Source organism: Saccostrea echinata, unplaced genomic scaffold, assembly GCF_033153115.1.
Source record: "Saccostrea echinata isolate AGI-Se365-2 ecotype Australia unplaced genomic scaffold, CSIRO_AGI_Sech_v1 ptg000019l, whole genome shotgun sequence".
NCBI lineage: Eukaryota > Metazoa > Mollusca > Bivalvia > Ostreida > Ostreidae > Saccostrea > Saccostrea echinata.
Window position 1 is genome coordinate 2845574 of NW_026889768.1, and position 144179 is coordinate 2989752.

The following is a 144179-nucleotide window of genomic DNA, read 5'->3' on the forward strand; positions in this document are numbered from 1 at the left end:
CACGACGGGTGTGACCGGCAGGCAGGGGATGCTCACTCCTTCATGGCACCTGTTCCCACCTCTGACGTTTTTGGAGGTCCGTGTTTGCTCTGCTCCTGATTCGTATTGTTTAATGGACTTGAATACTGTTTGTTATCTACATATTTCATGTAAATATTACACTGGTGTAAACACGTGTGCAGACCAAACTCCCTTGGCCTCGCTTTTCGTCTTAAAATATTTTTCCTAATAAGAAAAAATAAAATATGGATGGCTTAAAGGTGATTAATTTTCTATGAGAGACATTAAATGCACTGCCATAATTTATCTCAATATAGTAGCAAAATTTTATTCTCTTGTCATGTTGGTTTCATCTCCAAAAAACAGAGTCGGTTATTGTTTTTTCAGTGTTTGTCCCAATGCACAACACCTGTCATATATTGAAAGAATGTAGAAAACGAACTGTGATCAATCTCATAAATTCTATATTTTAACATCAACTTGCTTTTCGCAAATTCTATGGTCGTTTCATTGACGCTAATACAATCATTGGATCAAACTATATACAAATTGTTAGGTCATTGTTTTCATAATAATTTGTCCAATGATAACTCCTTTTTCTTGTTCAAGACAAAGTGTTAGCAATGGGTATTATCATTTCACATAAGATGCTTACTCCTCATAGGCACCTGATCCATCTCTAGTGTTTCCCTGGGTCTGTTTTTGCCATGTTCTCAAGTTTTATGGTTTTATTGAATTTTGATTGAATCACTTTTTTTAAGCAAATGATATCCAAAATGTGATTATTATCTTGAAAAGTTTTCTAGGGACTCAAAGCAATTTTATAAAATAAATGTAACATTAACTTTGTTTTGAATAGAAACATTGTATCAAAACAACAAACTATTTCTATATGTATTGGTGGTCGTAGTGGGGTCAACAACTGACTCTTCATACATAGCTTATAATAAAATACACCCTTATTTATGGACTTCTGATAGGACTCTGAATTGCAGCCAAGGATTACCTTCCACAACTCTGAGCAGTCACAACAACATCATAAAACTAGATCATAAAATACTTCAATATCTGGAAATCCTTTTTCATAATGTTCAAAAACATGGAAAAGAGTAAATAAAAAATAAGTCTTATACTGTAAAACATTTATTTGAAAGTCAGCTTGCCAAACAAAAATTTTCTAACTTTGTAGGAATTTAAAAATTCAAATGCCAATCTATTAAAAAAAATTTGCTTTTGACTTCCACAATTTATTTCTCATTTTTCAGTCAAATCAATTGTGTGCATGGTTTTTTTTATTTTGATTAAGTAGGGGGTTCATTAACTGCCAAAAAAAAAAAAATATCGTTTTCTCAAAGAGCATTGATAGATGAAATATGGAGATGACGAACAGTATTCAAGCTCAAACCAATAAAACAATACAAATCGAGAGCAGAGCAAACACGGACCTCTAAAAACATCAAAGGTGGAATCAGGTGGAGGAGTGAGCATCCCCTTCTGACCGGTCACACACGCCGTGTGCTCCTTGTCATGATCAGGAAATAACGGAAAATTCCGACGACAATTCAGTGTGTAAATAATGGCCTAACGATAAGTATGAAAAACGTCAGTCAGCATATGACTAAGTGATAGATTCTATTTGCTGACAAGGTCATTGTATCGACCATAGAACTTACGAAATGACGACTTTAAACGAGACTGCTGATATTCTTGTTTCATCAACTTGTTTGTCAATAACTTACCTCGTTTTAGAAATTGTTCATACGTAGAGCATGTTCTTGCATATCGAATCAACTGAGAGATATACACTCCATATGCAGGTGATAAAGGTATATTGCTGCATAAGTAAGGGAAGTTGACGATTGAAAAGTTAAAGTCATCACCTTTATCATAAAGTTTTGTTGTGTTAGATAACAATTTTAAATATCTTTTTCTTGTAAAATATCCAAATATGAAACAGATGTGTCAGACTCTGTGGTATCTTTTATTTCAAGCTAACTGGGATATATCGTGTACCATTGTGTATACCTCATGTACCATTGTATGGTTTGAGATTAATAAACAAACAAACAATCAAGGGAAGGGAAGATAATTAAGAAAAAGAGGAAAAAAAAGGAAAAAATGTCGACATATCAATGGAAATAACTATTGTTAATTGATAATACGTCGTCGATATTTCTTAATGTCGAGTTGAAGGCCACAGCAAGAGATTTCTTTTCCTCATGTATAAGATTTTGAATAAATTCTGCTTTATATGAATACAAAAATAGATCTTCTAACAACAGGGCGCAATTGGTACCCATGGGAATTCCAACAGATTGTGGGAAGACCTGGTCTCCAAAAACCACATAGATATTGAAATTAAAGCATCTTTTTAATATCAACTTCAGAGTAGGTATATACAATCAGAATCGTTTAACAAAATAATTTTGCAAATGACCAATGACAATTAATTAATGTAAGTAAATTTACGAGTTCCATTTTTATTGAAAAAGCAGCTGTCAATGATGTCAGAAAAGCCTTGACTTTTATTTATTATGGAAAATGGTTATATACAGAGTTGAAAAGTTTTAATATTATTGATTTTGGTAAAATATTTTGTGATTTCAAATTTTCCCAAAGCTCCCTACAATTTTTGTTTACAGAGAATCCCCTGAGACAATTTAAAAGTGTCTTTATACTCTTTATTCTTCATAACGAATGAATAATTCGTTATTTTGAAGTACATGTATATGTATATAAAAAGTAGCTTCTTCACAGAATGAAATCACTATATAAATGTTCATTATATATATACATATTCACCTGAACGTAACGTAACAAAAAATAAATACATAAGATGTGATACTTTGTTTAAAAAAGAATTACGGTTTTGAATACTTTATGAATAACAGAAAATAATATGGAATTTCATTGGGATTTCGTTGGAATATAGAGCTGATATGGTAAATAATGAATCCGGAATCATAATATTTTTATAATGTTACAAATCCTGACCATTACATGATATAATTGTCCTACAATTTGTTTTATACTATATCATGTGTAAACTAAATTTCTTTGTAAAAACATCAGAATGTTTTTTGTAAATTTCGTACTGAACTTTGATTTGCTGTATCAATATGTACAGTAGATATCGTATTTTTATAAAGATTCCGTCAGAGAGACAATATAAGAAAAAGGGCACCTGTTTCTATCATATGTTATACGATGCGTAAGAATTGTGAGCAGGCCAAATTTTATCGTACTTTATTGATACTTGTTAGAGCTTACTTAGCTTCACAGCCTTGTGTGACCTACTTTGTCATACAGCGATGTTTGATTCGCATGTATGTGAAACATTTCGGACTGAAGGTCTGACAACGAGAACATCTCTTTTTTGTATCTCTTCGTAATATACGAAACGTAGTTATTATTCTCATTATCTTGTGATTTCTAAACTATTTTCAAAATGTTTAAAAATATATATATGCACCATAAAATTTTGAGAGCAATTTAAGTGACTTCCAATATGATTACAAAGGAAATACCACACTATGAAATCTGAAAACAAATGCCTGGTAATATACCTCAATGTTTGGGAGGAAACTTTTATTTCAATCACAAATTATTGGGGAAATTATATTTATCTTATTTATAAATTTCAAATTTAAAGCTGTGCTTTGATGTAAAAATGTAAATCTATTCAGTTAGAATGTATTTAAAAAAATATACAGATGTAATTCCTTTACATTCTATAGTGACTTCTGAATCAATATCTAAATAAAATATTTGATTCCCGCAGTTGTTCTAATAAACTTTTTATTGTCTTGTTTCGTATAACCTTGAGAAAATAACATTACTTATTTCTGGATATCATTTCTTCATGTTTACTTTCCTTCATCAAAGGACTATAGGCGTTCCTGTTTAAGATACAATTTATGTTCACCAAATCAGCCATTAATCACATTCTTCAACAGAAACACAAAATATTATTCAGAGTTAACAACGAAAAATTATCTGTATTTTTTCGGTTGTTCAGATTTAAGCAGAAATTTGAACACTCTCTTGTCTTTCTGTGGTAACTAAAAAAAGGAAATATCTGAATATTTTTATACCTATATTGTAGCTCTTCACAGTTTCGATCTGAGCTCAACACACTTACCTGGTAGTATATTGGGTACACTAAACATACACACAATTCTATTTATCAATATTTGATTATGTTAAGGACTATGGCTGAAAATAGAATAATGTATGAAATTATTTCAAAATGTTACTCTTCCAACAGTTTTTTTTTAGTAAATGTTGATACTTAGCTTAAACCAAGATTCATAATTTTCTTAATAGCCTTTAAAATTTTAATGATTGGCGTTGCTATCTTTACTAAAAAAGAAAAAGAAATTGAAATGCTTTCATTCAGATTGACGCTCCTCCCAAATTTTGGTTTGATTTCAATAAAACTTGATAGAATTCCTTTTGATGTAAAAATTTTAAAAAGAAATGTTCTTTTCTTTTCCACTATCATATAAGTACAAACCAGCAAAGCTACAGTCTTAACGTAGACAAATCTGGGATTTTCAAATATGAAGTATGTAGAATTTCGAAGCATAAACTGTTACGAGACCATTAGCACTACATGTAAACCTATATTATAAAAGCTTTCAACATGCTGATATGCAGTTTGGGGGGGGGGGGGGGGAGATAATGACGTGATTTGAAACAGGCGTTTGCATGATAATCTTTTGTATCAATTCTTAATTTTTAAAATTCAATTTGTTATTGTAACATATATCATGAATGTGTACATCTTCGTTCTTTTTAAAGACTAAATCATTGAAAAGTGTCTGTTGTCGTATCTATATTTTTTAAAACAAAAGTAAATAACAGATAGCCAGCCATCTTTTTATTACAATATTGAAAACGTGAAAAATGAATGATTCATTCCTGATAGAGAACCTGCAGAACACAATTTTTACGAGATCTTTCATGATGAAAATTGACAGCAAGATTAGCTCTATATGACGCCCTCTGACCGTCAGACTGAGGAGATATCGTCACATGTGTCTGTGCTTATATCCTGGGTGTAAACAGTGCAACTAATCAGTGTTCTAATGATATAAAGATGGGTCAAAACAAAAACATGTCAGTATAAATAGAGGTCAACAGTTTAAACAAGCATTTAAAAATTAACAAAGAAATACATGTCATAATTTCTTTTAAATGATACATAGTCAAATGTTTCATATGTATGTACTTGAACTTTAAAGATGTTTTTCTTAGAAAAATATACCAATAGTATCTGAATAGCTAAACAATTGCAATTTTCCTTGCTTGAGTTCACTACCTATATTCAATTTGTTTGGAATCCAAATTCATATTTTGTGTATTTGTTTTACATTATGACAAATATTTTTAAATACTATTTATGTCATAGCAATTTGATCATGAATCTTGATTTTTCTAGGTTATCCTTCATCTAAAAAATTAATTTCCGATAAATAATTCTTCATTTATTTGTACAAAATACTTATATGTTGTTATAATCAATTCATTTCTGGCCAGTTTATGTCATTTCCTTTTCAATATTAATTACTCATGTAGTGCAAGCATGACATAGAAATGTTTTATTCGTTTTTTTTAATTTCTTAATCTGTAATTTATGTACATAGGAATACCTCGATCCTTTTCGTGACAAAGACAGTAAAATAAGGTGCCTTCAGAATGCACACGATAAACGGAAAACCCAATAAACGCAAATCACGATAAACGCAACACACGATACAATAAACAGAAAACCTGATAGGATACGCGCACGATACGATAGGATACATGCACGACATGATAGGATACACACACGATAAGATAAAATAGGACACGACAGAATTACCAAGAATAACGTTGCGGGTACTGTACAACCCTATTTTTATGTCATTTAAGGACCCTCTATACACTAGAAGAAAATATTTTTTTGGACATTGAGAAAATTGTGGTGTGTAAAGGTGTAAATATTGGTCTTATCTATCATATTTTCAACATAGGGTGCCTTGAATTTGCCCCCAGGAAAAATGTTCAAAGACAATGAAGTACTGATGAACAGAAATTACTGTTGATTACTTCATTGGATAAAATACCTGCAAATGAAGTGTTTTATCTTTTCCTGTTGGCCTATTAAAGTGTTATGTATGCTTGATTTGATCACAAATTAAGTAATAAACTGTACATTCCAATTTACTTTATTCTTGATTAAAGGGCAGATCACTCTATCTGCATAAAAATACCGCAAAATCAGAACTCTTTAGTGTGCAGTGTATAGAGGGCTCTTAAAACTATAAAATTCCTAAAACAACATTACGTTTTCTTATATTATATGTCAGTTATCATTGATAAAAGTTCTTTTCATTAAATATTTTACTGATTCTGAATTTCTGTTAAGGATGTATTTGTGGCTTCTTTGTTTTATAATAAAAAAGGGGGGTCGGGAAGATCCTGGTGATGTTTCCGTGACAAAATTAGAGCCTTTCACTCTGAGAATAATTTTAATGATAAAAGAATTCGAACAGATATTCCTATATGTTTGTAGATTTTTTTAGCACGATCACTGCTCGTTATTTTCACCTTTTTTATTTATATGCAAAAATGTTGCCATGGATAAACAGAAACGGAAACAAGAGAGCTAAGTTTACAGACAAGTAAACACAAACTTTGTGATCAATCGTAAAATGCTTAATGCCTTACATTGACCTTTTCTGTGGAATGTAAGAGGTGATAATAACGAATAGTGATCAATCTCATAAATTCAGTGACCAAAAGGAATCATAAACAGGAAAATAACACAGATCCTGGAAAAAACAGAGGTTAGGAGAAGTAAGAATTCCCTACCGACCGGTCACACCTGCCGTGAACCCCATGTATTGATCAGGTAAAGTACTCTGTAGTCAATTTTAGTATAAAAGCAGGTATGAAACATGTCCGATAAAATACGACCCAGCGATAGGTTGTATTTACAAATAAGGTCATTATACATGTAATTTGCGAGAAGCTTGCTTTAAACGGGGTTGTTGAAATCCCTGTAACATCAACTTATTTGTCGAAGTATCTAATTGTTGTCTTGTAGGCCACAGCAAGATATTTCTTCTTCATGTGAAGGCTTTTTTATATAAATTCTGCTTCGTAGGAAAATAAAAATTTGGTCGGATAATAAAGAAGCACAATAAATGCTCATAGAAAATACAAAATGTTCGAAGACCTGGTGTCCAAAGACAACATAGATATTGTCAATGAGAAACTCCATCATTTTTTTAATATCAACTTTATAGTACTTTTGTGTAGAATCAGAATGATTTTAACAAACTATTTTTGTAGTTGACCAATCATAAGATATGAAAATTTGCTAGTTCCACTTTTTTTTGAGGAATTAGTTGTGCATGACATTGAAAAGCCTGCTCTTTAATTTATTGTCAGGATTGGTTTTATAAAGCAAAGAAAAGCCGATGTTTGAAACGTTTTGAGATATTACATTTTCCATAAAATTTTTATAATTTTTTTAGAGTCCATATTTAATTTGTACCCCTTCTTGAATATGCTGTAGCACAATATGCCTAAGAATGAGCCTTATGAACAAAGACAACATTGTTACAAGCTTCATTGCATTTCCTAGCACTTCCTAAGTTTAACCATAATCTTGTCAAGTATATTTCAATGATAACACGGATAAATTGATAATCTCAGAACACAAACAGCTTAAATGTTTCACTCTTTAAAAAAAATTACTTTCAAAGTCTGACGAAAAATGCTTTAGACATCGATCGCTTCCTTAGCAACTGGGCGATTTTTTGTGTTTACTTCGCAAATAGAAGAATTAGTTGTTGTTGTTTTTTTTATAATTCAGGCAATAACTATTCAATACCTCTTACGTAATTCGCATCTAAGATGTGTATTTTTTGTATACTTTTCACTTTTTATTTAATCAGAATATTTTAGATGAGATTACGTGCCTTGTAAAACATACCTGTATCTTATCAGATATAGAATTTTTATCAGACAATTGTTTTCTTCTAGATTGAATGCCCGTCTTTGATGTATCTAGATCATCTGGCTATAGGATGGATTTTTTCCTTGACACATCTTGATTATCTAAAAATAAAGCTGGCTAAAATCTTACATCTTTGTTATCTATAACCTTATGTACGCTTATTACATCAATTCATTATGAAGTGACTGTGACAAAAACCAATCGCCTTTCTTACAGTGGTTAACCAATGGTTTTCCTAAATTGCTTTCAAGGTCTGTTTCTAGTTTTCTATGAATACTAGTATATGTCTTCTTTATGCTACTGATAAAAATGTATTAACTCTCTCTCTCTCTCTCTCTCTCTCTCTCTCTCTCTCTCTCCAATTAATTTGAAGAATTCTTTCTGACGTTTTGGGCAAAATGAAGGATTTTTTTTTTAATGAAATGTTTCTTTTTTTTTTTTTTTTTTTTTTTTTTTTGGCAATCAGAGTCCGTTTAGTTGATTCAAATTTTGAGAATAAGAGGTATACGTATACCATAAAATTTGGGAAAAAAGTAAAGAAAGCAAAGCATTGAAATCAGTCAGAATATAACAAAATAACTGTTGAATGAGACTGTCATTTCTCATAACGGTAACAGCGTTATATACTGGTAACTACAGCCAGTAATCAGTTCAAAACTTTGTACTCGAGCTGCACCACATGACTCAGCAGCTTTAATGAGTTTTAAAGATTCCATTGTTTATACTTTCTCTAGACGCCAAGTGAACGACCGATGATTGAACATCAAAACAAATAAAATGGGGCATCTAACGTTTTGTCTCTATCTAAAAAGATTGTATAACTGACTGCATTGAAAAATTTACTCTTTTTCATTGCAATCCTTGTATAAATGAAATGTGAATATAAAGAACACTGATCTCTATTCTAATCCAATTAAATAATACAGATTGTGAGCAGAGCAAAGACAGACCGCTAAAAACAGAGGTGGGATCAGGTGCCACGGAGGAACAAGCATCCCCTTGTCGATCGGTCAAACCAGCCGTGAACCCCCTGTCACGATCGGACAAACGGAAAAATTTGTAGTCAATTCAGTGAAAATAATGGTATTATAATTTGTATAGAAGACGCTAGTCAATATTCGAGTTAACGATAGATTGTACAGCTCTAAAAACTTTTTAAACTAACTTGCATTTGTAAGCCAATTAAATGTATTTTTAAATTTAATTAGAATTAATTATTTAATTATTTTAATTTCAATTTAATTTAATTTGAAAATTACCAAATATATTGCAACTAAACAAAGGTGCAAACAAAAGATGTGTTTATTTTATGTTTAATTTTGATATTCATAATTGATAATTTTTAAATTACTCTGTTGTTCCCCTTTTTGAACGAATAACAGTCTTAATTCATTGAGGCATGTTTTAAAGAACTAAATTTTCACATTCTTTTTTTTTATATTTGAGCATTGTTCTCGCTAGAGTTACTTCAACATTTCTTTTAATTTATAAGTTGTTGTCAGTAAAATCCGGTCTTCTTTATATGACTTCAATTGTTTTATTTTGGTTGGAATCAGAACTGTTTCAAGACATCCGAAGTTTAGAAAACTCCATCTGAGAAATTCTTTTGTGCCTTTTTAGTTACGGCATGCTGCTATAAACTACATCCTCTCTGAAAAATACTAAACAAGTACACTAGCTACTTACATCTTTCAGTGTCTCCTGGGGAGCGCAAGAGAGCTTCTCAAAGGTGAAATTTTAAGGTGAAATTTTCGCTGGCACATAAGGAGACTTTATAAAAACACGCCAATGTCTAAAATAAGCATATGGAAGACACTTCAACGGGAGTGGTACTCAAATTCACAAACGTTCCGTAAAAATTTCATTTAAGACAAAACAAGTGGAATTAAGGTCATTTTTCGTGCAAAATGAGGAACAACTTACTACTACAAAAGAAATTTTTAATCAGGAATGTAAAAACTATGATAAAATGGCAAAATTCATCATATCTTTTGTTTGCACCATTGTTTTATAGAAATATATTTATTTTTAAAATGTTCATTTAATTAGTTTACAAAAACATTTTTAAAAAAAAAGTTTCTGAGCTGTATTTGCAAACAAGATAATTGTATCGACAATAGAATTTGAGAAATGGTGACCTTAAATGAGATTTTTGATATTATTATATCACCAACTTATTTATTAGTAGCCTGTCTTTTTTAGAAATTGAAATTGTTCGTAAGTTAAACATTTTTTATTGTGTGTGAATACACTGGGTGACATAAATCCCATATCCAGGTGATAATTATTTCAAGTTCAATAGGATATATCGAATCCACGTGGGAATGAAAATGAATAATCATTTGTTAAATAATAGAACGTCGTTGATATATCTAAATATTGAATTGAAGAATTGAAAGTCAAACCAATACTTCTTCTTTTGATGTAGAAGTTTTTGAATAATTTCTGCTTCATAAGAATACAAAAACACGTCTGCCAGTAGCGATGCACAATTAATATCCAAGAGAATTCCAACAGATTGTTGGAAGACTTGATCTCTAAAAATTACATGCATATATATTTTAAGTGAAAAACTCAAATATCATTTTAATATCAACATCAGAGTACTTGTGTGTAGAATCAGAAAACTTTTAACAAAATTTTTGCAGATGATCACTGACAAGGTATGTAAATTTATGTGTTCTTTTTTTATTGCAGAAGCAATTGTCTATGGTCCTTTTTTATCATGGAAAAAAATTATAAATTTTATTGGTCTAATACTTTGAAATATGAATATGAAAATTGAAGAATTTTTTATGATAGATTTAATTTATTACATATTAGCGAGAAAAATATTGCGTAATTTAACTTTATATTTAAAGAATTATTTACCTGTACCTGCTATTAATGCTAGATTTCGCTTAGAATATAGCTAACAGACGCCTGGAGTTTGTAAACAACACAGCCTCCTAATGTTTTTTTTTTTTCTTGAGAACTTACAGGGCAGTTAATTAATTACCAGACAAAATGATAACGTAGACAGACACAGCAAAATACTTGGTTTCAAATCTTGTTATAATCTTTTATTTTCAATGGTGATGGAGAATTATTAACAACATAAAAATATAAAAATCAATGACTCTAGGAGCTTGGCAAGTACAGAGTTTTCTGTAAAAAGGATAGTCTAATTACAATCTATAGAATTTTTTAAAACGGAAATCAAATGGACATTTCAAATCCATAAATCTTGCACACAAGATATAATTGCAGTAACTAGATGAAGGTATAAAAAAAAAATAGCATACTTGTTTTCACCTCAATAAATTTGTATTGATCGTCTTTCAAAGACGATTTATTGAAACGGAAAGATTTACTACTAAAGCTTTGTATTAATGATATCCTATTTAATCTTTCAGAAATATCGTTAAATGTCGTTAAACTTTATTTCCTATCAAAAAGATCAAATAAGAAAAATCAAACTGTAAATCATATACAGTACCAATTTTGATGCACCAGATGCGCATTTCGACAAATTCTGTCTCTTCAGTGATGTTCATCGATCAATCATTATAATGGGGATCTGTAGAAAACAATAAACAGATACGGACCTCTTCATCCTGTCTTCTCATGCTTAAATTAAAAATTCACTACAGAACAGGATTTGAAAATGAACTGTAAACATGTGATCTATTAGACAAATCTATTGTATGTGACAATTGCACAATTTTGCCGTACCTTATCAACAACAACCATTTTTTCATAACAAGGAATCACTATTTCGCACATACTTAAATTAATTTTATATGACCTTTATTTGTACTTTACTGATGATACTCTAATAATAGGGAGAGGGAAGTAGTCTGAAAAAAAAATAGTTGTACTGAAATAAAGGGATCACAATGGAAGGTGAGAATTTTCTAGGATACAAGTTGAAACAGTTTTCATTAATGTGTGTAAATCTAATTTTTTTCTATAAAAAAAGTATCAAATTCACAATTGACGGTTATGGAGTGGAATCTAAGAACCAAACTGAATATTCATCAAAAAAGTAAGCTACTAGTAGTCGGCACCATTAAGTTTCAATGGAAAAGGCTTTGGAAATAAAACATAACACTTTTACTATAATTAGTGTTGATACATGTATAAGGCACCAATTAGAAAGATATGTTTAGTTTTTAGAATTGAAATAAAGCTATTTTTGCACTTCAATTCTTAAACTTCAGTTCTTAACTTTACGGTGAAAATAAGTGCAAGTGCTTTTTTATTCTGGTTAACCAGATTTAATCATCTGGAGTGAGGGTGATTGATTTGTGGCATATAAGAAACAAACCTCGTCCTAGAGAAACGATTTTAAAGTGTTAAACACCAAACATCATCAAGGGATGATTGTTTCTTCATTCAGTAAACCCTATATGCTGTATTTTTAGAATGTATATTATGGGAGGATTTACCATTCTGCAAAAAAGTGAAAAGGGGACAGGTTTTCAGTGAACATTTTGACTCTAAATTAACAGTAAAATATTGTGTTTGGAAAAAAGGGCCCAGCCACCCTCAACTACACCCTCCCCCCCCCCACCCCACCCCACCCGATACTACGTGCCAGTGCAGTGTGTTTTGACTTGTAATAAGACATTGTTCAGGTATAATCTTGACATTCATATAAATATTCTGAAATGGTTGGCTACCTTTTGCGAGTGTACTGTAATATAATTTAACATAACCGTACATAAAACTTTTAAAAATTTAATCACTTGTATGTCACTGTGTGGTAAGGTATCATCTAGATGAGACCAGGCATCATTCACATCAACGCTGAAACAAATTTAGATATGGGTCATCAATGAAGGTCTGAAGTCACCATTCGAATCCTTAAAGAAATACGGACCTATCGCACCTAATGCACTAAGGGCTGCTTAGACCATTACTTTTTCTCCATGCATTGGCTTCTGAAGGGAAAAATTGGGCTTTTCTGTTCCCAAGAAGTGGTAGTTTCTATCACAAAAGCAATCAGATATAAGTGTGCTTCATCTGAAAACAAATGTTGGTGTTCTTGTATCCATCTTCTTGAGACTGCTTGCAATGTTCGATTGCTTAAGATGATGAGCGATTGATACAGTGTAAAGTGTCAATTCCAAGTCAAAAAGAAGCATTCTGTATTCTCTTGTTTTGCTTACACTGTAGTTAAAGTCATTACCGGGTAGTCACGGACTGATCTTTGTGGAGTTTCTTCAATCACTCTTTTAGCGTTTGTTCCTTGCATATTGTTTTCCTCCTCTGGTCTTTATTTCTTCTTTTACGGGTCCTTTGTTCTAAAATCTCTATATGAGACGCTTCATATGTTTGTATGTTTTCTTTTCCTGATCTGGTTACATTATTTGCATCATTTTTATAACAGGTTTTGGTGACGGACATTCATAGTACACCTGTAACAAGGCTATGTTCTTAGGGCAGAGACATATTGAAATTTCAGCGTTTCATGTGTCATAATTGACACCAAAGTAAAAAAAACTTTTTTATGATGTGAAAGTTAAGGACAGTTTAAAATCTATTATTTTTACCTTTATTTGGGGTCAATTTTGCAATTAGACACGTAGATTTCTTTTTCAGTTAAGGACAGTTTAATATCTATCATTTTTATCTTTTTAAGGGTCAATTTTGTCAGACACGTAGATTTCTTTTTCAAATTAGAACATTCTTAAACTGATAAAAGCTTTAACTTAACAATTTACTTCCCTAAAATCAATATTCAGATTTGTTAATGATGGGATCGGGAGGTATTAAAATATAACAACAACAACCACCCAATTATTTGTTCAAAGAAGAAGTCGCATGGTGATATGAAATAAAGAGGTGAAGATAAAAAACAGTGATCAAACATAAATCCAGTAAACTCGAATAGTGGACAGTGCGAAAACACTGACCCCTTTAAACCCAAGAGGTTGGATCAGGTGCCAAGGAGGAATAAGCAACTCCTATCGAACGGTCACACCCGCCGTGGACACTCTGTATTGTCAGTTAAGCGGAGTAATCCTTAGTCAAAATGATAGAAAAACAATGGCCTCAGTAATTGGCGAGAAATTTGTCAGTCAAATCAAGACTGTATTTGCAAATAAGGTCATTATTTATAACAAGCATAGAATTAGCGAAATGCTGACTTTAAGATATACCGTCGAAAACACTGTAACATCAACTTATCTGTCGGTAGTCTGCCTTGGTTTTAAAGTTGATTATAATTAGAACAATTCGTTAGGAGACAAAAGAACTATGTGCAGATGATTGTAGAATATTACTATATAAATTAGAAAGCTTTGCAATGAAAGCTAAAGCCATCCCTTTTGGCACAAAGGTTAGTTGTTAATTGGTCTTTGTCATCTATGGTCAGTAAAACATCTAAGTACGAAGCAGATGTGGCAGACTCTGTAGTGTCTTTCATTTTCATGTTGTTGTTTTTTTTCATTTTCACTGGGATGTATCGAATTGAGATATGAATGAAAATAATTATTTTAGTTAATAAATTGAAAGCCACGGCAAGAGTCTTTTTCTCATTTAGAAGTTTACGAATAAATTCTGCATTATAAGAATATAAAACATGTCGGCTAATATGTGCATGTAATATGTACATGTACAGTATTCCACCAGACCTGTGGGAGACCTAGGCCTGGTCTCCAAAGCAGTTGTCTATGATTGCAAAACGTTTGCTCTTTAATTTATCGTGAGAAATGGTTGTATGAAGCTTTTAAGTCACATGAATTGATGCTATTTATTTTTGAAATGTTTTTCTCCTCAAGCTCCACAAGGCGTTTTTGATGCTACACCACTTCTTGTATATGATGTAGCATAGGAATTCTGAGGCCGATTAATTATTGTTATTTTAAGATATGTTTTTAAATTCAGGAAGAATTGAAGTTACAAAATCAGTCTATTAGAAGCTTGTCGATTGTTTCTTGCCATTTCTTGCCATGCGTTAACATTAATTGTTATTTCTTTTCAAAAGAAGTTCTATCAAATTTCCATTGAAAAGTACCTGAATAAGACATCAGTATTTTCAGAATGGTTTAGAATGACTATTGAACATTATTCATATACAAGTCTTCTCTTGAACTATGAGAAAAAAGGGATATTTTGTGATTTTTCTTAACGTACATTTATCCTTGCTGGCTCTTCTTCCATCGAGCTTATCAGATATATGCTTCTGATTAAGAAACGATTTATGAGGTTTCATAAACTATGATTAGGCAAATTTTCAGAAGTAATTATTCACAGCCAACACTTCAAGGAGAAAAAATCGGGATATTTTTCGAACAGCATGTGACCTCCATTTCGATAAATTGTGGTTGTCATGGAATACTCTTGATTGGATTCTCACTGAGATAAAAACGTTAGTCTATGGAGATCGCTTGAATTACACTAACATCTAACATTGCCAAAGTCACAAAAATGAACAAAACATAGATTTGCATTTTATAAACTAGGTTCGTCATTTTTCATCTTACAGAGTATACTAGTAGTTAACGATATGTTAGCGAACGTCTTCACTATGAAATTATATTGTTCGGAGTAAACTATGGCTAGCAAACGATATAACAAGTTTATCAATCTGTGAAGGCATATTAAACAGGTTTGATATTTATATATTTTAGCTCATAACCTACATTTAGAATTTGTGATTAATGGTTTTTAAATGTTAGATAGTTTCATAAATAGTAAAACTAAATTCTATTAGTTTGTGATTCTGATTTTAAAACGACAGTTTTCAGTTGCAAATTACACTTAGCAATAATTAAGGTGAAAAAAGGTGAAGATACCGAACAATGAGAGTTCTCAAATAAATCTACAAACAATACAAACCCGTGAAAAGGGCATAAAACACGGACACCTGGAAATTCCAGAGGAGGGATCAGGGGCATAATAGGAGTAAGCATCTGACATTATTGATTAGTGATTGATCAATCTCACAAAAAAATCTACAAACAATACAAACCCGTGAAAAGGGCATAAAACACGGACACCTGGAAATTCCAGAGATGGGATGTGCCTTAGAGGAGCAAGCATACCCTATCGCCCGGTCACAACCACCGTGACCTCCATGCATTGATCATTTAGACGGTATATTCCATAGTCAAATTTAGTATAAAGCAAAGGCCTAACAATTGATATGAAACACGTCAGCCAAAATACGACCCAGTGATAGGTTATATTTGCTAAAGGTCATCATAAGTACCATAGAATTTACGAATGCTGACATATAACGAGGTTGTTGAAATCCACGAACATCAACTAAACTTTCAATAGTCTGCCTCGGTTTAAAAAAATTGATCGTACTCAAAGCATGCTCTTGTGTATCTAATACGTTCGGAGACATAATCACCATATGCAAGTGATAGTAGAATATTACTACATAAATAAGGGAAGTTGCAAACTATAATTGCTGTTCTGAGATTGGCTAGTTCTGAGTTATAATTAACATACGTTAACTGTAGTGTAAAGCTCCTAACCAAATTTTATACAAGACGTGATAAGATATATATCAAAAACTTGTTTTGCAATTGAAAATTAAATTTATCATTGTTTAACATAGTTTACACTTGTCAAATAAAGATGTAGTTGTAAACTGTATAGTTTTAGAGATGTAAAATGTAGATTAGAGTCGTAAACTATAGTTTAAGCCCTGTAAATTGTAATTTACTCTTGATATACCTAGTTTATCAAAATTCAAATCTGTTTTGCTCATTTGTGTGAATCTGGCGTGCCATACGAGTGATCCAAGGTAGTTATGCCATCGATATGCTAAACATAAAACATCGTGTGTGTTTTAAGCATAAAATTTCCCCCACTATTTACAAACACAAAAACCAACTGCTTTAATGACTTTATCAGACCTCAAAGAAGTATAAACAATAACATGGCGAAGAGTTTACGTAAATATCAAAATTCTTTGATCTGGAAAAGTTTTGTGTGATTTTATTATGATTTCCTGATCCCACATTTCCGTGAATTCGCATGAAAAAAGAACATAATTCCACTGCACCTCAATAAAGAAGATTGCTAGAGGCATCATAGAATTACACGCATATGACCTCAAATCAATAGGTTCCTTTCTTAATTTAGAGAATTAGCACTTTAAGTTTCATTGAAAAAGGCCAGAGAGATTTGGATTGATTGATTGATTGTATGTTGTTTTACGTCCCGTTCGAGAATTTTTCACTCATATAGAGACGTCACCATATACCGGTGAAGGGCTTCAAATTTTGACCTTTACTCGGCACTCAGGGCCATTGAGCAGTGAGGGTTCTTTATCGTGCCAACGCCTAGCGTGACACGGGGCCTCGGTTTTTAAGGTCTCATCCGAATGACCTGCAACTTTCACTTCAAAGTGCCGAGTGCTCGGCGAAGGAACAGTTGGTACCATTTTTTTATCGACTTGGGTCAGTCGCGACCTTGATTCGAATACACGACCTTCCGATCACGGAACGAGCGCTGCGCTCTACCGACTGAGCTACAGTGACGGTCAAGAGATCTGGAAACCATTTTATAAATAATCAATAGGGGTCTTTTTTAAGTCTTTGGAAGTTATGATATTTTATTATAAACGTTCAATGGGGATTATTTATTACTGGGGGTCGTGATTTAAATTTTCACTGCAAAAGCTCAAAGAGAAAAAATTATCATCTGGAAACCATTTTACACAATTTATAAATTGCTGATCTTGTAAATAGACATTTGACAACAAATTCAACTGAGGTGTTTTATAAGTCATAGGAAGTTATGACATAAATTCATTGCGAAAACTATAGAACGCTTAGAGACGTCATCTGGAAACTCAAGTGTTACAGACAGAATATCGGTAAGACCCAAAGTAATATTCCCCACTTTAAGAGAAAGTGGGAATCAACTAGTGTCTTGTTTGATCAAAAGCAGTAAAATGTTTATACGTCTTCAGATCAAAAGATAAAAATTTAAACGAATCATTGGCAAAATCCTTCACCAAGTTTAAATAACTGGGTTGTAATGAGGAGATTCGGCTTTATTTTGTACCTGTGGAGCTCTAGGCGATTATATTTTGACCTACTGAGACATCAATCATTTGTTAAGTGGATTTTCTTTTAAATAAATACTATTCAAAAGATTTTTTAAAAAAGAAAAAATTCAAATATTTTTTCCGAGGCAATTGCCTCTGCAGCATAAAATTGTATTACATACCCAGTGATTATCAGCAGATGCATTGTGTCATTATTTCTTTATCTTTAACCATTTTACTTTTCATTCATAAAAATTAAATCACCATCAGCAGATATTTTTGTTTAAAATCCATCCTTAAAATAGAATATGTGATTCTAAGCAATTTTTCGTCTTGTACTCTAAGTTGTTATCAAAATTGTAATGTGCAACTTTGGTTTACACTCTCTTAATTAGATTGCAAGATTAGATAAAGGAGTTAGAGGAATCTGTTTAGAACTCACAATTACTTAATATAAAAGATCAAAGGAAGCGGAAATTCGGATTTTTTAAAGTTTGCGTGATGTACATTATATATCTGTTCTACTCATCATTATGTATGGTGTGTCTCCACTTTCAACCCTTAAACCAATATGAAGTGAGTAGCAATTCAAAACTAAGATTTTCACTTTATAATATTTTCATATCATATCATAATCGAAGAAATGGCTTTAACCCTCTAGCTCAAGACCATCATGTTATTTATTGCATTATTTCTCAAGTTTATCATATTAATGTTGCAAAGCAATGTTTCAAAAATCCAAAACGAATTGGGGAAAAAATTCCTTTTCTTACTTTTTCCTTACGAATAAGTAAAGAATGAATACATGTATATGCAATATATTTTCCGAAAAATTCTTCTAGGTGCAAGCTAGGACATTTAATGAATTAGAGATCGTTTGTAGATATATTCCATATAGAGGGTATCTTTATAAATTAACCACAAATGGAATCAAATGATTATTGAATTTACTCTTTTGCGGTTCTGAACGTCCGTATTACATAAAAAAAGACATACCTATCTTATGGTGAGTAAAAACCTTACTTTTCTATACCATAGGATGATAAAATAATGTTAAAGCTATAGATTTTACCAAGTTTTTTTATTGAGAAAACAGTGCCTAAAAATAGAAGTAACAAATAAACTGTTAAGTATAAACAAAAACAGATTGCATTTAACAAGTGTTGCCATAAATTACAGGGAATGTTGCAGAATATCTTTTTTTCTGTTAAGCAATATTGTTCATGCTTCATTATTGATAAGTTTTAGCAAGTCACCTGTTTGACAGCGTTTTTCCGGAATAGCTCGTAGAACGTTTTTCATTACAACTTTGAATATCCCGAATAGAGTGTCATTAAACTCATGTGCTCTACTGATTGTCTCATTAACAATTCGATCATCTGTTTGTTGAGATACAATGTCCTCTTCCTCGCCGACAAAGGGGACTGTTGAGTGGATCATAAAGTAGGCTACTATTCCAAGACTCCACATATCAGACCTGAGGGGGTCGTATGGAGTTTTCATCAGTACTTCCGGTGCCGTGTAATGTAAATGTCCAAGGTAATCGTCACAAAGAATAATTTTGTCTTCAGAGTCACGACATGGTACAGAGAGTCCAAAATCTGCCAATCGAACACTCATTTCTTTGGTCAGCAGAATATTATACGGCGTCACATCCCGGTGTGCAATCTTGCTTTTGTGACAGAAATTAAGAGCTGTTAATAGTTGCTTTAAAATAACGGACAATTGGTCACTGTCAAGTTTGTTTCCACTAACTAAATCCTCCAGATTTCCATTTTCTGCTAGTTCCATGATTAAGTTCACGCTTTTATCGGTTATGATAGCCTCCACTAACATGATTATATACTCCTGCTTTATATTTGACAGGTTGTTTAGTTCTTGTGTAATGTAAGGGTCACGAGAAATATCTCCTCTGTATAAAATCTGTTTCATAGCCAGTAATTTGTGGTCTTTAAGTCTCTGCACACAGAAAATATCTCCAAATGCGCCCTCGTCAATTTTACGTAGAATAATATATGTGTTTTCCTCCATGGCGCTTATGTTAAGATCTGCCTGAAAACAGTGAGTTTTATTCTCTGATATGTCGCGTGGATCAGGTATAGTGTTGTTTATGCAGAGAAGGGGTGGGACTTTGGATACACTCCATGGTTCCATAGAGACCACGTGGTGATGCTATCTTGGAAAAATAAAGCAAAGAAAATACACTCTCTTTCAAAATTTATCGTTTGATCGCTGTTGATTGTGATAATTAGCGCTATGAAAGTTGTCTGGCGGTCAATCATAAAAGATAACGTCACTCATGTCTAAAGTCATATCTACTGGGTGTAAACATTGCTCTAATAATAGAGTTGTCCTAACGAGACTGGTACCCCCGCGCTGGGAATAATAAAACCATGGTACATTTACTGCACAGATTGATGCCTCCATGGATGCACCAATCGTTAACTTTTTACTGCACGTCACTTGAAACGAGCTAAGAATGCATGAGTCCTCAGTCACTCAAGCATGGAATGATGTGCATATTCATATACAGTGTTTGCTGTATGCATCACACTGCTTATCCATATATTATGCTTCACATCTGCAAGTTTGGTTTGAATATTCCTTAAGATACTAGTAGGCCATAAAATAGCCAAAATCTAAACACCACCGTGCGTCAACGAACACATGACGACGGACGGATACGAGGAAGTCAATATATACTACTCTGCAGCTTCTTAGCAAGGGTATGGAAAGATAATGGAACCAGAGTTAAATCAATAGAATTTGATGTGAATATACATGTGAATGAAAATGTTAGTTAGATATTAGGGAAAAATTAGGAAATTGTACATGTGTATCGTCTTTCATACTAACGGATAAATATCCATGTACATTTGATATTCTTGTGTATCAAGTACATAAAAAACTAATTAAAATTGGTGAAACGAACTTGCAAAAGTTCTACTCTGAGTAAAATCTCAATTTTAAAATGCATTTTTGTTTAAAATGCAAAATTCATGAAATATTGCATGTGGTTTCATTTCTGTTGGTTTGCTGTAGAAGTTTATTGTATTTTATGATGATACTGAATGCTTTATCAAAGACCCTCGCCGACGGATTATTATTTCGCCATAAACTAAAAGATTTTATGTCCAATTGATGGTTTCTTCATTGCATACAAAAAAAGGTTATCTCGGCACAGAACTCCATCTGCTTTAGTAAGATAATATAAATATGTTATTTTACTCAGTAGTGTGAAGTAATTCTTTTCAGAAAAATCCAATAGCATTCATTTTTCTTTTATTCTCGGCAGTTATGCTCCCTCGTCTGATTTCCTGGTGTAAATGTTGTACATGTATATTGATGTAAACTTGTTGTAATGGATCAACATTAACAACATCCGGGGGTTCACATAGAAGTCATTCCTGGTACCCTTACTGAACCTGCAAAGATTCTATCTTAAGACCACGGCTGCGGTTTGTATAGATCTCCAGATTGTCGTTGTCTGTATAAATTATGGACATGGGTCATCTTGAGTATCTGTTGTTATCTGTTTAAGTGATAGACATGAGTCTTCTTGAGTATCTGTTGTCGTTTTCTGTTTAAGTGGTGGACGAGTCATCTTTAATGTCTGTTTGTTGTCTTTTTAAGTGGTGAACGAGTCATCTTTAATGTCTGTTTGTTGTCTTTTTAAGTGGTGAACTAGTCATCTTTAATGTCTGTTTGTTGTCTTTTTAAGTGGTGGACGAGTCATCTTTAATGTCTGTTTGTTGTCTTTTTAAGTGGTGGACGAGTCATCTTTAATGTCTGTTTGTTGTCTTTTTAAGTGGTGAACTAGTCATCTTTAATGTCTGTTTGTTGTCTTTTTAAGTGGTGGACGAGTCATCTTTAATGTTTGTTTGTTATCTCTTTAAGTGGTGAACTAGTCATCTTTAATGTCTGTTTGTTGTCTTTTTAAGTGGTGGACGAGTCATCTTTAATGTCTGTTTGTTGTCTTTTTAAGTGGTGGTCGAGTCATCTTTAATGTCTGTTTGTTGTCTTTTTAAGTGGTGGACGAGTCATCTTTAATGTTTGTTTGTTGTCTCTTTAAGTGGTGAATTAGTCATCTTTAATGTCTGTTTGTTGTCTTTTTAAGTGGTGAACTAGTCATCTTTAATGTCTGTTTGTTGTCTTTTTAAGTGGTGGACGAGTCATCTTTAATGTCTGTTTGTTATCTTTTTAAGTGGTGGACGAGTCATCTTTAATGTCTGTTTGTTGTCTTTTTAAGTGGTGGACGAGTCATCTTTAATGTCTGTTTGTTGTCTTTTTAAGTGGTGAACTAGTCATCTTTAATGTCTGTTTGTTGTCTTTTTAAGTGGTGGACGAGTCATCTTTAATGTTTGTTTGTTGTCTTTTTAAGTGGTGGACGAGTCATCTTTAATGTCTGTTTGTTGTCTTTTTAAGTGGTGGACGAGTCATCTTTAATGTCTGTTTGTTGTCTTTTTAAGTGGTGGACGAGTCATCTTTAATGTTTGTTTGTTATCTCTTTAAGTGGTGAACTAGTCATCTTTAATGTCTGTTTGTTGTCTTTTTAAGTGGTGGACGAGTCATCTTTAATGTCTGTTTGTTGTCTTTTTAAGTGGTGGACGAGTCATCTTTAATGTCTGTTTGTTGTCTTTTTAAGTGGTGGACGAGTCATCTTTAATGTCTGTTTGTTGTCTTTTTAAGTGGTGGACATTAGTCATTTTTTATGTTTGTTGCCATTGTCTTAATGATGAACATAGGTCGTCCGAAAGGATCTCTCTGACTTTTCATAAGCTGAGAATAATGACTAAAGACTTATAGCTTAATTTACTGTAATCTCTATCTTTACAATAATGCTGAAAAAAATCTTCGAAACACCTGAATATAAAAAAATCAGGGGTGTTTTTTTTCCTTCTGGCTGACATATTTTACTTCCACATATTACATAATGGTTTTACCTATATCTTTCGATATCACGTTGATAAGAAAAGGTTTTATGATCCCTTGCATTCCAAATCTTCATCGTAATTTACGCTTTATAAAAGACACCCACCATGCGAGTGGCAGCTACATGTAAGGTGTTGTACATTGCCTCTGAAATTTCAATTATACCTTTTCACAAGTCAGTTTCATATTCATATTTCTTCGCTAATCTGTCAGATTATTTTTCATCCTTATATAATTACACACTACAGAACTGAGTATTCCTTTAGAGGTTCATAAAAGTGTCCCCTATCTCATCAACCTCAGATCATGTTCTCGGTACCACATGATACGTGATAAGTAAAAGTTAGCAAAATTGGACCTGTTGCTTTATGCATTGTATTTTACAAGTGATTTTTTTTAAATCGTTTTCAAAACATCCACATGAAAGTAAAACCATGATAATAATATCAATTGCTATCTAAAGACGAAATTTCGTCTTACTGTCACTAACAAAAAAAAAAATTCTGTAGTCAACTTTATTTTACTATAGTACATACTTTGAGACTTTGATTTACAATAAAACTTACTCTAGAACATTTCTTTTGAGATTTCGACACTTAATATCTTGTAACCTCCATACCAATAATTTGAATTCTGGATTTATGGGAATATACAAGTAATGTTTCCTTTAAGTATGAAGATTCCGCTAATAATAATTGGAGAATATGAATAAAACAATTTGAAATCCTTCGTAAAAAAATACCTTGATTTCCTATAGAAAAAACTTTGATATTGTTTCAAAAAAGTGTCCATTTCTAACTTGATTACTTGTTACCAAGAATAAAAGGGATTTTTCCTTGAGATATTTTAAAACGATTTTTTCACTTTCTGGGAAAAGTACGGATAATGATGTTGATGAATTTTTTTTCGGTTACATATTAAAACCTTCTGACCTTCATTATATTATTTAAAAAAAACATATTCTGACCTTCTGGGATATTTCTGCAAAAAAGAGTGATAACTTTTTATTTACAGCAAAATCATTGATTATATGTCCGGTGACATAAAGTTAACCTTCCCCCATAGTAAAATATCCCCCAGAAGATCTTCTATTATATCAAATACCAAATTCTTCTTTTATTCACTACTCCACAATTTTGATCAGCTTTGAAAACTAATTTTACAAAATTTTTGGACTCGCAATCTTGTTCATTTATCATGTTTATTTTGATTGTCACTAACAATAAAAAAATAAACACGATAAATGTACTGAATTCCAAATTATGTATAATTATCTGGATTAAGGGGGAGGGGGATTTACTACTAGTATATATTAGAGTATCCTGGAGGAAAGTTTGCTTGTTTCTATGAACTTTTGAGCTTGATCCCTGTTTGTTATCTCCATATTTCATAGCAATTATTCCAAGAGGGAAGCTTTCCAATATAGTCAACATTCTGGGGAAGGTTTTCTATGCGAAAGGTTTACTAAACAAAACCGGTATTGACTTTAAGTGCCTTTGGTCAGAAAGAATACAAAGGGATTGCTATTTTCGTGAAAAAATTGTATCACTGTTTTTCCAAAATCTAACGTCAATAGGCTATTGTACAGATATCGTACCAGTGATCTCCAAAGCAAGCATGGACTATGACTAAAAATACGACTGTCTTCAGACCTCTTGGAGATGTTATATCATTCCATCTACTTTTAAACTGTGATTAACAGTGTCCCTCTTTTCTTTCTTTTTCTCTCTTAAAGATAGACATATCAACATTCTGTACATGTATATGGTTAGTAATGTACTTGAATTCTCCAAATGCACTGTATAAGATTATACAATCTTACCCTTGCAGTAATTTTATTATATTTACATTTCAAAATATTTTTCCTTAAGATTCTTTGCAAATTAGAAAAAGGTCACGTTCTCATGAAAGTTCTTTTGTGGGATGAGAAAGAATATTTCCATTGTGATGAAATTGAAGTAAAAAAAAAATAGTGCAATTTTTTTTTTTCAAAAATGATCGTTGAATGACAAAAATATGTGGCAAGTCATCAGAAAAATAATGTAAATTATAAGACATGAATTTAATTTTAGATCATTCATGAGGTACTTGAACTACAACGCTTCAGGCCTGCATATTTATCATGAAGCGCTAATGCGCTTCATGAAATATGCTGGCGTGAAGCGTCGCGTAGTTCATGTCCTCATGAATTCTCAAAAATTAAATTCATCTCTTAAGTACAATTAATGCTGAATATTCCAGAACATTTACATTTCTGTTTTCTCTTTGAATGAAAGTTAAGTGTGTTGATTTCTCGATATTTACAACTGAATGTAAACTTCGCAAGGTTAAAGGCCAAAGTGCCTAATATAATTCAATTTCATTGCGACTGACGTCAGTGGGTTGGAACTACGGAAATTAACGAAATGCTGCGTGTATTAGACAGCATTTATTTACTTATATCTACATTTTTATTTCACATATAAAAAAGTAAGTATAAGGAATTACGTGGAAACGTGACCTCGCACGTTATGCAATTTATTTCACTGAAAACCAATTTCCATCTGTCATAAAGGCCGTGGCATACCCAACAAACCTTAAATATATGTATAATCTCTGCGTGGGAGACTTTTTCTGGAGAATTTGTGTGACTACAGGAAAAAAACCACGTTTACATATGTACAGTGGTTCAACTCCTCTGGAAGTTAACATAGTTTTTTCACTCATTTGATTACAGTCAATGAAAGGTTTTTTTTAAGTCTGTACCAGATTAGTTCTTGGATTTATAATCATTTTCTATCCACCTCATTTAGAAAGAATGCGGTCTCTCCACCAAAGTTTCGCGAGCGATGCTATTGTCTGAGATAAATTGATTGATTTCTCATTTCCTGGAAAAACATCAACTGTTCATTATTCTGAAACGTGTTGCACTACACAGTGATTCTTTCTTTCGAATAAGCTTACACAATCGCTTGATATATATATAAAATTTTTATGCCCCCGTATTCGAAAATTCGGGGGAAGATAGACTTAGGATGTCCCTCCGCCTCTCTGTCTGTCTATATGTTTGTCCGCAAAAACATTAGAAACATTAACTTTGCGCATAAAGTTTCAATGGTTGGAGCTAGGGCTTTCATATTTCACATGTTGGTTGGAGCTAGGGCATTCATATTTCACATGTTGGTTGGAGCTAAGGCTTTCATATTTAACACGTTGGTTGGAGATTTTACGTGTTGGTTGGAGCTAAGGCTTTCATATTTCATGTGACAAGACCTCTCCATGGGTACCATTACTTTTGACCTCTTGACCTTGGAGTTTGACTTGCCTTTGAGAAACTTCAGTCTTGGCAATGAACTGTCATACAGTGCATTAGTGTTTCACAAACACACCTTGTTCACTTATAAATAGGACTCATTTCTTGAGGAAAAGATTCTGATAAACTCTGCATGTGCGTTACATACATGTATCTATATGAAATACAACTATTACACAAATCCTGTCTTCCAGAAGATATACACTAAAATAAATTTTGAATTGAATGACTGTACTAGTGTCTAAGAGTCGAAATTTTTTGAACCATTAAATGGTACGAGAGAATAAATTTAATTAGACGCTGGGTATGGGTTTGAATTAGAGGTCTATAACATTCTCGTATTAGCATTGTGAATATCCCAGTATTTTACACAGATTTTTCATACATAATCAAATTAGCTAAAGTGGATTTAAAAGCAAAAATTAAGTAAGAAATTGAGTATTCTAAGACTGTACATTTTATTGCCGAATAAAATTATGTCAGTGGAGAGGACTTATATAGGCAGTGCCTGCTGTCCAATCCAGTTATGTTTAATCATAATAAAATATTGTTTAAATTAAAATTATGTCAGTGTAATGTAAACTTTCTATCGTTAATAAAAGATACATAGTTGATTACAGATACTGCATACATATATATATTCTAGCGATGTATAATTTTAATCCCCTTTTATCTTAAATGCACCCAATCACACTACATCTTTAAAGAGCATGAAGAGTTTGAAAGATTTTTATTGTTTTTTAAACTTTAGTCAGACTCGTGGTCCCTGAACTGAAAACAACAGAGCTTATGGATCACTCGTACAGATATCTCTAAAGCAGATACTCCTACAGTTCACCTTGAAGATTCATATAGAAGCTTCACATTGAATCTTTCCAAACCTAAGATTTATAAATTATCAGAATGATGGAGGTAATGAACTACCAACTGCTCCACTACCGGAAAACAGTTTGATAGTAGACAAGAGTACAAAAGTACTAGATCTTACTAAATTTTTGTCAAGAATCGTTTTAGTATAGAATCTATGTATTATTATTTTAAATGTAAAATTATGAATTGAAAATGTCTGAATTAGTAGATAAAATTAATATGTATATTTCCATCATACTAATTGTTTTCTAAAATACTTCATACATAAAAGAGAGTGCAATGAAGTTATCCCCCAAATTAATAATGATACAGAGTGAATCAAAACACTTGATACTGCTTTAATCCTTTTTTATTAATTTTTATTTTTATGCCCCCGTATCGAAGATACGGGGGTATATAGTTTTTGCCCTGTCCATCCGTCTCTCTGTCTGTTTGTCTGCAAAAATTTTAACATTGCTCATAACTTTTGATTGGTTGAAGCTATATCTTTCATATTTCACATGTGTATTCCTTGTGACAAAATCTTTCTTTGGGTACCATCATATTTAACGTTGACCTTGGAGTTTGACCCAGTTTTACAAAATTTAACCCAACTTTAATCTTTGCCGTAACTTTTGAACAGTTGTTGCTAGGGCTTTCATACTTCACATGCGTAATCTTTGTGACAAGACCTTCCTTTGGATATCAACAACTTTGACCATTTGACCGTGACCTAGGAGTTTGACCTACATATGAAAAATTTTAACCTTGGCCATAACTTTTAAACGGTTGGTGCTAGGGCTTTCATACTTCACATATGTAATCCTTGTGACAAGATCTTTCTTTGGATACCAACATCTTTGACCGTTTGACCTTGGATTTTGACCTACTTTTGGAAAATTTTAATCTTAGCCATAACTTTGAACGGTTGGTGCTAGGGCTTTCATTCTTCACATGTGCATTACTTGTGACAAGACCTTCCTTTAGGTACCAATAATTATAGCCCATTCACCTTGACCGTGGATTTATCTACTTTTGAAAAACTTTAACCTTGGCCATTACCTTTTAAAACAGTTGTTGCTAGGGCTTTCATACTTCTCATATGTAATCCTTGTGACAATACCTTCCTTTGGATACCAATAACTTTGTCCCTTTGACCTTGACCTTGGAGTCTGGCCTACTTTTGAAAAACTTTAACCTTGGCCATATCTTTTGAACGGTTGGTGCTAGGACATTCATATTTCAGTCACATGTGTATTTCTTGTGAGAAAGCCTTTCCTTGGGCACCATTAATTTTGACCATTTGACCTTGACCTTTTGTTTGTTGGTTGGTTGGTTAACGTCCCTCTCGAGAATTTATCACTCATATGGAGACGCCACCACTTGCCGGTGGAGAGCTGCAGTTTTTTTTTAACCTATACTCGGCTCTTAGGGCCATTTGGGCAGTGAGGGATCATTTTCGTGCCAGCACCTACTGCGTCACGGGACCTCGGTTTATACGGTCTCATCGAAGGACCGGTCTCCACGTCCCACAGTGGGATTCGAATCCGCGACGTAAGGATCAACTCCTTACTCTGCGACTCTAGAGCAGACGCTCTAACCACTGCACCACGCGGGCGATAGACCTTGATGTTTAACTCACTTTTGAAAAACTTTAACCTTTTCTATATCTTTTCAATGGATGCTGCTAGGACCTACATATTTCACAGGTTTATTCTTCGAGACAAGACCTTACTTTGAGTACCAACATATTTGATTTGCATTTGAGAAAGTGTAACCTTCGCTATAAGTTGCCATACGGGGGCATCAGTTTCACAAACACATCATGTTTTTCATCAATCTTTGTATATATTTTATTTATACAGCATTTTTTACTGCTATGCCCATCAATTCCATGGATAAGTAGTAGGACTAGAAAATGTTGATGTGACATCATAAAACTGTTACTATTTTTTTAACATAGTTGAATTAAATGAGTTGTAGAAGTTCTCAAGTTGAAATTTGGGACAATGCCCTGGCTAAAGTCCTTAAGACTTTATCTGTGTGGATACCTAAAGAAGAAAGCCAATTTTCCTAGAGAATCTCAGGTTTGTAATAAACAGGGAAATGCAGAAATGTGATCAAAAACTTTAAAAAGGAGGCTTTTTATAAGTCATGCATGATTAAAAGGGACGTCATGAATAACATGCGCTGTAAATATTTCATCAGAAAGGATTGTGGGTTTGAAAAATATAGGAATTATACATGACATGTATTGTAGAAAATGTCAAAGCATGTATTAAATTTTGAAATATTATACATTTATTGATTGGGTTCGAGGGCAACATGCGATTTGTCGGACCCAAGAACCAAACTGTTTTGCCTGAGGCCGTTAGGCAAACAGTTTGGTTTGAGGGGTCGACAAAATGCATTTTGCCCGAGAACACAGTCAATAAATGTTTTGTTATACCTTTCATTTATTTATTGTATTATTATTTTGCTTGACATGCATGTATGTCGAAAACCAACGAATGCAAATGAGATTAAGCTGACCCAACCCATTATGTGACGTAAGCGGTCCAACATCTCATCGACAGGTCCAATATCTCACTCCGCGGTCAAACATCGATTTTTTTATGCCCGCTCAGTAAAACATTGGAAATGTTAGACTTTTATTAGCATTGATTTATATGAGAACAAATTTTTAAAGGTATAACAATTCATATTATCCCATGTTGAAGTTTATTATCTTTCAAAATGATATCAAATGATTTGGATCACCTTGTATATCACTGCATCTACTGTGACCGATATTGCGTTTTGTAGGTGATATTCCAAGAAGGACAATTTGCCAATCTTGGACACGGTCAGAGAAAACAACACACTAGTACTTGGCAATTGGAAAAGAGCGATGGTTTATGCATCTATTGGTCTTCTTTGGCGGTTCATAGTGTAACACTGCACATGCATTTTATCGCATGCATTACTCCTGCTTTTCGTAAAGCCTGGAGTTTGTAAACATCTTCCCGCGTCCCAAAGCTGACCTTCTCTTTGACAACTTACAAGACAGAGAAATTAATCTGAGAAAATCAACAACATACTAGATTCCACAGAACATTCCATGAAATTATTCTGCACCATCTGAACATGTCCTTATTGGATATGGGTTACTGTATATTTCGGCTCGCAAAATAATGAAATTCAGCGAACAAGAACTTTAACAAAACAATCACAGTTTTATCTCTCAGATATATTTCTTTTATTTCAAAGATGATAATGGAGCCTATTTTTACTTCAAAAATTAAAATTCTTCAATTAGTATAACTAATTTTTAATTTGGTGAAGATATTTACTTTTAAAATACATGTTGTTTAAAATTAAATATTTTTTATCATATATCAGATGCATTCATCCAACTCTTTTAAACAGCCTACATGTATTGGAATATTTCTTCTCCAGTTGCTCATTAGATTTCCATTCTTAGTAATTGTCAGCTTTATGATATACCGATATGCACTTGTTTTTGATCAGGCAAGCATAAGGTCCGCCTTGTTTTAATGTAGAAATTGAATTAAACATTTTTCTCCCATCACGCTCTGTTCTAAACTTCTACTGAATAATTAGAAGTGCGGAACACAGATCTCCCTTTCAAACGCTTGAGAGTGTTATTTCTGGACAAAGTGATTAATTTTCTAAATTCAACAGCACGAGAAAAATCGAGATCAGAAGGGAGCATGCAGCAGTCTTATCTGTCGATAATTATCAAAGCACGTCTTAATTCTGGCAAAGTTTTCCCCAAGAAATCTGCGAGCATCCTTTCCTGCATATCTACATGGATGTCTTATTTCACTTCATCACTTCCAATGCTCATTGTAATTTCGTCAAATTCAATTAAGCAGGTTGTACGTATTCTTCTAGATAGTACATGTACTATTAGGGTGCAGAAAGTGCTGTGGTTGGTACGTCTGAAGTCATCAACGAAAATTTCAGTTTGAATCATAACAACCTCAAAAAATATTTTCTTTTACATTGCAGTTATACAGGTCTGAGTTTAGTTTGGAATCGATCGAAATTGAATATACGTGACGGGAATTAAATATTTGTGAGACAAAATTAAGACGTACATTTTTACCACATAATCACAAAATTGTTCTTCAAACTACCACCTAATACTGTATGTGTACTTAAAAAAGCGGGCTTCATATTTTAGCGGCTTTGGCGCAGTCAACGTAGCGTTAATTTATGAATATCGCAAAGAAATCATTTATTATACATTTATATATAAACGGCACGTACATTTGTAGCGCTAATTCATGATTACGGCAACTCCTCCAAACCCAGTGATTACGCTAAATTTTGAATACGCCATTTTTTTTTGTACACGTACAGTAATTATTTCATATTTGTTACTATATGTAACTGCACAGGTCATTTTAGGATCTGTGGGTAGATATGTATTAACAGTCATTCTACGATAAATGGACCAATTCAGAGTATAAAACATGAAAAAATAATAATTGTTTCAAACAGCAAAATGAACATCATAATTGTCTAAAGGACATATCAGTTGTGGCAACGCACTTTGAAAAAATTATGCACTTTGAAAAAATTTTTCAAAGTGCGTTAAAATTGGGACAAAATCAACGCACTTTGAAAATTTTTTTTTCAAAGTGCGTTAAATTTGGGACACATTCAACGTACTTTGAAATTTTTTTTCAAAGTGCGTTAAGAGTGTACATCAACTTTTTTTTTTTACCATGGAGACACTTAACGCACTTTGAAAAAAATATGTATAAAACAAAAATTCTGGACTTAGATTTCAGGAAAAATTGATGAATTGATCTACCCTCATCGAGAACGAGGAGAAGACAGGTCGGAGGTCCCACAGCCCAACTCTTTATCTTTCCTATCCAAATACATGTATTTACATAACTGGTATGACATTGATGCACTTTCTCTCAATAAATATAAGTTAACGTAAAATAGATGAAAAATTGAGATAAGCTTTCCTGAAAAAATATTACCTATTATATTAAAGAAGAAAGGCTCAGGGGCCATATCTCTGATCTAAGCACAATAGCCAACTAACTATACTTTGGCCTAAGTAGCTTTACAAAATCAAATACAATACAAATCAAAAAAAAATGGTATAAAATGCATAAATAATTTTTTCATACCTTTAAATACTAATCAAATAACTATAAAAACACCATCATATTGTGCACGAAATTTATTTTCAATGAGAATACAAACTTGGAACTTATTACAGACTGGATAAAATAAAAAGAACAGAAACGAAACTAAATTGTGCTATTATACAAATATTCCTCCATTATTTCTAAAAGACTCATTTCCCTTTTATGATGTTAACGAAACCTTTGGGAACAAGACAACTTCTAAAAATCTTTAAAACGTGTATATCTCAGATCCTGAATTGAAGTCATCATTTACCAAGTCGTGCACATTTTTTTTCCCAAAGTGTGTTACTATGGTCGATATTAACGCACTTTGAAAAGAAATATTTCTTTTCAAAGTGCGTTAACTTGGTCCCAAATTTAACGCACTTTGAAAAATTTTTTCAAAGTGCGTAATTTTTCAAAGTGCGTCGTAACATCAGTGAACTTGAAAAAAAAAAAGAATTGTCCACAAATCTGGTATCGTTAACTTTTTACAACAATTTTAATATACCATTGATTTTAAGGTAATGTTACGGGAGTTAATGCTTGAACAAGTCTTATTATTTTTTAAATAAAGCTGAATTTGACCAATTTTCGTTTCTGATGTTCAGTATAGAACGCTAAAGTATGATTCATGAAGTCTCGCATGAATCCGATATTTAATTTAGTTAAAATTTCGGGAAGTTAATTCCAAGCAATGAAAGTTAAAATTCTCAGCAATAGTTAAAATTAAAATTTGTTTTAGGATATTAAACAAAAGTATGAAGCATTTCGCTCCCAAAATAATAAAAATGTTTATACCTTTAATGCAAAAACTTTCCTGAATTACCGTTACGGAAGTTAAATTTTAAAGATAGACAACTGTTTTTGTCAAATTCATTTTGTTATGTCGAAAATTGATTGTCTAAAATAGCTCATTCGCAACTAGAATCAATGATATTAGGTTCCGTGGTCACTTTCAAATAAGTTTCAGCTCTTTTTGAAATCTGCATTCTGTGCGTAAAACTTAAAACAAAATCGTTACAGAAGTTAATCGCTTTTTAGCGACATGCTATAATTTCGCATGAAAGAAGATCCAAGCATTTCTTTGCGATAAGTGGTTTGATTTCTTTTTATATAGGATAAAAAACTTTTTAAACGTTCATTACAATCTATTCGGAACGCTTTTACGACTGAAAATTTCATCTTGAAATTTGTATATAAATGAAGCGACATTGAGATTTGCAGTGGATTACGTTTTTCAGCATTACATTATGTTCATATCAAAACTGTAACTGCATATAATTATATCGGTAAATATTTAAAAAAAACTATGTGTGTATGTTAAGTCTTAGAGTTGAAATCGATCTTTAAATTTATAGTTTAGATACTTAGGCATAGTGGCTCACATAAATTTTATATGAAATTCACATGAATTACATGTAAATTCTTTGCGCGAGAAAGAGACGAAAAACAAGACATGTGAAATTTATGTGAAAACTTTAAGCCATTTTGACCTAACTTTCATATGAATTTTACATGAAGAGCATGTTGCATAAAAATCGTGCAGAAAAAACTTCACATGAAAGTTCTAAATAATATATATATATATATATATATATATATATATATATATATATATATATATATATATATATATATGTGTGTGTGTGTGTGTGTGTGTGTGTGTGTGTGTGTGTGTGTGTGAGTGAGGGTGTGTGTGTGTGTGTGTGTGAATATCATACAAACTTATTTATATGATATTCGCATGAAAAAAATATTTATATAATTTTTACGTGATTTTCACAAAATTTTCAAATAAAAAGATAATCACATGAATATCACGTATGCCACTTTTCCCTGTGTATTACAACGGTAAATTTGTAAGCGACATAAAAAAAATTCTTAATTGGTCATGTTTTTGTAGAATGACTGATTCTCTTTAGCCATTTCGCCACAAACATTTCAAGGTAATTTTTTAATTTGTTTGTACAACATATAAAATCTGTAACTTTGTGAATACTCGTTTAAAGTTCTCTGTCGTTGCGATTTTGAAAAGTGCAAACATGATAAAAGGGGGGGGGGGGGGGCTCATTAAAATGCAGTTTGGAGACATCAACCATTCTACTCATATAAGGATTCAAAACACAATGTTTGAACAGGAGAATCACATTATGTAAAAAAAAAAATTATTCAGGTATGAATAGGATTAAAAACCGGTTTCGCGCAAAACAAAGGCTTGGTGGACAATATGTTGAGACAGTGTCACGTGTGAACATTTGATGTCTTTAAATTTAAATATTCCTAAAATCTTTGCGTGCCTAAAACACTTTTTGATATCAAAAACTACACATCTTCATTAAGTCTACTTTTTACAATTTTTTCACCAAATCAGTAAAAAAAACTGTAGGAGTAGCAGTTTGAAAGATATTTACATAATTTCCTATTTTCAGTATTTTACTTTAGCAACATCCTTCACCGAAATCAAGAACTGGTAAAGAAAATTAATTTAATCTTGGTGTATTCTAAACGCACTAGTATGCTAAGTTTTTCTGAAATCAGATCAGTTCTTGAAAATTTCATCCACAGACAGACAAACAGATGGTCTTCTGCCAATACAGCTAAAATCGGGAAAGTATTTACATATACAACATGCTTAATGTCCAATACAATTGTATTGTCTAAAATATATGGAAAATACATGAAAATTTCACGAAATATGTGTTTAGTTCTTTGTTAATATATCACTTATATGCTAAGTATTAATAATACAAAGTTTTACACTTAATTGAAAAGAGAACTATACATATATAAATGATGCAATTGATGCTATAAATTTCTTCTATTAATGACAAAAACAAGCAACAAAATGAACATGGAGCACCAATGCAGAATGACTTAGAAAATATGGAAGACAATTAAATCAATCTCCTTAAAACATCAAGGAGAGAAGAAACCTCAACAAAATAACATCCACATCACGTCAAACTTCAGCTACATTTAAACAATATTAACTTCACATCAAATGTTGGCAAGACAAAACTGATTTCTATTTATTCTGTTATTGAAAATCCTTAACTATAAATTCCACTGACAACAGAAGTGTTTTGATTTATGGCAAGATTCAAAATATCTGTGAATGTGGAATCTGTTAATAACATTAATTTGCCTGGCAATTTACAAGTGCTTAAGTAATAGACGGGTTCTGAGGAGTTTATTACAGATCTATACGTGGTTTAGACCTCCCGTGAAGGTTGTAAACTGTAGCTGGCAAGCTTCAAAACAACTGTTATATCACTCTGTCAAACAGAGCCAGCACCACTGCTTAAGAATGCACAAATATTATCTTTAAATGTATCTCTTAAAAAAATCTGCAAAATGGAAAAATTTTAATCTAATAATATTAAAAAGCAAGTGCAATAGTGTGCTTTTCATCAATCTGCTTACTTAAACATAGCTTTTTGAATATGCATGTACCAATAACTTTATCATAAATACTATTTGAACATGCATGTATTATTGCAATTCACCCATAAGAAAATTTCTCAACATGTTGCTTCAACTATCATAAACAATAATGGTTTTTATCTTATAAAAGACAGCTCTAACATTTTCCATAAGTCTTGACACAAGCAAGCAATTATGAGCTGTTCTGGTCCCTGTAGGGGTTTTACCCCAGGGCCATTATCAAACCTCTTGCCTTACATTGCATGTCATTTCTTAATATTTCCAGTCCACCTAAGAATAGTTATTCTGACAGATTCAAATTAAAGATGAATATATACTTCTTATTATAAAAAATCCATTTCTCTTTTTTTTTCCTATTTTGGGTGACTTCTTGAAAATTCCTGTTTTTTATTTTTTTACGAATATGTACATTTTCAATTAACATTGTAAATATCAACATTTTGCATGATATATTCCAATCTTAAATACATAGTACCTGTATGATACATACACTTTATGTAAAACAAAAAGATAAAAACATAATAAAAAGGTACAATTAAGAATTACAATCAGATATAACAATTCTCATGCATCATACTTACACAGGCAAATGTGATCATCTGAAATTTCATATGAATATTTCAAATAAATATTCTCATACCAAATTCAAGTTCAAAAATATCACAAAAAATCTTTCACATACATTGCCTGTGAAAAAAAGGGAGCAAGTGTAATTTTTGTGAAAACTGTCACATGAAATTTTCACGTGAAATACACGAAAAATTTTTACAGGAGACTTTTTCAGATGAAATTCCTAAAAGTCACATTTGACTATGTAATACGTGTGTGTGTACTTAGGCTGTAATATATGGGATTACTATTCAGGAAATATATACTGATTATAACAGGGTGATATGTGAGGGATTGTAAACATACAATATATAATAAATGTGCATGTAACATTATTTCTTTTTGAATGCATAATACAGGCATAAATAATAGAACTTTCATTTTGATGCATAAAATATCAAAACTCGTACAAAAATATTTTTAAAAAATTTGCTTCTATTTGAGCCCTCTGACTTATTTACATCTATTTCTGTGTATCATGTTTATGTACAAAGTCAATATTTTTCTCTAAACCATAGAACAACATGAACATCTTTATATTATTATTGACTAGGCAATATCCTCCTCTGAGCAAAGATTTCTAGAGAGATCAGTAAACAGCCTTCTCATTTACAATTAAGCTGTTAAATAACATACCTGGTAACTAGAGTTCTTTTTGAAGTGACATATATTATAATCTGGATATGAATATACACAAAAATCATTATATGTTTGGTTGTTCCAAAAAAAAAAAATTGGAGTATAATATGAGTTCTTAGAGAAAGCAAACAACAATTCCTTTTAAAAAAAGAAAAATATAATGACAATGCTTGGTCATATTATTAGAATTTTTAACATGAAATGAAATTCATAATGCACATCTAAATGCCAAGAGATCATTTTCTCCTGATGCCACATCATAATTCTTCCAATTGACTAGAATAAACAGTTTAACATTTTCTCCATGATATTCTCTCATTCAACTCCAACTTTCCAATCCTCATGGCTAAATTTCATTCCAAAGAACAAACAGACAGAGGCTGCGTTAGCCCCCATCCCCAGTCCAATAAGACTGCTGGAACTCATGGGCTGTTCTACCTTCCAATCAAAGGTTACAGCTTTTCCCTCCACTTCAATACTGACCCTGACCTTGCCATTACCAAGGTCTTCAGTTTCTATGGTTGCAGATGACCCTCTTGTCAGCATGGGTAGCTTTGTTTTCATTTCCTGACCATCTACATAAACACTTCCTGCAAAGAATTCAAAAACATGTACAATTTTTTTCTCTTTCAAGTAAGATTCAGAATTTCAAATATTGGTTTTGGTTACTCAACCGAGTCACTGACAAGCCTGCTAATTCTTCTAATGCTGTAAATTCTAACCAATATCATTTGTAATGCAGTCAGTGTTCTTATCTAGATATTTACCTGATGTTGCCACAAATATAGAGCTGCTCCTCTGTAATGTTTCAGTGTCTGCATCATTAGCAGAGAGGCCAATTCCATCAAAGGGTGTCTTCTCTCCAGCATCCAGTACCCTGAATGTGATGGGGAAACCACAACGGTAGCTATTACTGCTGGAGTACAGGACTTCAGTGGGACCCTCTGATAATCTCGTTGCAGTCTTGTCTTCATTACTTGTACTGTACCCCTCCGTTGTGTTGTTCCATTCTGATCAAAAAATTATGTACAAATCTCACAGTATTTGTTAAAAATCTCATACATGTTAGCTTGGAACATTGGTGTGTCCATAAGAATTTTACTGTAGTTTTTAACTTTTGAGATTTATAGGAATATTTACGGTAGTGTATAATGGTTATAGGAATATTTACGGTAGTGTGGAATGGTTATAGGAATATTTACGGTAGTGTGGAATGGTTGTGACAGCTGTCCGGGGAACACTCCAGATGCTCCACTTTTCCTCACCCTCGGGGCGAGATCTGACCCTGAAGGAGTATGGTGTACTGGTCCTCAGATGTCGTACCTTACAAGAAGTGTTGGGACCAGTGTAGGCCGTGTGGAATGTGACATTTTTGTCTTCGTTAGACTGGACTCTGCCGTAGCAGTATTGTAAACAAAATTCTCCAGCTTCAACCTCCTCATCCACCTGATAGTAAATGTAGCTATGAAAAACTGACCAAGTCTCGTCTACTTAGTACTCACTATAAAGTAATGAGCACTAAATACAATCTAATTCTTATGGTTCTTATTTAATCCATAGGGAGCTGGATCTATATATCATTAGACTGTGTCAATTTTATATCCACATCTTAATTTTATAATTTGTTCATCTGAACATTTCTCAACTCCCTAGCAATTCAAATAAAAAGTAAATACATGTACTCTGTGAAAATATATAATTTACTGGGTTAGTATTCACTGTCTCCATGACAACTTTACCTCTGTCCAAGTAATCAACAGACTTCCTGGTCGCTCTTCTATTTCTGAGATCTGAGCTGGTGCCCTCTCTAGTACCCGGCCCTCATTTTCAAACAGCTGATGAAGTTTGTTCTCCAGGTCAGGGTGGAAGCTGTCAACAGACAGGTAAGACACGTCTGCCAGGGAGGGGATTTCTGGAACACTGACAAAAAGGAGAGGTGTCAAATTACATTCAGTCATAATAAACAATATTACTATACCCGAGAATTACAGAAAAGAATACATCAACCTTGTACACTACTGAAGTACTGAAAAAAATAAGAACCTATGCAACTGCTTTGTGTCCGGGTTGTCTTTAAACTTCACCAAGTCCTCAATGTGGTCATTTGGATTATTACTTAAGATCTTCTTTCCTGGTAATTTAAACAGATTTTCTAATGCATGTACATAATATGCTAGCAAGAGTTTTCTCCCCTAATTCAGATAAGTAAAAGTATTTCTTCTAACATCTGATATTTCTGAGACATAAAAAATACAAGAAAAAATTACTATTTATCTTAAATATTTAGTGAATATCACTCATGAGAGAAAAGAAAAGCTACATCCTATAATATCCTACATATTTCTGCTTTTCTAGAAAAATTGGTCAGTTAGGCTACCTTAAATGTTTGCTTGCCCCCTCCCTGCTCAGAATAAAAAATTAGGTAGGTAGGTAGGAGAATTTATTTTTTGATATGGGTCTGTACAGATTAGCATTATAATGATCAACTAATTGTGAATATAAAATAAATTGTTGTTGATGAGATGAGAAAATTACGAATTATCAAAAAAAAAATAATTGTTTCCTGGAGGTTAAAAAAAAGTTTTTAGGCAGTCCATTGGGATAGGGAAAACACAGTTTTTGTAAAGATGGCCTTACAAAGTTTTCATAAAAGAATGATGCATAAACATACTGTAGATGATAATTTAACAAAATTTACAAATCTTACAGGTATCCTATTGTTTTTCATGTCAAGCATTGTTGCAGGTAATGTATAATTTTTAATTTTTTTTAAAAAAACAAGGTGTGTTTGTAAACCACTGATGACCAAGGTTAAATTTTTTTCAAAAGTAGGTCCAAAAATATTGGTACCCAAAGAAAGGTTTTGTCACATGGAAGATCCATGTGAAAAATGAAAGCCCTATTACTAACCATTCAAAAGTTATTGCCAAGGTTAAGTCTTCCAAAAGTAGATCAAACTACAAGGTCAAGAGGTGAGAAATATTGGTACTCAAAGAAAGGTCTCATCACAAAGAATACACATGTAAAATATATTAAAGCCCTAGCACTATTAAGACATTAAAAAGTTATGGGAAAGGTAAGTTTTTGTGGACAAACAGACTAACAGACAGATCAAAAACTATATGCCCCCAAATCTTCAATTATGGGGGGGCCCAAAAAAAAATTACCATCCTCCATAACTCTGGCAGCTGCTGAAATGCCTGCATTTAGCATTGCTTCACAGTCTGTAAGGGGAGATAATGCCTCCTCAGAAAGCCTGTCAACCTCTGAGAGTAGTTCATTGAGTCTGCGGGTCAAATTTTCTATAGCTTTTTCTTCTAACCACTTGAAGTGCTCCTTAAGACATTTCTTTGACTGCTCTGCACTGAATTTAACCTTTTAAAAACAGATGAGGTACAGTAAATTTCAAATAAACTTGATAATTCAAAGCATGACCATTAAAATCAATTTTTTAATTCATAATAAAACATTTTATTTGCTCTGATCAATTCTGGATCACTTTGACCACCATGCAATCTCATGCATGACACCATTTACTTACTGATATAGTTTTACTTCTTACTTCATCTTACAGTTCACAAACCCTATGTTTACTCATATAAAATGTTGCTTTAATGCTTATAATTTTCCAAAAGAAATGTTTTTTATACTTTGAATGCAAACAATTTTAGCAAAGCTTAGGAGGCAAAGGAGATGGGTGAACACGACGAGCGATAAGCCTATAGTGTGACAAACATGAAGATGAAAAATCAAATTTCAATTATATCAAAATTTTCCTTGATATTTCGTCTAACATAAAAATATATTTTATGTAAAAAAATATACTTTTATGTCGGGATGTCAACGAATATTCGAACATTCGAATATTCATTCGATGAGTTGATATTCGAATATGAATTTAAGATTCGAATATTCGGTGTTTTTTCACATTTCATAAAAAGAAGTACTGTGATTAATAAATTTTGATTAGAACAGTGCTGGAATTATCCCTGTTTAATTTACTAGCGATCAATTTCGATCGCCTGATTTCTTTCACCACTTTCTTATCTTATGTATCTACTAAATTATTTTGTTTTGAGTAAGGTGTTAAAGATTATACAATAATGCTTTATTTACAAAACGTACTTTCATAGTTTTTATTAAATAAATACGATCGGATCTAGAATCGAGGACAACAAAATGAAAACCTTCTTAGAATGTTTAAAAGACGTGAAGACTATACTTATCAAAATAGATTTAATTGATCATTGAATGAATGTCCGATAGAATTAGTCTGTAATATTCTAGAGGGCTCAATTTCAGAATAAATGTGTAAATTACATGATTATCTCGGGTTGTACGTAATCCTGTATTTTATATTCATTATCGGAAAATTAGTTAATTACCTAGGAAAATTGTCTATGGAAATATTTGTTCATATTTTAAAAACATTGTATCAAAGATTATAGTCATATCTCTTATTAGGCTGATACTTAATTGTAATTAAATCTGAATAGTATAAGACTATCTAGCCTTTGGTTTCACAGTTAGAGCTACTATAAATACACATGTATCATTCATTAAACGTTTATTATTGACTTTTCTACATTTCAATCAATTATTTATTTCAAACATTCACAAATATCAGATGGAATTCCTTATTATACACCTACAAAAGTCTTCATACAATTTAACTTCCAATATAAGAATACCTACGCTAAACCTTTCATGAGAGTAGGATGATGCATATTCAGTATTTAAAATATACCAGATTTTATCAATTTTATCGAATATTCGAATATATTCGAATACTTTCATTGAATATTCGAATATGAATTATTGACAAAATTGACATCCCTACTTTTATGACATAACATTCACATCTTTTCGAGAAATACTTGAAGTCCATTAAGTCAAGGGTCATATCACAAACATGATTTAAATGCCACACTTCATCAGGACTTCTGTAGTCTAGTGGTTAGCGTGCTAGTCTCGAAAGAAAATGATACTCAGGATTTTTATTGCTAGGGTTTGAACCACACGAATGCCACATTAATTTTTTTAATAAAAGAATAAATTTTGCCAAGAAAATTTTCCTCAGAAAAGTTTCGTTTATCATAATTTCATAAATTTCAATAATGAGAACTTTACTCTAAATACTAAATTCACAAACTGAACATGATTTTTATATATCTGAAGCTATAGGCTTTCTGCAAGCTATGTTCGCCCATCTCCTTTGTTAGAAATTACATTTCAACTTGACAAATTTATAAAGGCATAATAGACATTTACCCAGAAAGAGCTATCTCTCTTATCAGAGGGTCAATGAACCTTAAATGAAATTTATCTTTCATTTATTTCTAAACTGTGCTGAATAATGAATATAATAATTAATCTGTATCACATAACAAAAGGCCATTTACATTTCTATAATTGCAACTGTGTATAAACATGCTATCAAAATCAAAAGGAAAATTAAAATCAAATGAAAAAAGAATTAAATGAACGTACATGTACAATGTACCTGTAGAATTGCTAATAATTATACCATGTATTTCACACAAAATTCCATGCTGATATGTCTTTACAGGGAATGTTTTAATCCTTAAAATGCAATAGTTCTACAGATAATGTTTAATGAATATTCCCTGTGTACCTGAAATCTATAACACACTCTTATAAGTGAAGTGCATAATGTACAAACACTACAGAAAGGTTTGATTGTCAACATTTATATGAATTTAGAGCAGGGAAAAAAAATCAAAAATATATTAAATTTGTACTTTAAATGCTTGATATAATCAAAAGTTTTTTTAATATTAATCCAACACCTATTACCAATACAAATCCCCGAATCATTTCAGAGCATGCTCTATCTGTTTTTCCTACATGGTAGATATGACATCTTTGTGATTGGGTGTCTTAAAACTGATTGTCAGTATCCTTATACACCTTTCTACAATATATCATCCACCTTCAAATACCAATTTTTTCACCTGTTGTTTGGCCTCCGACAGTGACTTCATGGATTCTGTCAGCTGTTGTTGTTGGGAATGGGCATTATCCATAATATCAACAACATTCTGAACTAACTGCTGGGCCATCTCCAATTGGCAATCTTGTGTACTCCACTACAAAATTCTGAAATAAAGCAAAGAAATAGTATGTACTGTTTAGTAAAATAACGTTTTAAATCATTTGACACCAAGGTATACTGTGTGCACAAGCTTTAGGTTTGGGGTATCCCATCGCCAAGATACAATCACAGCAAACGCTGAATATTCTGAACAAATGGCAATGCATATTCAGACTTTTGATTAAAAGAAATTGTAGGCACTGGTCTTTCGTTCTCTTACTTCAATATGACCCTCTTCCAAATAGATCAATAAGGACATATTTTAATGCAAAGCAATAAAATATTTTGGAGTTCAGAACTAACAAAACTATCATATCACGCTTATACACCGAGGTAGTTAAATCTGATATAGTCTGAATCTGAAAGTAGACGTGGTTGCGGTTATAGGTAGATATCTTGAATTTACTTTCATTATTGAATACGTTAAAGCTTCATCAGAATACATCTTGAGGCATATTTGTTATGCAATAGATCAGAAAAGAAAAATAAGCCGATCATTGTCAGCTTACAATGTGTATTCCGGTTCGCCTACCTCTTCCTCCAACTACGATGGAGGCGGCCATTAATCTCGTGTAACGCGAGACCTTTAAACGAGATTTCACTTCCTTCTAGAGGCCTTTGATTGCACTGTCAACAAAGAAAAGGTACAAGTAAGTAGCGTTGTAAACATCCAATTTAATGGTAAACTTGTAACTTAAGAAACAGAATTAAACTTTGGAAATGGCTCACGACAATATTTATTTCATAATTTATTTGCGGTCTGCTTATTTTTTGTTTGCATGATTGTGGTTGTTTGTGATATAATCCTTTGTCAGTTTGCAGTTAGTTTGCACAAAACAAATGTGTCAAAATATGAATTTGCATGCACTTACAGCTTGTGTACATAGAAAGGAAACCTGGAGTCAAACGCAATTTGGTTCATGTCTAGTTGGGAAAAATCCCATAGAAGAACTCTACAACAGTGTACAAAGCACTGAAGCAAGTTTACATTATTTTATGTCTGTATGATCCAGAGTATATAGGCACCAGGGATATAAAATTGATGCCTTAAGTATTTTTTACCATGGATAAGTTGTTCATCCGATCATGAGTTTTTAAGCGTACAAAGAATGTTCTACAATCAGATTGTCAAAGAGAAAGTTAAGATCTTGCATACTAAATCAGCAGGTCTTTCAAAATCTGCCGGTACCCAGTACTTTCACCCGACTGAAATCATGATTGTTCTGACCAAAATGGTTGTTGGAGAAAAATTTGATAACATATTTATTATGCCCCTGGATCGAAAGATCCCGGGGGTATATTGTTTTTGTCCTGACTGTCTGTTTGTCTGTCTGTCTGTTGTCAACTTTAACCTTGCCCATAACTTTTGATTGGTTGGAGCTATGACTTTCATATTTCACATGTGTATTCCTTGTGACAAGACCTTTCTTTGGGTACCATCATATTTGACCTTTTGACCTTGACCTTGGAGTTTGACCCACTTTTGCAAAATTTTATGAGACTTTAACCTTGGCCATAACTTCTGAACAGTTGGAGCTTGGGGTTTCAAACTTCACATGTGTATTCTTTGTGACAAGGCCTTCTTTTGGATACCAACCACTTTGACCTTTTGACCTTGACCTTGGACTTTGACCTACTTTTGAAAAACTTTAACCTTGGCCATAACTTTTGAACAGTTGGTGCTTAGGGTTTCAAACTTCACATGTGTATTCCTTGTGACAAGACCTTCCTCTGGATATCAACCACTTTGACCCTTTTGACCTTGACCTAGGAGTTTGACCTACTTTTGAAAAACTATAACCTTGGCCATAACTTTTGAATGGTTGAAGCTAGGGCTTTCATACTTCACATATGTAATCCTTGTGAAAAGACCTTCCTTTGAATACCAACGACTTTGACCTTTTGACCTTGACCTAGGAGTTTGACCTACTTTTGAAAAACTTTAACCTTAGCCATAACTTTTGAATGGTTGATGCTAGGGCTTTCATACTTCACATATGTAATCCTTGTGACAAGACCTTCCTTTGGATACCAACAACTTTGACCCTTTGACCTTGACCTACATGTAGGAGTTTGACCTACTTTTGAAAAACTTTAACCTTGGCCATAACTTTTGAATGGTTGGTGCTAGGGCTTTCATACTTCACACATGTAATCCTTGTGACGAGATCTTCCTTTGGATACCAACCACTTTGACCTTGACCTTGACGTTTGACTTTTATTTAAAAAATTTTAACCTTCACCATAACTTTTGAACAGTTGTATCTTATCTAGGTCTTTCAAATTTCACAGGTGTTTTCCTCGAGACAAGATCTTTCTTTGGGTATCAACATTTTTTATCTTTTGGCCTGGATTTTGACTTGCATTTGAGAAACTTTATCCTTTGACATAAGCTTCCATACGGGGGCATAGTGTTTCACAAACACATCTTGTTTAAATTAAAATCGTTCCACAAGATACCTCCTGTTTTTGTAAAAGAACAACCTGTTTCTAATCTTTTTGAAAGCCCTGAATCAGAAACATAAATAATAAAACACCATGTTTTATTTATGTCTCTGATCAAATGATTAAGTAATACGTATGCCTAATTGTGTTCAATGTTTATTGATAGATAATTATCAGCTATAGTTAATTGAATTTGTTATCTACTTGTATTGTTAAATGCCATTGTATTTACAACTGACACAATGACATTTTATCTATAATAAGATTGATGATAATGTATTTATAGTATTTTTATAATTTTAATTGCTAGCTGTGATATACTTTCTGTATTTTTTTTTCTCGTTGTAAAAAAAAAACACATATATAACTAATATTTGTCAGTGTTGCACAGATAATTATATCCAGTAACATATTTACGATTTATTGAAGATCTAAATATTCTTATTACTGACAATAAATTAGAATGCTTAGAGTACAAAGTTCTCAATATTTTAATCCTGTGTTAATCTTATGTTCAGTTTTTCAATGAATTGAAGGCTTACCTAAAAACAGTATATTGTTGAAATGATCTGTTTAGAACTTCTGGCTTCAATACTGTCAAAATTATATTTTAAATAAAAAAAAAAGATTCTATCTCAAGCTGAAAAGTTAAGAGAAACCTTTGCCTGCAGATATAGCATGTAATTTATTAAAACAATTAGTTTGGGTTTAAGACTTGATATAAAGACCCCAAAGTATGTTGTTTTTGTAATGTTAAAACTCAATAAATGGAAGGGGAGATCGATCAGCTTATAATTATAGATGCCAGCCAGTTGTAAAATTCAGCTAAAGATTACTCAACTTTTTGTTAAAAAATTCTCTTTGATCTAATTTGAAAGGCTATGTAATGTGCAATTGAACAGATATTGATTTTAGACATGCTTTGCATGCTTCAGTAAGCTTTAATTTTACAAGGAATAAAACTGCCTTGCATTAAAGCTGTTTTATTAAAGACAGTCTATTGAATCTATAACAAATAAGCTAAATAGTATGAGACTCAGAGAGAAAATGCTAGCAAATGAAATTTCAGACATGGGGAATATTAGATATTTCACTTCTCTTTCTCTCTCTCTTATTTCATTCCAATATTAATATATGTTCCCTGTGATGGATGGGTCAAGCAGTTCCCTCAATTCTGGTTTACTGTATTTTTGAACTTTTATATTCAGGGGCATTTGACAAATTGGTGAATTTAGAACATTTATTTGCAGAGGACACCAAATGTTTCAGCAACTGAACTTGATTGATATACTCATAAATTTATTATGGTCTCTTATTGTTAAATATGATCATTGATTTCACTATTTCACTATTTATTGATTAAGACTGTTTATTACAAAATGATAAGTCATATTTCTCTGTAAGTCATTAGTATATGTCTTCCATAATCTTGGTACATTAGCATACATTGTAAAGGTTTTGTTTTTTAAAAAATGTGTCAATTTATTAAGATATGACTGGAAATTATGATAATGAATCGATTGTCAAATAACTGACACTTGCTATTAAGCTTTTGATATTTATTTTATATATTGGTAACTAAATACACCTACAACATACATATAATTTATGGATGGATACTGTGTGTAAACATATAAAAACTGTACATAAATGTCTCTGTGGTCAGGTGAACAGGTAAAAAAAAATATATAGTGTCTGTGGCTATTTCCTGCTCAGATACAATTGTTGACCTAAAACAAAGTAAAAAGACACACTTGAGTGGTTTGAACAGCTGATGGGGGTCAACAGATACCTGGGGAATGCTAAGACTCTTTTATCAACTACATACCTTTTTTTATGTTTGTTTGTTTGCTAAGCTTGCTTACCATGTAAATGACACATTTGATTAAATCAGCACTATTGAACAAAGAAGGTGATCCATTTAGTGATGTCAGCTGAATGTTTTTATTTACAGAGAGACTGGAATTGTTAGTCCGTGAAGTGGATTACAGAGGGCTCGGAAGTCACACGAGGTCCTTCCACCAGCTGTGTCCTTAATCCAAAACAAAATGTAAAGACCATTAGGCAGTACCCAAATAAAGGTCTTTGTGTAGTGGCAGACAGGCCAAAATAATCTTTGGAAATCAAAACTCCTGGTTTTTAAATGTCTACAGAAGAATAAATGTGTCTAAGGATATCTTTACTTGTGTCAAATTCACATCTATTGATGGACTATTCCAAGCAAGGAACATTCACATTGCCGGGACAGACCAAAAGCAGCCCACTCATGGAAAAAGGGGAAAGCTCAAATCACTGTAGAGAAGATTATCAAGAGAGAGATTCACTTTTATGTTGAAGATAATAAAAGCAAAATTAAATCCTGAAACATTTGAAGGAGGGATTTAGTGTTCTTATCAGGGATAGGGTATTAAAAAATGTGTTAGTTATATTGAAAATCGTTTTCCTTGGCTTTGCTACTAATATCTTTGTTTATGGGGTATGGCTAGCAGTGGCAATGAGGTAAACAGAAGCATAGCGTGGAACCCTGACAAACGGACTGCCCCACAACCTCCACGGAGTAATTCAGGCATTGCCTCAGTGAGTGGTGCTTACAGTGGGGCCTCTTCAATAGGTGGTGCCTCCTTTCAGGAGACAAATAGTTCAAGAGCGGAAACATTACCGGAGAGTGCTAAAGGAAACCACACGCACTACAGGTCAAATTTTGTTGACAACCGCAGTTGGGTGCATAGCAGTCGTAATTTGCATAATTGTATAAACATGGATCAAAACAATGAAGAAAATGACAGTCGTTCGCCAGCCAGAGGCAATTATAATTCTAATTTACATGAATCAGTAGGACAAACTAGTGGTATTCCTAGCCAATCAAACTACACTGTGAACAGGGGGACTTCTTCAGCAGAGAGACGTGAAGTCGTAGCAGAGGTGAATGAAACTGACCCCACAGTACGCACAGATACATCACAGCAGTCAACCAACAATGAAAACATGGCCCCAGGACATTCTATACAAACCCAGGACATAGATGTAGGAGTCATTGCAGCACAACAAGAGATGCGTCACGAGCCATTACCCGATCTTCTACACTCTCATGTTATTCCCTCCCACAATTCTTCCTCTCCCAGGCAGGGAGGGCAGTCCCACCCTGGGGTTCATGACCCGCGGGGATACAGTCACTACCCCCAACACCGCCATCACTCACGGCACCACCACAGGTCGGGGCATCGCTCACATCACGGTAGACGGAGGCACAGGTCTCGTAGTTCCTCCTCTGTGGAACCTGAGCCCTGTAAGGAAGGATGCCTCTCGTGTTTGGCTGCCACCACTTCATTCCGATGGATTCTCGTCATTTTGTCATTGTTAGGTGTTTGTTGTGTTGTGACTGGAATTGTACTTGCAGCACTCCATGCCACTGGGAATAGCTTTCTCTTCCTCGCAATAATGTTTATAGGTAAGAATTATGTATAATTTTCATACTAAATTTCAACTAAGCAATTTAAATCGGTAAGAAACAGGCTATTCAACATGTTCAAAAGAAATTTCATAATTTAAGTTCAATACTGGAGAAAGCGATGGAATGTTACCATGTACATGTAGTTCTGTGAAAGCAATGACAATAGGTACATACGGTTTGTTCATATGGCAAAATATACAAAACAGCATGGCAGAATATAAACTTAAACATTCACTACAGGGGGTAATTACATTACACATTTATCTCTTATCTTAAATGTTATTCACAACCTGGGGGCCCCTTTTAATAAAGAGTTGTAGAAAGTCTGTGTGTAGAATTGTCCATTTCCTGGGCGCAGATCGACAGTGTCTTTAATTGTGACAGCGTTATAAAAAACCACCACCACATTCATTCGCTTACGTCAATATTTGTTCATGCATTATTAAATAAATCCAGGAGCAAGTTCAATGCAATTTATACATTGAGGTTGTTGAGTAAATTGGGCTGAGTTCTGATACATGAAGTTGTCCTGATGTTTATGTACAGGTACTATTTACCTGTGTATTTGATTTTTTCAGTTTTAGCAGAGACACACATATTTATTTATAGTGCTTATTTCAATAGTTGTCTCTTAGGAAGATAAATTTATTGTTACTCTGTAGTTCCTACCATTACGTGACAAGGCTCATTTTAAGTCATTTATCACCTGAATCTGTCAACAAACTTCTACTTCCTTAAAATCCAAGTTCTCTCTGTTTGACAAGCATATTCCTTACACATTTTGGGGAAACAGTAGCTTTGTCTATTGTGCTAAGAGTAATTAGGATCAAAGAGGATTGATCTCCAGTGGAAAAAAATGAAATTTGACTTTACACAATAACACAAAAAGTTGCAATTAATAACATGATTAAGATAATACATGATGGAATTAGTTACACACATGATAAAAAGTTATTACAGTTTTAACATGTTAAAGTAAAATTTACTTTTTCTTTGTTCAGTGAAGTAATCTGTTTTAAGATGTGCATTAGGTAATATAGCTAATGGATTAGGCCTTTTGTAATCCTTGTTTTTTGCCCTTGGTCCTATTTTTACGACTGTTCTCTTTAACTGGTCTACACCTGGGGGACATTTGCTTGTCTTTCTGTATTCAGGGTATCATTTCACACAGGTAAAATGGTTTTTGGTGTGGTCTCAAGGTTATTGTGGAGCAGGATTTCTCTGAGGGGTGTCATGTTATTTTCAAACCCTGAACATGAAAAAGAGATCTGCAGATAAAATTATACCTAAAAGATCCTTATGATTAAAGTTTTTACAGTTCAATATATATTTAATTTGCATGTTATATGCAGCCCCAAATTATGGTCTTGATATACATAATTTTGAGGTATGTCAATTTATTCTTGATTTCAAACAACAGTAAATCATGTTAATTATTCTGTTTTATATGTCATCAAAAGATTCTAAAAAAGAACTAGTGATGTCATTTGAACCCATGGATAAATACTGGCTTTGTTAAACCATAGATGTTTTGATCAGGCTATTAACATGATTAAAACAACAGTTTGATTTGTGATATTCTTTGTCATGTTAGATTGATTTATGTTTCTTTTTTAAGTTGTCATTGGTTTCTTTTTTATTTGTAGTGTATAGTTCCAGAGTATATAATTAATGGTCCCCATAGTTTAGGTACAAACTGTGAAGTTGTTAAGGAGATTACTTGTGTGTCTTAAACTCTTGTATAATAACCAGGCAGTGCTACAAATGAGCAACCGAACTGATAATGAACACTTATAACAGTGTAGAAACTGAAATACTATAAAGCACCCATGTCAAATCATTAATCAGGTTTATTACTATAGGAAACAGACTGAACTGAAAAATTATTATTTATTTCAGTATATCTACTTATATTTAGTTCATGAATTAAGGTATTGTTTAATATATATCTACATGTAAAAAAATTTTCAAGTAGCAGGATATTGATAGTTAACCTCAGAGAGTAATCTGTCATCTTAAATTCAATAAATATAATGTCATTATTCTGATAATGCACAGCCTGTTACACCTGGAAGTGCAAATTAATCCATCTTAATATATTTATAGTCATTAATCACATCAATTATGAACTGAAGACATTTGTTTAATTTGCTGTTCTGTTCAGTGTTTTTAATTGTACATGCATTAAATTTATAACCAAGGTACATTTGTACTTGTCTAGACTGAACAGTGTTATATACATGTATAAATAGTGCTATTGCATGTACTGAATTCTGGACAAGCAGAAAAAGTGCAATCACCCCCCTCCCCCCCCCCCCTGCACACACACATATGGTACATACCAAATGAGGTGGGGATTAGGCAGCCCTATACTTTTTACGTTATCAAAGATTCCACATCAGTATGCATGAAATCCCCATAGTAATGCATCGAGCATACAGGCACATTGAACAATATATATTATACACATTGCATCTGGATTAATTATAAGGTAATGGCACTATCAATGTTTCCAAAGCAAGCAGAATACATCAATTTAATTTATTTTATTTTCATTATATTTTAATGTATATGGAATTACAGTCACACTCCAAAAAAAACTGTAGGTAATCATAAAACCATAAATCATTTATGTTTTTGGTTGTCATGGAATTGTTGTGATTAAACAGGTCTGGGTGTCCTGTTGGTTGTTGTGGTAGCAGTTGGATGGAAATGCACACCCAGAGGTCATGAACCCCTCCATGCTTTGTTTGGCCTTGGAGACTTTAGACACCAACAGGACCGGAGGTCAAGGTCACGTCGTCATGGACGGTCTTCGAGAACAAGAGAGCATCAGTGGTATGGAGGTAAGATCAGCTGGAAAATATTTATAAACGCTGCATCTTATATGACATGCATAACATATAAAGATATGCCTACAACTTCAACTTTATTATCTATGAATTTATTAAGTGAAGAATTACTGTCATTTCATTTTGTACACCTGCAAATTATGATGTTCCTATAGGGATGATGTATCCAGAGTTTCAGTACAGACGTCCCCCTCCCTCCTACAATGCCTCCATGCAGGATTTCCAACATCAGCTGGCCCTAGCACAGAGCCAAAGGGAGAGGTTTCATGCCACAGAGGAGCTCCCTGCAGAGGACTACAGTCTCCCTAGCTCTCCCCCTCCCTCCTATAGGTCTCGAGCCAGCACGGCCAGGACAGGAATACAGATCACGTTCCCTCCCACCCAGGGAGACAACTCAAGACCCCCCACCTACAGATCACATGCAAGCACTCAAGGGCATGCAGCTCATCAAAGACCATCTTTACCAGATGACTACATACAGCATGGTAGTGATGTGGCTTTTACAGGACAGTATAACTCACAGCAACATTCACGAAACAGTAGTGCAGGAAATTTCCGTATACATTCCAGAAATAACAGTTCCACAGACAGAAATGTGGTATCTACAGTGGTGGAGCCACAAGGTGGTGGTGCTGTGGCTGTGAGTGTTAGTGTGGTGCAAAGTTCATCTCAGGATCAACTTTTGGACAGTGCTGTAGAACAGACACTTCAGACATTGGATGCTGTGACAGGGGAAGATAACCCTGCACAAGAAACATCAGATGACGAGTATCCAATGGAGACTCCGTTATGATGACAGAGACACTGTAGATTTTAATGTGATTCCAGGAGTGAATGGTGTGATTCGTTAGCTAGTGGCAATAATTTTAATCAAACAAGCAATATATTTTAGTAAAAAGAATTATTTTTTAACCATTCCATATGAAAAAAATTCCAGAAACTTTTTATATTATTACTGTGTTGTGTTGTTGTGTTGTGGAATTACCTTTTATACCAGAAGTATTTTAAGTTATTTATAAAATTTTTAACTGTACAATATTTTTTTCTGGGCATTTTTATTATATCTAGTGAAGAGTTCCTGTATTATCAGAAAGTTAAATTGATGTCTTATTCAAAGTGTATTAAGTGGTTCCTCTGTTTTTTTTTTCTTTTAAGTAACTATGTGCAATCAATATTTCATGATAAGAAATATATTCTTTTATTACATTTTCATCAGTGAATAATGTTTATCTGTTTATTAGAATTAATATTTCCACACTTTTTGAAAATAACAACAAAAACACTTAAATGTCTAATGCATAGTATCACATGGCAGCAAAAGTTCAGAAAATCCCCAACATTTTCTGTTTCAAGTTATTTAGTAAGACACCATTTTTTTTAAATTCTTTTTTTTTTTTTTTTTTTTTGTATTTTCAGTTATACTTTGTACTCATGAGAATATGAAAAAAAATCCTGTCCAAATTGTGTAATAAATTCCATATTTAAACCACAAAAAATTGAATATTCTTTATTTCTAAGTGCACATGTTGTATTGAAATAGAACATTCTCTTTTCCATAGCATGCAAGATGGATAACTCTTGTAATTGAAGCTGAAATTTTTATGATATTAGAATTTTCACAATGTATGCATCTTTTTAACTTCAAAAGATTGAGACTTACACAGAAGTTATTATGTATCAGTGCCAAATATTTGTAAATATTCTTGCCTCATACTTTGTCCATAGAATAGAGGGATATTTCCTCTTGATGTTGTTTTCACATTGACATTTTTGTGAGTTGTATATCTAGGTAAGTAGCAGCAGTAGGTCTGTGTATATATATTATTTCTCATTAGTCAGTAACATTCTAATCAGAATTTACTGACAAAGTCCAATCATGCAATAATGAAATTTCTCATACATGTACCATGTATATTTTAGTAATAATTTTGTAGCGATTTTTTGCTTGCTTTTTGTATACATGTAGATCTGGCAAGTCACTACATAGGTAATATACAAATAAACTGAAAAAAGAACAAATATTAGGACTCGTATCCAAAAAGTAGTGATAGAGGATTTTTACAAATGTACTTACTATTGTTCCATTTTTGAGCACTTTTCATTTTCTGTTGATAAGATTTCAGTGAAAAATTCATAATTTTTTAATAATCATCAGTAAGAGCAGCCTTCTTTGGTAACAAATAGCAGGTAGATCACTCTGTGTTTAAAATCATTGTAACATTCATGATATTGGCTTAACACCAGTGAACATTTGTAGAAGTGGGACAAACCATCTGTGATGATTTGTAAAACCATATCACTTTATGCAATAATTTCACTTTATTTGCTTTTTATGCAAGAAATAATGAATGATTTGTACAGAAATTATTCTTTAAGTCATTTTCAGTGCAGTCTTCATTCACTTTATTTAGATATGTAATTGTACTATACCAAATCACCACAAACACTTGGACTAGTCATCAAATTTTAAAATCTAAGCATAGAAATGCACATCTTGATATTATGTAAATAAGAAACTAGGAAAAGATTGGTTATATTTAGAAACAAATGTAGCATCCCCCCCCCCCCAAAAAAAAAATCTGCGCACAGAAATGGGTAGCTTTATATGCAGTTAATAACTCGACCATCTTACTCACACCAGACAGAGACTTTATGAGATGTATTCTTTAACATTAATAAACATTTAATCTAGATTAGACCTTCACTTAAAATGAGCTATAATATAAGGTTGTCAAAATTTCGAATTTTCTTTTTCTCATACAAATATCTAATTTTATTTATCTGTTTGAAAAGGGGTGGGGAGGGTGTTTGTGAAATTGGTTTTCTACTGATGGTTAGTTTTGTTTTCTTTTTTGAAAAAACAATTTATATTTTAGCAACATCTCTTATAATTGTAAACAGTTTTTGATATGAAAGTTGAAGAGGGGGGATTATTTCTACCTTAATTTCGAAGGCAGAGTCAACATACCTATAACACGTATACTTTTATTTCCATAGTATGCGTTCTCTGGGTGCTGAATATTCCACCCAAACATCAGTTTTAACTCTTTCCCCGCCAATAAATGTTTTTGCATATATCCATATCAATTGTAAGCATCCCCTGTCAACCGGTCACACTCGCCATGTGCTCCTTATGATTGGAAAAATGGAAAATCCGTAGACATTTCAATGTAAAAAATAATGGTCCAACAATATAATTGTATGAAAAAGTCAGCATTTGACTTGGTGATAAATTGTATATGCTAACAAAGACATTGTGTCGACTTTAGAATTTGCGAAATGTTGACTTTAAACAAGACTGTTGATATCCTTGTATCATCACCTTATTTGTCAATAGCATGCCTTTTATGAAATTGTTGTACTTAGAACATTTTCTTGCATATATTGAATCAACTGGAAGAAATAAACTCCATATGCAGGTGATAAGAGTATATTGCTACATAAATAAGGGGGGTTGATGATAGAAAAGCTGAAGTCTTCACATTTATCATAAAGTTTTGTTGTTAATTTGCCATTTTAATGTCTTTCTCTAGTAAAATATAAGAAACAGATGTATCAGACTCTGTGGTATCTTTTATTTTAAGTTCAAAGATATATATCCAATTGATACAGAAAATTTGGTGACCTCTGGTTACTGTATTGATAAAACACTTTAAGTGACACTGGTCTCCTTATTGGTAATAAATTTCGGTCTGTATAATGACATAAATTATAGGTGTCTTATGGAAGACGGGTGTATATATTGATTTAAACCATTATGACTTCCAATCTTCATAAAGATATAATATAACACCAACCATGAACTCTTTGTCTCGATAATGATAGAAACATCAAATGACATCTCGTATTCCTACAGAAACTGACCATAAACTGAGAATAGATCTCGAAATTTTTCATACCTTGTGATTGGTCAACTACAAAATTACTTCGTTAAAATCATACTGATTCTACACAAAAGTACTCTGAGGTTGATATTAAAAGGATGCGGGAGTTCCTCGTTGACAAAATATATAGTCAGGGAAGTTGACAGTGGAAAAGCTTAATAAGTCATTCCGTTTGTCATATAATTTTTTTTTGAAGATGGCAATACTCGTCTATAGTCAGTAAAACATCCAAATATGAAACAGATGTGTCGGACTCTGTGATGTCTTTTATTCTGAGCTCAATTGAATATATCAAGTAGACATATAAATGAAAATGACTATTGTTAATTGATAACACGTCGCCGATATATAAAATCTTAAGGTCGAGTTGAAAGCCACTGTGACAGGAAGTGTTTTCTTCTTATGTTGAAGGTTTTTTTTTCAATAAATTCTGTTTCTTAAGAATATAACAACGGTTTGGTTAATTATGGGACACAGTCGGTGCCCTTCGAAATCCAAACAGATTGTTGGAAGGCTTGCTGATCTCAAAGACTACATTGTCACAGAGGAACTCAAGCATCCTTTAAATATCAATCTCGGAGCACTTAATGGAAACGATTTTTGTAGATGACCAATCACAAGAAATATATGAAAATTTCCGATTCCATTTTTATTGAGGAAGCAGTTGTCTATGATACCAAAAACCTAGTCTTTGTCTCAACTAATGGTTGTATAAAGAGTTTTGAAAAGTCATGTGTTTTGATGATACTGACTTTGGAAAAATAATCGTGATTTGAAATTTTTAAAAAGTTCTTTGGAGTTTCTGCGAATTCATAAGTGTTGGTATAATGTAGACCACCTAATGTTTTTCATCGATATGTAGCCACAGGATGAAACTCTGCCATTCAGTTAACTGAAAGGTGACTGAAAGATTACTGAATGGTGACTGAATGGCAAAGCTATGCCATTTAGTGACCTTTCCAGACCTTTCAGTGACCATTCAGTTGACTGAATGAATCATCCTAAAGGAGACCAGGAGTTCACCTAATGTATAATATCAACACGGAGACCAAAGGTCACCCAATGTGGCATATCAACACAAAGACCAGAGTCCAGAGGTCACCCTATGTGGTATAACAATAAACCAAAAAACAATAAATGAGTATATCAATACCAAGACAATATAAAGTCACTTGATGTTGTATATCAAAATGGAGACCAAAGGTCACTTAATGTTGTATATCAATATGGAGACCAGAGGTCACTTAATGTTGTATATCAATATGGAGACCAGAGGTCACTTAATGTTGTATATCAATATGGAGGCCAGAGGTCACTTAATGTTGTATATCAATATGGAGACCAGAGGTCACCTAATGTTGTATATCAATATGGAGATCAGAGGTCACCTAATGTTGTATATCAATATGGAGACTAGGGAGCACTTTATGTTGTATATCAATATCGAGACCAGAGGTCACCTAATGTTGTTTATCAATATGGAGACCAGAGGTCACTTAATGTTGTATATCAATATGGAGACCAGAGGTCACTTAATGTTGTATATCAATATGGAGACCAGGGGTCACTTAATGTTGTATATCAATATGGAGACCAGAGGTCACCTAATGTTGTATATCAATATGGAGACCAGAGGTTACCTAATGTTGTATATCAATATCAAGACCAGAGGTTACCTAATGTTGTATATCAATATGGAGACTAGAGGTCGTCTTATGTTGTATGTCCATACGGAGACCAGAGGTCACCTTATGTTGTATATCAATACGGATATATACCAGGGGTTGCCAAGAGTGGTGTATCAATACAGAGACTGTGTACATTTCACCTAATTCAGAATTCAGCTTTTGTAGGAGACCAGATGTCACTTTGTGTGATATATCAAAACAGAGACCGGAGGTCATCTAGTGAATTGTATCTATATGGAGACCAGAGGTCACCTAATGTAGTACATCTAACACCAAGCTTCATGATACACGTGATGACTTTAACTTTTCAATCGTAAACTTCCCTTACATATGCAGCAATATACCCTTATCACCTGCATATGGGGTGTATATCTCTCAGTTGATTCGATATGCAAGAGCATGCTCTACGTATGAACAATTTCTAAAACGAGGTAAGTTACTGACAAACAAGTTGACGAAACAAGAATATCAACAGTCTCGTTTAAAGTCATCATTTCTTGAGTTCTATGACCTTGTCCGTAAATACAATCTATCATTAAGTCATATGTTGACTGACGTTTTTCATACTAATTGTTACGCCATTATTTACACACTGAATTGTCGACGGATTTTACCGTTATTTACCGATCATGACAAGGAGCACACGGCGTGTGTGACCGGTCGGCAGGGGATGCTCACTCCTCCATGGCACCAGATCCCACCCTTTTTTTTTTGGAGGTCAGTGTTTGCCCTGCTCCCGATTTGTATTGTTGTAATGGACTTTGAGCTTGAATACTGTTCGTTATCTCCATATTTTCATATAAATGCTGAGACAAGAAGTCACTTAATGTGGTATATCAATACGGAGACCAGAGGAATACAATGTGGTACAAAAATACAGAGACCAGGGGTTACCTAGAGTTGTATATCAATACGATGAGTATATGTAACCTTAACCAGATGACCGGAGGTCGCCTAGGGAGATGTCAATACGAAGACTGGCATAACGAAGACGAAGTATTGTGGTATATCAATACAGAGACCAGAGGTCACCTAATTAGAAGTCAGTCTTTTAAATAGACCAGAGGTCACCTAATGTGATATGTAAATAGGGAGACCAAAGGTAACCTTGTTATTGTATTAATACGGAGGCCGAGATCACCTAATACGGTATATCAAGATGGGTCCAAAGGTAACCTCATATGATTGATTGTTGTAGGTCAATTTCGAGAATTTTTCATTCATATGAGACTTCACCATATACCACTGAGACTCACCACATACCACTGAGACTCACCACATACCACTGAGACTCACCATATACCACTTAGACTCACCATACATGTATACCACTGAGATTCACCACATACCACTGAGACTTCACCATATACCACTGAGACTCACCATATACCACTGAGACTCACCATATACCACTGAGACTCACCACATACCACTGAGACTCACCGTATACCACTGAGACTCACAGTATACCACTGAGACTCACAGTATACCACTGAGACTCACCATATACCACTGAAAGGCTTCAAATGTAGACCTTTGCTCGGCAGTCAGGACCATTCAGCAGTGAGAATTCTTTATTGTGCCTACACCAACTGTTATATTATATTAATAAAGGAACAAGGCCCGAAGACCATAAACTGAGAAAATCTAAAATTACTTTCACTCATTAATGATGTGGTAAATGACAAAATGTAAATCATATTTTTGTTTGAATATCATTTGAAAAATCTTTGTTAAATAAAAATGAAAATATTCAAAAATTTTGACATAAGTTTATTCTCAGTGTGTGGTTTTGAAGACTATGGTTTCAGTTTTGATATAATATATTAGGTGACCTCAGGTCTCTATATTGATACAGTTCAAATAGTGTATTACATGTATTACAACACGAAAGGACGAACTATTATCCTTCTACAGGTTAAACCGGATGATTTGGGGAAAAATCAGCTTGCGCATGCACCAAAAATGCTTGAGAGGTCTTAACAAAACAATCCACCCTTAGGAAAATGCACCCTCGCCGAAACTTACCCACCACCGGGACAATTCGCTACATTCACAAATGCAAAGTTCAGTCTAAAGATGGCAACAATATTGAATACCGTAGATAAAGCTCCAGATTTACACATGTATGATAATAGGACTTGTAGCTGAAATATTTCTACTATAGTTATGTATATGTGTATGTTAAAGTATGACAGAAATATTTATATCCACCAATTGAGATGGAGAATTCCTATGGTACAAGCAATTATAGAGGATGAAGAATGATTGGGGTCATTTGTTGTTTTGGGGGGTATTTGTCCTAAATCTTGTTGATCTTCTAAAATTTTCAAATTTAGTATAATACGAAAAACCCTCTTTTAATTCTGAGGTTAATGATCAAGGCTACTTTACAATAATAGATACCTAGAACAACTTTTAATGTTAAGGCTGTGCTATTTTTATGTGCCCCCTTATCGAAGATTCGGGGGTATATAGTTTTTGCCCTGTCCGTCCGTCTGTCTGTCTGTCTGTTTGTCCCCAAAAACTTTAACATTGCCCATAACTTTTGATTGGTTGAAGCTATGGCTTTCATATTTCACATGCGTATTCCTTGTGACATGACCTTTCTTTGGGTACCACCATATTTGACCTTGACCTTGGAGTTTGACCCAGTTTTGCAAAATTTTACCCAACTTTAACCTTGGCCATAACTTTTGAACAATTGGTGCTAAGGCTTACATACTTTACATGTGTAATTCTTGTGACAAGACCTTTCTTTGGATACCAACAACTTTGACCCTTTGACCTTGACCTTAAAGTTTGACCTACTTTTGAAAAACTTTAACATTGGCCATAACTTTTGAACAGTTGGTGCTAAGGCTTTTATACTTCACATATGTAATCCTTGTGACAAGACCTTTCTTTGGATACCAACAACTTTGTCCCTTTGACCTTGACCTTGGAGATTGACCCACTTTTGAAAAACTTAAACCTAGGTCATAACTTTTGAACGATTGGTGCTTCAGCTTTCATATTTCACCAGTATATTTCTTGTGAGGCCTTTCCTTAGGCACCATTAATTATGAACATTTGACCTTGACTTTAACCTTTTCCATATCTATTCAATGGTTGCTGCTAGGGCTCTCATATTTCACAGGTATATTCCTCGAGACAAGACCTTATTTTGGGTACCAACATATTTGGTTTGCATTTGAGAAAGTTTACCCTTTGCTATAAGTTGCCATACGGGGGCATCAGCGTTTCATAAACACATCTTGTTATTTATTATTACTGCTTAATTTTCACATCATGATAAAAAAAAATTGCATGTTTCAAGATAAAAGAAATCAATTTTAAACATGTTTTCAAAACAATCTATAGGAATTGTTTCAGATTTCTGTCAGAAACACATGCATATGGTCCACGTATTGCAGTCCTTTTTTTTTTTAAGGGAAATACTGCACAAATATATCCATCCATACTAAAATACCTTGCTATTGATTTACGATGTGTACGACAGGAAACTTTACCATAGAATCGTGATATTGAAATCTTTACCTACATTAATATGACAAACAATAAAAACTTATCAAATAAACTGGTTCAGGGTCAGAAATGTGTTAAATTGAGTGTTTTCAGCGAAATACACAAATCTTATTTTCAAAAGTTATACTGAAAATTTACATACTGATACCACGTCATGTTCTATTATACGTCTCTGATTTTAAGAATACATCGACTTTTAAATAGATAGCTATTTTTCAACATCGACAACATCTGTTTTATAATAATTGTACACCATGCTCTTTTAATATTTATATGATCGATTGTGATCAAAAGTTTAAATAGCTGATTCTATCTAGATAAATTCATTACTGTGGGTTATATGATAGTCTATTGAGCTACACAACTTGTTGAATGGTATATCCAAAATCATTAAAATGATGAAATAAGAATTAAAACAGCTGCGACAAAACTTCGTGTGTAAGTTGATGTTTTACACATTTTAATATTTTAAATGGTAATATTTTAATCTTTTTAATGCAATTAGGTGCAGCTAATAATATAACATATTTAATTAAGAAAATATCTAAACCTTGATTAATGTGACTAACCTTTGTATTACAATGTAATTTTATTTTCTCTCCTCCTTCTTACAGTAACTATGTTGAACAAATTCACAACTAAACAAGTATTTGTCATATGTGTGCGAAGGAAACATAAGTTTATTTATATAATACTTTGTATTATCTTGGGAAAACTATTTTTAATCAAGCTGCAAATTAATGGACTTGGTTTTCAATCTTAATTATTGTAAACAAAGTCTACATTATATATAATCTCTTTACCTGAAGTATTCCTACACAAGACAGGACCCATCTATAATTGCACACCTTTATTGAGAATGTGTGGTTCAAAATAGGCAAAATATGCGCAGTTCCTTACTAATATTTTAAAATTGTCAGCTCAGTATGTTAATATTTATTTATTTATGTCGAGCATCTGCAAATGAGCACACATATATTTCAATTTTCAATTTATTTATTGACAACACCATCATACATTGGCATATAGTCAGGAATACAACGACAATAACATACATAAAATCAATAAAATTATTCCAGTAAGCATTTCAGTTATGTTGAAGTTTTTTCTTTTCTAATATCAAAGCACTTTTTCAGAAAGTTACATACTTTTCTAGCAATTTTAATACTTGGAGGGTTGATAATGTCAATAATAGGGTTTTCCTTCATGTAACATTGAGCATTAAATATATCACAATATTGTAATCTATACTGATCATAACTAGGACAATAAAGTATAAAATGTTCTTCATTTTCAATAAAAAGTTTACAAGCATGACATACACGTTTTTCTCTAGGAATAGGTGGCCTTGAGTATCTCCCCATTTCAATATGTAGTATATGAGCACTAATTCTTGGTTTTGTTATGATTGTTCTTTCAGATTTCTTCAATGGTAATTGTAGGTAGTTCTGTAATTTATATTCATTTAAAGAACAAGGTTCACTTGGGGCCTTTTTGGCCCTGTGAATTTCAGAAAAACTGAAACTGCTTGGTTTTAGTTGACAATGCATTAAATATTATTTAGACCTTTGATGACTGCGTATCTATCAAAAATGACGTAATTTTCTGGCTAGCCAATGCATTATGGCGTCATGAAATGCGTCATTTTCCTCATATCCTGAAAAATTCTACAAAAACAGCCAATTTTTAAAGCAAAGCTATTTTTCGATATTTAATATAAAGTGCAACCTCTGATCTAAAATATGCAACTATTAAATGAAAGAACTATTTCTGAGGATTACAAAACGTGTTTTATTTTTTAGATCAGAGATTGCGCTCATATTATTTCTCTTCTGTCAAAGTACTAAAGTATACTTGTTTTCCTTAAAATTCAAGAACATTGCAATTCCATGAAGCCTGTTTTCCAAGACCTTGGCTTTGAGGAGAAAGTTTTTAATAGGAAATGAAAGCACTAGGTCTCTACTTTATCTTCATGTTTAAACTGGAACATAAAGTGTTAGTCAATAAATTGGTACATCTACAGGGCCATTTTATGCATGAAGTGAACCTAGCTCTTTATTATATTACTATAAAAAGTTAATTTTCCAGAATCTGATTTAGAAATGTTCTTTAACTGTTCACAGATTTTGTTCCTATAGTGCTCCTCTAATTTATGTCTTAAAATTTTATGTGATATGCCCAATGAGGATAAAGACAATTTCTGTTGTAGAGTTTTCTTTGCCAAGATATTCTAGACCCCAATGTTTTATCTTCCTTAAATGCAGACACCACTAATTGGTCATGATGTTCATTCTCTGACTCTAAATTTTTCAATCTTGAATAAAATTTAAACATATTTTCATAACATGAATAAAATAGTGGGAATTGTCCCAACTCGTATAGAACAGCAATATTAGACGATTTTCTATGAACACCCAGAATGTCTTTAAATATCTGGAGTTGTATTTTTTCAAATGGGAAATGATCTGAGGATAATAAATCACATTTGTAGTCAGCAATCCAAATTTCAGAACCATAAGTTAAGATTGGAGTAATCATAGATCTATAAAGTTTTAATATTGTCTCAACAATTTATATTAGCTGGAAAATTAGTTTTTATAGCATTATAGGCCTTTCTAGCTCTTTCTGACAGCTATTCTGCTTAGAATTTCATTTTCCCATCAGATTTAAATAATAAATACTTGTTTACGAGTCAATTTGTACGAGTATTTATGAAAAGTATTTGTATTTTTCAAAATAAGAGAGAAGGAAAGTTGACAAGTAATGTATCAAGTCTGTTTTGATATTATAATAATGATTTGGACCTCTTTTCATAGACACACTGAATTAACGACAACATACATACCCATTAAATTCTGAAAATGCAGCTCATTTTGAAACTACCTTTCCACCTGTTTGATCGTGAATAATTATGAATACCCTGGAGTAAATTGTGGATGTATATGTATAAAAGATATATCAAAAGCAATCCACTAGTATATTGTAACATGTTGAGCTGACAATTTTAAATTACGGAAAATATTAATATTAGTAAGGAACTGCGCATATTTTGCCTATTTTGAACCACACATTCTCAATAGAGGTGTGCAATTATAGATGGGTCCTGTTTTTGTGTAGGAATACTTCAAGTAAAGAGATTATGTATAATATTGACCTTGTTTACATTAATTAAGAATGAAAGCCAAAGTCCATTAATCTGCAACTTGATTAAAAATAGTTTCCCCAAGATAATACAATGTTATATAAATAAACTTACGTTTCCCTCGCAAACGTTGCTATGAAATACATGGTCTTGTTTGCCTACAAAAACCTCAGAATTCGCAGTGTTTATGGAACTCCCAGCTGCCTTATGTGGATAACTTTCATTATATGCTGAAACTTTCATATTTCACATATGTATTCCTTGTGAACCTTTCTTTGGGCACCAACATATTTGACCTCTAGACCTTGACCTTGGAGTTTGACCCACTTTTGCAAAACTTTACCAAACTTTAACCTTGGCCATAAGTTTTGAATGGCTGGTGCTAGGACTTTCATACTTCACAGGTGTATTCCTTGTAATAAGACCTTTCCTTTGGTACAAATATTCTTAACATTGACCTTGGATTTTGACCCACTTTTAAAAACTTTAATCTTGGCCAAACGTTTTGAATGGTTGGTGGTAGGGTTTTCATATTATACCTTTGTATGTTTGTGACAAGACCTTCCTTTGGGCACCAACAATATTGACCCATTGACCTTGACCTTGATGTTTGAGCTAGTTTTGAAAAACTTTAACCTTTGCCATAACTTTTGAACAGTTGGTGCTAGGGCTTTCATATTTCATATGTGTATTTCTTGTGACAAGTTTTGTCACGCATTGGTTTGGTCAACAAGTCTTGTCAGATGTTGGTTAGGTCAAGATAAACAAGTCTTGTCAGACATTGGTTTGGTCAACACGTCTTGTTTGATGTTGGTTAGGTCAACAAGGTCAACAAGTCTTGTCAGATGTTGGTTCGGTCAACACGTCTTGTCAGACATTGGTTCGGTCAACACGTCTTGTCAGACATTGGTTCGGTCAACACGTCTTGTCAGACATTGGTTTGGTCAACACGTCTTGTCAGACATTGGTTCGGTCAACACGTCTTGTCAGACATTGGTTCGGTCAACACGTCTTGTCAGACATTGGTTAGGTCATCAAGGTCAACAAGTCTTGTCAGATGTTGGTTAGATCAACAAGCCTTGTTAGACATTGGTTAGGTCAATAAGTATTGTTAGACGTTAGTTTGGTCAACAAGGTCCACAAGCCTTGTCAAATATTGATTAGGTCACCAAGTCTTATCAGACTTGCAGTACATGTGAACGTTCTGGAATGTTAGGTACAATTTATGAAAATACAGACTCACAGGACTACGAAAATGTACTAAAATATTAATATTTTTGATACATAAAAAACCTCATTAGAGTTTAGAATATCGAACAGTCCTACAAGTGGAAAGTTTAGTAATGTATGTGGCACCCCATAATTTAAGATAGATACACAAGTCTACATTTCACATGTTCTGTTATACTAATTTACAATACGTTTACAATGTATAATTTATTGTTCGTATCTAACGTTTCAACCAGGACCGTAGCAACGATTTTAAAAGTGGGTGAGCCAACCTCCAAAAAAATTTTGACAAGCAAAAATAAATAAATAAATAACCAGAAGTCTCTGTCGAGACTGTAGCTCGAATGGTTTGTACTTATAACAATTAAGGAAGAGAAAAGTAGAACTTGGACTTGAAACTTTGCAACAACAATAAATAAATGAAATATATGGAGATAACGAACAGTATTCAAGCTCAAAAGTCCATTAAACAATACAAAATAGGAGAAAAGCAAACACGGGCCTCCAAATAGTAATTCTTGTTTTACTCTCTTTTTGTGGCAAGATGAATTGCATCAGACTAAAACTGTAGAAGGAGTAGCCTATTTTAAGAGAAATTTTAGAGAAATTTCGATTTTAGTTACCATGGCAACATTACTCATCAAAATAAAAAAAAACAATTAAGACAATTATGTATCTCAGTGTAGTCTACTTGTATGCCATGTTATATTAAAATTAGACCAAACTGTAGGCGAAGTAATGTTTTGAAAGTATTTCAAAGAAATTCAATTTTTTGTAACCATGGCAACACCGTTCACCGAAATCAAAAAATTGATATATAGAATAATGTATCTAAGTGTAATCTACTTGTGTGCCAAGTTATATGGAAATCAGGCCAAAACTGTAGGAGGAGTAGCATTTTGAATGTATTTCACTGAAATTTCTATTTTTAGAAACCATGGCAACGCCGTTCACCGAAATCGAAAACCGATACACAGAATTATGTATCTTAGTGTAGTCTACATGTGTGCCAAGTTATATTGAAATCAGACCAAAACTGTAGAAAGAGTAGTATTTTGAAAGTATTTCACAGAAATTTCTATTTTTAGTAACCATGGCAACACCGTTCACCGAAATCAAAAACCGATACACAGAATTATGTATCTTAGTGTAGTCTACTTGTTTGCCAAGTTATTTAAGAAATGAATTTAATTTTTGAAGATTCATGAGGACATGAACTACGACGCTTCACGCCGGTGTAAAGACGAATAATGACCCCCATAGAATAATGACCGGGGGGGGGTCATTTTTCAACGACAAAAAATGACCCCCCAGCCGTAGAAAAAAATAATTTTTTGTAGAAAAAGAGCCCTAGGGGTCATATTTTTATGTGTGTGTCCTATAAAAAATTGACCCCCGTTGAAAATTGACCCCTTTTTCAACATAGTGATTCAAAATTTATAACAATTGATTGATGCCAAGGTTTGAATCTCAATGTTTAATTCTTTTAAAGTTATGCCCTTTTTTATCAGCACTGGACGAACGCGCAATCTAAATGCAACAAAACAGCATTACATTTACATGCATATTTTTATCTTTTAATCCTATTGTGTTCTCAGCATACATTAAAAATCGCAAAATGGCTTCTATTGGTTATAACTCTTAACGTAATCTCCCTTTATGACTGTCTTCCATTTGTTTCATATTTGATTCAATGGTAAATGAAATAGAAGATAACGAACAGTATTCAATCTCGAAAGTCCAATGAAACGATACAAATTTGGAGCAGAGCAACAAGGACCTCAAAATCAAGAGGTGGGATCAGGTGCCAAGGAGAATTGAGCATCCCCTGCCGACTGGTCGCACCCGCTCCTTGTCATGATCGGGAAAAAAACCCAGGAAAATCCGTAGACATTTCAGTGTATAAATAATGGTCTAACAATTAGTATAAGAAACGTCAGTCAGCATTTGACTCAATGATAGGTTGTATGTGGTGACAAGGTCATTGTATCGACCTTAAAACTTGCAAAATAATGACTTCAAACGAGACTGTTGATATCCTTGTTTCATCAATTTGTTTGTCAATAGCTTGCCTCGTTTTAGAAATTGTTCATACGTAGAGCATGCTCTTGCGTATCGAATAAACTGAGAGCCATAAACCCCATATGCAGGTGATAAGGGTATATTGCTACATAAGTAAGGGAAATTGAAGATTGAAAAGTTGAAGTCATCAGGTTTATCATCAAGCTTGGTTGTTAGGTTACCATTAACGTCTTTTTCTAGTAAAATGTCTAAACATATAACAGATGTGTCAGAAACTTGTGGTATCTTTTTATTTCAAACTCACTGGGATATATCGAGTCGACATATGAATGGAAGTAACTTTTGTTAATTGATAATACGTCGTCGATATATCGAAATATCGAGTTGAAGGCCACAACAAGTGTTTTCTTCTTCTCATGCAGAAGTGTTTGAATAAATTCTGCTTCATATGAATACAAAAATAGGTCTGCAAAAAAGGGGGCGCAATTAGTACCCACGAAAATTCCAACAGACTGTTGAACGACCTGATCTCCAAAAACTACATGGATATTGTCAATCAGAAACTCAAGCATCTTTTTAATATCAACTTCAGAGTACTTGTGTGTACAATCCTCCCGAAGTATTCAGCATGCTTTGAGTACGATCAACTTTTTTTGTAAAAATTGAATGAAAAAAAAAATGAATAAGTTTTCGGAAATAAATAGTTATGCAATGTAATATTTACATATATATTTTTTGAATGACATAAAATGTCGTGCAAATGAGGTAAAGTGTATCGCAAATGACATAATATCTCGTGCGAATGACATACTGTGGATATATTTCCTAATGAAAAAAAGGTGAAGATAACGAACAGTGATGATTTTAAAATATCCACAAACAATAAAATTCTGTTGACAGGGCATGAAAAGGGACCCCTGAAAATTGCAGAGGTGGGATCAGGTGCCATCACATTTGTCAGACAATTTAGTTGTACGTTGGTCTATATCATCTATAGTTAGTAGAACGTCCAAATACGAAGCAGACGTGGCAAACATAAGAAGCTAGGACATAAAATTTCTGCATGTCTGAAATATATACAGTCGTATAATGTGCATTCAATTTTATTCATAAGCAGTGGTCTAGGGGTATTTCTTTTCAAGTATATAGAAGTAATAAAGAAGAATCCCAGTACAATGTACATTCAAGTCTGTTAACATGGTCGTCTGCATATACACATATGCAAGAGGAATAATTTTCTTTAAAAACCCACTTTAAAACAGTGATACATTTGTAAAAATCAGTATGGAAACATTTCAATACAGTTAATATTGAAGTAGATTAATGTTTTCAATTTATCACTAAAGACAGACTATTTCATTTACCTTCCAGGTGAACATAATGATCTATTTTTTCTACATTGAACTGAAATAGATTGAAAACAATTATGAAAAGCTATTTCACCTGTGGGGTGGCCTCCCCCTTCCATTTTCATGAATGTAATTTTTTATTTTTTCGCTTGAAAATGTTCCTTGCAAGTGGTTGCCCTACCCCCAACCTTTTGATACATACAGTAGAGTAAAATGAAATCCCCCTTCCACTAATAAACTGTTTAAGGGGTTCATCAAAAATATTTCTAAGATAACGTCATTTTAATTTTGCCTCTTATAATGCCCCATTTCCCCCTTCGATGGTATGCATAACACTTATTTTTTCTACATTGCACCAAAAATAGATTTCAAATGCAAGTTAATACTGGTTTTGATTATGTAACTCTGATTCTCTCTCTGTATTTGGACTTGAGCAAATGTAAACAAGAAGCTTGACATCTCTGCTAAATAAGTTTGTATCAATTTAATCGTTGAATCATGTACTAAAACTATTATTGCTGGGGTTTTTTTTGGGGGGGGGGGTGTTTTTTTTTTTGTTTTTTTTGTCAGTACGATGATTTTCCACCATCCAAAAACAATGTTCACCTCGGCCTTTGGGCTCGATAAATCTTTTACTCCTGTAGATTCTGAATCATCGCATTGACCTTACAAACAGCAATAATTGTATAATGTTAAGAGATCAACATATCATCGATTTATTCCCATTTATTTAGCTCATGTGAGCATTTTGGCAAACAGGTATCTTGATTTATTGGGGGGGGGGGGGTTTCCCTCTAAAACTTTCATGTTTAATCTACAAGGGGTCATTATTCTACGGGGTCATTTTTCTTCACGTGGGATTTGCAGATTTTTAGGGTGATGACACTTTTTTTACAGGCAAAAGGGTCATTTTTCGACGTCGAATAAAGACCGGGGGTCATTTTTTGCCGTTAAATAATGACCGGGGGTCATTATTTGACGGCGAAAAATGACCCCCGGTCATTATTCTATGGGGGTCATTATTCGTAGTTACACCGGCATATTTCATGAAGCGCGTTAGCGCTTCATGATAAATATGCCGGCGTGAAGCGTCGTAGTTCATGTACCTCATGAATTTTCAAAAGTTAAATTCATTTGTTATATTTACATTATTTTTCTGATGATTTCCCACTAATAACGCCATTCAACTGTCATTTTTTTAAGCAAAACAGTTTGCACTATAGTTTTGACGTCAAGTAAGATATTATGACGTTACAATGGAGATATTCATGCCCATTCATGGTAGTTCATGAGAAAATGAACTGTATTCTATTTTGTAAAGAATCATAGGGGAAATTTATTGGAAATGTAAATATATTGAAATAAAACCAAAACTGTACGAGGAGTAGCATTTTAAAAAATTGTTTACAGACAGACAGACGGGCGGACGGACGACGGACAACTTACTATTGCCTTACTAACATCCTTTTTTTTTGGGGGGGGGGGGGGGGAGGATTTGTTAGACCTTTTCTTCAACCTTTTGATACATTCCTTTTTTCAAATGCTGATACTTGCCAGTGTTTGAGGGGGGCATCTAAATGAAAATTTACAGATTAAAAACAGCAAAAGACTACACTCAGAAAAAAGCCCCTCCCCCCGCTTCTACGGGCCTGTCAATAGCAAGACTCGTTATGGGAGAATCGTTGAAGGTTACCCAAATGTACGATCATGTTACTTATTAAAATTTAAGTTTTGGCAGCACTCAGCATCAGTATCTTATGTTTAATTTGGGGGACATGTGGTATTTCGTCAACAGAATCACGGATAATAACTGAATGTTGTTCCGAAAACAAGGTAAAGAAATTATTTTGTTACATGAATGTAAATTAAAGCGACATTGTTTAAATAAAAGGATTATGTAATTCAATTCAATTCAGTTTCTTTGATGTAAACTTGAAACATCCTCAATAGCTTTCTTAAAATATGTTTTAAACGCAGTAAGATGCTTTATGGAGCACCCTCAGGGAAATGTACGACACATGAAAGGTAATTTGATATGTAATATGTATAATGAAAAAATATATTTTTTTTTAATTTCTCAATTTTTTTAACATTACTTAATATTGTAAATTGCATTTTCATGAGAATCTGTCACAAGTCATATACTCAATGAGTCATGCATGCTTGTTTTATATCTGTCATCTGACTACATCTATAATTTTCATACGTATTAATTTCATATCACTTTTCAATGTATTGTTCAGGTCGTGGTTCAAGTCTTAGGCAACTTCTTGTTTAAGTGAATTTTTATCAGTTCTTGCACAGAATAACGCTTATATTACGTCACAATATATGGTCAATATTTGTTTCATAATCAGCAAATATATTTGTTTTTTTTTTAATTTAATTTTATTTTATTTTAAATGAAAGGCATAATCGATAAATGTTGAGACTTAATTTTAACAAAATGTATTTAACCAAGTTAAAAAATTCTCATTCGATACTATATAAAACACGCCCTATACTTTTAATATCATTCCAAGATATCATGTCATACCATACAGATCTCACTCGATCTGCATTATAATAAAGTGACAGTGTAAAATTGTGGTTGAATATGATTTTTATACAACGAGTTGTACGTTTTATATCCTCGAGCCTTAGCTAGGGGATAGAAAACACAAGTCGGATAAAAATCATATCCAACCACAAACCAATGAGAGATTCTTTTTGTCACATGTATTAATTACACATAGCTATCACATGTATTACACTGTTTTTACACTTCATTTGACTTCATCACTTTTACGCAAAAACAATTCTGACGTCACAACTGCTGATATGAAAACGGTATCAAGTGAGCTATATCCACTGTGTAAAAGAGTAAACATGTTATAGTTACACTATAGATATTAATTGGTTAGCTGTAAATACACTCACAGTTTTTCATTCACGAGGGGCGGAGCCCCGAGTGAATAAAAACTGTGAGTGTATTTACAGCTAACCAATTAATATCTATTGTGTAAGTTACTTGTACCAGAGGACCAATGAGAGAAAAGCGAGTTGATAAATAGCACCGCCTACTACGAGGTGTCAAGACACGGTCCGGAGTCTGTATAGATAGCTGTCTCCATCTGCAAGGATCATACTTTACTGCGGCACTGCTACTACAAGTTGTTGATAAAAAAATCGGAATTGGTACGTGTGAAGATATTGTACCTTTGAAATGTTGAAGACGCAGAAAACATGATTTTTGTCAGGTACAGGTATAGGGGTCGCGATTGTAGGCTTTTATGTTCAAGCCGTCAACTCTGAAAGAAAAGTTATCTTTCTAGATCGTTTTTTTTTTTTTTTTTTTTGAAAAAAGGGGGGATGGATATGGGAAACATCGGCATTGAACTTTTTCTTTATGGCAATCGGCGTACAGAAAAAAATGAAATGATTTGTGACATTTTAATGAAAGTTTGAAATGGTATTGGAAGTAAAAAAAATGCGGGGACTTCTGATGTGAAATTGCTATATGTATTTGGAGACGGGAAAGAAAATGACGAGAATTCGAGATAGGACGTATCATTTACTGATTAAGGATACGCGGAGAAAACATACAGAACCATTTATGAAGCGGACACCGACAAGCTAAATAATGTTAGTATTTTTGAAATTTAAAATGTTGACTTAATTCATTCATCAGCCATTGCCTTGGTCTTGAAATTGACATCATTCATTCATTAGTCAAGGTCTTGACACAGTATGGCTTGATGCCAAAAGGTGGGCGTGACTTAAAAAAAAACTGTGATTCTTCTGGCAAATACACCACAGCAACATGAAAGCAAAATCTAAATTTACCGCCAGTCCTATGGTACAAGTGATAAAACTACACATAAAACTATGTAAAATACCAAACATGTATTTACATGTACCACAGCAAAAGTAATCTCACAGCAAACCAAATGTCATACTATCATGCAATAACATAGAACTTGTGAAAGTTCAGCATAAGGAAACTGTTTTACAATGTGATTATAATATAATTATAATTATTGGAATATATTTTTACGTGTACTGGTAAAAGAGTCAATATTAACTGAAACATTTTACCTTTGCCTAACATTTGAAGTGATTGTATTTTTTGAAGTGGTATACTAAAAAAATGTCAGATGGAAATTTTAACTAAATCATACTAAATCATATATGCAAGCATTTCCAGACTTTATGGATTGATTTTTTTTCTCGTTTCCCCCCTAAATTATGGGCTCAGGGTTTTGATTGGACTTAAAATTGGGAAACAAATTTTACAAATGAATTTTGAATAAATTCTTCTCAAGAACAGCAAGGCCATGTCATTTATATTGACATCAAAATATTCTCATATTATATGGTTTGAAGCTCATGTAATTCCTTACCCCTTTGGTTTGAAGCTCATGTAATTCCTTACCCCTTTGGTTTGAAGTTCATGTAATTCCTTACCCCTTTGGTTTGAAGCTCATGTAATTCCTTACCCCTTTGGTTTGAAGCTCATGTAATTCCTTACCCCTTTGGTTTGAAGCTCATGTAATTCCTTACCCCTTTGAAGCTCATGTAATTCCTTACCCCTTTGAAGCTCATGTAATTCCTTACCCCTTTGGTTTGAAGCTCATGTAATTCCTTACCCCTTTGGTTTGAAGCTCATGTAATTCCTTACCCCTTTGGTTTGAAGCTCATGTAATTCCTTACCCCTTTGAAGCTCATGTAATTCCTTACCCCTTTGAAGCTCATGTAATTCCTTACCCCTTTGGTTTGAAGCTCATGTAATTCCTTACCCCTTTGGTTTGAAGCTCATGTAATTCCTTACCCCCTTTGGTTTGAAGCTCATGTAATTCCTTACCCCCTTTGGTTTGAAGCTCGTGTAATTCCTTACCCCTTTTGGGTAGGATAGAGTAGCAATAAATGGTGAAAAATTATCACAGAAATAAAGATGAAAACCCCTTTTTAAAATCCTCTGGAGAAGAGCAGGGTCAAGATGAGCTGAGTGATTAGGCCCATGGGCCTTGTCTTATTTTAAACATCTTCATAATTTTACTTTGATTTTTTCTTCTTTTTCAGATGGAGGATGATTTGGTGAGTGGATATGATATACAGAAATCTTAACTACTGATTCCATGAAGTTTAAACGCTGTAGGTATCAACTAGCAATCACTACGAATACCACTATCAATTATATCTACATACTTGTTATTATCATAGTCAGGTCTTCAGAGGTCTCAATCAAACAATTTATGTCAAACCATTTCTTAAAAAGTACGGGACAAGTTGCAAGTAACCATTGATCAGGTTAGAGAATATCAAAATATCAGAGAAAACAAGTGTTTATTAGTGACACGGTAGTGGAATGTACAAATAAGTACCCAAAGATTTAAGCTGACAACTAAAGATATACAAGAAGGCACCAGAAGTCATAGTTTACAAATCATCCAATAATTTCCAAGGAGTTTTTAAAGTAATCCAACAAGAGATGAATATCTGGTAAACATGTAAAACATTAATATAATCAAACGACCAGAAAAGGAATCTCATGTAGAAGATAGATATACATGTAGTAAGTAAGGCTTGATCATCTAGTATTTCATACAAAAAAATGACCAATCAGTCATCAAACCACTCCTCCATGACATCTCATCCAACTCTGATGTTTTCAGAGGTCTGTGTTTGCTCTGCTCACATTTTGTATTTTTGATTGGACTTTTGAGCATAATAACTGTTCGTTATCTTCACATTTCATCAAGTACAGCAATTATTTTTTCTTATTTCAGATTCAGCATGTGTTGTTGCAAGTCTTTTTGCAACATTTGTATCCCTCAGTACATTCATTACAGTAAGCAAGAGATTTGGTCCAGATCACTTCAAACCCATGGAATTCACAAAATACAATCAAATGAATTCAAATAACGTTATAACACCTACGGAATTCTTAGATCCTCCGTTAAATGCAATGGAGACAATCAGAGGAACTTTTAACTTAGGTGAAAACATGATGAAATCATCAAATGACAGGGACATATATACATCGTCATCGTTAATGAAACCTAGAACCACACTTGTTGTTATTAAAGCTAAGCATATTCAAAAGGCTGTTTCAGGGATGTCAAAACCTCCTTCAGCTTACCGTACACCGACTAGGAGAAATTCAGAGTTTTACGTATGCCCCACCTTTATTGGAAGGCTTGGGAATCAATTATTTCAGTTTGCCTCTGGATTTGGCATTGCGGCCTCTAAGGATATGAAGTTTCTAGTTAGCACAAATGATCTGATATTCCAAATATTTCAACTGAAAAACAGCAGACATCTATTTATAAGTGAAGACAGAGAACGCGAGTGTGTAAATGCACAAGTCACTATTGAAAATCGCGCGTCTTCATTTGATAAAAATGTTGGAAACTTTGCGACGAATGCAACACATCAAGTTGGATATTATTTACAATCTTGGAAATATTTTCACAATTCGTCACATGAACTTCGAAAGCAGCTTAAATTTAGGGATCACGTTCAGACTTTAGCGAAAAAAATCATAAAAGATATCTTAGAGAAATATAAGACAACCAGAGATAACGTAACTTTAATTGCTATCCACATAAGACGTGGTGACATGGTTAATCATACATATGGCTATTTAGTTGCATCAAAGGAATATTTTGAAAAAGCGATGATACTCTTCAGTAATTATTCTAATCCCATTTATGTTCTGTGTTCCAATGATCTGAAATGGTCTAGAGCAAACATTATGAAAAAATATAAAGTTGAGTTTATTTCTGGGAATTCACCGGAAGTAGATTTAGCTTTAATGGCATCGTGTGATCACGTGATATCATCTGTAGGTTCTTTCAGCTGGTGGGCAGGCTGGCTTTCTAATGGAAAGGTGACGTACTTCAAATGGCCCGCAAAGGAGGGTTCTGATCTTCGAGCTGAATTCAGCTCAGACTATATGGATTATTTCTACCCACATTGGACAGGATTATAATGATTTTTAATTGTTACTGTAAGATATTTTTCGGATTTGATTTTCCCTCTGCAATTAAAAGCATGCGATTCAATATTCTACATTTATTATTTTTTCTCTTCTATTGTCCACGGTTTTACTTTAAGCAATTACAGTTCAATACCTCATTTACGAGTATTGAAATTCATAAAAGTGAAAATAAAATATACATATGGAATACCTTTTTTTCGCACGCAAAGACTAAATATGCATCGTTTTTTAGTGTATTGATAGAAGACTTTTGAATAGCAGCTGACAACACCATCATTCACTTCTCTGCTAATGCTTAATTCTCATTAAAGTTACCAAGATTAATTTTCCCTCCAAGTGTTGAATTTTGAAATATTTGAATTCAGCACCTTGCATCATTTTTGATGTGGATACCCCTTGATAAATCCAGAAAGTTATCTAGACATACAGACAAAGAACAGACAGCTTGTCGGAAAAATAGACATAATGATTCCAGTATATCTCCTCTAACTTCGTGAGGGGGTATAATGATACTCGGTACCAATTCAAATATGAACTGAATCATTATGAAAGTCGTATAAACAGCGGTATTTGTTTCAAAGCTTCATCGAATCTTTATAAGCAATTAGTTATTTACTATTCAGAAGGACACAAAGACTTTGATATAATGCAAAAGTTAAGAATTACAGAAAATTGCAGCGGAATTGTACAATTTATCAGCAGTTCTTTTTACTTTCATTAAAATATAATGTTAAAATAACCACGATTTCCAGATGATTGAAAAGAAAATGCTTCTGTGTGAAAATGACAAATGGTCTTCTAAATGGAAAAGGACGTTTACTCAAATGATAAAAAAAATCCATTGATAGGAATGAAAAATCACTTTTTGTACATTGTAGACATATGATTGTAGTGTTATAATTCACTTTCAAATAACTCGGTCAATGACCTACTTTTCACGCTAGTGGCTCCTGCATGAGTATTTCTCTGAAAATACCTCATTTTTTTATTCAATGACCAATATTTTATTTACTAACAAAATATAAAAAGTAGCAAAAACTTTGGTTTATAAAATATAATAGAAATGGAATAGTATTGCTAAATATAAATAATAAACAATTAGTTCTCCATGGCACCTGATCCCACCTCTGATGTTTTAGATGTCCGTGTTTGCTCTGCTCCTGATTTGTATTGTTTGAATGGACTTCTGAGCTTGAATACTGTTCGTTATCTCCGTATTTAATTATATAAATGTATAAAATTTAAAAAAAAAAAACAATTAAAATAAGAAGTTTGAGTTTGACCAGTAAACTTGTTAATTATTCCAGTGTAGATTTTCTAAATTTTATCCAATTCTAATCTAATATTACAAAAATATGAAGCATGGGAATTCTAAATTATTTATAGCCTCAGTTTACTTATACTGCCCCTATTCTGTTGTAATTAAAATCATAACAGGTCAAAGATCAAATTCTTGAAATATATTGTCTGGAATGCTTTTTACTCATAAGTGTAAAATTCCATTCAATTATCCGAAATAATACACATTTTGTTTGCAAAATGATATTTAATAGCACATAGAATCTAAACTTTCAGAACAATCTCATCAGAAAAAAATATTTGTAAAAAAAAAAAAATGAAAATTTAAAATTAAGTCCGTATTTCCTCTGCATCACCACAATTCTACCTTTGTTCTTGCATATTTTCTTCAATAGTAAAACATTAAATTTTGATATTAATATTGATTTATTATGTCTTAATTTTGTTTATTTTTTTTATTTTTGATTTAATATATTGTACTTTATAGCAATCCATTTCTGGCAACTAAAACCTTGAGTAAACGTCATCCTTAAGGAATGAAAAATATTAAAGTAAAAAAAAATTAATATATAAATGTTGCATGTGACAGACAAGCCTAATCGATAGACCAGCTCCACTCTCTGATTATACCTTGCTAAGGTTCCTTTCGATGGTAGAAAAATTTTATACAAATATAAAATTGTAAGGGATGGAAATACCGCAATATATAACCAATATATAAATTTCAAAATACTCAGCCATACTAGTATTTTTCTGACTCTATTACAATTATGAATAACATTGAAATAAATCCCACTGTTTTAAATACTTTTTTTTTTTAATTTATACAATGTTCTTTGTCCTTGTGCGATAGTTAAAAGTTTCATCAATAATGACTCAATTTTTTTTATTCATGTATAATACATTTTTAATGGCTAAATTATAAAGACAATTTTTTTGTAAGACATCAGCATAAAAATGATTAATCACGCATATAAAACATTGATTAATCATACAAAGTGCGTATACAATCCCGCTATCACCTGCATATATGTATGGTATTTATGTCTACTGTCTTATTCAACACTCAAGAGCATGCTCTAAGTACGATCAACATTTAAACCGAGGCAGCCTACTGACACATAAGTTGATGTTGCAGGTATTTCAACAACCCTGTTTAAAGTCAGCATTTCGTAATTCTATGGTCGATATGATGACCTTGTTAGCAAATATAACCACTGGGTAGTACCTTGTTTGAAATATTTCATATCAAATCTTAGGCCTTCGTTTCTTTAAATTTGACTGCAGAATATTCCGTTTACATATGCTCAATACACAAGGCTCACCCTTTCCAACCCAAGACTTCAAAATAAGTGTGACTGCTGCTTTTCCAAACATTCAGGATTAGCGGATGTCCCTGTCACGATATGCTTTACCAGGATAAAGACCTTCACAACTTTTGCTTGCATGGGTCGTAGAATGGTGATGTTTCAGTTTACATAAAATAAATTTTGCTGAGACGAAAAGCTACATGCATGCTCAAACAGAACATTTCTCACTTTATTGAAACAGGAATGTAGGAAGTCAATTTGTGAAATAACTGTATCTGTAAAAAAAAAAAAAATGGGCAAATATAATAAAATAGGTAAAGTTAAAACTTCGAAACACTCCACATACAAGCAAAGTAAGAGAATAACAAATGATGTATCATATTCAACAAATGAAATGAACAAAGAAAAAGAAGGACACTTTGATGTGAATGAACATATTTTATCATTAGTCATCCAGAAAACTATTTTATGAAAATCATTCCACTCCTTCCATTATTTTTTATAGGTAGATATATGTATTAAGAAGATGCTGGAATTTCTGATTGACAATATCTGTGTAATTGTTGGGAGGTTGCGCGCGATGTTGATGTCATTTTACAAATTCAGTAAAATATCCATTAACCCATCAGTAATTTCAAAATAATGCTTGCAATATGGGTGATTTTGGTATGTATCAATGCTTTTTGAATAGATCTACCCGATTTTAGTCAGAAAATAAAATTAAAATATATTTTAATGCAAAATGTAATATTTTACAGCGCAAATTAACTATCTTTTACGCATATAATGCGTTTTTAAGCAGGGATCGCGCATTTTTCTTGGGTAGAATGTTTAAAAAATGATTTTTTTTTTTGATTTTTTTTTCATAAAACAAGGGCCATCCATGCCGTTTGTGACATCATTAACAATTTACGGATTCAATTGGGACAAACAAGACGAAAGAGCTAGTTTTTTAAAAAAGAAACTGTTAAAAAATAATTGAAAACATACAAATCAATACAAAAATGCACAAAAAAAACCACCCGCCTGTGCTCCTTGTCATGATCGGGTGAACGGAAAAAAGGCCGTAGACAATTCATTGTATAAAATTGTCTTAACAATTTGTATGAAAGACGTCAGTCAACATTCGACCTACCGATATATTGTATTTACGATCAAGGTCATTGTATTGACCTTAGAATTTGCAAAATGCTGATTTAAACGAGATTGTCGATATCCTTCAATCATCAACTTATTTGTCAGCAGCCTGCCCTGTATTAGAAATTGTTCGTACGTAGAACATGCTCTTGCATATCGTATCGACTGGGAGACATAAACGGCAAATGCAGTGGTAGTGGTATATTGGGAATGAAAATGTATATTGTTAATTGATAAAACGTCATCGATATACTAAAAGTCAAATTGATGGAAGACCTGGTCTTCAAAGATTACATAGATATTGTCAATGAGAAACTCAAGCATCTTTATATCAACCTCAGAGTACTTGTGTGTAGAATCAGAATGTTTTTTACAGAATAATGTGCAGATGACAAATGGCAGGGTATGCAAACTTACGTATCCAAAACAAAAACATCACACTATCCTCGGCTATGATCTAACAATACTTTCTTTACAAATGTCTGTCTAACTTTTACTGTAAAGTTCATTTTGATCGAGGACTGCATTTTTTGTCTTCTATTCATGACACATGTATGTGAAAAGGTAAGAAAAATATTTGACAAAGCCAGCAATGACCAGCAAATAAGCTGGAAGTAAAAAAAGATCGTTTTCACTGTTTCACGGAGTGCGTATATAGTATATAGATAAATCTCAGACTTTAACATTATATTCTTCAGGAGCAAAAAATGTCTGATTTTACATATTTCTTTCTCATGAAAACCATATACGGTATAAATTTTGATGACCAGATGCGCATTTCGACAAATTATGTCTCTTCAGGAATAAGGAATATTTATGGAAAAATTAATGTAAACTCTAGGTATTGCAGAAACACCTTCCTTGAACATTTTCAGTCATTTATTTGTTATATGTACAACTAGGACAATGAATCACTAGAAATGAATTAATGTACATAATGATAACCATAATAGCTGCTGGGGTATATCGGTATATATTAACTACTCGGGGACTACATGTAGTTGATTTCATTAATGAGCTGAATCACGAGAAGGATATGTATCAGGTGTGTTAACAAATACAAAATGTCTCAAATTTTAGTAAGTAAATATTCATTTTGTTCTAATATATTAATTTCGTCTCATTTAAATTTGGATTAATACGTTAATTTTGAATCTTGAAATATATTAACACGGTAGATATTTGTTTGAATGCGTACAAAAATTCAATAAGTCGCCTGCGTGGCGCAGTGATTGGAACGTTTGCTCTACAGTAGAGGAGAAAGATGATCTTTACGTCGCGGGTTCGAATCCCACTGGGGGACGTGGAGACCGGTCCTTGGGCTAAGATCGTATAAACCGAAGTCCAGTGTCACAGCAGGTGCTGGCACGAAAAAGACTCTTCACTGCTCAATGGCCCAGAGTGCAGGGTATAGGTCTAAATTTGCAGCTCTCCACCGGCAAGTGGTGGCGTCTCAATATGAGTGAAAAATTCTCGAAAGGAACGTTAAACAAACAAACAAACAAATCCGATAAACTGCAAGTTAACTTCAGAAAAAAAAACAAATTAATATTCCTTGGTTCAAATAATATATCAGACTAAGTGTTTATCCATGGAAATGGGTATAAGATAGATTTATGGGAAAAGGAGAATGTATTTTTAAAAGATAAGGTTTTCGTCCTTGAAAAATACCAAATATATGTTCAATAATCTCCTATTTTCTCCTGAGATTAAGATTGTTAACAATCATTAGTTGCTCTCAATATCCTGTACTGTTTGAGATTTATTTTCTTCCAAAATGGTTAGATTATGAAATATAATGTTCAAATCAAATATATTAAAGGATTATATACTGTTAGGCATCATACTTAATACTCATATATGAGGGGAGAAACATGGATGAAATAACTCAAAGAAGTCAAAATTCATGATTGAACTACTTGTACCTTTAACGTGAGTGACCTACCTACATACCTTTCCTAGAAACATTGTCCCTTCATTATGATATGTTATATGTGCATACAGATGTATTAATATTAATGGCAATTTTATCATTAGTTATGCAAAAGATAGATAAAGAAATGAATAAAAAAAAATAGCGAATGATTTAGAATGATAGCCTTGTCGTTGTTTCCTTTTTTCTCTTGTAAAAAAGAAAATTAAAACTCTGTGCACTTACTCTTTGGTGATATAAAGTATTTGAGTTCATGACGCATTGAGTGAGAGCATGACTTAAGTGTGTTATTTCATTTCACTCAAGATATGTCTAAAACACCGTCTCTTGTAAACTGAAAACCTCTCGAACTGCGGAATCTGTCTCCTAGCAGTGCGGGAACAGCGCTTTAGATCACTCGGCAATCTAAGCAAGTCAAAAACTTGCCTTCAACACCGATGGATGACCATGCCGCCCCCCCCCCCCCCACTACATGGTCATTGAGAATGGAAGTGAGATGCAGCTATTTGAACATTATTGTTTTATTAGGGGATCGTTACCGATACATATTGCAATGAAATTAACATTATTTTCAAAGCAGTCTTAATTTACAATACTTGCAGTCTTAATTTACAATAACTTTTAAATTAACATAGCTGTCCTACGTGAAGAAATATTAATATAGAAAGCAAAGAGAAATTCGCTTTATAAGGACACTCACTCCCGCCCCAACCGGGGGTAATATATTCAAGTATATTCCGTAAGGCGATTATTTATTTATTTCAAAACAAGTGAGCATCTCAGTCGTATGATTTTAAGCTATGAATGTAGATACCCAGTCTACCTTTTACAGTTTACAATATTTACTTTTCAATATTTTTTTTCTAGGCTTTATTCTTCAAATGAAAGATTTTCTTATGAGTCAAAATGAAAAGTAGAGAAACAAGGTCAGCTATATCCTTGAATGTAAAACGCTGTAAGTAAATCAATTCATATTCGCTTTGCATTTTATTCAATATTTATTCGTTTAATATAATGATTGGATTCCTCTTGCAAGCATTCCATGAGGCAATATAATTTCTTGTTTTTCGACATAAAATCCAGGAAATTGCTGTACAAGTACAAATGACAACCCATGAATCTATAGAGTATGTTATTCTGTGTTATTTTATCATTGCAGATTTAGCATACGTTGTTGCGAGTCTGTTTGCAATGTTGATAACTGCTGTTTCCCTCATCATTATGACCAATCATGTTGGACCAGCTCAATATAGTCCCATCAGAATTATAAATGATACTATACGAAAACACCAGGTGTCTTCAAATAATGTCATAGGTACCATAGATCTAGACAAATCAATGGAGACGCCAAATTCCAAAAGAAAAACATATATCTCCATAGCACATGCAGAATGGAACACTTCGTCACTATTGACTTGGAGAAACATAGTTCCATCTTTAAAAACTGTCAATACAGGAATGTCGAAGTTGTCTTCTGTTGCCAAAACTACATTCCTCCCAGTATCTACCACAACAAATATGTCGAAAGAGTTTTATGTGTGTGTTAAGTACATAGGAAGAATTGGGAATAAGTTATTTCAGTTTGCATCAGGCTATGGAATTGCTGCCTCTAAAGGTATGAAGTTAGTAGTCGGAGTAAATGATAAAATTTACCAAATATTTCAAATAAAAGATAATAAAAACATTCTCATCAGCACATACAAACACGAGTGTGACAGCGCAATATTTCGTAGAGAACATCAAGCGAGTGCATATGATGAAAATGTTGAAGATTTTAAACCAAATGCAACATATAGAGTGGGGCGATATTTACAGTCATGGAAATATTTTCATAATGTATCACGTGAACTACGAGAAATCCTCAGGTTTAGGAGCCACATTCAGACAAAAGCAGATAACATCATGGAAAATATTTTAAGGAAATATAATACATCCAGGGAGACTGTTACTTTGATCGCTATCCACGTGAGACGTGGTGACATGGTCAACTCTGGACATGGCTATTTGGTTGCAACCAAGGAGTACTTTGAAAAAGCAATCCAATTCTTTAGCAGTTACCTCAGTCCAGTTTATGTTGTTTGTTCCAATGGTCTGGCTTGGAGTAAAGCAAATATGCCAAAAAACTACACGGTCGAACTTATCTACGGGAATTCCCCGGAAGAAGATTTGGCTTTAATGGCGTCTTGTGATCACATGATATCCTCAGTGGGTTCCTACAGCTGGTGGGCTGGCTGGTTCACAAACGGAACAGTGACGTATTACAAATGGCCGATTGTGGAAGATTCAAAACGTCGAATTGCCTATAGCTCAGACTATATGGATTATTTCTATCCACACTGGATAGGACTATAACTATGAACAGTCTTTTTGAATAAATATTATTTTCTAAGCAGGATTTATTCAAGTTTTTGGCTGCAATACTAATGTTGCATAAATTTTATATACTAAAATACGTATGTAGATACTTTTATTACAAAAAATATTTTAGAAGCAGAATTATTGTTATCATGTATAGATGTTGTGGAAATATTTCCTCTAGCCTTAGAATTTTACTCAGCTCAATTTTGGGGTGTTTCAATTCTTAATAGTTTCTACACTTGCAAGGCAGTTGCTGTAATAGATTCAACATTAAATTCAACTTGCTTTGATAAGACAATTATCAGGTATTTTGGTCTGTACCATTGTGTACATTTCGAGAAAGGAAATTACTTGTTAAATAAAATTAATAAATGATGGTTCTGACAATTAGAACACTCAAAGCGTCAAAGATTTCTTCTTTTTTTAAATCTAAACCTAGAGATCTTGGATCCGAATTAAGAACTATACTGTGCACATCAGAGTTTTAGGTCAGTTTCATTTTCATGAAAATTTGCATTTTTATCGGAGTTTCTGCTTTTCATGGATCAATAATTTGATCAAACCTCTGTTTCCATTTTTTTTTTTTTTTTTTTTCAAAAATCCAATTTGGATATTGAATCAATACAGGATGCACGATAGCAGAGCTAATGATAAAGTTTTAGTTTCTTTCGATTCTGAACCGAAAATGGAAATCTTTTGAACAAATTCAACTTTCCGATATAACATTTAAGTTTAGAATACTACTGTGTATAGGTAGTTTCTGAGTGGGCGTTTTGTGGCATTTTAACCCCGTTTAATTTAAATTATGGCTTTTTTTTTTTTGTAATTTTTGTAAGTTTTTTTTACATGACATTTGACGATTTATTTCTTTCAGGACCGTTTTGAATTGTTTATTTTTAATTTTATTGAAATTTGAAAGGATAGTTTAAAATGAAACAATGTTTTATACGATTTTAAAGATTTCTCAGTGATAATGGCCTTTAATGAAAGCAGATGTAGACATTGTAGTTATCAAACAAGTAAATGTGACTACCATCTATAATGCTTTCAAAATCTGCTTCTATGAATGTATGCATTCTTTAAGTTTGTCGTGGCCAATTGTGGATATATACTGTATATCGGGTTAATTTTACTCCTGCAATTTTTTTACGAATTTATATCGTAGGTGTTTGAATGTTTTATATATTAATTTGATGCTGTTATATTGTCATAATGGGTTTTCTTTGTTGAAAAAGATAATGACATATTTGCACTTCATATATAAAAAATTACCCTCTCCTATATATATGGGGTGCGTTCCTTTCACGCTTCCGAAAGTCCAGAACGCGTAGAATTGCAATGGAACGATTTGGAATCCGATTCCGGACGGATTCTCTCTATCCTTTCTAAAGAGGTGGTGCAGCGGGAATTATTACGTAACAAAAATGGCGGAGAAAAACGTGCTTTATCAATGTGAAGACTGCAATTTGTACTTTTCCAGCTTAGATGATGTTAAAATGCATAGATGCACAACGGAATCAAGTGAGTTTTGTTACTGTGTATACGTTTTACTGCAAATGCTTATTTAAAAACTTAAATTTATAGGGATATTTAGTGCGCACCTTATTAGCCATCATAAAGGCCCAAGATGGGTCAAGAAAATCTTAGATTTTTAAAGGGAAAGTGGGGGGGGGGTACAAACCTAAAAAATGACATATTTACGAGGAAAAAAGTGTATTAAAAAGGACAAGTAAAAATTGTAATAGTAGGGAAAGGGGTCGATCACAGTGGCGATCTTTTTTCGAATCTCCTCGTCTTTTTGAAAGCATATCCAAATGGTATTAACTAAATGAAGGTTTACCTTTTAGCACCCCTCCCCCTTTTTAATTCTGCCATTTATATCTTTTGCAATTGAGTTTTATAATTTGCAATGCAGCAGTATGTACTTTGATATTAATGTATACTATTAGTATAAAAGATATTTTTTCTCATTTAGGCGGAGAAAATAATTCCATCCTTGTGACAAAACAAACAGCACATGAAATTAATGCCGAAAGTCAAATGAAAAAACGCACGATAACCCAGTGCCACAAGTGCAGCATATACTTCAACGACATGGAGTTGATGTCTGAGCACATATGTCAGAAACCACTAGCAGAAACACCATCATCAGGTAATTAATGTTAAAGTTAAAAATTTTACAGATTAGTATACCTGGGAGGTTGCACTTTCAAGAGATTAATATTTCCTCCTCCCATAATAAGTAGTAACTAATTTTGTACTAATTACATAGGAGTAGATATATTTCACATCAAGAGAAAAATATTGAAACTGTTACTCAAAAGAAGTAATTCTATATAGTATATGATCTTCATATTCTGGAATAAACACCATAAATAAATACATGTAACAGGTTGTGTCTAACATGTATTTTTTTTAAATGTTAAGCATTGAAAGTATATATTTATTAATTTTAATGTTTTCTAGGAGATGAAAAGGAGAGTAAAGTTGCCTCATGCAGTACTGCGGATATAGGTATGTCTTGGACACGCTCTAGTACCTTACTTCTAATAACCAAATACAAAACATATCAAGAGAAAATTAAGAAAGGTTTGATCAAGAAGAAAACCATGTGGGAGGAAATTGCCACAGGGATGAAAGATGAAGGATACTCCTATAATCATGAGCAAGTCTCAGGGAGATGGAAGACTTTGCAGAGAGGATACAAAGCAGTCAAAGACAATAAGAAGAAAAGTGGAACTGGAAGAAAAGCGTTTTGAATATGAGTCTGAATTGGATGAAATATATTCCAAAGATCCTGCCATTACTCCAGAAGTAACTGCCTGTAGCACTGACTCCAAAATTTCTGCAGAAGTTCCCAACGATTCAGAGGATGGTGACGATGAGAGTTCAAGGTCGTCTACGCCCACACCATCAGGTTCAGGTACTAATCCAAAGAAAAGAAAGCGTACATCTACTTCAACAGAGGTCATTGATGTAATGAAAAACTTTATTGAAAATCAGGAAAAAAGAAGAAAGGAGGAAAGTGAGCGTAAAGAAAAAATGCATCATGAAAAGATGGATTTGATGAAAAAACTCATTGAGACAATGGGAGCACATCACTAGTGAGTGTTGTGTTCCTTATACCTTGGCTCAGCACAAATATCCTTACATGATAAAATTAAAATATGCATATGGCTGAAAATTATTATTACATGTATTTACTTGTACTTTTTGTGTAAATCCTTAGAAAATTGAATTATCTAATTTTAATTTTAACATTATTATATTAAATACATGTACACATTTAGTTCCTTGAAATCAAAGAGTAGGAAACATTCCATTACATGCGTTTGGTCATTATTTTTACAATACATGTACAGTCATGTACTATTGTTACATTTAATCCATTTACAAGTTCTTACTCCATGTTAAAGATTACATATTACATGATCTTGACTTTGCTCATAGGAACTCCTGTTTAATTTTTGTTGATATAATCTCTTTTCAGGTGAATGTGAAATCTGCATGGAAGAAAGTCATCCAAAAGAAGTAGTGTTTGTTGACTGTGGCCACCTTGTGTGCTGTATTCCATACAGCAAAGCTCTAGAAGTCTGTCCAATATGCAGATCAAGAATTGCGAAAAAAGTTAAAGTGTTTTTTACATAGACTCTTAAGCACAAGGGCACAAAATAGTGAATGGTTTCTTTCATTTTTTAAAACTTGTTCTGAGTTGTGCCATAAAACTTTTCAAAGTATTTGTGGTAGGATTTTTAATATTTCGTTTTATCACTGAAAGCAATGCAGTTGTTTTTGTTTCATCTGTTTGTTGATTTTTTTTCTTGCAGAGGAAAAGTTATTCTCCTGAAAATTCAACTATGTACTATACATTACACAAACTGTTATTGGATAATTGCTAGTCAGAATTGTTTGCATTTTTTATTTTGTTTTGGTACAATTTAACAAATAGTTTTTATTATTTGCTACAAACTCCCAAACAGGTTATTTTCATTGTCATTTTTCTATTTTATTATGTCCAAGTATTAAACATTTTTTTCTACATTAGTTCATGATTACTTGCTTGGAACTGAAAAAAAAAACATGGATGGATAATGTATTACATGTAATTTAGACTTGGCTACAGCTAAAAAAAAAACTTTGTTTGCAGTTGTTTACCCACAATTCTAAGAGTGGCTAGATAGTTTTTTTTTTTAAAGAAATAGTTTGGCTTTTATACATTACAAATCTTGTGACTTTTAAAGGATGCTTGAATGCACCAACCTGCTTTATTTGAGTTCCTAACCAAGTTCATTGATGGACATAATTGAGAACTAAGTAAAATTTTTGTAATATTTATTGCTTAGACAACTAAATTCTCTTAAACTTAAGTGTTAAAAAATAAGTTTGATGAATAGGTGAAATGGGGGTGGGGGGTTAGATTCATTGAATCTATAAGTGGATTTGTAGGCAGCTGCAATGAATAATTAATTTTTTGACCTTGTATTACGTTCATTTATGGCAATGTCTATTGGAGAAACAATCTTTTTTTTCTTCCATGACCATGATATATTGAACTTAAGTATCATTTGTTGTTATTATCTTTTAAGCTGTAAGGAAAAGAATGTTTGTGGCATGTAGTCTTAATACATGGATTACAATGTAAATTTCATCAAAACATCTGTAAAGGACTTTTTACAGCTGACTTTAAATACCTGTCAAGATATATCTTACTCTTTTTGACATGTTCCATAGTTTTATTTACATAAAAAAACATATAAGTTCGATTTGACATCTTTTGTTGAGTTTTGTTACATTGTTATATTTTTCTGTATTAAATTGTATTGAACAGTTACTGTATTCTTTATTGAATATGATGTTTAAAAACATGATGCATTCATTCTGAAGTTAGCCTATCACAAAAGATTCCTGGCTATTTGATTACGTTTCTGTACACCCTGGGCTTCACAGTCCTGGATTCCTGGAACATTATAATTTGCTGCAATAACATCTTGCTGAATGAAATCGTCGACTTCATCATGGTTGAAAATGCAGACATTATGTAAAACACAAGAGGTCATGATAATTTTGACAGCATACTCAATTTTCTGGGTTTCCAGGAAACGCAATCGGCGGAATCTACCCTTCAGAAGAGCAAATGCTCTCTCAATTACCATTCTGTTGCTGGACAGGTAGTTGTTATAGCGGCGTTGCTCGTGTGTCAGGTGACCATTGTCTCGGTAGGGAGTGAGTAGCCATATTCTTAGTGGATAGGCTGCGTCAGCTATGATATGGTATATATTTGGAATCATTTGTAATCCATTTTCCCATAAATCGGAATTCCTAAAAACTCTTGCGTCGTGACAGCTTCCTGGAAATCCGGTAAATACATGAGTAAACATCATGTCTTCCTTGCATACCGCTTGTAACTGCAAGGAAGGAAATCCCTTCCTATTGATGTATGAATCTCCATGGTTTGTTGGTTTTGCTATTCTAATATGAGTCCCATCTAATGCACCAGCAATCCCTGGAAATCCGTTCTTTTGCTGGAAATTGTTTGCGATTTGATTTAATTCATTGGGATTGGGCCATTTTATAAATTTTGACTTGAGATGAGTTAGAATTGAATTCATAACTCGGTCTCTAGCCCTGATTACCGAGGATGGCGAAATGCCAAAACGGTCTGCTATCCTGTCAATGCTGTCGAGAGTCCCTAAGTACCATAATGTGGTTAAAATATCTTTTTGTGGAGACATTCGTTCTTTACCACCATTACCGTCTTTCTTCATCTCTGGAACTTCCTCTAGATATGAAGAGAGGATTTGAAATGTCTGTCTTGACAGTCGAAACATTCTTCTAAATGAAGCATCAGAATAAAGGGGAACCACATCCTCCACATATCCATATATTTTTGGTTTTTCTTTCTTTCTGTAAATAAAAAACATCCAAATGAATATTTATTTCATATGCCAACCTCATTTAGTTTTTTTTTTTTCATTTTTGTTTCAATACTAATACCTAAGCCACTATAAAACACACGTGATCAAAAACCTTTTAGTTTTTAATTGATTCATAAATAGCCTTTACTTACATAGCGCCTGCTAGTGCAGGTAATAAGATATTTTCGTCCTCAGAATCAGAGTCAGTGTCGGAATCTTGATATAAAAAAAAAGCAGACAGGTTTTCCGCCCATTGGCAGCCATGTTGAAAATTTCTCTTCTGTTCCGGTTCATTCCATTCATCAAGGAGAACAGAACGTCCGGAATCGAATCGGAACGAATGAATGGAACGCATCCGTAGTTAATTACAATGATTAGGAAGACTATTTCTGAATAAACTTTGCAGAAGATATAATAAAGGCTTTTAAATTATGCATTCCAGAAAATGTTTATCATCGCGCAATTTTTTCTTACTTTTAAATATATGTGGAGAACTAGTGTATTCTTACAGTTAAATAAAACTGTAACTACAGCTGTAAAACCTACCTTTTATAAGAGCACTAATGAATAGTCAACTGATCTACATAGTAATTACGCTTCCTCTTCAATGGAGCCAGACCTAGTGTTCTTCTTTGTTGATAAGATAGGTTTGTATACTTAAGAAGAGAGTATGTTATTTGTCATCCATCCAAATCGTCAGTTAAACGTCAGATATAGTTGAAATTCAATATAAATAGCTCATTATTTTCCAAAATCTAATTCTAATGTATAATGGATACTTCAATATTCAAACATAGAAGCACTCAGAAAGGAAATAAAACTGTATTTAAATAAATCTGTCCGATGACTGCTTTTATTGGATATCAAATTTTACACATCTTGGCATGAAAATTACAATGTCTCAGCCACAGAATTGTGACAACTGAAGATAACAAGATGCGAATATAAGATGAATCAAACATACCTTATGATATATAAAATGACTTTTTTCTTTTCAGATAGTAAAATAGATATGGAAAGTTTTTGGAAATATACTTGTTTTCCAATCCGATATATCCATACCTGCATGATTTGATTTACTTATCTAAATACTGTGGAATCATTTAAATTCGTGGGGGTCAATGTTTGTGGGCAAACAAAATTTTGTTCGTTCGTGGGGACGTACTTTCGTGGGTAAGTCGTATATACAGAAGATTCAATGAAAAAATGTTGAAAAAATAATTTTTCGTGGGGGACCAACGTTCGTAAATAAGGATGACCCACGAAATCCACGAACGTTGGTCCTCCACGAACATTGATCATTCCACAGTAGACCTTTTTTCATTAAACACCAGTTTCTTCCACGTCAGAAATGGTTAGTGTAACACCTTTTAAATTGCTGTGATGTTGTTTTGTAGTTTGTGTCACATTCCTCTCACCTGTGGAACACCTGGGTAAATCTGAAGGTTCCACACGATTGTTAAACTTCACCCTGCTCATGTATAGCCTCCCAGAATCCTCGGCATTGTTTTTCGTGCACGAGGCGAAGCCCCATTTGAAAGATTTGAATGTATTGTGGCTTAGAAAGAACATAAATGGATTGTATGCACAAGAGGATTTTGCGAATAGTGTTGGTAGTAATGCGATCGGTGATGTGATGTTAATACCAGCTGCAGCTACTGTAGACAAGATGGCATAAGGTGTCCAAGTAAATACGAATGTCACTGTCATCATGAGGGAAATCTGCCAATAGGAAAAAAATGTAAATCAGTAGAAATATCAATTGTGTTGATGACAGATGTATGACAGTGCACGTAGTTTTACAATAAATGCAATCGCTCAAAGACGTTGAGAACTCTCGTTGACAGTTCTTTGGAACATACATGTAAAGATAAACATATCCTGGCATAAAAGATTAATTGTTGATTAATAATAACGATTTACTATTTTTACCCACCTTTGGATGATACAAAGTAAAGAAAATTGTGGGTAAATAAAGTCAATATTTTTAACCACCTCTCGATCATTTGTGTTTGTAGATACAAGTAAATATTTGTAACCACCCATTGATCATAAAAAAAAATTTAAATAAAAATTTATTGTTGTTGTAGATAAAAGTTATTTGGCATTTCAACTTTAGTTTTTAATCCTTTCCTTTAGAATAACCTTTCCTCAGAGTTTTGGTTGACAGTATGATTGCTATAAAGTAAAATATTTTAAAATAAAAAAAATGGTCTACATGGACTTGAATACCATGTAATAAATCAATAGCAGTATCAAAATTTAATCTTTTTCTAATAAAAAGATTATGTGAGAACAAAGGTAAAATTATGGTTATGCAGAGGACATTCGGGCAAAATTTTAATTTTTCATTTTTAACATTTTTTTTCTAAAGATATTATTCTGAAAGTTAAGATAATAAGATTTTTAGTATAATTTATTATATATTATGAAGAATGGATAAAATAGACAGAGGAAATTTGGACTGGAATATTTAACAAGCTTACTGTACAAATTTTGTTTATCTATATTTTGGCAACACTCATCCCTCTTCAATATATTTCATCATCCAAAGAATATTGTTTTTGTTATATTTTGTAATTAAAGAAAACATTGGTGAAAAAATGGAATATTTTCCGAGAAATACTCAGGGGCCACTAGCATGATAAGTAGGTCATTGACCTAGTTATTTGATAGTGTTAATGAACTCTATAATCATAGGGCTTCTTCTGAAATTCCTCTATTAGTACAATTATAAGGTTCATGGATAATCAAAGATGTTCGTAAGCTTGGGAAAACTGAACAAGAGTTAAAGTGCTGACAACAAATTTACTTTAACTTGTTTTGAAAGAAGTATTATTTATATACTTTTCTGAAATGACATTTAGACTATCATCACAAAATGAAAAATACTTGACCTAAAATTCTGAACACTCCTTGGATTTCTTACCCTTGTTGCCCCTTTCTCTAGGTTATACAGGAACTTGGACTTGTTCTCGGTATCGCTGGGTTGGGTAGTGGAGGAGAGGCGTCGTGCATGGTTAGCAATTTGACCGTAGGAGAAAATCATGACGGTCATCGGGAATATATAGACAAACAGCAAACACAGCCATACATAGGACTTATCACCAAGCGAGTGACCAGTCCAGCGAATACTACAGGTTATGTTGTACGGCTCCAACTCATAAGTGTTCCATCCCAGGAGTGGGGAAAGAGTCCAAAGAATACTGAAGCTCCAGATCGCCACTAAAGTTCCCAGGATCCGCCCATACTTTACTCGGGCTACTGAAATGTTCAGATTGAGGTTTATACAAGTGAGCTGAAGTTAAATGTAGTACTTCTATAATTTTTAATTTTAATTTAAACAATATTTTATTATGATTAAACATAACTTGATTGGACAGCAGGCACTACCTATATAAGTCCTCTCCACAATACAGGTCAAGTCATACATGTTACAGTAAATATTAATTACATAACATTGAAAAAATATATACATGTGTATATTCTAAAGAGATTTATATATATATATATATATATATATATATATATATATATATATATATATATATATATATATATATATATATATATATATATAAAGAAGACAAAATAAGTAGGGAAAAAATATAAATGAGCTGATGATACTATATAAGTTTGCATTTAACATATATGACTGATAATTATAATAATACAAGTATAAATGTGAAAGTTAATAAGAACACATAAATAGATGTTGGTTCTGTGGTTTGACAAAATTAAAAAAAAAAAGAATCAATATCATGCAAATCTCTTTGTAGATGCAATAAATTCTTGAACAATTTTAAATACGGCAATATTTTGGTTGTAAGTAAGATTATTGTCTCCATTCAGAATAAGTTGTAAGGATATAGGCATTGGTAATTGCAAAGTATTAAAGTTTTGCATAAGGTTTTGCCTTTGTACACAATATTTTGGACATTTCATAAAAAAGTGAAATGATGTTTCAGAGCTATATCCGCACATGTCACAATTTTGATCTTCCCTTAAAAAATGATTAAATAAATCAGCATTTAAATTACTAGCATTATTTCGCAATTGACAATATAATATATTCATTTTACGACTTCCATAGTTGTAATATTTCTTAGGTTTTTTCTTACATACGTAGGCATAATGGTTTTATCATGTGTTTATAAGTAAAGGAAAATATTCTGTATAGTAGACTTAGGACCTCATTAGCTTCAGGTTTTTCTGGCAATCGTAATGAACTAGAATTCAAAGTTTTATTTTCACATAATTAAAAATTGATTGTAGTATTGTTTGTAGCTAAAGTTTTTTTTTCTTCTCTTTTAAAGGGCCACTTTTCACGTTTATTCAATAAAATTTGTTTTTAAATCATTTAATCATTTAATAAAATCATTAAATCATTTAATAAAATCATTAAGCTTTTTTTCTTTATTTTAATTGTAATGTTTCCGCCAATGTACTGTAGCTGAAAGAAGCCATTGACAATGCTATTGCCTGTTTTGTCTTCAAATTCTTTGAAAACAGATCAATGCTCTGTAAACCCAGAAGAACGCTGGGCAAAAAATTTGCATTGAAACTTTGATTTAGGCAGAACTATTGGTTCTAAAACATAAAGAAATCAATATATTTCGACAATATACCGGTTTAGTTTTAAATATGGAAGTCGCCAAACGTGATCTGTTGCATACTACCGTGAAATCACTAATTTCTGTGAGGTTTCATTTTCGTTGTTTTCGAGGTATGAGCAGACCCACGAATTCATATTCACCACGAAATGTAAAATGTCATATACATAACTACTCAACAATTCTTTCCAAGAAATCAAAATTGTTTTTCCTCAATCCATGAAAATTGAACCCCACATAAATATGTGATTTAACAGTATGTTGCGCTGCTGGGCTTTGTCATTGTTATCAGAAATACATTGTGTGAAGTTTCTTCCCTTTTATTGATCCTTGTCAGATTTATCTCTCTAGGAATTCTTTGAATTCACAACAATCCTAATATCAACTTACTGTATCTGTTCTTGCAGACAATCTGGCAGCGGAAATAGCTAATAGCGGCATAAGTCAAAATGTTGTTGCAAGCGCCTGCGAAACTGATAAAAGCGTACAATTGACAACCTGCTACTTCGAGGTTCCACCTACAAATATAATCATGTTGAAAGTTGAGCATATTGCATCTCTATATATTTATAAAACACTAAATACAGAAATGACCAAAACAAAAACTTCGAGATATGTGAAGATTCGAGATATCCATGGTAAAATACTAAAAGAGTAAGGGATTGGAACTTCCAAATCACTTTGACATATCCATGGTATTCGAGATATCAGTGTTCGAGATACCGAAGTTCACCTGTATTTCAATCATTTATTACAATAGAAACAGAATCTAAACATGAAAAAACATGTTTTGCTGAAAACAAAAAAGTGTGTGTGTGTGAGGGTGTGTGTGTGTGTGTGATTCTAAAAACCTCTCTTAGAGATCCACTCCTCATTTTCACAATCAACACTATATGTAGAAGATCCCATGGGCCTCTACACTCACAATTCACAATTTTCTTCCCGTCAATGTAAACCCTTTATATGACCATCATACTACAGTCCATGATTTCAAAAATTTAAAATAATTTATATGGGCTTGGTGAAAATTTAGCAAATTGTAACCTTTGTGTTTTTACGAGGGTTATCGAAAGTTCGTGGACTATGCCAATATTCGTTATACTATCCTCAAGAATTTGAAATGATCATATTATCATATGTAAAAATGTTTATTTTGTTTAAATGTGAAGTTTCATTCCATGTGATTTAATAGACTTAATGTTATTTAATTTTAAAATCAACACGTTTTGTAACCACGGAGCAAACTCAATAACACCGCAACGTCAAAAACATACCGACATGAGGTTCTCAAAAATACTATTCCTATACATTGCACGCTGTTTTGCCCAATACCAGTGCACTCATTAAAAACGTTTCTCTATCACTTGAAATCAATTTTGCTAACAATTGTTCCAGTAGTATCATTTCGTTTGTCAATGCTATATAATTTTTTCACTGCGTAAATGGGCTTTCACATGATCAGCATCTGTGAAGAGCCAAACTCTTAGCATGACGTTACTAACTTTTCTATGTTTTTGATATAATTTTTACAAATTAGCATAGTAGTATATCATTCAAATATCGCTTGTACCATGTACACACACATGCATGGATCGCTTTTGACATATTTCCTACTTCCTCCGGCATTTTCAGATTTTTTGCTGGAGTTTTCCAGAGCACAACACAAAATTGTATGGTTAAGAGCTGCTCCCTGACGTTCTACGACGTCATCTTTTTTGCCTTTTTCAATGAGGACTACCTATCTTCTGAAACCGATTTCTTTTCAACGATACAAAATATTAAGTCATAAATTGGAATCGGATACAATTGTTAATTTGAATGTGTAGAATTTTTTTCCTCTTTTTTTTCGGTGTCATTTTACAGAAGATATGACTTCAGACATTATCTAGTGTCTTGATTGTAAATTACGAAATTTTGACCTGCTCCATGATCCGTATTTCGAATGTTTTAAGTCTAGATAATTTTGAAATAAACCACGATATTTTAAAAGTTTTTAATACACATCGTTTGAATTTACCGTTGAAATATTTCTTCCAAATTTGGATATAATATGACGTTAAGTAAGAAGGTTATGACGATAGTCCACGAACATTCCGAACAACCCTCGTACAGATATCTGTATGGTTTGGTTTAAAAAATACTCTTAGCGGTTCCACTATTGATTCCACTGGTAGAGATCACAATTTGCATGAACTTAAAGTACATAACATGCGATTGTTTGCATACAGATTTTAAATTACATGTATTAATAAGAAGATTTTGAAGATTTTTTCCAGTATATTTTTGTTAATACATTGTTATCCCATTAAAGCCTTTTTCCAAGCCAAGGGGGTCTTTTTATGAAGTAAACTGGAATCTAAAATTCATAAATTTGCTTGCATATTAATTTGACAAATTATGGTCCTATAGTTCTTTCCATGAGAATCTTAAGATAGTTTTCCAGACACTGTATTGGCTGCTTGAATATATTTGACCTATCATGGACATTGCTAATCATTTAAGATTTCAAAACATAATATCCCTACGTATTTCTATGTAAATTTTTGACGCCTTACTCTGGCCCAATCGGTCATGATTTGAACCAGTATAAACAAGCTTTTACTTTTTTTTTTTTGGTCTTGTCTGTTTTGAGAAGGAGCTATTTAGCTTATTGATTTTTTCAGCTTTGGAAGGTGAAATGACTATTAATTAGAATAAGCATTAATTTAATTACTTTCACTCAAGGATGCTTCATGGCGAGTTTAATGAAAAATGTCTTCATGGCTTTGGAGAAGTCCAAATTGTTAAAAGTTTTTCACAGACAGACAGACAGATGAATGATGAAAAAATTTTATAAGAAAACAAAAAGTTCAAATAAGTCAGATAAAAATCTTGCAAGTACATATTTCATGTTATTACCATGAAAAATCTCTTAATGACATATAGCGAAAAATGAATTAAATGTTAGAAGTTCCAAATTCTATTAGAGGGATTATTTGCCTACCTATAGGAAAATACATGTATATTTTTGTGCTTATTTTAATGAACATGACCATTTCTTTAACATTACAACACTTACCTCTTGCTAAAGGCGGTGGTCGCTGACATTGGAAGTGCCAAAAGAGAAACTGTTAGATCCGCCACCGCTAGATTGACAATGAACCAATTTACCGGTCTCTTGTACAAGCTCTTCCGCCAGAATACAAAAAGAACGAGACAGTTTCCAAACATGGCTGTAGGGGCTGAAAATACCAAACATATACTCGTAATTGTTAATCTTCATTAAACTGTACATGGTTGTTGGCCTGTTGCTTTTTTTTTTTATTATTATTTTGTTCTATTTCAATAATCAAGTTGAAGGTTTGGTCATATTTGGCAATAAAATATACTAGCCTTCAGCAATGTTCATTCATCAAAGTTTCGAAAGTTGAATGGTTAACTGGTCCTTCGGACTAAGTGAATACTAGCATTGTTCTAAAATACTAAATGATCATGGCTGATATTATGAAGGCCAGTAATTGTCATCTTAATTTCAATATATTTCTGCATCATTCCTCTTTAATTACGTGTTCATCGATCAATTGCATTTCACTAAGTACTATTTATACACAGTATTTTCACCAATCAACCAATCAAAGTCGGAATGTCAGTTGTCAAGTAACATACAAGTTATAGATCGTAAATATTTTTTGTCATGAAAAATGGCAAGTGTCTTTTTATGACAAACAAATGTCAGACATAATAATTGATAAGAGACATAACGGTTTAATTAAGGAAACAAGTAGATACGACTGAATTGAAATCTAATCGAAAACTTAAGATTATTCTAATTGATGTACAGAGATACAAAAACAAACAATCAAACATAAACAAATCTGGATATCATTATAATTTGGAGAAAGACTACTATTTTACTATTACAATAAATGGGGGGGGGTGTTTTATGAAATGTGAAGATACCGAAGACTAATCATGCTCAAATATCCAATGAAACAATACAAATTGTACGCAGAGCAAACAAGGAACTCAAAGCATCAGAGGTTGGAATCAGGTGCCATTGAGGATCATCACCTGTCGATCGGTCACACCCGTCGTGTGTCCTTTGTCATGATCGGGTATGCCGAGAAATCTGCAGATCATTCAGTATGAAAATAATGGCCTAACAATTTGTATAAAAGAAGTCAGTCAGCATTCGACCTAACGACAAATTGTATTTGCAGACAAGGTCATTGTATCGACCATAGAATTTCCCCAATGTTGACATTAACCGATATCGTATATACCCTTGTATCAACAACTTATTTGTCGGTACACTGCCTCATTTTAAAATTGTTCTTAATAAGAACATTGAATTTTCTTTAATCTTTATCAATAGTAAACACAGTAAATTGCAAAATTTTAAGGAAAAATATCTGACAGTTTGCACAATTTTGTATGAATTAACTCTACTTCTGGCCCCAAGACCATAAACTGAGAACAGACTTAAGTCAAAATTTTAAATCAATATAACTTCTGAAATAATTTCGATAATGAAATAAAATTTTCATCATATGTTTTGATTGGAATATTACACAAACCTGCAAATTTTTAAGTATGTGTGTTAAATAAAACACAAGATATTCAAAATCAAAATTTTTACTTAAATCTGTTCTCAGTTTATGGTCTCGAGGCCTGGTTTCTTGAACAGAAGTTGTGTGAGTCTGCATCCTTTAGTACAAGAAAAAAATATCCATATGTATGTCTTCTGTCTCCTCAAGCTTTTAACTCCGGAACCCCTGATTGAAAATGTATTCCAACTTAAATATGTTGTTGACTAAGATTTAAAAGATGTATCTTGATGATGTTGATTCTTAAAGGTCAAGGAGGTCATGTGTATTATAAGTGGAGAGATAAGGGTAAATTATAAAAGGTAAAAATATAACTATGAGTTGTTAATTTCATATAATAATCGCCATTTACATTATGAGTGTACAACTTGTGGTTGTGTGGATGTGTAGGAGGGGGGGGGGTGTTGAAGCGTCAACAGCAATGAATAAAACCCCGAATTTGTAAACCTACACAAACGAAACCGAGACAGGCCTTCTACAAAAAGACTGATTTTCACCTCTTATGCCGAGTGGATGTTGATGGAATAGACATTACTTATATTTAACTGCAGAAATCACAGGATATTTTCAGAAAGGTGTTTAATGACATTGATTTTCCGTGATGACTGTATAATGCGAGACTTAACTCAAATTATCTCTTACCAAAAAGCCGCTTTCTTAACAGTTAATCATCCCATGTATTGTAAATTAAGTTGTACTTAAAATGACAAGACTCTTATCACAGCACGTAACTTACAGTAACTTACTGGATTTCACATGGTTAGTTCTTTAGTTTAAACATAAATTATTCCTCTGGAATAATGACCATAGTGGTTTCCTTATTTTTTACAGATTACGAATAAAAAGAAAGTGTGTGATTAGCCTCCTCAAAGAATAAGTTTGACTTTTGAAGTAATTTAGATTAAAAGTAATCACTTTATTAAAATTATTGATTTATTTAAATAAGGAAAATTAAGGAGGATGGGGCGCTTAAAATATGGATTTCGAACTTTGATTATTAATTAACTGCAGCTTTTAATGTTACATTTTGCATTCTATGTATCTCTAAATAGCGTTATACATTTAACATTATATAAAAATCTTACAAATCTTAATTATTGCAACCCTGCATAAACAAATGGATAAATTAAAAGACTAATACGTATGTGTTTGTTTAGTGAACCAAGTTATTGTTTATTATTATCATTAAAGATAATCATTTCTCAAATTTGAGAAACCTATGGCCCCTTTCCTTTACCAGATCTTTACTTTTGGCTTAAAATACCAATTCATCACCAATTGTACTGTAATCAGTACTAAATTTATTTTTAAAAAAGTCATTAATGCCTAGTTAATAGAGCATCCTAATGCAAACTTTAATTTGCTCGATTTCATGATGTGTTTTCGTGGTTATCCACGAACCTACACCTTATTTGTCGAAAGAACGTGATCAAAATTCTATATTCTCATGAAAAAATGTGTAAAACTAAGCGTAAGGATTAGCTTATTTATTTTTCTTAAAAAATAGTCAAAAATATCAGTAAGAACATTGGCCGAGCAATAACATGCTCGCCTGTGAAATTCCTGCATTATCACAAAATGTTGTGAGATACGCCTGCGGCTTTGGCCAAGATATTGCCACACAAAACATGCTAATGACACATATAAAACGTAATTTTAGCCGTGACTTTGATGTAAGACGTGTTATATGTAAAAGAGCTTAATGATTGTGATTCCGGTATTATTCCTGCTAACACTGAGGAAGAAAACCACGATTCTGATTCAATTAATCTGAGTACCTGCAAGGATATCACATGTTTGTTCGATTGGTTGAGTTGATACATGTATATGGTGCATAAATCATATCCTTATACATAATAGGTTTATATGATTTCACCTCTGTCGATCAGATGACTATGTGTCTTAATTATTACAGAGAAATTATAGTGCAAAATTCATTATGGAAAGTTTGCTCCAAGTCATTCTTAGTATATATTCAAATGTACAAGAGAGATTCACAATCAGTATTAACTATTTTCTTTGAAGTATATAAATAGGGAGAGATTCATCATCTTTTTTTCACATATTTCGATAGCACAATGCTATGTACAGATAGAGTGCAAAATTTATACATATGCTACAAATGCTTTGGATCTTCGCCGGTAAAGTGAGGATTTTTGACTGTAAAATGAAATCTAGGATTTTATAAGTTTCTGTTAGTTTTTCTTCCAGCAGTCCATCCGAGCTGCAAGAGAAATAGTAACTTCATTAGAACTTAAGGACATACGCAACGTACCTTACCTAATGATAATTTTTCAAGATATTCTTTGTTTTAGATTAAAGTGCCATCAGATGTTCGTAGACAAAAAATCAGCATGCATTACCAGGGGTTTTGAAAAGATAACAATTAATGAAAATTCCTGTATAATTGAAAGAAAAATATACAAAAATTACTGAACATATATTCAGTATGTTTTGTTTATCCAAAATTGTTTTAGAAGAAGTGTACAACAGCATATATAGACATTAAAATGTAGCACAAAGTTCCTTTAAGTATTGGAACTCTTCAACTCCAGGGAAAAAGACAATTAAGTTCAAACTACGTTGGGTATGTCCTTAAACAATTATAAAGTCGCATGTGTACGATATGTCTTTGCTTCAAAACATTGAAGGCCCGAGTTTTACTCACCTTGCTTCTCAGTGGTCAGATCCGAGAGAAAAGAGAATGTTATACCAGCACGCAATTACTAGTATATCAAGGAAGCTGACAGTGAATTAAACAAGAGGTCCTTGGGCTTCAACGCTCACCTGAGTCACTTTGGCCTTGATGTTCCTCATCAGCAGATCGTATGCAAAACTTTGATCTCCTATTGTGGCCCCACCCTTGCCCGGGGGTCATGATTTGAACAAATTTAAATCTACACTATCTGAAGATGCTTCCATATCAATATTACTAATCAGGGCTTTACTGTTCTTGAGAAGAAGAATCAATTCCTATAAATTCCTCTGTAAAATTTTGATCGCCTATTGTGGCCCAACAAAACACTCCTCTTTCTAGAAAAGGGTCATGATTTGAAGAAAAAAAAACTTGAATATACATTATGTAATGAAGCTTTCCTTTAAGTTTATTTTTTATTGCGCAGTAGTTCTTGAGAAGTTCAAAAGATGCAATTGAATTTTCACTAAATTATCTCCCTTCACCCAAGGATTCTATTTGGCAAGTTTGGTTGAAATTAGCCTAGTATATCTTGAGAAGAATACGAAAATGTGAAAAGTTTACAGACAGACGGACACCCTTCGATCGGATAACCTCACTTGAACCTTTGGCTCAATGATTGACTATTGGTGGTAATAAAAGTACCGTTTGAGCCTTTGACTCAGGTGAGCTAAAATGGAATGGACCTGATTCCCAGACTCTGAGGACAAACTTCACATTCATCAATGTCTAGGAAGAGTTCTAAATGTTCATTACAATCAAACACACAGTTTACCTGCTTGCAGTTTAGGCCGCCACTTTAGGGATAAGAGAAATGCCATAAACTACGTTCTGCATCTTCTTTGACCCATTAACCTTAGTTTGAACCCTGAACTCATTTGTCATGAATTTCACAAATTAGAAAGATAATAATTAATAATAGTTCCAAAAATTGCAAGGGGAGAGAATCATAGAGGTTGTATTTATTTTAGAAGATTTCTCGTAATTTCTTTGGTCAAAGCGTACGAGAACCTAGAACTTCAGTGGCTTTGTTTCCGTTTGGATAAAGAAAAGAAATTGTGGAAAACTGACTAAAGAGTTTTGGGAAATACAAAAACGTTCTTAAGTTTACAATCTGTAGTATGAAGGATGGAAACTAATGGCTCTCCTGGTCCTGGGTGACTCGAGTGACCTTTTTTTCTGAGACTTGCAAAACAAAATCTCATTTTGTACATTTTCTTCTACACTGTAAATTGTTCATATATATGTAGCAGATAGATTTAATTAATACTATGTCCAAGCTAAGGTAAGCTCGACTAATTACATTCATTAAGGTTCATTTTGACTCGAATTTGAACTCCTTGTATAATTTCTTCAATGAACAATACTGTTGCAAATAAGAAAACGAACTTCAAATAAGATACTATTTTGCAATTACAGGTAAGGGTTAAATTTTGAATTGTATAATATATATTATCACCCTGAAAGGTGAAAATTGAAAAATATTTAAGAAGGAAAAAAATCCTGTCAGTCACCTTCTGTGTAGGTGACACTTTGTACAGAACTTGTCTGTTAATGGATGGAGGCGCTCCTAGTGTTAATATGGAATGTAATGTCAGATTCTTCGTGTTATTAAAACATTAATAAAAGGAGAGGACTCTCAAACTTAACACGAATGCACTTATCGTAAACTGTAGCATAGAATAAAAAGATATTTTGAACACCAGTTTGACTGAAATGTGAATATCAAAAGAAACAGCAACGATTATAAACCCGTTCAACACTAAGAGTACTCAGGTGTGGTCTCCATATAACCATAAACAATTGTGATAAAGTGATATCCTATTAACTTTATATGAAAATTTTACTCTATCTCCTAAATCTAATAGTTTCTTCTTTTGCATTCATAATAGAAAGCTTTTTTTTAAAAAAAAGAAAATACATAAAATTGATAATAATGCATATGCTCATTATTTGATTAATATTGTACGTTGAGGAAACACTGAAAAAGCTCAAATTAGACTCAGCAGGGGGCTAAACTGTACGTTCATCTGGGTTTTTTTAAATCATCATGACTTTAAAAAAAATTAATATTCATTGATGCAACCAAAATCCACTTCTTTTCTGGAAACAAATAACAACACAGCAGATCAACATACAATTATTTCATACGCATAGTTCCTTCAGACCATGACCTTTCGTGTGACAGTGTGCAATATTTTGGTTTCAAAACGATTTATGTTCTCTGTAATAAAATTTCAAGAAGCATAACATTGTAAGTCGGGGTAAACAGGCTTAGAAAGTAACACTTAAACATTAATTAAGAATAATTTTAAAAAAGATTTGTATTTCTTTTTTAATAAACGATAAATATGTAACGATATCTTTCTTTGTTATGAAATATATGGAGATAACGAACAGTATTCAAGCTCAAAAGTCCATTAAACAATACAAATTTTGGAGCAGAGCAAGCACGGACATCTAAAACATCAGAGGTGGGATCAGGTGTCATGGAGGAGTGAGCACCCCCTGCCGACCGGTCACACCCGCCGTGTTCTCCTTGTCATGATCGGGAAATAACGGAAAAATTCGTCGACAATTCAGTGTGTAAATAATGACCTAACAATTAGTATGAAAAACGTCAGTCAGCATTTGACTTGGTGATAAGTTGTATTTGCTGACAAGGTCATTGTATCGACCATAGAACTTAACGAAATGACGACTTTAAACTAGACTGCTGATATTCTTGTTTCATCAACTTTTTTGTTAATAACTTACCTCGTTTTAGAAATTGTTTATACGTAGAGCATACCCTTGCGTATCGAATCATCTAAGAGATATAGAAGATTTATCACTATATGAAATCATTTGTCCTTAATTGTAAATCATCATTTCAAAAATTCAGATTAATTGACTCAAATGTCCTTTCCTGGGCACTCAAAAGCTCTCAGAATGAGAATTCACCAGTTCTGGAAGAGCTTCGCCACATTTATTAGCTTCAACATGAAGTAATTCCTTGCTAAGTCCCTGTTTTTTTTTGTTTTTGTTTTTTATTGTTAATTTCGTTAGAAGAAGCTTAGTGTGAATTTCGATGTAAGAGTTGGACTATTATTACAAAATTAATTTCCTGAGAATGTTTTTCATTAAAAAAAATCTCAAAGTCTCCACCTTTTCATTATACGTCCCCGCTTAAAAAGCTTAAAAAACGGGGGTGTATAGTGATTTCAGTGTCCGTCCGTCGATCCGTCTAGCTGTACGTTCGTCCGTTCTACACTTAAGGGTACCCATCTCATATCATATTCGGATGTTTTACTGACTATAGACGAGAAGCACCAACTAACAACTAAATCATATGACAAACGAGAAGACTTCAGCTTTTTCTTCGTCAACTTTCCTTATTTATGTAATATTCCATATAACCTGCATTTGGTGGTTACGTTTCCCAAATTATTCGATACTCAAGAGCTTGCTCTGAGTACGATCAATTTTTAAACCCGAGGAAGACTACTGACACATAAGTTTAAAGTCAGCATTCCGTGATTTCTATGGTCGCCATAATGACTTCGTTAGCAAATAATCCTATTATTGGGTGGTATTTTGGCTGACGTGTTTCATACCAGTTTTTAAGCCTTTGTTGTTATATTTAATTTGACTACGGAATATTCCTTCTACCTGATCAATAAATAGGAGTCAAGGCAGCTGTGACTAGACGATAGGGGATGCTTACTCTTCCTAGGCTCCTGATCCAACCTCTGGAATTTCCAGGGTCCGTGTTTAAAGCCCTGTTCACAGATTTGTATCCTTTTCAGATTGTTTCAGATCAATCAATGTTCGTTATCTCCATCCTTTTCCACAACTCTTCCTATACGACTGAATAAAATTCAATGAGACATTCACAAAATCATGAAGACATAGGGCCATTGTACACCTTCTATTTTACCTTTTGATCAGATACATATTTCGGCTTTCACATATCAAAACATGGACTTTGCTATTCTTTCTATAATATATGGGGTACACATATCTTATCCGCAACGTCTCCTTTACCACTGAATAAAATTTAATGAGACTTTCACAAATATTTTTTATTACAGAGTACCATTGTGCACCTTCTGCTCTATGTTTTTTTTATCGGACAGATATTTGGGGTTTCCCATAGCAAAAAAAAATGGACTTTGCCGTTATACTCATATGGAAGCGGGAGGTATCATTTTGTGAGCTCAGTGTTCACAGTACCTCTAATTTTTATTTGTGATACACTGCACTCTGAAGTTTAAACTGGATTACAATGTCGGGTCTTGACTTAGAAACTACCTCCCTTGCAAAAGTTTCTCTACCTAGTTTGTGTGAGGATGTTAAAATTCAGTAGTTGTTGGAATGAACTTGTCTACAACATTGGAATTTTGTATATGGTATTTTGATGTATTGAAATTTCTCCATTGTACATTTCTTATAACAGGGAGTATACATTTTGTTTTGCTTGTGGTAACTAACTTTCTTCATTGCACAGATTCAACAAAAGCATAATTTTCATTAAACAAAATAATTAAAATAATGCCCCCACATGGGAAATGATGTCAATTTTGTGAAGTAAAGATGCATTAAAGAAAAACATCTCCATAATTTCAAAAAAATTATACGAGTATACTAGTTTTACATTATGTAGGTCTTTTACATTTAAATGTCATTTTCGATAATTTCAAAATGGTAAAAATTTTCTTTTTCCTATTTCCAAGAAGTAAACAGACATTTCTATAAGCATATTGTAAAGCACTTGACATTGAATAAAACTCGAAAGTACATCAAAGTGTCAAGAACTTACCCAGTGTAATAAGATACACTCCTATCGAGACGTAACTAGCATCATTTAACGTCTCCCAGTCCACCACCTCACTACTGTTGTCCGTCATTGCGCTCCAAAATCTAGCGCCTCTCTCACATCTCTGGATTTGACGTCTAATCCAACAGGTCATTTCTTATTGACATTCTCTCTCTCTCTGTGATCGTATTGGGTTGTCATTAACTTCACAATAGAATTACTCATATATATATTTATTGTTGCCATGGAGATGGATATTATCTCCTCTTTGTCGTAAAAACCAGTCTTTGTAATTTTCACGTCGTGGCTGATTTCAAGATGGTTCCATTATTTCAAGATGTTTGTTTTATTTCTTTATCAAAATGCAAGTTATAATCAGAAGCATTTGAGTCATTTTAGTATTTTTCACATTATTTTTCCTGACAGCAAAATATTAGTTTACTGAATTTGAGGTAAAATAGTGCAATAAAGCATTAATTTGTACATGCTAAAAAGAAGCATCCAATTGTTCAAAGTAGCAATTCTTTATAAAAGTTGAGACCTTTTTTGTATCATTGTTTCTTGTACTTTTATTTTGACAATATTTTCTTGTCTAATATTCACAAAAAATGATTTGATATGTTTTTGTAGACCTTTTCCAGAAGGTTAGTTTTATTTCCTCATACCTTTTTTTACACTTTAAAGCAGCAAAGATGTAATCGGATAAATGTACTTTGAAAAATTAAACGCTTCAGATTAATGGTTATAGGTACATTTATAGGGGAAAAGAGAGGCAAAATGGTAGTTTAAATTTAAATGGAACTTTTACTATATAGTAACACTGTTGTTATTCCTTAAAGTAAATATTACCAGAAAATCAAAACGGTTCAGGTTGTGCAGACAACTAGTTATGCCTGGTTAATGTTCCCCTATACACGTTAAGTAAAAGGTCTAATATATATGTTTATCCCTGAAGGAACTTTCGTTGTATTGAAAGCTTTTCGCATTGGAATTTTACTATATAGTAAAATACCCGAGGAATATTTACTTTATAGCAATTAATCCGAGGGGGAATGTTTACTATATGGTACACATTCCGGCGGAAAGTCTGCTATGCGGAAGGTTTACTATATGAAAGCTGTCCTTTAGATGAGACCGTATAAACTGAGACCCCATGTCGCAATAGATTCCAGCAAAAAAAGATCCCTCATTAGTACTGCTAAAAGGCCACAGGTGCCCAGTAAAGGTCAAAATCTGCAGCCTTCCACCACTAATGCTGGTGATGTTCCAGCATGGATTAAATATTCTTTAAAAAAATATGTAAACAAGCAGACAATATTTATAAAAGTCCTTCAAAGTGTTGTCCCGCTAGAAATGTTCAGATAAAAGGATTCTATAAGTGAAAAGAATGTGATCCTAAACTGTGTTATCTTTAACTACTTTTTGCTTAGAAGGAATATGGAAACGTGTCATATTACCTCAATATTTATATAACCAAAAATGAAAATTGTTTTAAATTATCCAACATTTGTCGTGACATTAATACATATCAGACTTGTTAATTATTTCAATGTAAACACATCGTGTATCTATAACATTGCTCTGTCAATGTGATAAAACACTTGACATCTAAGAATACGAATACCATCCAGAGGAACATGAGCCACATCATAGTCACTCTTGTTTTAAAGATTTTCCGATATATTCAGGGTAAATATATTATTCTATATGGTACCTCATTCTAGGCAATGTATCTTTGTTTGTAAGGATTATTATGAAGTTAAGGAATCCGGTACATTTTTAAACAAAATAGAATTACAGTGGCAGTATGCAATTTAGTTCCATGTATTCAATGTTTTTTTTCAATTGTTAATTGTAGTTTTATTGTAGTTTATTTTAAAGGATTGTGATCTTTCTTTTTATTTTATGTCTGATTTTCTGATATATAGAGGGCTGGTAATACTTAAATATATAAAGGGATCTTAGATGTCTTATCAATTAACAATAGTTACTTTCATTCATATGTCCACTTGATAAATCCCAGTGCATTTGCAAACGGAATGACTTCAGCTTTTCCTTCGTCAACTTCCCTTATTTATGTAGTAATATTCCAGCATCACCTGCATGTGGTGTTTATGCCTCCCAACAGATTCGATACGCAAGAGCATGCTCTGTGTAGATCAATATCTAAACCGAGGCAAGCTACTGAAAAATAAGTTGATGTTACAAGGATTTCCACTACCTCGTTTAAAGTTTTTTTTATTTATATATGGTGACTGGACGACAGAAGATACTTACCCTAAACTCCTTCTAGACACCTGATCCCACCTCCGCTGTTTCCAGGGATCTGTGTTTTCGCCCTGTTCACGACTCATTTTGTTTACTGCATTTTCGAGATTGATCATTGTTTGTTATCTTCACCTTTTACATTGTGCAGTAAAGAGGTATAGCTTAAGGTTTTACAATGTCGATACCTTATTTTAACTGTTGCAATAATTAATTTTGGTTTTCCTGCTATATATTTAATACTCTTTAAATCTTAAACAGCAGGTGCAGTGGAACTATAGACAATATCTTCGGATTCTGTCAGTGCTTGTCGAAATGCATTAATTTCAAGCATTTTTTCTTTCTCATGCTTTTTGGTGACATGCAAAAATCAATTATAATTGTGTTTATACTACTGTATCAAACCATGATGGAGGTGTAGTAGGAGCCGAAAAGGGTATTATTTCCCACTATCAGATCTGGCCTGTTCTCACTCAGTGGTGCTGTGGGTCAAGGGGAATATTTGAAGCATGTATTTCTCCGTCATCTTTGACTACCCAAATTAACCACCACTGCATTGCATAGTGGGATAAGAGTTTAATTTCAGGCATTATCATCCCTTTTTGGGGAAAAAATAAAGGGCCTATAAAGCTACCATTTTTCACTCTCAAATTGGGCCTATAGGATACCACAGTCTTATTTTCATTCCTTTCGCCAGAAGAAACCAAAACTTAGGAGAGCTAAATTTCTTTAAGAAGTATCTCTTATCAGATTTTTGGAGAAGTCGCTGGGGAAACTAAGAAGGGTTTTCAAAGGAATCTGTTGAACCTGACAGGGTTAGTTTCCTGTACTTTGGCATTTGTCACATTGTACATAAGATAGTGGTTAGAGAATGGTTAGACAATAGTAACCTTCAATCATTATTTCATTATAAAATGTGAAAATAATGACAAAATTTGGATTGTTGACTGATTGGCCACTTTAGCTCCTGCACTCCTCAAGGTCCTCTATCCTTTCATTAATGTTGGTTTGTTCTTTTTTTTTTAGATTTCCTAATAAAAATAAAAGAATCAATCACAATTTTTGAATTTATTTTCCTTATTGGCTGCTAATTTTTGCAGGCTTAGTGGCTGCTGTTATTCACTGCTAGGTTTAGCTTAGTTTACGTTTGTTCTATAAAGCTCTATTAAAAGGGCTTTAATGATTAATTGAGTAAGAAAACAGAAATATTAATAATACAATGGAGAATCTAGATACTCTACAGTAAGGATTTTCAAATTATCTAAGAGGATTCTGAAGAAATAACCTATCAGAAATGTTACTTATGTTGTATAAGGTTAAAGACATGTTTTTGACTGACATTTGTGGAAACAAAGTAGAATAATTTGCAACTAAACCCTTTACTGACATTTGATATGGTGACATATACCCAATACCCTTGTACTAACATTTGATATGTTAATAAATCCATCCAATCCTTTTAAGACTTTTAAATTTCAAATTTGACATTAAAAATTTCATAGACAAAAAAAGAAAACGAATTAACACCCAATCCTTATGCAGTTTTCTGTCATTTTCACGCATCAAATTTCAAAGATTTAAATAATATAGACAATCAAGGAAAGTTTGTTGTCAAATAATACAGACAATCAAGGAAAGTTTGTTGTCAAATAATACAGACAATCAAGGAAAGTTTGTTGTTTTTTTCTCACAACGGAAAACACACCAATGCATGAAAGACTTAGGTACAGGAAATGACAGGAAGTGACAGTCTGGCATTTTCTAGTGAAATGGGATACGTACATGTTTGACTGTAATTACTTTACAGACACATATAGTGAAGTCAGATCATTTCCTTCCCGACCCACTAGATAAAGACCTACGAGAGTCGTTCAGAAAGTAATGTCACTTACGATTAATCATAATATATGTAGATGCAGTTAATTTTATTTTTTCAGTCAAAAAGTTCTATTTAAGAACTCCCAAACACCGAAAACCTTATGCTTTTTTCTGATGCCTTCGTAAAGAAATTTTAAAGTACTTTTAAAGTAAGCAGGGTCACTTCACTGAGCTGAAAACTGTTTAAAAATGGTGTCTGTCAAGAAGATGAAAACTAGGGCTTACGTGAAAACTGCGCTTCACTACAAAAATTGCTGGAGAGCCTACATGAAGATATGGTTTAGATATCTGGAATGACTAGTCACGCAGTATGGAGTTCAGATGGATTTAGAAATTCAGAAGTGGAAAATGAGAGTTAAAAGTTCGCAGTCGAACTGGTCGATCGCAAAATATAGGAAAACCAAAAAATGCCGATGCTGTGAGCGACATGATATCTGAAAATGCCAGATTTACAGTTAAAGACGTTGCTAAGGCACTTAAGATTTCATCACCACAGTTTATAGAGTTCTGACAAAGGAAATGAATCTAAAATATTTCTGTCAAATGAGTGCCTTGTCTACAAGAAAGCAAATATTAAATGTGCCAAAGGTCTATTAAAGTCTGAAGATTTTAACAATTGAAGGTATGATAAAAACATGGGTGATGGGTGACGAAACATCGATGTGCATTTTATAGTCCAAATGAAAGATCAGTAATAATAAAAGTTGGACTCGTATTATTGCAAAGAGAAGCCAGAACTCCAAATTGGTCTTATAAGTTTTTTTATACCCAAGTGGTCTAGTAATACGTGTATCTTACACCCAAAGGAAGGGCCATCAATGGTATATTTGAACCTCTCTTACAGGAAATCTGCCTAACGTTCCTCTATACAATAAAAGCTCTTTCCCTGAAGTGATTTTCTTGTACCTGACAACACTGTTACAAATAAGCATAAAGAGGTAACGAAAATATGAAGAAAGGAATGTTTACAGAGCTTAGCCACCGCCGTAGTCACTAGATCTCAGTCATTATATATGACGTACTTCTATTTCAAAAATTCAAGAAAACCGTCAATGGAAGACGCTGCAATTTTAAATCTGTTGTAAGGAGTGCTACCCATCAGTGTCTTATAAGCTATCCCAAAAAGAGTGTGCTGAGGAGTTATGGTCATGTGTACAGAGAATTAAGACATGTGTAAAGATCACCAAGGAATACTTTGAGGAATTTAAAATAAAAAGATACAATATTTTTTATGCTTTTCTTATTGTTGATGACCTTTTGTAGTATTTATTATATTAAGGTTTAGCTTATATAATAGAAATTGTTATATTAAGGATTAGCTGATATATTAGAAATGACACGAAATTCCAAACCTGTCGATCTGTAATTCTATAAGATAAAAGAAGAATTTTTTAGCAGGACAGGGGATAACATGAAACTGTAAATCAAAATAAGGAAATGTTTAATGGATTTCCAAAGCTCTCCATATTTGTATTGTTTGTTTACACGAAACAGGAAGGAATTATTTATTTTTTAGGGCGGTAAACTTTTAGAATGATTTAATCACCTTTTAAATCCTTAGTGCTTCTCATGACATGACTTTTGCCAAAACGAACATGACATGCAGGGTTCAATTGCTCATCTTCATTCTATACCACTCTGATGCAATTCATTGGTGTCCATGTAATATCTGAAGTATATTATCTTCATACTTAACCGAAGTATGCTCATACTTAACTTTGAAGACATATATACAGTATTTACCCGGTACACATTAACATAGATATCATGCCTATCAACATACTTATCTTGCAAGTTGTCATAATCTGCATGTTAATAGATTATATTGCATTACCTAAAAAATAAGTTTAAAAATGTGGATATAAATAAGTTACTTGTAAATAGAATTTTCCTGCATTTTACTTAGTTACGTTGCCTCTGGTGAGACATCAAATCTCGGCATACCATTTTAAAGAAAATATCTAAACCAGTAAAACAAATTATAAATGGCAATATTTGGCAAAATATGGCCTAATACAAAATGGTTATTCTTCTAGAGTAACAGAGAAATGCTTATCAAATATTTAACGAGGTAAGTTATTGACAAACAAATTGATGAAACAAGAATATCAGCAGTCTCGTTTAAAGTCGTCATTTCGTAAGTTTTATGGTCGATACAATGACCTTGTCAGCAAATACAATTTATCATTGGGTCAAATGCTGACTGACGTTTTTAATACTAATTGTTAGGCCATTATTTACACACTGAATTGTCGATGGATTTTTCAGTTATTTCCCGATCATGACAAGGAGAACACGGCGGGTGTGACCGGTCGGCAGGGGATGCTCACTCCTCCATGTCACCTGATCCCACCTCTGATGTTTTAGAGGTCCGTGTTTGCTCTGCTCCAAATTTGTATTGTTTAATGGACTTCCGAGTTTGAGTTTAAATACTGTTCGTTATCTCCATACATTTCAATTAAGAAATTAATTTTTGAAAATTCATGAGGACATAAACTACGACACTTCACGCCGGCATGTATATATATATATATATATATATATATATATATATATATATATATATATATATATATATATATATATATATATATATATATATATATATATATATATATATGCATTATATATATATATATATATATATATATATATATATATATATATATATATATATATATATATATATATATATATATATATATATATATATATATATATATATATATATATTACCACTTATACGAGCCTGGTCTCGGATAAGTGAGTTTATTTCAGTAACCCTAGTAATATTTATCTATTCCGGATAAGTTACGTACATTCGGATAAATATAAATTTTCACCCTTAGTCACAAGCTATCATTCCGGATAATTTAGGTCCATTTGTATATAGTCTAATAATAAGTTCTTTTCTACCTCCTTTCTAGAAGAATCGATTAAACGGTAAGGTCATGGAAAATTTTTGGGAGTTAAATTGTGGCAATGTTTTAAATTTTTTAAATCAAATAAGTTTGATTTTTAGTATAACTATTGAGGTTTGTAGTTTCAAAGCAAATTAGACGTATCGATGGCGAAGTTTGACTTTGGATTTGGCCTGATTGGACTTTTTCGTAAATTGAATTGATTTTACGCGATGTTGTAATTTGTGAGACTTTACAGGTAACAGGAATATATTAAGATCAGTTTGGGGGTCAAATGGTTGTTTAACTTGAGTTATTATTTTTAGGAGCGAAATGTTAAACTTCGAGTCCATCATAGCTATAACGGGGGGGGGGGGGATAATTTCATAAAACACGGAATATTCTCAGAAGCTGGGCTTACTAGAAGGATTTTAGTTTGTTTTCTTCATAGATTTATCGTGCTCGAAGGAGGTATATTGATTCGCATTTTACAAAATGTAATCGTCGTTAAATCGGAGAAAGCATTCACTAGAATTTGTGCACTTTCACTTTTCAAGTAATCAAAGTACTGTGTGTACTGAGAGGAGGTTTATTAAATTGTGTAAGTGTTATGCTCTATTTGCAGACTTGTATCATTTCATTTGTTTGTTGGTCTTTTGAAAAGGTTTGGAACAGTACTGTTTGTTATCTTTTCCTATTTTTTTTTTTTTTTTTTTTTTTTTTTTTTTTTTTTTTTTTAAGAAAACAAAAAGGTGTAAGGTTTTATGGATGATATTGTATGAACTGATTTTCCTATTACATAATGGGATGGGAGTTAACTTGTATATTATGTTACACAACATATGGGAGGTCATTTGGTCCACATGGTCAATTTCTGCATAAAAATCCAACTAATGAAAGCAAAATCACAGTTTATTGAAATAGGATGAAAACATTTCTTATTAATTTTGCAAGCATTTGTCTCACAGTGAGCAGTCAAACTGCAGCAAAGCTGTGGAAAAGTATTTTTCATATGCATTAGAATAGGTAGGCAAATTTGCAGGGTTCAGGCACAAGCAAGGAGCAAATTATATTGGTACAAAAGGCAGTAAGTACATAAAAAACCTTAAGTAATTGATAGTGATTACAGATGTATGTTACCATGATTATTTATTTTCAGGTACATTACCAAAAACAGGTCAACATTTTTAATTTTATTTTTTTAAGACAGCTTTATCAGTGAGTCAACAGCTGCAATGGGCACAACATTCCTTTCCATCAAAGCATGACCTTATCACTTCCCCAGTAATTCATTAGAATAGTAATTAAAGATTTGCAAAAAAGAAACAAGTAGGAAATGTTGCAGTTGTGTTAATACTAGATATAAAAGTGGAATTGGCAAATGATATAGATCCTAATCCAGCTTCAATTAATCGCAGCTATTGGATTACATTCTAGGGAAAAGTATAATTTGGTTAAGCGAGTCTTTGTGTGAAGGGGGGGGGGCATATTTCAAATAAACTGGTAATTTTTTTTTTTTTTTTTTTTTTTTTTTTAAAAAAAGATGGTCAAAATCAAATTGGTTCCTCGTCTCCGTCGGATGGACTTGTTCTGATATTTAGTTAAGCTATTAGAGCACTGTGATAGGCAGATTAATAAAAGTGATTGGTCAGGAGTCTCACTAGGATAAGCAGCACCCAGTACTTGCTCCGTATGTTGCTTATCAGGCTATCTTTGAATGGATAGTCTGCTAATGTGTTCGACGAGACGGGGAAACAAAGCTTGTCAAATAATCAGTTAAATTATATATGAATCAATTATTATTATTATTTAAAGATTTAATAGGTTGATATGAAATTGCAATATTGAATTTACTAGTACATAAGAAAAGTCAAAACCAAGGAGTTAGTAATGTGTTGTCAAAACAATATTGATCCATTTATTTAAGGTACACTGACATTCAATTTTAAGCTAATCGGGTAAGGGATATCCAAGATATGTCCAGAAGTATGCCTTATAAAGTATACCAGTTTTTTTTCCACCGCACATACCCATGGACAAAGAGTTGCAACGTACTCAAGAATTTGTTTTCTCGGATATTTTATTGTGTTTATCTATTTTATTGCACACCTATGTCAGTGTCTAATGGGGATTTAAGCCTTGAGACTAATTTTATCATTCTGTTTAATTTTTACCAAATACATGTATAATTGTGTGTAATACACAATGGTCCACGATTATACCTAAATTTCCCAGAGATAAAACTACTCCCTTACAGATATTTTTTGAATACTCAGAACACTTAGTATCGCAATTACCTCGAATTGTATAACTTACTGCGGCTGTTTTGCAATAAAGTCAAGAAACGTATAAATCTCCATTCATTTTCGGGGCATAACATGTTGTTTACATATATTGTTTACGCTAGTGACAATTGAATGATACGAACAATAAGTATGCCGAAGGTACAATGTAATGCCGATGGTTGCACTTCAGAAAGCAAGTCAAAGTATTCGGAATATTTAGACTTCCAAAATAACGTTTATCAGAAAGAAAATGATTAAACTTATTATTAGAATAGTCTACTTAGCGGGAAATATCCACAAAAAATTAACACAAGAGAGCTAGCATTTTAATTTCATAGCGTGGTGCAACGAACATTTAGCTAGGTATTTCAACAGGGCTTCTTTCTTATATTATATGTCCCTTAAAAATCTGCAGTGATCGATCTCATAGTGTAGTCAATAGCTATAGCACATTGTCCTCAGCTATTAATCAACGTTTCCTACCTTCAACGCAAAAGAGTTTCATTACGTTAAGTAATAGCGATATAAAGTATTCTTCCTTTTGTTTGAAATAGGTTAAACTACCCTTATGGCATGAGGTTATATAAAACTAAAATTAGTCGTACTTTAAAACACTTAATAGGTGATGATTAAATTAATAAGCCTTGGCAGTTATTTTTAATTAAAACAGTTTAACGATTCGAATGTAGTTGCAAGTACTTCCATGACCAGTCATAAAAGGTGTTTATCCTTTTTTCAGGGAAACTTCGAGCAGGTTTAGTCAGTATTGGATACGGCATATCATGCCCATATGTTTTATTATTTGTAGAATACAAAATTTAAATCTCATTCACTACAATTGGGGAGCAACCGCTAAAGCACATTTGCCACCAACATGCAGGGGGGTTATTTTAGCTTTGAAACGCTGGCTATAAAATGTACATGTTTAGGCATCCATTAAGTAGTTGTTACAAGGCTCACATATTTTTACTTTCTTTCATTTCAATGATTTATTTATTTATTAATTTTACTATGGATTATAGTTGTTTGATAAATTGTGAAGAGGAAATATGATTTATGCAGCTAGGGAAATGAGAAGGGGGGGGGGGGTTAAGTACACAAATATTGTTTTTAAAAGTATTCTAAGTTGAGAGATGACGTAAATATCTCGTTTTTGTTCAATTTGGGTCTGATACACTCCACACTTTTTAGTACAACTATAACCAATACTTGCAAAGATAGTTTAAATTTTTATAAAAGCCATAAAAATGCGTAACAGGAGTGACAGCCTAGTAGGTAAGTAGTACGATAAAATAAACCAACGGGACAGGGAATAGAGTGCAGGTATGGATCCACAATTTTCGATTAAACGGGGAGTTATTTTATTCTCACAAGTCCATAATTGCATTTCAACACATATAACGGAATAGGTGAATGACCGTTGACGATTTAAATTCATATTTTGCTTTAATGCATTGAATAGTAATTGACTAATAAGTCACTTGTTTTATAAGTTGTATTGGTGAATGAGCAGGCCCTGGTCGACGGTGACCATTTGCGTTGAGGTACTGCCGCCGTCACCATGGTTCTTGGCACCCCCATTGGTGGCGGTTGCAGTTCCATTCTTACTCGTGGTAGACACGAGTATTCATGGCCCTTGCAAGTGGCGTATTCCGTCGCACCTCAACGCAACTGGAGGAGTGCAACACATATTCTTACGCTCATTCCATTGTTTATCCTATTGCACATGTAAATTGAAATTCAGGATTTGAATTTGTGCATTGGCTTGTAATTGACAAGCAGTTGACTTGATTGATATTGAATTGATTGATTGAATGATGATTGATTGATTGAACTTGATTGATTATTGATTTATTGATTGAACTTGATTTATAATTGAATTGGTGACGTTCATGCACTTGTGACCTACCCAGTGCATGATCCGCCCGATTTGGGTCGTCACATTTGTTGTATTGATTGTTGATTGTGGGGCAGCCCTGTGGTAGCCCCAGCAAATTGATCACCGCGGCCAGAAGCGCCACATTAAACAAGCAAAATAATATCTGTTGTTTGTTTGATTAATAGGGAATCTGCAATAATACCACTTATACGAGCCTGGTCTCGGATAAGTGAGTTTATTTCAGTAACCCTAGTAATATTTATCTATTCCGGATAAGTTACGTACATTCGGATAAATATAAATTTTCACCCTTAGTCACAAGCTATCATTCCGGATAATTTAGGTCCATTTGTATATAGTCTAATAATAAGTTCTTTTCTACCTCCTTTCTAGAAGAATCGATTAAACGGTAAGGTCATGGAAAATTTTTGGGAGTTAAATTGTGGCAATGTTTTAAATTTTACCCACCCACCCTCCTCTTGTTTTTAGAACAAATACTGCTGCTTTTTGTTATGTCATTGTAGCTGAAGACTGCCTGCTTCGCCCAGCTTCCACAACAGCCTATGTCGCGGTGGTGGATTATGTGTGTTCGGATATTATATGTACGTAGGGACGGCTTGCTTGGTCCAGCACCTACATCAGCCTATGTGCCGATGGTGAATTTTGTGTGTTTGCTCATTCCGTAAATACAGCCTGATTGGTCCAGCGTCCACATCAGCCTATGTCAAGGTGGTGAATTCTGTGTGTTTACGTAATCCGTGATGACTGCCTGCTTGATACAGCGTCCACTTCAACCGATGTCGCGGTGGTAATTCTGTGTGTTTGCGTATTCCGTCGCACCTCAACGCAACTGGAGGAGTGCAACACATATTCTTACGCTCATTCCATTGTTTATCCTATTGCACATGTAAATTGAAATTCAGGATTTGAATTTGTGCATTGGCTTGTAATTGACAAGCAGTTGACTTGATTGATATTGAATTGATTGATTGAATGATGATTGATTGATTGAACTTGATTGATTATTGATTGAACTTGATTTATAATTGAATTGGTGACGTTCATGCACTTGTGACCTACCCAGTGCATGATCCGCCCGATTTGGGTCGTCACATTTGTTGTATTGATTGTTGATTGTGGGGCAGCCCTGTGGTAGCCCCAGCAAATTGATCACCGCGGCCAGAAGCGCCACATTAAACAAGCAAAATAATATCTGTTGTTTGTTTGATTAATAGGGAATCTGCAATAATACCACTTATACGAGCCTGGTCTCGGATAAGTGAGTTTATTTCAGTAACCCTAGTAATATTTATCTATTCCGGATAAGTTACGTACATTCGGATAAATATAAATTTTCACCCTTAGTCACAAGCTATCATTCCGGATAATTTAGGTCCATTTGTATATAGTCTAATAATAAGTTCTTTTCTACCTCCTTTCTAGAAGAATCGATTAAACGGTAAGGTCATGGAAAATTTTTGGGAGTTAAATTGTGGCAATGTTTTAAATTTTACCCACCCACCCTCCTCTTGTTTTTAGAACAAATACTGCTGCTTTTTGTTATGTCATTGTAGCTGAAGACTGCCTGCTTCGCCCAGCTTCCACAACAGCCTATGTCGCGGTGGTGGATTATGTGTGTTCGGATATTATATGTACGTAGGGACGGCTTGCTTGGTCCAGCACCTACATCAGCCTATGTGCCGATGGTGAATTTTGTGTGTTTGCTCATTCCGTAAATACAGCCTGATTGGTCCAGCGTCCACATCAGCCTATGTCAAGGTGGTGAATTCTGTGTGTTTACGTAATCCGTGATGACTGCCTGCTTGATACAGCGTCCACTTCAACCGATGTCGCGGTGGTAATTCTGTGTGTTTGCGTATTCCGTCGCACCTCAACGCAACTGGAGGAGTGCAACACATATTCTTACGCTCATTCCATTGTTTATCCTATTGCACATGTAAATTGAAATTCAGGATTTGAATTTGTGCATTGGCTTGTAATTGACAAGCAGTTGACTTGATTGATATTGAATTGATTGATTGAATGATGATTGATTGATTGAACTTGATTGATTATTGATTGAACTTGATTTATAATTGAATTGGTGACGTTCATGCACTTGTGACCTACCCAGTGCATGATCCGCCCGATTTGGGTCGTCACATTTGTTGTATTGATTGTTGATTGTGGGGCAGCCCTGTGGTAGCCCCAGCAAATTGATCACCGCGGCCAGAAGCGCCACATTAAACAAGCAAAATAATATCTGTTGTTTGTTTGATTAATAGGGAATCTGCAATAAATATATATATATATATATATGCATTATATATATATATATATATATATATATATATATATATGTACCGGTATTTCACGAAACTCATAAATTTTCAAAAATTAAATCCAGACCTTATATAAATTTCGTTATTTATCTGTTGAGTTGTCGAAAATCATGCCATTCAAATATCATTTTTAACATAAAACGGTTTACATTATAGTTTTGACGTCAAAATTGCAATAAACATGTGTGGAAAGCCGCAACTAACCCCCCCCCCCCCGCCCCTCCATTATTACTATTTTACCTACATAATCATTCCTAAAATAAAATCTCACCAAAAAATAAAAATCATGATATTTTTAAAAAATATCATTTTGCAGGAGTAAACATACCCTTCTCTGTCGAGTTTCAGTGTACGCATTATTTTTATTTCGCCCAAAATTATAATTATTATCACTATGACAATTTATACGAATAAATCCCTGTAAAAATAATATACCAATTGAAAATATAATAATAAAAACCACCTCGTGATTTAAAATGATACCCGCACATAAAAATTTACCGTTATCAGAAATTGAAAACTATTGTCAACAGTATTGTAAACAAGAGGCCCATGGGCCACTACGCTCACCTGAGCACATTGGCTAAGCAAAAGCACAAATCGGTTCAGTATTGAAAAGATTACCGAGGGTGGAGTGGGGGAGAAGGGGTGGAGTGGTAGGGGGGGGAGGAGGGGAGTTGTATTTTAAACTACCTAACGATGCTTCCATGCCAACATAACAAATGGCTTTGTTGTACTTGAGAAGATTTTAACAACATTTTCCCATATATTCCTTTTTAAAAATTTGATCCCCCATTGTGGCTCCTCCCTATCCCAGGCAATGCTTCCATATCAAAATGACTAATCATGGCTTTGCAGTTCTTCATCAGAAGAAATTTTCCTATATATTTCTATGTAAAACTCTGATCCTCCATTGTGGCCCCACCCTACCCCCGGGGGTCATGATTTGAACAAAATAGAATCTACACTACCTGGAAATGCTTCCATATAAATATGATCAATCAGGGCTTTGCTGTTCCTGAGAAGATTTTAAAAAATTTTCCTATTTATTTCTATGTAAAACTTTAATCCTCCATTGTGGCCCCACCATACCCCTGGGGGTCATGATTTGAATAAATTTGAATCTACACTACCTGAGGATGCTTCCGTCTAAATATGACTCATCATGGCTCTACTGTTCTTGATAAGAAGATTTTTAAAGATTTTTCCTATATATTTCTATGTAAAACTTTGATCCTCCATTGTGGCCCCACCCTACCCCCGGGGGTCATGATTTGAACAAATTTGAATCTGCACTACCTGAAGATGCTTCCATATAAATATGACTCATCATGGCTTTGCTGTTCTTGAGAAGAAGATTTTAAAAAAAAATTTCATATATATTTCTATGTAAAACTTTGATCCTCCATTATGGCCCCACCCTACCCCCGGGGGTCATGATTTGAACAAACTTGAATCTACACTACCTCAGGATGCTTCCATAAAAACATGACCAATCAGGTCTTTACTGTTCCTGAGAAGAAGAATTTTAAAGATTTTTCCTTTCTATTTCTAAGTAAAACTTTGATCCTCCATTGTGGCCCCGCCCTATCCCCGGGGGTCATGATTTGAACAAACTTGAATCTACACTACCTGAGGATGTTTCCATATAAATATGACTCATCATGGCTCTGCTGTGGTTCTTGAGAAGAAGATTTTTAAAGATTTTTCATATATATTTCTATGTAAAACTTTGATCCTCCATTGTGGCCCCGTCCAACCCCCGGGGGTCATGATTTGAACAAATTTGAATCTACACTACCTGAGGATGCTTCCATATAAATATGACTCATCATGGCTTTGCTGTTCTTGAGAAGAAGATTTTAAAAAAAATTTTCCTATATATTTCTATGTAAAACTCTGATCCTCCATTGTGGCCCCACCCTACCCCCGGGGGGGGGGGGTCATGATTTAAATAAATTTGAATCTACACTACCTGAGGATGCTTCCATATAAATATGACCAATCAGGTCTTTACTGTTCCTGAGAAGAAGATTTTTAAAGATTTTTCCTATATATTTCTATGTAAAAATTTGATCCTCCATTGTGGCCCTGCCCTACCCCCGGGGGTTATGATTTGAACAAACTTAAATCTACACTACCTGAGGATGCTTCCACATGAGTTTCATCTTGCCTGGCCCTGTGGTTCTTGAGAAGAAGATTTTTAAAAGATGCTATTAATTTTTCACTAATTCTTTATTATCTCCCCTTGAAAGAGGGCTTGGCCCTTCATTTGAACAAACTTGAATCCCCTTCACCCAAGGATACTTTGTGGCAAGTTTGGTTGAAATTGGCCCAGTGGTTCTTGAGAAGAAGTCGAAAATGTTAAAAGTTTACAGACAGACAGACAGACAGACGGACAGACGGACGGACGCCGGACAAAAAGTGATCAGAAAAGCTCACTTGAGCCTTCGGCTCAGGTGAGCTAAAAAGGAATCTCAAAAAAGGTTATTAAAATAAAATACCAGCAGTTACTGATAAAACATTTGAGCGGGTTTTTAAGTCTGATGCTTTTGTCAGAAAGCAAACACATCCAATTTCCTTGTCGATAATCAAGGGGATTTAAAGGGTCGAGAATTTCTGTGTTATCCTTCTTCGATAGAGAACTAATCATATCTAAAAATAGAAAGACGTCAAGAAGAGGTTAACCATTTTTTGGGCAGGGGTAGTGGTCTTTACTGTGCGTAGTGTGCTCTAGCAATTATTATATATTAGCCTTATTTTTAAAATGTTCTGTGATATCTCGCAAAGAAATCACATGCTATTTACACTATTATATAAAAAAAAATAAAATACCACATAAGTATTAAAAAAAATTTTTTTCAGATGCTTGGATACTGATTGTGATTTCTTCTGATTTATATTTGTTGACAAGAATGAAATATGAAAACAGTAATTAAGCTCGAAAGTCCATTGAAACAATACAAAAGAGCAGAACAACACGGACCTCTAAAACATCAAAGGTGGAATCAGGTGCCATGAAGAAGTAAGAATCCCCTGTCGACCGATCACACCCGCCGCGTGCTCCTTGTCATGATCGGGAAAACGGAAAAAATCCGTAGACAATTCAGTGTGTAAATAATGGCCTAACAATTTGTATGGAAAATGTCAGTCAGCATTCAACTTAATGATAGGTTGTTTTTGCTGACAATATCACTGTATCGACCATAGAACTTGCAAAATGTTGACTATAAACGAGACTTTTGATATCCTTGTTTCGTCAACTTGTTTTTCATAGTTTGTCTCGTGTTAGAAATTGTTCGTACGTAGAGCATGCTCTTGCGTATCGAATCAACTGGATGATATGAAGTCTTTATGCAGGTGATAATGGTATATTAAGAATAAGATATTAGATATTATTTTGGAGATGAACAATTTAAGAGTTAGAATATGTTGAAGTGTTTTAGAGTAAAGCTCCCAGTGATCTGAATGATTATTGGTCAGAGATGTCTATATCCAAAATACACAGTTTAATTTTATCAATATTTATTATGTAAAGCCATTTACATTATTGGATTGGACATCAGGCACCATACCTGTGTAAGTCCTCGCCAAGAAGGTTAAGGGTCACAAATGTTTAGAATTAACTATAAAGTGTAATGATTGACAATAATGAAGTAGTACATAATTAATTATACCAGTTTAAAGCTAATGCAACTAGAAAATAGACAAATCTATTATAATATACATTATCTAAGTCATTTTGGGCGAAATTTGTACGTGGAAATGAAAAGGTATATATTTGAAATAAAAACTTTTGTGGATAACTAAATATTATAGAATACACAAACTTCTTACAGTTCTAGTATTTATAATGTTTTCAAGACAAACTTAAACTAATATAAACCTTATGGTTAACAACTTTATCACTCAAAGAATTTAATGAAATTCAGATTTATTTTGAAATATGCGAATGAATAATGTTCAGAGAAACGAATGATTCGTAGCTTTCGTAAACTGTAATTAGACTGTAGATAAATATCACTATATCTTGGGGGGGGGGGGGGAAATTTTATAAGAAATACTGTACAGATTTGAAAACTTGCGTGTTTGAATATTAGAACTCTGGGGGAAAAAACAAATGGTCATTCCTGAAGTGTTTTCTATAAAACTATATTATATATAAACATGTTTTATGTACAAATTTATGTGGTTTGGGCGGAATGAACATAACTACTCGATGTACTGTCACTCTTCCTTGTAATATTTCGACATCATACCTTAATTAATTAACTATAAAAAATTTCCTTATTATAATTGATAAAGTTCTATCTCATTAATGCGTTTCCTGTTGCAATATATGCTACATCAGATGATGGGTTTGAATTGGGGCTTTTCAATACCACTTCAAAATTTGTACTAAGTCCAAAATTATTCCATCGTATATATCCATGTATGAAGAATATATGTCTCCAAAATCAACATATTCACTTATATAGGAATTTTAAGCTTTTGTAACATTAAAAATTATAATGAAATACTTGCTTGTGACACATAAAACTCAAGGGTGCTCTGAAGCTTATGATGTATAAATCAGTAAAAAATAACTTTGCGGAAAAACATGTCTAGCTATGACTACTATAGTAATATCTAAAATTAGATGAAAGATAGGTTAATATTCAGACCGTCGCGGTGTTTCAAAAACATTTTCACATACGCGTCAGTACAAAAGCTAAGTATCCAAGAATTTGTCCCAAAGGGGAAAATGTAGTATACACACTTGTACTAACTGATTCCCTTTTAATTTGTCTTTACTATGTTGGTAAAATTCTTTTATACAAAACCCGATGTAAATATTGAATTGTTTCACGACATATCTACATTATTTTTCAATGACTATCTATATTTCCCAGAGACTGTTTATATTTCAGTCATGAAATTCTACCTTTTTTCACACATTCACGCAGATTTATGTAAATATGTCATGTTATTTCCTGTTGTCCCTTTTGAGTCCTAAATTCTTAAACCAGTCTTGTTCATCTTTACGACAGCTTTGTTAAATCAAGTTAAGAGGTTTTTCATGAATACATAAGGAACTTTTCAAATATGTTAAACAGATGCATGATATGTAGAATTATTAATTCAAATATCAAATTAAGCAGATCGTATAGTGATAGCAGATATACATATTCATTATATTGCCTATCACAATCTAGGGCATTTTAATTAATGGGGGGGGGGTAGGAGAAAGAAGATGTAAGGAGGGGCAGGGGTAGAAAGGGAGTATGAAGAGGGGGGATTTAGAGGGAAAGAGTACTTAATAGAAAGGAGGAGTCAGACCTGTCACCATCACAGACTAGAAGTAAAGGGGGGGTGGGCGACACTCTCCTCATGGCCGTAGGAACCGGGGGCACGGGGGGGCCGTGCCCCCCCCCCCAATAATTTTGCCGATATATAGATTACTATAGTAAACATAGATACTATAAGCTTGTGTCCCCTCAATAAAACCGCCTGATGACTTTTTTTTTCCTTGTCAGAAAACTTTTGGTAGTGCCCCCTCAACTGTCAACTGAAAAATGTTTGGCTGTGCCCCCCCCCCCCCCAAACTGAAATTGCTTCCTACGGTCCTGCTCCTAAATATTTAAGTACCTGACCATGACGCACCCTCAAATATCTAGCAGCGATATCAAATTTCACTAACTCGACGATGAATTTCCAAACACCCTGTAAACAGGTATGCAAAATAAACAAGTCACGAGAAAGTAAGACTCATGTGATCACAGCTGTATAAAACCGTACTGTACACGGAAGAATCGATTAACGAAATCCCCCACCAGAAGAATGAAGTCCATCTTTCTCGCAGTTCTGACGGTTCCTTTACTTTGCCATTTGACACAGGGATGCTGCACCCCCGAACAATGGAGAGGGGATATGGGTTTTTTGGTCGGCACTAATAAAAACGGGAAAGGGGGATACGAAGCGGTAAGTAAAAAAAATAACTGTCCTGGATATTAACCCGCTCTGTTTATGTAAGCACTGGATTTTTACTGCAATATATTTTATATTAATATAGCAGTAATAATTAATTTAAAATGGTAGCATACTGTTGAGTATACAGTTTGATATAGACGAGGTAATTTATAAACAAGGGTTAATAGAAAATGTGGAATTCTATACGGGGTCATAAGGTGTTGTCAATCTCATCTCTTGTCCATCAGACAAATTTATAGTACCTGTCAACATTTCCAAACATCAATGAAAATGTTTAAATGAACCATTTACAAATGCCACATTCATTCATTCATAAAGACTTATATTTATAATTGAAAGTTTCTATATGAGGGTAAACTTCATGTTAGAAATTGTAATCTCACCTTTTCTATATCACCGTGACCGCATTCACCTCAGGTTCATTTTCTTGAATATTCATGATTTTCATTTTGAAGACCAAGAACATAAAGTTTATTATCTTGTGCTATGAAAAGACTTCTTCCCTCATATTTCCTGATTGTGCAAAATAAACGTATTAGTAGGGTATTTCGGGGTACAAAACGTCTCAGTATTCGTCATACTTTGTAAGGCAATATAATCCAGTTGTGGTATTCAGTATGTACTACTTTCCCAGAATAACCCTGACCCGATAAGTATAGTGTAAGACATATCAATTAGGTAGGCAACAAAATGCATGCAGTCTTTTTGGGTTTTTTTTTTAAATGGTAAAATCATGAAAACTATTTTTTAACGTAGGGAAAAGTCAGGCTTTTCTATGATGCCAAGAACACAAAAATAGCCGCCTTTTCAGAGGGAGTTGTAAACGGCAGGTTCTTCAGAGGAGCAATGATCCAAAACTTTGAAGCAGTGAGTATTGAACACAGTTTAGATGTGTTACTCATTATCTGATAATAGTCATGATAGTATAAATGTTTATTATAATATATATTTTCTTTACTCCAGGGAGTTCAGTATGTTGTCGTGAATGGTAACTGCAATACAACAAGACTGAGAGGAAAGGAATTTAAGCCTGCTTGTGTTCCTAGTAAGTCTGTTTCTATTTTCAGGTACAGGGTCAGGTCAAGTTATTGTAATAATTCATTATGATGCAAAGTATATTTTTAGGACACTGTGCGTGTATCTGCTAGGGAAACTTAATACCTATTTTTTATTGAGGGCAAATAATTATAGTTAACGGTAAAATAATAATTTGCAACATTTTTTTAGAATGCAGGAGAGCATTTTTTTTTAAAGTGACTTTAGCGAGTCTGATTAATTTAACTTCGCTCCAAAAACGTACAAGGTAAAACTGATGTTGTAAATACCGGGTATATATAAAATAAAATTCAAATTAAAATTTCTTCCTTTGTTGTATACCTGATATCAAATGGATGTCACGGTGTACATGATATACAGGCTGTACTCGCAAACATATAAAATACATACATGTAACAGAGACATTTATATGCCTCTGCTGGGGATTGAACCCGGGGCCTCTGGCTTGCCAGTCCAGTGCTCTACCAATTGAGCTAAAGTGTTAACCCACTAGCCCAAGCTAGTAGGAAGCCATGTATCTGACACTACCACATTGTCCCCCTCCAGAGAATGAGATGTCCTCATCTCTTTTTGTCAGTGCCGACGCCTGTGGGGCGAAGTTCTGGGGGCAATCACTTTCACCCGCCAGAGAACACCCGGGTCCCAACGTGGGCGCCAAATGTAACAGAGACATTTATATGCCTCTGCTGGGGATTGAACCCGGGGCCTCTGGCTTGCCAGTTCAGTGCTCTACCAATTGAGCTAAAGGGTTAACCCACTAGCCCAAGCTAGTAGGAAGCCATGTATCTGACACTACCACATACACTTTACAGCTCTGTATAAATTAAATTGGTTTGCAAAATTTTAATGTACGAAATCAATTTGCAAAATTTTCATAGGACGAATATGACTTTGGGTTTTGCTTGATGTTACTCCATCAGATCGTTAAATATTCTTCGACCAGAAGTTAAACGTGTATTGGCCCATCACATTGTTTTGTTTTGTTTTTCTTCTTTTACCTTTCACAGGCGAAAGCAAAAAAGTGAGTGACACACACTTGGGCACATCTACTGATTCACTAGACGTCAGTTCATACGAGATCCCACTAAAGAGGGTCAAGGGAAATGCTTATTTCACGGTTACTAATGAGTTATGTATCCCTATCGGAGAGACTGTCACGGGAGGCACCGAGAAAGGTATGAATAGAGATCCAAGAAGAGATAGATTTGTAAATTATTTTGTAAATAAACAGGAGTCAAGAATTGTGAAAGATGTAGGTCAAAAAATGGCCATATTCAAGGTCAATTGAATATACAGTAAAACTTGTTTAGTACAAACACGGGTATAGTGAATTTACGGATATAGCGAAGTTTTTCGGGATCCCTTGCAAAATGCTTAACAGTTGCTTTATATTTCTTATAGTTAGAATGCACTCAGATATAATGAATTTACGGATATAACGAACTGAATCTAAGTCCTGTAGAGGTCAAAAATATATTAGCATCTTTCATAACGATTTTTTTTAAGATCTCAAAATTTAAAGAGTATTGAACTGACATTACTTTTCCTATTTATATTTGAAATTCATTTCATCTGAAAAATTTGGTAATCCAAGATAGGCTTTCTATACATTCAATACTGCATTGAAACTATTCGACACTCATACTTGAAGGAAAACATGTATATTACGAATTTATATACTTTAACAAGTTCATTATAGGGAAATAATGAAGTAAATTTACAGGTCCCCAGAACTTCGCTATAATCGAGTTACTGTAATATTTGTTAGTTACATTTGATTATTAAAATACTGAACAGATAGTATTATTATTATTATTAGGAGGTTTCATGGCCAGCATTGGGTACACAGGAGTTGAACCTGGGATAGACGACCCCAGAGTTTTTGACAAACCAAGGGAATGCAGAGATAAAATTGAAGAGGTAAGGGTCAACAGTGCTTGCAATACCTAACCTTTAAGCTTATCTTTCAAATCATTAATCCTCCCTGGGACTAAGTTATATTTTGAATTTTATTTGACATTTAAAATGCTTCAAATAGTGACCTCTTTAAGTCATATTGTTGAAATAGAAATTTTGCAAGTTGGATAAAATATAGAAAAGTACATGTTCAATAATATGCAAGATCAGATATCCTGATGCATCTAAGTGACCAGGCCGACTAGATGTAGAATATGACTGCTTGAATTTTTTCTCTCTGTAAATTATCTTTTTACTAGTACATGTATTTGTATCCACAGATGAAAAAGTCCATGGAGGACTTTATAATTGAAATTTAGCGTCTGTTTGATGTTTGGTATTGTATCCTTGGACTATTACAATGTACATTATGTGTATTGTAACAATCAATGTAGCAATTTTATCTGTCACGTTTTAAGTTAAAGTAAACCCCATTTTTTTCTTTTTTATCTTTCACGTTTTAAGTTAGAATAAACCCCATTTTTGTGTCTCCGTCATAAGGGGACAATCATAGTACTATGGAAAAATACAATGTGTCATTCTCATTAGCCATCAAGCAAACTAAGCATTTTATCATATAAAATCCTCCACCTCTTTATTTTCATCAACTACATAACACATGAGGAAGTAAAGACGAGAGACGATTTTAGGTAGATTTTTGAATATCTGTGATAGTGTGTTTAGTTATAAATAGAAATACCTATTGTTTTGCCAAACCGCTTACTGTCCAAACTTCCTTGTAAGATTTGCTGTTAAAAAGATATTAACTGATTGTCGGTGTTTATCTTTTATTGGGCCGGGGGGGGGGGGGGGGGGGGGGATTGTTAATATTGCTACGCTACTGTCAGCGGTGACTTGAACAAAATGTAACCAAAAGTGCAGTTTAAAGAAACATGATCTACTGGCATTATTTTTCAAAGCTTGTTACAGTAACAATCTTCATATAAACATTTAATTGGCTTTATCATTCACATTAATTAAAATAAGCATGATAGGAACCTCGTGATGCAAACTTTCATTTCAGTATGGACAGGTTTTTACTTCTTTAAATCAGCCATCACCTACATAATGTACATAATGTGATTCTTCTCTTTACAGGGGGAGGTCGATCTCTTTGAAAAGTTTGGAATGTTAAACCACAAAATGTCCAGTCTGTTCAGATAAATAATGCAGTGAAGCTAACACGAAATCCAAGGAAAAAAAACCTGCATCATTCATCTTTTTGTCACTATAAGTTTCTGATCTTTGTCAACTTTTTGTATTGGTATGAATCTCTTACATGCCTTTTGAAGAATGTTCTGGACTTTGTATACGTAGTTATGTGTTTTTTGTGTTAGAACATAATTATTTCTTAGTACAAAACATCGAATGTTTACATTTTCTTACAAATTTCATTACTTTTATGAACCACTTGATGCTATAATTCGTACTTACTTCCTTTTTTACTTTGAATAAACACTTTTTTTTCATTTTTTAATTATTTTTTTTTCTTATTCATCTAGATAAGTAACATAGAGGTATCTTTGAAATTGTGATTCAAAAAATACAAAACAAAAACTGGGTAAAAGGGTATTAAAAGTGTGTTTGTTTGTATTTTTCCTAAGCTTTTCTTAGCCATGGGGAAGGGAATTTTGCTATGGGCTGAATAATTACGTATGTCAGCGTTGTAAAATTGTTATCCTTGACGTTTGACCGTAAAATTTAGTCAAGGTTAGGTCATTTAAAAGTTCCTTAAATTTTAATATTTTCAAACTTGAAAGCAATATTTTAATATTCTTTTTTCATGAAACATGTTCGTTGAAAATCAAATATTTATATTTCCAAATATTCTTCCTTAAATAACAGTTCATTTTCTCATGAACAACTTTGGATGAACAAGATTATCTACTTCGTGATGTCAAAACTATAGTGCTGTTTTGTTTCCGAAGTGATCGTTGAATGAAATTAATTCATGGCAAGTCAATCAGGAAAAAAAATGTAAATATAAGATATGAATTTACTTTTTTAGAATTCATGAGGTACATGAACTACAACACTTCACGCCTGCATATTTATCATGAAACTCTAACGCGCTTCATGAAATTGCTGGTGTGAAGCGTCGTAGTTCATGTCTCTATGAATTCTCAAAAATTAAATTCATTTCTTACATTTATCAAAATATCTTAAAAATTGCAGTGACTGAAAGACATCTTACTGTTATTTGAACTGTATAAACTTCCTAGAATTTTATCATTTTTTTTCTTATGTATCCGGTTAACAACTTATACAGGCACTTAACCTCAAAAGAAAAATGGGTTTCTCATCACTGCTTCATACAAATTCTCAAATTTCAAATAATTTAATGTATTTCTCAAAAAACATATATTCGGATAAAAAGAAGACAGACTTTTTGTGCGAATATGCCAAAAGAGTGTAAAATATTTAATTTCGTACAGTGAAATATGAAGATAACGAACAGTAATCAAGCTCATTAGTCCATTGAAACAGTACAAATTGGGAGCAGAGCAAACATTCAGAGGTGGGATTACGTGCCATGAATCGTAAGCATCCCCTATCGAACGTTCACAACTGCCGTATGCTCTCTGTCATGATCGGGCAATCGGAAAAATCCGTAGACGATTCAGCTTTAAAATAATGGCCTAACAATTAGTTTGAAAATCGTCAGTCAACAATCGACTTAATGATAGTATTTGCTGTCAAGGTCATTGTATTGATCATAGAACTTGCGAAATGATGACTCTAAACGAGATTGATACCCTTGTTTCACCAACTTATTTGTCAATAGCTTGCCTCTTTTTAGAAATAATTGGTCGTAGTAGAGCATGCTCTTGCGTATCGAATCAACTGGGAGATGTAAACTCCATATGCAAGAGATAATGGTATATTGCTACATAAATAAGGGAAGTTGATGATAGAAAAATTAAGTCATCACGTTTATCATAAAGTTTTGTTGTTAGTTTACCATTAATGTCTTTTTTTCAAGTATAATATCCCAGTATGAAACAGACGTGTCAGACTCTGTGGTATCTTCAATTTCGAGTTCAAAAGGATTTATCGAATCAACCTAGGACTGAAAATGAAATGTAGTTAATTGATAAAACGTCGTCGATATATATTTAAATTTTAAAATTGAAGGCCAAATCAAGAGACCTCTTTTTTTCATTTTCATCCAGAAGTTTTTAATGTAAATTCTGCTTCATATGAATACAAAAATAGGTCTGTTAATAACGGGGCACAACTAGTATCCATGGGAATATCTATTCTTCTACCTTTGTTAGGAGACAAAGTCCAACATGCATGACTTTTGTCTCTAATCAAAGTTAATTTTTTTTCTCAAAGAAGCTTGTTATTGGTTTGCACTTTTATAATTGCATGTAATTTCAGCGCGACATGTTATCCATTCTACCTTCAGTACTGATCAGAAGTATTTCCGTCCTTTTAATTTTTACTATACAATCCTTTGCAAACCGTCTATTCTAAAAATTTCACAAATTTTTTTTTAGCTATTGTTGTCGTTTTGAAGTTTTCACAATAAGCAGAATCTATTAAAGATTTATAATAAAAGGACGGAAATACTTTTGATCAGTACTGAAAGTAGAATGGAATAATAAAAATCTATTAAAGATTTATAATAAAAGTAATTTTATCTCTTAGTTCTAGCATATTTAATGTGTATGTATGATCAATTCTTTGTTAGATATTTGTAATTTTGATTAATAGGAATCTACATAAATGAAACTCAAAGTCCTTACATGTACATCAAGATTTTCCTTATAAATGTAAAAAAAAATATTTAAAGAAAACTGTAAATACTTACAAAAAAAAATTAAATTATCAGCTTCATATCTAGACAGTGGTGCATGATTTGTGAATTTTTTGTAGTGATAGCTGCAGTAGAAATACTTAAGCAATGATTTTGATATGTGACGTTTATGATATGGAGTATTTATATAAACTAAGTAGTAAAAATTCAATGTGCGGAAAAAAAAACTTTTGACCCTTTACTTGAATTTCGATGTATTCGTTAGAGACGCAATTATAATATAGATAACCAGATGTTTTGGTATCTACATTAAAAAAAAATCAGCTTTAATTTAGAGGGAGAGGAAGAAACCTAGATATTCTTGTACAGCACATACTTTAGTAACTGCCCATGCACCCTCGAACGCCAGTATGATGAAAGAGATAAATTAGTTTTTTTCCTAGGTCATGTTACTAACTCAACGAGGAATTTCCAAATACCCTGTGACCAGGTTTGCTAAATATAAACAAGGAACGATCACAGTGAATCGTGTTGATAGCAGAATGAAGCCCATCTTTCTCAGAGTTCTAACGGTTCCATTGCTTTGCCATTTAGCGCAAGGATGCTGTACCCCCGAACAATGGAGCGGAGATATGGGTTTTTTGGTTGGCACTAATAATAACGGGCAAGGGGGATTAGAAGTGGTAAGTAAATAAAAGCTGTTCTGGATATTGAACCCGACGTTTCTCTATCAGACACAGTACAGTGTATTTATGCTATGCCTTAATATTAATATTTTATTGATACAAACACAACTACAATAATTGGCAATAAACAGAAAGAAAATATGTGGGTAATAATTCTCTTGTCTAATTGGCAAAGCAGACATAACAGGAGTTAATAGAAAATGTAGAATTCTGTACGGGGTCATGAAGAGTTCAATAATAAACGTCTGATCTCTTGTTTCTTAGTACTATCTTTTTAAATTTGTGTTTATGTGTTTATCAACAATTTAATTTGAGAGATCGCTTGAAGAATTGACAAAATTCATACATTAGTCATCATAGGCGGATCTTGGAGGGATGGATCCGAGGCTCATTGGAATTTTCAGATTTGTGATGAGAGTCATATATATATGTTTCCATTTCTATATGTTTTCTCTGTGATAACTCTTCGAAAGTTAGGAGAGTTGATTTCTTGATCATTCTAAAGGAATGCAAATTTTGCCAAGCGAAAGGTCAGTAGCTAAGAAGGCATAATATGCATGTAATTCTCGTGCGGCTGTCTAGCTTTGTGTCTGACTCTAAGGAGGCCTAATAGATAGTTTTCATATGATGTATTTTCTCTCCAGGTTATTTCCCTTGGCCGCCATCTTGGTGGTCAACCTGGTAATTTTTCCTCTTTGTCTTAATTACCAAATATAAGAGGATGTAGCAGAATTATTTGGGGGAAAATCTTTAATTATAGAATAAAAATATTGAAATAAAGGAGGCTTTACCAAATATATATTTTTCAGAAAAACAATGCTTCCTACCCCACAATGGCCAGTATAAAAAGTTAAGGTTGGTTGAATAATGAAGGAATATGAGCTTGTTGCCCCCCAATATGGCGGCCAACGGGAAATAACTCTTGCACTCGGCACACATCGGCCGATTCGTACCTCATCTGAAGGTGACGGAATCAGCCGAGGTTTGCCGAATGAATTTGGGTCTACTGAAAACTATCTATATGCATGTAATATCTCGTGCGGCTGTCTTTGTTTTGACCTCAGTGGGCGGGGACTATTGAAATTGACATGGGAGGCCTCGTGTAATTTAAATCTATTAGACTACATTTTTTAAAATCTAAATTTACAATTTTATTTCACATTGAAATGGAAATATAAGGAATCACTGTCTAGTTAGTAGAGCATGCCAGGGACATCAACGATAGTTGGAAACGTGGGATAATTTATGCATAACGGGCTTCACCATCGTTGATGCTCTGGCATACTCTACTTACTAGACAGTGATTCCTTAATTCATTTTGGAAAGTACGTGGAAATTTTGCTAAATGAGACCTTGGTGGCCTCTTTTTTTTTCAAATGACCTCATGATTCATTTTTTTTCTTAAAAAAACATCATAGCAATCAATTATGAGCAGGAATGTGTAATAAAGATTTTACTGATTTACAATACAGACAAAACAAAACTGGAACAAAAATTTCTAAATGCATGTTTTGTAAGTCGAGATACTTAATTCTATTCTATCTAGCATCTACTACCCTGGACCTAAATAACAGTGACCCTCCCTATGGAGTGAAAAACATAACAATTAGATACGTACAGTCACCATTTCAATTTATATCTTACTTAATAAAATATTATGAACAATTATTTTTTTAATGTAGGGAAAAGTCAAGCTTTTCTATGATGCCAAGAATACAAAAATAGCCAGTTTCTCAGATAGAATTGTAAACGGAAAACTCTTCAAAGGAGTCATGGTTCAGAACTTTGAAGAAGTAAGTTTCCTAATACTTTATTGAACATATTTTAGATGTGTTACACGTAACCTGAGGATGGTCATGTTAATATATAGTTTACTTATACCAGGGAGTTCAATATACTGTCGTGAACGGTGTCTGCAATACCACCAGACTGGCGAGAAAAGGATTTACACCTGCCTGTGTACCTAGTAAGTCTGTTTCTGTTTTAGAAGGCATGGGATAAAGCAGCTCATTTTATTGACCTATTTGAATGCAAAGGTATATATATTTTTTATTTGTAAACATGTTTATTTATTTATAGCACAAGCGGAGTCACAGATGGGGAAGGGGGCAGGGGTTGCTTGTGTCCCCACTTTTGAAAGTGGGTGGGAGGGGGTTATCTTTGTGCCCTATCCCAACTTTTTGGGTCGGAATAGTTAATACATACACATCCTGTAGATGTAGGATATTTGTATGAAATGACGTTCAAGTGAGCTTTTCTGATCAAAGGATTAATATATTCGATCGTCGTCAGTAAACTTTCCATATTTTTCAACTTCTTTTACCAGAACAACAGGACCAATTTCATCCAAACCTGCTACATAGCACCATTGAATAAGGGGGAGAATTCATCTTTTTCTCTCAATATAGAGCCATGAACTCTTTATACTGAGGTCATTTAAAATCCTCTTGTTTGGAACCAACAGACCAGAAAACACAATACTTATTCGAAATAATGTAGATTTAAATTTGTTCAAATTATGGCCCCGGGCCTAGGATGGGTCCAAAATTCAAAACTTATGAATCCACCTTCCCCCGAAGTCATGATTTTAGCAAATTAGAATCCGCACTTCCCGACAATTTTGCATATTAATATAAATAAACAAGGCTCTGTTGTTCTTCAGAAGATTTTCTAACGATATTCCTTAAATATTTCTACGTTAAACTTAATAGTTGATGGAAATATAAAAAAAAGAAGAATTAGGGAAAAATTCAGTTTTTTTTTTAAAGATCAGCAGGGTTATGAATAGTCACATCTAGGTCCAAGAATCCTCCGGAAGTGCAGATCAAGGTATAGTTTAAATCAAGTCCCAGGAAGTAGAGTAGGACCACAAAAGGGATCAAAGTTTGCAAAGGGATTTATTTTTTAAAAAGCTAAAAATTCTTTCAAGAACAGCTAGGTTATGATAAATCGCATTCTCACGTAGTAAAGATCTAAGGTCTCTTCAAATCATGGCCCCAGAGAGTAGAGTAGGGTCACAATTTGGGATCAAAATTTTTCATAGAATATAGAGAATTTTTTTTTTAAATCTTCTGAAGACAAGCTGGGCCAAGGGGTCTCAGGTGAGAGTTGTGGCCCAATGGCCTCTTATTTACCTTTCACAGAGGGAAGCAAAAAAGTGAGTAACACACATTTGGGGACATCTACTGACTCTCTGGACGTTAGTTCATACGAGATCCCAATAAAGCAGTACAACACAAATGCTTATTTCTTGATCACTAACAAGTTGTGTATCCCTGTCGGAGATACCATCACAGCAGGCACAGAGAAAGGTATGAAGGAAATACAGTAAAATACGCTTATAGCAAATACGCTTATAATGAATTGACGCTTATAGCGAAGTGATATTCATTCCCCGTGACTTTAAAATATATTGTACAAGTAAACTTAACGTATCAAATTACGCTTATATCGATGCAAAATCGTTCGTCCCTGGCACTTCGTTATAAGCGTGTTTTACTGTATTCAATGGAAAAGTAAATAAATTTGTCAAATTATTTCTGAACAACACGATTCTTGGATGGCCAAAATTAAAGTTGAAATTGATGTAGGTCCTAGAATAATCAAAAGAGATTACGTATTATCTTTTTATTATATTTTTAAAATTATTAAAGTTACTGTACAGCATGAATTACCTCCTTTTTTAGCTGGTTTCATGGCCAGTGTTGGATACACAGGATTTGAGCCTGGGATAAAGGACCCCAGAGTTTTCGACAAACCAAGAGAATGCAGCAGTACAATAGAGGAGGTAAGAATCAAAATGGTTGATATTTTTACTTTCGAAGCTTTTATATTTTGATTGAGTCCCAGAATGTTTACTTTTGCATTCTTGGATAATTATAAAGTACGTTATGTACTAGTACATTGTCTTAATCCGCATGAAGCTGTCAATCATGTCACGTTTTTTTTGTTTCTGTTACTCCTTACGAATTATTCTCAGGTATCTCAGCCAATTAAGAGGACACAGTCGTAGCACTGTGTAAAAATAAGCATGAGTGTCATTCTCATTATCCATCAAGCAAAGAAGGACTAAATCATATATAGATTCTAATCTTCACCTAAAGGTTTTCACATGTGTTCATTATTTTAATGGAAGCATTAAAAGACTCGCTCGTTTAAGCGTTATCACTTTGTGCAGACTAAATTGCCTTAATTAAGGAATTGACTCTGGTATCAAACCAATGAGTCCAAAACACAACAAAATTTTACCATGATTTTTTTCAAAGCCTGTTTTGGAAACAATTACTATATTTGATTGGTTTTATTATTATAATCAATTTTTTTTAAAATTAAAAACTGTACTGTGGAGATCACGGCTGTAAAAACTCATCAGCATTATATAATTCCGATACGTACATGAAATATATAAATGTTGGTACATTTTTAGTCAGCCTTTTTCCTTCAAATGAGATATTACCTATACATAATGACATTTTGTGTTATTACAGGGGGAAATCGATCTGTTTGAAAGGTTTGGGTTGTTCAACCACAAAACATCCAGTCTGTTTAGATAGAAAAATGCTGTGAAGCCTGCAGGAAATCCAAGGAAAACTTACATCAGTCGTATTTTGAAAATACAATTTTTTGACATTTTTTGTATGCATAGGAATCTCCTATATGCTTTATGAACAATTTGTCCATAGCAATGTCGCCATCACAATATTCCAGACTTAATAGTTTTGTATTTTTTATTTTGCTTAAAAAATCATTTGATTACAAAATATCATACCATACACAATACATCTCATAATCTTAGCTGTTTTTGAGATACTTGATGCTATTTTTCATACGTGTTTTGCCTCATTTTTACTTTAAATAAACTTTTTTTCATTTTGCATAAACATTTTACTAATTTATCGAGAAACCTTCGGTGGTATCCTTGAAAATCTTCTTCTAACATTACCAATCAATTGAGGGAAATATACAAGTATTTTATTCTTTTTAGCTCACCTGAGTCAAAGGTTCAAGTGAGTTTTTCTGATCGAAGTTTTTCCGTCGTCCATCAATCTATCTGTCTGTTAACATTCACATTTTTGACATTCTCTGGAAACATTGAACCAATCTCAACAAAGCTTGGCATAAAACATCCCTGGATAAAGGGGGTAATACCCTCTTTAAATAGGAGATACTGGTAATCAAGAAAAGGCAAAAATAGTGAAGGGTTTTTATAAAAAAAAAATTCTCAAAGAAAAATTGATACTGTTTAGTATTTGGAAATAATTTCAAAGAGATTTTTTTAACCATGCAGCGTTGAATGTTTTTACTTTTATTTTTCTTTTTTTTCTTTTTTTTTTCTTTTTTTGTAATAGCCTTGAAACTCATAGTTTATATGTACATCCTATAGTATAAAGTCTACTTGTAAGTTGTTATAAAGTTCCAAAATTTATTGAAATCGGATCAAAACCGTTGGTGATGCAACCGTTTTGGCAATGCCTTTGAGTTTTAAATTATGTGTCATTGAATAGTGTATTTGTATGTTACGTTTTATCAAAATCGAATTTCCGATATAAATAATTGTAACTAAATGATTTTCTTATTTCAAAATGTTAGGGGTTTTTTGGATAAAAAAAATTCAATCTTTTGATTGCATTTTTTTTATCCAAGTTAATTTAGTTCATCAAAAGTTCAATTTGTTGATATCAAAAAAAAATATTCTGATATCATATAATGAATTTTTCTTCTCAGAAAGTATTTCCTGATATTAACACTCTAATGCTTGATATAAAATATTCTACTTCTTGATAACAAGAATTCTATTTCTTGAAATCAAAATTATGATTATTGTAAGAAAACATGTAATGAGTCAATCCCTAACAAAAAATACTATAGTTAACTATACTTTACTATAGTTAGCTATAGTAAATCAAAGTTCCAAAGTTTTTACTATAGTAAATCAAAGTTCCAAAGTTTTCACTGAAGTAAATCAAAGTTCCAAAGTTTTCACTACAGTAGATCAAAGTTCCAAAGTTTTCACTATAGTAAATCAAAGTTCCAAAGTTTTTACTATAGTAAATCAAAGTTCCAAAGTTTTCACTATAGTAAATCAAAGTTCCAAAGTTTTCACTATAGTAAATCAAAGTTCCAAAGTTTTAACTATAGTAAATCAAAGTTCCAAAGTTTTTACTTTGGTACGATAGTTAACTATAGTTTACTATAGTGTTTTATTGTTAGGGATATTTTAATTCTATGTAAATAAAAAAAACTGTTAAATCATGGGGTCAAGTTTTCTTGGTTTTGAGAAACGGTATATATTCCTTCTCGGGGATTTCGTTGTGGAAGAAGAAACATAATACTGTGTCATAAAATGTTATCATTTCGAGGAAGATATGAATTAGTATTTTCACAGCATCCTGTAAAAAACATCATTTCAGTCTTCAGAATCGGGGGGAAAACATATATCACTGGTACTAAAGAAATACTGTTATTAAATTAACGATACCTTTTGAACTTCACGCTGCATTGATTGGTAATGCAGCCTATGCTATTCACAGAATTTTAATTGCTAAACAAGAATAAATGAAAAGAACAAATATATTTTAAGTCGTGACTCGGTTTATATGGTATTCAACTGATAAATAGTTTCCTCTGACTGGATCCAATGCTGGTATTTCTCTCTTTGATTTAAATCAGAGGCCACATTGCCGTACATTTAAGAAGGGAAGCACTCTAATACGGAAGTGAATAAGCCTTAGACTGTGAAAATGGAATCGCCAAACATAAATACAAAGTGTGCCAAAATTAGACCGAAAAGCATATTTTGTCAATACATGCATGTATACGTAGGTAATAATAGGAATTATCATGTAAATTTAAACTGTATGACAAACGGGATGACTCCAGCTTTTCCACCGTCAATTTTTGTTGTATCCAGTAATATTTCGCCATCACCTGCGTATGCTGTTTATGTCTCCCAGCTTAACTGATACTTAAGAGCATCCCGAAGAGTACGATCAATTTCTAAACCGAGGCAAGCTACTGACAAATAACTTGATGTTACAAGGGTTTCAACAACCCCATTTATAGTAAGCTTTTCTCAAATTCTACGGCCGTTATAATTGACCTTGTTTGTAAATACAACCTATCATTGGATCGTAATTTGTCTGACATGTTTCATACTATGTGTTAGGTCATTGCTTTTATACTTAATTTGACTATGGGGTGCTCTGTCTACCTGATCAATAGAGAGCTCACGGCGGGTGTGACCGGTCGACAGGGGATGCTACTCCTCCTAGGCGCCTGATCCTGTGTATGGTGTTTCAAGGGGTCGTGTTTTTGCCCTGTTCACGATTAGTTTTTGTCTACTGTATTTATGAGATTGATTACAGTTCGTTATCTGCACCTTTTACATTACACTCCGTACGTTAACAACTATTGTGTGACTGAGTTACATATTGTGAAACATAACGATAGACAGTGAATTTATTGATGTGTTTATTAATTTAATTTTGGATATAATTTGCAAAATCAAAAATAAAAATGACTAGAATTCAGATTATGCAAATATATATAAAATGAAAATTGATGAAATGAATATTAAATGAAAATGGCTTGTATAATGTACAACCATTGCACAAAAAATATCAAAAAAGAAATATCATCCAAAAGTGAGACATGTAAAGTAGTGTTTATATCCACTATTTAGTTCGCTATTACCCTTCAAAATACCATATTGACTTTGGATCTAGCAGAAAATGGAACACATTTAATTAATTAGATCAGCTTTGACTTTAAAATGTATTCCCCAGAAGAAAATTGGGGAGGAGCGAATGATGTTCAAGTCCTGTGAAATGTTCACAGCTTTGGAGAATAGCTATGTCTGCGCATCCATAAAACTGTTCCTGTCCACCTCTGCCCATCCCACACCCGCCTTTGTCACAGCCCCAACTGTTACCTGATTAAAAAAAACAGAAAACATTAATTGATATATCTATTTCTGACCCTAACTTAAAAAAGACAATACTGATTTGGATAGAAAAGATTGTTTTTCGTTTTGGTATTAAAAATATTAATGGAACTTAAGCTTCATTGAAAACTCGATAAAATAATCTATTATTATTATTATTAATGCACTTTTCATAGCCGTTCTTAGATTGGAAAAAAATGAAATTCTAAACAACACCTAAGTACTCTTACCCGTATTATATTTCCACTGTAGAACACACTGAGTACATGAAACGCTGGCAGGAATCTGAAGTTGAAAGTTAATCACTCCATAAACACCACCTCTGACGTAATACCTGGTGCTGTTGTCCGGAAATCTCAAAAGGTTCTTGTCTAAGCAAGCTTGGGTTATAGCTGTTGATGTGTCGTTATGTTCACAGAGTCTAAATTCAAAGTACCCAAGATGATTAGCTGTTAATTCTACCTGAACTTCCATATTTTGTCCAGAGGTATTATATTGATAGCATTTGGAAATGATGCCTGTAGCGTATTTTCCGCCAGCCTCGTTTTCACGCGGGTTTTGCTGGTAAGGGTCGCCACATAGACCACATTTTCCTTTGTTAAGTCCCCACTGATTCTAAATAAGAAATTTGAAAAGAAAAATTGACATATTTCATAAAATATATGCTAATATTATTTATTTATAATTTAATTTATAATATTTATTAATTTTTACTGATTACTGATTTAAATAATTATTAGTGATATTTTCCCAATTATGTCGACAGATTCTATTTAAGTTTGACTGAGAGTATCACAATTCTTATAATAATTTTAATTTTTGTTTATCCTTATTTTCCCAGTATTATGATTAATATTTCAGTTGTTAAATTGACAAATTTTTGAAAATATTTCAAAAGTTTGAAATTCTGCCAGTTTATATTTATTGACCACAGCTACATTGTTTTAATTGAACCCCACATTGTTGATATTTTACAAACTCTCTAATCATTCAGGAGATATGTTTTAAATACATAAATCTCAGCAGAACCACAATCCTTTCCATTCAATTATTTTTCAATGTAAATGTCTTTATTACTAGTATCATATTCCTAGTGCTTTAGTATATGAAGAGAAAAACAATAAAATATCTATAACTGTAATTTCTTACCCATTTTCCCCCACACCAAAGCTGGTGATCATTGTCATTCTCGGGGGTAGGAAAACCATACCTCCACATAGAGCTTCTAGAGGGAGGCATGATCAGGCGGCCGTGAGCCTCCACCAAGGAGTAGGGCAGCAAGGATATCAATGTGATAGACAACAGAATACTTAGTGAATTCATCGTCTTGCAATTCTGATATATTGTCTTAGACTCTGAAAACTTTCTGGTTGTTGGATGTAGTTCCTTTCTCTTTTTATACTATCCCATTCCTCTTCCGTGTTGAGAATGAGTTTGGACTTTTTGTGCAGCACTGATTGGGGTAACTTGAGAATTTGACAGAAACAAAGATATGTGCAAATAATGGTTCAAAGAAAACTGATTAGGGTCAGACGGTCTAAATAAATTTCTGTTGACAATGAATCATTGTTGGTATCTTTTCTCTTTTTCCCCCGAAAACTTACCCTCATGCATAAAGAAGAGGATACAGTCACTGAGTTGAAAATTTACAGTTGACATTCTTTTATTTGGTCTTCCTTTATGCGGCACAATATTTGAAACAAAAAACAACTAAGATCATTCCCTTATAATAAAGATTAAAATCATTTTACAAACGACAATATGTATTGAATTGTTTTTGAAATACTGCGCTTATCCTGTGTAAAATTATGCCTACTAGGACAAAGGAAATAACTGAAATATTACCTATCAGTAAACGTTTAGGGAAAAAACTGCTTTGTGTCTATAGGAGTAAAAGAAGGAGAATAGTTGATAAATAAATTTGGTTTAAATGATGGACATGATTGAATCTAATTTGCATTAAATTTTGCTTGAAAAATAGTTTAATTTTGATTTTCAAGGAATAAAAAAGAAAAGATATTCAATAATATTATATGAATAAATCAAAAAAGAAATGATAATACATGTATATTTCCAATATTTGTTGCCTATTAATTTTAATTATTGTATATTCTTTGTAACTTGAAAAACTTTATTTGTAGCCCGTGAATCTCTGCCACTTTTTTCATTATATATATTTTTTCTCATTGCCAAAGAGTTCCGATAAGGAAAGTAGTTAAAAATGCGCTATTCTTCATTTGTATCATATAGATCTATGTTTATAAACGATTCATTTAATTTCAGTGTTAAGTGATGACAGACGTATAGTAATAATAATCAGAATGACTAGTCTCAGAATGGAGTGACTTTACAAAGAAAGCAAATATTTCGTGACAAGTTAGTGTGTGTTGTGTTTCTTAACCTTTGCCCCCCTCCCCCCTTTGAAAAAAAAAATTAAAAGTAGATCCTTCTGATCTTTTATGATAGGCAATTTTAGATTTATTCACATATTCAAAATGACATTTGAATTAACAAATCTATTTTTAATTTAAATTCCATTCTAATAAAGTTTTATAAAAGAAAATACACGGAAATCACGGAAATCCAAATGGTATCAGATGGTTATCTAAGAATCCAAATTATGCAGGAAGTTTGAAAGTTATCAAAACAATTTGACTCATTTTCCCGCATAGCTGGAAGATAACACTCAGTTTAAGTAAACAAACCAAAAAATAAGATTGTTAAGTTGTTAAAGAGAAGATTTGTTCGATTGATTTCCAGAAGATTTTGCAGATCAGAAGCGTTTTTCTCGTTATACTTCATTGAAAATGAGCACGTACTAACACCAATATCCTTAGGAATTGATAAGTGTTTAACCAGTATCATTGTTTCATTGAAAATGAGCACGTACTAACACCAATATCCTTAGGAATTGATAAGTGTTTAACCAGTATCATTGTTTCATTGAAAATGAGCACGTACTAACACCAATATCCTTAGGAATTGATAAGTGT

At 33.1% G+C, this 144179-nt stretch overlaps 9 protein-coding genes and 1 long non-coding RNA gene across 11 annotated transcripts; 6 read left to right on the forward strand and 4 right to left on the reverse strand.

Moving 5' to 3' along the window:
- The first annotated feature begins 6772 nt into the window (after positions 1-6772).
- On the forward strand, positions 6773-8139 carry LOC133189749 (uncharacterized). The gene is made up of 2 exons (XR_009721518.1): positions 6773-6898; positions 8038-8139. It is a non-coding gene; the product is annotated as an uncharacterized LOC133189749 (long non-coding RNA).
- Positions 8140-19070: 10931 nt separating this feature from the next.
- Positions 19071-20187, reverse strand: LOC133189750 (aurora kinase C-like). Its single transcript, XM_061325147.1, has one exon. It carries the CDS (start codon positions 20160-20162, stop codon positions 19230-19232), a length of 933 nt encoding a protein of 310 aa, XP_061181131.1. The 5' UTR covers positions 20163-20187; the 3' UTR covers positions 19071-19229.
- Positions 20188-37113: 16926 nt separating this feature from the next.
- Positions 37114-43653, reverse strand: LOC133189569 (cytokine receptor-like factor 3). Of its 2 annotated transcripts, none has more exons than XM_061324944.1 (8): positions 43580-43625; positions 42908-43052; positions 40100-40307; positions 38976-39063; positions 38672-38852; positions 38135-38378; positions 37700-37942; positions 37114-37522 (listed from the first exon to the last, which is right to left on the reverse strand). In XM_061324944.1, the coding sequence occupies exons 2-8, from the start codon at positions 43013-43015 to the stop codon at positions 37248-37250; spliced, it is 1347 nt and encodes a 448-aa protein (XP_061180928.1). In that variant the 5' UTR covers positions 43016-43052; positions 43580-43625; the 3' UTR covers positions 37114-37247. The 2 variants fall into 2 exon arrangements, with proteins under 2 accessions (XP_061180928.1, XP_061180926.1); XM_061324942.1 differs by having other exon boundaries at positions 37115-37522; positions 43557-43653.
- A 3764-nt stretch (positions 43654-47417) lies between these two features.
- Positions 47418-52946, forward strand: LOC133189570 (uncharacterized). The gene is made up of 3 exons (XM_061324945.1): positions 47418-48940; positions 51613-51789; positions 51951-52946. The coding sequence occupies exons 1-3, from the start codon at positions 47971-47973 to the stop codon at positions 52586-52588; spliced, it is 1785 nt and encodes a 594-aa protein (XP_061180929.1). The 5' UTR covers positions 47418-47970; the 3' UTR covers positions 52589-52946.
- A 21639-nt stretch (positions 52947-74585) lies between these two features.
- On the forward strand, positions 74586-75611 carry LOC133189673 (galactoside alpha-(1,2)-fucosyltransferase 2-like). The gene has a single exon (XM_061325071.1). The coding sequence runs from the start codon at positions 74586-74588 to the stop codon at positions 75609-75611; it is 1026 nt and encodes a 341-aa protein (XP_061181055.1).
- A 6792-nt stretch (positions 75612-82403) lies between these two features.
- LOC133189674 (galactoside alpha-(1,2)-fucosyltransferase 2-like) lies at positions 82404-83651 on the forward strand. Its single transcript, XM_061325072.1, has one exon. It carries the CDS (start codon positions 82404-82406, stop codon positions 83649-83651), a length of 1248 nt encoding a protein of 415 aa, XP_061181056.1.
- A 4898-nt stretch (positions 83652-88549) lies between these two features.
- On the reverse strand, positions 88550-106355 carry LOC133189675 (melanopsin-A-like). The gene is made up of 7 exons (XM_061325073.1): positions 106268-106355; positions 97244-97406; positions 94576-94703; positions 92625-92836; positions 90991-91294; positions 89725-89788; positions 88550-89561 (listed from the first exon to the last, which is right to left on the reverse strand). Exons 1-7 carry the CDS (start codon positions 106353-106355, stop codon positions 88550-88552), a joined length of 1971 nt encoding a protein of 656 aa, XP_061181057.1.
- Positions 106356-125590: 19235 nt separating this feature from the next.
- Positions 125591-130103, forward strand: LOC133189751 (uncharacterized). Its single transcript, XM_061325148.1, has 6 exons — positions 125591-125774; positions 126540-126650; positions 126747-126828; positions 127847-128014; positions 128659-128759; positions 129894-130103. Exons 1-6 carry the CDS (start codon positions 125634-125636, stop codon positions 129957-129959), a joined length of 669 nt encoding a protein of 222 aa, XP_061181132.1. The 5' UTR covers positions 125591-125633; the 3' UTR covers positions 129960-130103.
- A 2886-nt stretch (positions 130104-132989) lies between these two features.
- On the forward strand, positions 132990-138124 carry LOC133189752 (ependymin-related protein 1-like). Its single transcript, XM_061325149.1, has 6 exons — positions 132990-133241; positions 134927-135037; positions 135129-135210; positions 136388-136555; positions 136931-137031; positions 137732-138124. The coding sequence occupies exons 1-6, from the start codon at positions 133005-133007 to the stop codon at positions 137795-137797; spliced, it is 765 nt and encodes a 254-aa protein (XP_061181133.1). The 5' UTR covers positions 132990-133004; the 3' UTR covers positions 137798-138124.
- Positions 138125-141010: 2886 nt separating this feature from the next.
- Positions 141011-142509, reverse strand: LOC133189634 (uncharacterized). Its single transcript, XM_061325038.1, has 3 exons — positions 142336-142509; positions 141417-141801; positions 141011-141174 (listed from the first exon to the last, which is right to left on the reverse strand). The coding sequence occupies exons 1-3, from the start codon at positions 142507-142509 to the stop codon at positions 141011-141013; spliced, it is 723 nt and encodes a 240-aa protein (XP_061181022.1).
- Positions 142510-144179: the final 1670 nt, after the last annotated feature.

What these genes read in the sequence shown, in the direction of transcription:
- LOC133189634 (XM_061325038.1), bottom strand. Translation starts at nt 142,509, where the DNA reads ATGAATTCACTAAGTATTCTGTTGTCTATCACATTGATATCCTTGCTG. An exon ending in TTTGGTGTGGGGGAAAATGG is followed by an intron (nt 141,802 to 142,335) that starts GTAAGAAATTAC and finishes TTTCTTATTTAG; the next exon opens with AATCAGTGGGGACTTAACAA. An exon ending in ACAGTGGAAATATAATACGG is followed by an intron (nt 141,175 to 141,416) that starts GTAAGAGTACTT and finishes TTTTTTAATCAG; the next exon opens with GTAACAGTTGGGGCTGTGAC.
- LOC133189569 (XM_061324944.1), bottom strand. Translation starts at nt 43,015, where the DNA reads ATGGCCCAGCAGTTAGTTCAGAATGTTGTTGATATTATGGATAATGCC. An exon ending in TGTCGGAGGCCAAACAACAG is followed by an intron (nt 40,308 to 42,907) that starts GTGAAAAAATTG and finishes TGTTTTTAAAAG; the next exon opens with GTTAAATTCAGTGCAGAGCA. An exon ending in TATATTTGTGGCAACATCAG is followed by an intron (nt 37,523 to 37,699) that starts GTAAATATCTAG and finishes AATTCTTTGCAG; the next exon opens with GAAGTGTTTATGTAGATGGT.
- LOC133189570 (XM_061324945.1), top strand. Translation starts at nt 47,971, where the DNA reads ATGGCTAGCAGTGGCAATGAGGTAAACAGAAGCATAGCGTGGAACCCT. An exon ending in CCTCGCAATAATGTTTATAG is followed by an intron (nt 48,941 to 51,612) that starts GTAAGAATTATG and finishes GTGATTAAACAG; the next exon opens with GTCTGGGTGTCCTGTTGGTT. An exon ending in AGAGCATCAGTGGTATGGAG is followed by an intron (nt 51,790 to 51,950) that starts GTAAGATCAGCT and finishes ATGTTCCTATAG; the next exon opens with GGATGATGTATCCAGAGTTT.
- LOC133189751 (XM_061325148.1), top strand. Translation starts at nt 125,634, where the DNA reads ATGAAGTCCATCTTTCTCGCAGTTCTGACGGTTCCTTTACTTTGCCAT. An exon ending in GGAAAGGGGGATACGAAGCG is followed by an intron (nt 125,775 to 126,539) that starts GTAAGTAAAAAA and finishes TTTTTAACGTAG; the next exon opens with GGAAAAGTCAGGCTTTTCTA. An exon ending in GCAGAGATAAAATTGAAGAG is followed by an intron (nt 128,760 to 129,893) that starts GTAAGGGTCAAC and finishes TTCTCTTTACAG; the next exon opens with GGGGAGGTCGATCTCTTTGA.
- LOC133189673 (XM_061325071.1), top strand. Translation starts at nt 74,586, where the DNA reads ATGGAGACAATCAGAGGAACTTTTAACTTAGGTGAAAACATGATGAAA.
- LOC133189750 (XM_061325147.1), bottom strand. Translation starts at nt 20,162, where the DNA reads ATGGAACCATGGAGTGTATCCAAAGTCCCACCCCTTCTCTGCATAAAC.
- LOC133189752 (XM_061325149.1), top strand. Translation starts at nt 133,005, where the DNA reads ATGTTACTAACTCAACGAGGAATTTCCAAATACCCTGTGACCAGGTTT. An exon ending in GGCAAGGGGGATTAGAAGTG is followed by an intron (nt 133,242 to 134,926) that starts GTAAGTAAATAA and finishes TTTTTAATGTAG; the next exon opens with GGAAAAGTCAAGCTTTTCTA. An exon ending in CACAGCAGGCACAGAGAAAG is followed by an intron (nt 136,556 to 136,930) that starts GTATGAAGGAAA and finishes CTCCTTTTTTAG; the next exon opens with CTGGTTTCATGGCCAGTGTT.
- LOC133189674 (XM_061325072.1), top strand. Translation starts at nt 82,404, where the DNA reads ATGACAACCCATGAATCTATAGAGTATGTTATTCTGTGTTATTTTATC.
- LOC133189675 (XM_061325073.1), bottom strand. Translation starts at nt 106,355, where the DNA reads ATGACGGACAACAGTAGTGAGGTGGTGGACTGGGAGACGTTAAATGAT. An exon ending in ACCACCGCCTTTAGCAAGAG is followed by an intron (nt 94,704 to 97,243) that starts GTAAGTGTTGTA and finishes TTATATTTGTAG; the next exon opens with GTGGAACCTCGAAGTAGCAG. An exon ending in TGTCTGCAAGAACAGATACA is followed by an intron (nt 92,837 to 94,575) that starts GTAAGTTGATAT and finishes TGAACATTTCAG; the next exon opens with TAGCCCGAGTAAAGTATGGG.